Here is a 103,422-nt window from a genome sequence, read left to right as displayed (position 1 = left end):
AGCACAAAAAAGAGGTAGATCACGCGACACAAGGCTACCCCGGCCGCCTGGTTAAAAAAAACACATTTTAGTAAAAATTTGGGGGAGAGGCCCGGGGGATATTAAGGGTTAAAAAACAAAAAAAGTGGGGCCCTTGGAAATTTTTGTTTAAAATTTGATGCCCGTTTATTTTGGACTCATTTTGGGGTTAATTCAATAATGGGAAATATTTCTTATCCATCTTAACTTGTATAGTGCAAGTTCATATTTCCTACCCTTAATGACATTCAGTAAATCTAATAATCATTTGTTTAGGTCTGGTGCAAAGCCTTCATGGATGGTTGTGAAGAGAAGATGACACACTCCCTTGGTTTAGGCAAGCTTAGCATGCAATCGACTATCACACGTCAATATGATTATCAGTCCAAAATGCTTGTCAAATAAATAACAATCCCTCATGGACCTGATTTTCCTTTTCAATAAAAATCCAACACAAGAACAGGTAGGGATACAGACATGTGGTTAAGGACACATCTAGGTAGATTTTTTTCTAGCCTTTGCAATGTAACATAGAATGCAATAAGACATCATGACCAAAATATACTGGCAAAAGTTACACAAGACTAAAAAAAACATCAGTAACCCTCAGTGGTTAAAGGGATGATATAATATATTATTAATGTAAACAACGCTTTGAACAGTACAGTAGTCCGAAATCTTATTATTTCATTTTGCTTCACTCAGACAAACAACATTTCTTGGCCTAACAGTTAATGGTTTCTTCATTCTCATTGGTCCGAAAAACATTTGTGACTTGAGCAGTGACTGAATGAAACGTCACTTAAGGCATATTCTTTGGACAACCCTGTGCAGAAACATATACAAAAATTCCACTTTCAAGTATAGGGAATAAGCTGGTCAGCTGCTTTGACAGTGTGTTACCTTTTCTTTGATTATCCTTTGGTTTGGGGGCAAGAGATGGCAGATTGTGAGTTTAATGTGTGGAGGGTAGCCAAGACCATCAATGTAGTGTACATTCAGCCTCAGAACATTGAAACAGGAGGTGAAAGCCCAGGCACAGTCAGCAGCAGGATTGCAGTGAAGAGGCTTGCTTATTATACAGCATTTAGTGACGTATGTGATTATGCTTAAAATACCCAGTATTCAAGTCTGTACATGCCTAAATACTAAACATAAGTAATTTATGTTTCTCTGTCTGATTGGCATTAAACATTAACAGGTGAGTTGTACAATGAAACCCTGCGGCAAGTCACATAAGTGTGTTCTGGACAACAGACCTGCTTCATAGTTATGTATTTCAGCCAATATAGAACATTATCATATTACATTCTTGAAAGGACAGCTTGTAATTTTCTTTAGTTGTGAATAAAGTCTTTGGATAAATTACTGGGTCCGTCATTTAGAGACTAAAACCACACTCATACAGCTCCCCGTCAGAAGGATTATCGATGCCACATAAATATCTTCAGAGGCACAACAGAGGGAGAGAGAGAGAAAGAGAGAGTCCCCATTTGCAGTTGAAATCATTGATGATGGAAATCCAATACAGGCCAACCTCTATGTTAATATTTCTTCTATGTAGTGAGTTGTCTTGTCAATAAGCTTTGTGGAGTTTGAGAGGCATAGCAGTCAATGAGGGACAAGGAAAGTGAAAGGAAAAGGCCAGGGGCAGCTGAGCATGCCTTTGGTGCCAACATAAGTTAATGCCAAAAATACACGGTGAACTTGGAGAATAGCTTTGTCCCTTCAAGCAACCTTTAAAACCCTGAGATAAACATGTATGTCCAGAATGGGACACACTATAGTCAAAGTACATATATATGAATAGATACAATCTTCAAAAGGTCACATCCTTGATTTGAGAGCGTCCATTTTGGCGAACATCAAAACAAATAAAGTATCAGCTAGGCTTTTTTTTCCACACCAAATTCTTTTTCAGTAGAAAATAAGTTGAAGTGGAGCGAAGCCCAGCTACAATCAAGCGTTAAAACAAGCATTGACCCAGGCGTAGTGCACTGTGGCTGTACAAATCAAAGGAAAGACATATTAGGTGGCCTTGTGTCCACTCGTGGGGCACTTTGGATCTTGTGCTCCAGCATATCCATTCTGAGCTTCCATTGGAATGAATTGTAAATGCTGGTTGGTTTGGAATTAAATCTATCCTCATTTTGGATTGTGTTTCTGCAGAAGAGCAGTCAATCCATGATTTGTCAGGTTCAAACATGGCGGCCAGTCAGGAAGTAGAGGGGCCGGTCCTCACTGCAGTTGGCCGTCTGAAACTCGTCCCGCAGACGAAACTGCCACTCGTCCTCCAGCTCTAATCTGATGACGGTCTGACGCAGGGAACTTCGGTCCTGGCAGATTACGCAGAGAGTGGCACCTGTGGAAACAATCAGGGTAAAAAACAAAATCTGAAAGGCCCCGCTAGTATTCCTTAGAGGCTGTACTGCTTTCTAAATCTACCTAGACTCATGATTGTTTTCTAATTGACTGATATATCTGGTTATATGCATTAACTTATTGGTATAACAAGAATGTGTTAACATGCACAGAAAGACACAGGAATATATATTGACTTTCCCCAGACAGTAGTGTCACATACCCCGTGAATCAATCTGGTGTAAAATCACTTGAGGTACAGTACATGATAACAACAGAGACAACAACAGAAGCAGTAGCAATAACGAGGACTACACTGATGTGTCACCTTTGAGGAAGCGGAATTTCTTGAGGAGTCCAGATACGACAAAAGAGTCACAAAGGTAAAGCAGGAGGCCACTAAACAGCAGGCCCTGATGGTTCAGGTTGGTGGAGTGTGGACGAGAGTTGATGTAGCACACAGAAATCTGGGACAAAAGATATGACAAGATACACCTCATTAATTCCACTTAAGTGGACTAAAGGAAACAAGCTAAGCTAATTTATAAGTTGCATTTTGTGCATCATAATTTATTTCCATTTCAGGAGAAAACACAAGAAATGTGTCTAGGCATGCAAATAATTGAAGTTGTGCATAGTGTGTCATCTCATATGCACAAATGTAAAGTGCAAATATGCACTGTTAGCAGTCAGTGTTTGCACATGTGCGTGTATGCAGGTCAGAATTTTCAAAGCAAAACAGATGGTGAAATTGTGTAACATGTTTCTGTGGAAAATTCTACAAACTTTAGGCTTATAAAAACAATTGAAATAAACTAAGTCAGCAGGTTTTTGTTATTTTGTTCATGGTTAATACTTTAAGATTCCCCTGAAACAGTAGCACGGTATTTACATAGGTTTTCACAATAATTTGTCCCTTAGGTCTTCTTCTAGGTTTAAGTTGAAGGAATGATGCTAATAGCCTTCTCTCCTGCTTTCAACTGCAACCTCCTGGGAGCTCTCACCTCCGGGCTGATGTTGAGGTAGCTGTCAATGGCCAAAACTGGGTTGTTCCTGTTCTGAACCGCTTTCGGAAACAGTCTGTGGCTACAGCTTTGCAGGAACCTTTCAAGCAAGTACTGGGCCGGGGCGTCAAGCAGGGTCTGCTCACTGTCTGGGGCGCAAACATACTGCGACGGACTGATTGCGGCGGCGTTTTCTATTTCCTGGGGAGAGAAGAAAATTGTTTAATGTTAGATGGTATCTCATACTAATAAACTCACTAGAACTGAAAAATAGGCATACACCCACCATGAGTTTAGGTTTGACCACGAAGTCATGGTTTCCCCCAACTGGAATGTGTTTCTTCATTAGGCTAAAGCAGTTAAAGCGACACAGAAGCAGCCCACTGCTGTTCACCCTTAGATTAAAGTCCACCTCCTCACAGCTATACCTACACATAAGACCAAAGTAGAAATATCAGGAGATTGAGACGCAGCACAAATCACCAAATGTGTGACTAATTGACACATTCCTCTACAAACGTACCGATTAAGGTCATATTGAACATTCTGTGTCAGGTCCACATTAAGCATGACAAAGTCATGGAGGTGACACCGGCTGAAGGGGTGGCTGGGAGATTTGCAAGCCAGGCTGCTGCTCCACCTGCGTGTACCGCACATTGCATACAGGGAGATCTTCGGTGTGTTTTCCATATGCTGCAGCACGGTCTTCAGGGACACATTAGTTCCATCTGATGTCTCACTGAGAGAGAAAAAAGAGGATAGGGCACACGTGAGAAGCTTTTTTTGGGGCAACACAATTTAAAAATCACTTATCTTTTGTGTCGTTTCCTTTAGAGTCTCTATACATATTATAATAAACACGTGTTTTAATTGCGGTTACAGCAAAAACTAAAAGTTTGCTTGAAAGGGGAAAAAATGCATTGTGAATACTTATAACTCTTAAAACTTAACAACTCCTCTCTCAGCAAATTTTACAAATCAAAAAGAAAATTCAACCTGCTGTCTGCTGTCTGCTGGGTGTTCCACAGCACGCAGGAGTCGTCCATCATGACAATGAAAGGCCATACATCTTGCCTATGGACACCTTGCTCCTCGAGTCTGTTTCTCTCCAGCTCCAGGTTATGATATGACAGCTCTTTGATCATGAAGCGAGCAGCACCTTGAACAGACAGAAGCACATGTGTCAATATTTTCCATTTATACTTTATCAAAACTACAGTGCATGTCAACACAGTGCAGCAGGAGGTAATACGTGCAAATAAGAGCACAAAAAAACACTTTCATGTTCCATAAACAGCAAAGTGTATTGGGTTTAGCCTGAACAGAACTGCTGGCATGCAGGCATTGGGACATGGGTGAAATGGCTAAAAGGGTGATCCCTGTTGCTGTTTATTTAGGAGTAATTTAGTTTAGTTACACCCATTTCAGACAGGCCATGCACCTGATTGGCTCACTTACAAATCAGACTATTGTGATGTAGAAAAAACATGACTGCCTGTAATAAATACATGACCAGGGTGGCTCTCTCACTGTAATAAAACCCCTACTAATCAGCAGGGAGATAAGTTGCAAGGTGACGTAGACTTAAAGGTACCCTGTAAAGTGTTTGAGCACTAGTGCTATAAAGCAATGTTTTTATGTGTGGGTTCCTGTTTGGTTTGTATTGTGCACACACGAGGATGTGTGGTCCTGCATTTTGGTGAGAAACACCTGAACAAAACTCCACATGACATATTTAAACTTATTTATGTTTTTTCTTGTTTTGTGTTTTAAATCAGTGACACACTGGGGAAATTTTTTGAAATTAGTGCATCCATAGATAGAAAAATTAAATTCTTACAACGACATTTTAGTTTAGTTAGGCCAGTAAGCTGCTCACCAACTCCCGCGCTGTTGAACATAGCTGGCAGGACGAGCAGGATGTGGTTGGGCCAGTACTTTCTGTATTGGGGCATCTCAAATTGCTTAACCACCAGAATATGCAGATGAACGGCACCCTCCATGGCATGGAAAATGTTGAGCAGGCCGTGCTCTTGGCGTCCTGTAGTCGGGGTGAAAATTGGACTCTTGAACACATCAGGGTCCTAGAGACAAACACAGAAAGAAGAAAGTTGAGCAAAAACAAAAGAGTAGTTGTGTAGTAGTTGTGAGCAAAATAAAATATTTAATGCATTGATTTGTGATGCTTCAGTTTAAAGAACTGAGCATCCCCCCCCTTCCCCTTTCCAGACATATAGATGTACCGACACACAGACACATAATCCTACATGTACCTAGTAAACTAACCTTGGTGGACACCAGAGGTAGGCGCATGCTCTCCAAGTGGCTACCCTGCTGACTGAAGACAAAGTGTTGCTCCTTGGCTTTGGGAATGACAAACTGGAGCTGGACTTCCTCCCCCAGCATGGACGAGCAGAAGGTGAAGGCATGGAAGGTGCATTCTGACAGCTATGACACACACATGCAGTATTAAGACTGAGAGATCACCTTTCAGCTTGGCTACAGATGATAAAAAAAGCTCTCAAGCGTTCAAGTGTCAATGTATTTTGACATGTTAGGATATCTATATGTGCATCTACTGTATAAGTCAGCAATGTTTGAAGTTACTCAAGCCCAAAGAAGGCAGCAGACGAGTGCCTTAGATGTGTGATGTGAGCCTGTGCACTCACCTGTGTGGCAGGGCCTGCTTCACAGTAGTGGTGACACTGTTCACAGTGATGAAAGGCATTGTGGGCCGCAAACCTGCTCAGACGTATGGACTTGGTCACTCGTTTGGCTGGTGTTTGGCTCTCGCCTTCTTGCTTAAAATCTGCAAAAAAACAAACATGTTCACATTCCTACATTGGGATAAGCTTGTTTAACTTAATATTAAAGTAACACCCATGTTGTATTTACACTGGCAGATTAAAAGTGACTGACGCTGCTGAGTGTTTGCATATTTCTGCTGACCTTTTAAGCACTTTGGCATCTTGTCAGTGTAAACAGGGCTGGCCATCCTGAACTTAGGGTCCCGGGGGTAAGGGTCAAAGGGCAGCTTTTGCACTTCCTCAATGTCAGGCAACTGGGTATTAACTAGAGTTGTGACCTCTGATGTTTCTGGGGATGAAAAGAACATGAAAACATGAGAACAAAAACTACATCACTGTGAAAAAGACAATCTGACATTTGGTTCCTTATTATGTCTATGGTGTGTTTAAAACTATGAGGTCAGAATAAATAAGTCAGTTAAGTCCCAATGATCTTCACCTTCTTCCTCCTCTTCTTCCTCATCATACACATCTACCTCCAACAATCTGATGAGCATTCGAAACAGGATACGAAGAAACTGCAGATAGGCACCAGTTTTTCCCACCTAACAAAGGACATGAAATAAATCCCTGAATTGTTACAAAAACACTTAAATGCATATGCATAATTAATATAATACACATATTAGTATTTATATGCACCTGTGGGGGTCCACTGAGTAGCAGGCGTCGTGGATGTGGCACAGATGGAGCTTCATAATCGGCGTGGTGCTGCCTGGCGATGGTCCACTGGCGGTAGTAAATGCTCTGCTCCGCCCCCTGCAGGTTGTGCGTGATGAGGGGCCTCAAGGGGCTGCTCCAGGCTACATCTGCATGAGGCAGCAGGGAGAAGGAGCTCAGCTGACTCCCAGACTCCCCCGCCAGCAGGTTGTATGCTGCCCGTGACAAAATAACTGTCCGCGGTGACACCCGAGCAGGCTTAGAGTCTCGACTACACTGTGTGGACTGGCTGGGTCTCTGGGTGGAGGAGGAAGATGGGGAGGGCGAGGAAGAGGAGGAACTAGAGTAAAGAGATGGAGGGGCTTTGGAGGGATTGGAGGAAAGCTGGCTTGCCGGGGAATCGCACTCCTGCTTGAAGCCTTGTGTTAGTGTCACTGTGCTTATGTCGGAGGTGATGGCACCTTCAGGTGGGCAGGTGGAGGTGGAGGGCTTCTGGCAAGAGTCGGCAACGTCAGATGAACTGACACCATTCTCTGGGAAAGAGCCTGAGTGGAGACATGAAGAGAGCACAAGGATAAATAAAACTTAATAAAAAAAAATTACTTAAAGTCAAATGGTGGTGTTTGCAACTTGAATCCTACGACTCAGTATGTCAGTGAGGTCAGGGGCTCACCAGAGGTTCTGGTCGCAGCGCTGCCGTTGCTCTGAGGCCTTTCCAGCTCTTCTCCATCATTCAAGCTGGTGGTGGTCTTTTCTCCTTCGGATTCCCGAGGGGCCATGGCATTTTTGGGCTCCTGGACCACGCCCATGGACACGTAGGTGCAGGCCAGCCCCACCTCCTGCTCCAGGGCTGTACGACTCAGGTAGCTGGAGTCTATCAGACGCAGGTCGCAGTATTTCAAAGACCTAGAAAGGTAAAAGTCCAAAAGATTTTCACATAGAAGTTTTATTGCCTATGTCTATATTCTCATCTACATTTCTTTAATTTAGAAAAAAAACAGTTTAAGCCTAAATGAATTTATTTGTTAATTGTACACAATAAAATTATCCAAATTGTATTGAAAATTTGATTAAATTACACAAGCATTGAGTTATAATTAAGTTGGAATGCTTGTGTTATAAATCTCATGATTGTTTACTGATGCTGACACAAGAGATACACAACCCGGACTGGCACACTGGGTGCAGGAACTAATATAAATGGGCCTCTCTTGTAGAGAAGACAACCCACACAGTGTAAATGTAGACATGTAAGCTAACACTTGGAGGGCAAAGAAAAAGTCACGGTAACTGCAAACCAAGAGGAATTATAGATGAGCTTAAAGGCAACGTACTACACTTTTCATGACTGATGATCACATTTTTATTATTTTCAAGTGTTGGGGCAGCTTACCTGGGAAAGGTTTCTCCTAGAGGGTCCTTTCCTGTGAGGATGACGATACAGGGCAGCCCTTCCAGATCCTCATAAGTGTGCGGTACCCAGTCTCCATTCTCACAGCCTCTCCAGGTCTACAGCATAACACAAGTATTGCATAATGTTTATTATTCAGTTATTATGCATCATTTAGAACTAGACCAATAATGCATTTCAGGCTGACAAATTTAATTTCATATTTTAAAAATACATTTTTTAGGCTAGTGGTCTAGATCACAGGTCCCATATTATTTCAAATGTGAATGTGTCAAACTAAGAATAGTCTAATCACATTCACTAGTGGGGTTTCAGTGGAAATATTTGGTGATTTTAATGAGGTTTTAGATAATTTGCAATGTCAAAAAACTGAGAAAAGGAAACAAGTGAATTCTAAGAATTAAGTCAACTCCCAGATGATCAATTCAGATTTCTCTGTAAAATTGAATTTCATTCAAATCCTGATACCTATTCAAACATTAATGAACGTGAATGTTTTACTCATGGATCGGATTTCCTTAACACATCTTGCTTGAATAAACCACAGTCACTTTATTTAAATATTTCAAACGTATGGTAAAATAACACAACAAAAAGACTCATGTGACTCTGGTTGCATGGCATTCTCACCTTGAGGCGGCTGGTGAAATTTCTGTGCAGGTTGAGTTCCGAGGCCGGGCTTCCTAGCAGCACGGCAAAGCACAACTGGAGGCCCAGTTTGTCCCTAACATCCTCTAGTCGTTCCCGGGCCAGCATTGCCAGCTGCAGTGAGGGGACTCGAACCAACAGCATGTGGCCACGGCCTTGGGAGCCCTCTCTGCTTGGTGCGTTGATTAGGTCCTCCACCATGGCCAGGGTCTCTGGGGTAATGTGGTCTCTAAGCGACGGGGAAGAGGTCAGGGCCATCATGGCCTCAGTGTACTGCTGAATCAGCAGGTAACTGCGGATCACCATGCTGTGAAGGTGCGGATGTCTGGGACACAAATAGGGAGTTTGTAAGTTCGAGCTTTATAGCTGAATATGATGCATTTTATCAACAGGCAAAATTACTATAGACAGGTTTTTGTTTCATAACCTACTCACTGCCAGTAATTGCCATTTGAAAATACACGTCTGTAAAATTTTGATTGACAATATGCCTAACAATCATCAGTAACACCATAATCACCTTTCCAGCAGTGTGTGGACCATCTTCTCAAAGGCATCATCACAACGCAGAATGGGGCTGGCAACACCCCACTGCAGGGAGCTGCTGTAGTCCCTCAGGCCAAAGTAGAGCAACTCATTAGGAGACTGCTCCCCCTGCTGGATGAAGGTTATAATATATTGAGAAAATGGCATTATTTTTTAAATGTCAATACTTTTAGATTTTTTCCAATTTATACAATGACTATACTGCACCAAATGTAATGATGAAAAGCAGAACTAGTCTACTAAGCATGTAACGAGTCTCGTCTCATTGCATTATGCTTGATCTGAAGCTTAGTGAGTACTTTCACTTCATTATTATATTACATTGCTCTATTGAATGAGCAGTTCATAGCTTTTTTCACCTGTATCTCCTTAAAATGTAGTAATGTCTACGTGCCAACTATCATCAACAGCTGCATATGTCTATGAAACAAAAAGAAATGATTTGAGTAAACTTTTTTACGCTGCCTGAAAATTATGCAGTAATTCACATTAAATTATTCAAGGAATGTCTAAAAGAATCTACCTAGTTTGGTGCAGCTCTTTTTCACATGTTTGACCTGTCTCAGTTTATCTATCTCAGATATCAGTTTATTTGTCTAAATAATGCCATCCAGCTGATACTTCAATATTATGTGCTATTGAAATTCACCTCAAATAATAATAGGAATAACTAGCACACCATGACTTAGTACCCCTCTGCTCTAAGACTCTGAATTTTATTCATGTATTTAAATAATAAAATGGTACAAGCTTAAATATAATTAGGACGGACCTACACCCTGTTTATGAAATAAGTGTTACAGAATTAGAACAAAACACACAATGACCTGAAACCAGAATAAATATTTGAAGATATTTGAATAGCACCATACTAGTATAGTGTAGCATCAGCAAAAATATATAGATATATATTTTTAAAACATTATATCTTGGGGTGCCCCAGTAACCATGAACTACTACAAATACTATTTCTAGTCATAGTTCCATTATCTTTATTGTGACTATTATTGCCACTGCTCATCAAACCCCAAACGGCATCATCAGACCCCGCCTACCAAGAGCCTGGGTCTGTCTGAGGTTTCTTTCTAAAAGGTTGTTATTCTTTGCCATTGTCGCACTAAATGCTTGCTCTTGGGGGAATTACTGGAATTGTTGGGTCTTTATATATTATAGACTGTGGTCTAGACCTACTCTATCTGTAAAGTGCCTTGACATAACTCTTGTTATGATTTGAAATAAAATTGAATTGAATATATCTCATTTATTATCTCAAAAGTCATCATTGAGTTACCTCTTTTGTTAGTGTAAGTGCACTTTATGTCCACCAGGTAGAGTAGCTACCCCACAGCTGTAACAAACTCGCCTCTGCATGCTGCCATAACAAAATTCAGACACAAAATAGCTTTGATGCTACAATATCCTTGTGTGACTTTCACTGAACTATGCCCCTTTACAAGAATAAAGTATTAGACAGCCATTCATGACGATTTGCTGAGGACATTTGGGATGTTAAAATAATACTCACCAGACTATCGTTGGAGGGCCAGTGAACTTCGTTGTGGATGCTGATGCGGGACTGGCGGGTCTGCAGTGTGTGCGGGAAGCAGCTGACCTGCAGGACCAGGAGGTTCATGGCATCCAGGACTTCCTGGCAGTTCACCACCCGGTCAGCCAAACCCTGCAGCTCGCCGTGGCACACGGAGCCTGACAGAGCACTGGTGAAGAAATGTTTAAAACATGAGAGGGGCATTCTAGATTCCAGTTCAAATTATGCCATAGCTGTTAATAACATTTATGAAAATAACAACTCAATTGGGGACTTAGATAGTGAGGGTTTTAATATTTGCTTTGCTAACAGTGTGTCATTTCCAAGAAAAACCCTCTGGAAAACAGGAAGTGATGTCTGTTATGTTTCAGGCAGTAACAGCAGTTTGCTTGAAATAAGATCTTGGAGGCTGGCAGAAGTAGCAACCATATCTAAACAGAAAAATAAAATGCCTAAAAACACCAAATCCAGCAAACAATGTGGACCAAATATCAATTTGAACCACATACTGTATGTTAAAAAAATAATCAAAAAAAACAAACAAATATAGTACTCAAATTATGTACATTTAACCAAAATAAAAGGTTGGAGATACTTGGTGTGTGTGTTTTCACTTGCTTGCAGCTGTTCTCCTCTCTCCACTTTAATCAGTGTATGAAAAGGCTAGATTTGCAGCCATAACAACAGCATGAATCACACAGCTTTAGATTATCAACAGAACAAAATAAAGTCAGTGGACTTGTCTTACCTTGTGAGGTCGACGTGTGAGTTGTCGTGAATGAGGACATACAGGGTGTAGGGGTTCTGCTTGACTTTTCTCATGAAGGCTTCCATCTTGGCGTGAACCTCACCATCTAGACGCACCACATACTTGTCTGACTTCTGGTGGGCTGTGCAGACGTCCTCGATTCCCAGGTCAACAAGAACTCCTGAGCAAAACAAACAAACCCCTAATCTTTGACAGATCTTGTTGTAATAACTTAGTGAAAACCCATCGCTAGAACATTAAGTCTCTGACATGGAAGGTTTTGTTGAAGTTTCGAGATCTAAGTAGGTGGAAAAGTCATCCTTTAATCTTTATTATGTTGTTATTTATGACGTTGCCTCTGGCCACAGACCTGATTGTCGGATGCGCTGTGCTGTCTGGTGTACCAGAATGTGAGATGGAGGGACCAGAACAAGAAAGTCCACTTTACAAAAACGCCCCAAGTCGAGGTTCTGGGTTCCTGAGTCAGCGATGGAGCAGACTTGAGAGAGGAGACTCCGGGCCACGCTCAGCTGCGTCGGATAGATCTGGAAGACCTTACATAACAGCTCTGCTACAAGAAAACATAGGAGACTATGTCAATGTAGTATAATATCATGTGCAACAAAATAATAATTACCTTGTTTTACCTTAAGTAAAACAGACATTTGAAAATGCGGAGAATATCAATGAAAACATTTTATTTGCTGCAGATATATACATATATATATATATCCCTATATATATGAGTCTATGTGGAATATATATGGATTGTTTTGTCTGGTAAAAAAAACAGCCAAGCAGTTGAGAGAGTGAGTACGATAGAGAGCAGGCTAACCTCTGTCTGAGGGTGGTGACATGCTGGCAGCCTCCTGGGAGTGGATGTGGTAAGTGACATCGCTGTGGAAGGGCTGGATGACCTGTCCCTTCCGTCTGCGCTGATATCGCACAAGCTGCTTGTCCAAATTGTCCCCTAAAAATAACCAGTCACCATAGTCACACAAAGACACAGAGCCTGGCATAGCCTGCTGCTACAACACAAATCCCGTTCTAGTTTAGTCCTTGATATTCAGACAACATCATTGTGTCAAACTTGTCTTGTGATAAATTTAGTTAGAGGATTATGACTAAAACAATAGCCACAGTCATTGTTAGGTGTTAGGTGTAACATTGGGCATTCAAATCATTGCATCACTGCATCACATTGCAGGCGGGGTTATTCTGCATCAATGCAGTGACATACCATAATTGATTATTGCCTGCTATTGCTTGTTCATTTTTCTTTGGCTTTTTTTTTGCTTTTGCCTCTTGTCTGTTGTCTGCTATGTTCAGACTCCGCTACATTCGGGAAGTGCCTTTTAAGAGCAGAAAAAATGGGAGTTCATATAAATCTGACTGCTGGAATTTGTTGATGAAAACCCTGTGAAGCAATATATAATACATATGAGGAGGTGGCACATCATGACGCATCATGATCTAATCAGGATGTCGAATCGCATCAAATCGCTGACAGGTTCGTAATCAAAATGAATTGTGAGACCAGTGACTATTCAAACTTCTAGTCATTACAGAGTACTGGCTTTAAGTGTAATGTTTTGTTTCATATACAGTACATGTAATCATTAAACGCTGTGGGAAATATTCAGTTCATCTTGTTTCTTCTCCTAATATGCACTCACCTAGTGACGTGGTTTTGAAGTGAGATGCCAAGATGCTGACTTTCCCTGTGATGAGTTCGTAACTGATTTCCTTCAGAAACTCATTGGTTGTGAGCATCCCCTCAGCTAAGGCCCTTGCTTGGTACTTTCCTGTGTCCAACACATAAGTTAAGATTAGATCATAACTTTTCCCATACAGTGCACAGATTGGTCGAAGTACTAAAGTCGCAACAAAGATGGTTAAATGGTTTCTACTCGATGGCAACACTTACCCAAAACTAGCACACAAAACTCGCTGCCACTCATTTTAGAGGCACATATAATGACAACATATGTTGGCAGGCACTTCTGGTTGTGAGGACCCTCACTGAGAGAACGTAGTGACTCAGAGATGCCTTCTCCCAAAGAGTTATGGGTAACCATGACTTGGACACTGCCCCCTGAGACACTGGATTCCAGCCGAGCTAACCAGGGCAGCTGGGACGGGGAGATGGCCGGACCCCTAGGACAGCACAACATGGCCTTCAAAACAATCTGCTCCAGCTCCTCCCTTAGAGGAATTTGCACCGAACCTGCAAAATCAACGTAATTATGAAAAGTCAAAACCACTGATATAGAAGCTCAGAGGTAGTAATATATATAACAAAGTTAGATATTTGTATTGACAGCCATGTTTCTGTTCAAATAAGACACCAGCACCTCATGGTCAGCCGCCCCACTACACTGTGTGGTTGATAACTGCAAACAGGCAACATGTCAGAAAAAAAACACTAGTGACAGCGAACGCTGCTTTGTGCGCTGTGAGTTTGTTGCTTACCTAAACGTGCAAGATACTGTAAAGTGAGCAGAATCATTGTCTCCACACAGAGAAGCTGGCTGCTGCTGAGGCCCAACGTCTCCAGGGTTTTCTCTGTCAATTGGCTGTTATTATAGCAGCTGACCAGGAGGGGGCTCACCACTATGTCCCCAACGTTCCCATAAAAATAAGGTAAAGTGCCATGCCCTGAAAAGAAAAGTTACTATTAGACAAAACAAATAGCAGCCAGAAATATGGGACAGCAAGTAACAACAACTTCAATATTTGTTCTGCTGAATTGAAAAACGTTCAAAGTTTGAAAGTACAGTTAAACAGTTATGAGTATAAGCTTGATATTTAGACACTTAATATTTCAAAACAGGTACAAAAGGCAGCTAGCTGCAAGAGAGGAAATGGCTTACTATTAAAAATCAGATGGACATTTGTCATATGAAAAAGTTAACTACTCATGCCTTTCTGAAAAGACTGTATTGGTTGGCTCCCTGATAAGTACCACCAGGATAATTGACATTTAGAAATTCATTTTATTCTACTTTACTGGCAAAACAACCTCTGACTCAGTTTTTTTTCTGACATTCATAAAGATTGTTTTGCTATGCAATGCAGATGATATTTAATTTGCAGTTTTAGGACAAAGCAGTTCATTAAAATAAAGCTTGTACCAATGAGGATGACAGGGCGAATTCCTGAAGAGCTGAGCAGGTTGTCGGGGACGATGACAGTCTCTCCGGCGCTGACAGGCTGGGGCTGAATGACTCCTGCTACTGGTGGCTGAGGAGAGGACACTCCCAATACAGCACCTGGAGGGTAATAAAATAATAAATGTCAATACTAGGATTAAGCACCATCAGCTAAATTGTGACATTGGTTAAGTTTGAACATATTAGTATTTTACTACTGTTTAAATCATAAAACACTACAGTAATATTTGTGGCTGTGGTGTTGTGATTACAGAAATGTTATAAATGAAATTAAAAAAATAAATCAGGACAATTTATCTGAAATTATGCTCTTACATAATAACCACCGTTACATGATGTGGAAAAAATCTTCCTCAATCATGCTGTTTTGGTTAACCAATTGTGCAACAAACTCTCCAGCTCTATCTCCATGGAGATACTGAGTGAATTATCCCTAACAACCAGAGAACATCAGAGATGTGGCATACTCAGCCCCAACCCACAAGGAGAGAGGGGTGGGGGGTGGGGGGGGGGTTGTAAAGAACAAAGCTTCTGCTCCTAATGGCACAGAAAATACACATCGGCACACACATTCTTATTGCATCTCACACTGACTCGTGTAAAATGCATCACGGCTCATTGAGAGCCGTCCTGATTGGGTTCAGGAACTGACCTGGCGAACAAGCTATCGGCCGGATGGCTGGCACAGGGACGGCTGTTGGCGGGACGGGTACCAACGAGTTGGGATGCCAGCTCCGGTGGCGCTTCTTTGGAGGACCCGAGTTCATGGCAGTGGATACTGAACATCCAAAACAGACACAGATAACAACAATAATGATAATGACTGCTTAGCATATAGCTTCTAAAGATACTGTATGTGACTTCATTTACTACTAAAACCGTTTTACTTTACTACATTTTTATTATTGATTTACTCTTAAGAAAGGAAGGACTTACCAGGACTGTCTCCTAAGTCAGCATTGCGATACCCCTGACCTGGTGGCCCTAAAGAGACCACGGAGGGGCTCAGTAAGGGAGGACGCCCATCAACACCCAGGCTATTTGTTGGCCCATTCACCCTCAGAGCTGTGGGCACTAGAAACAAACATGCATGCAGATAAATACACACATAACACACTAGAGATAGTTCAAGGTTCTGTACTCAACATTCAGAATGTTAACAAATATTCTTTTATATTTTACAATATTGAGATTTCATGGTTGTGGAAACAAGACTTAGAGTCCACAGCCATAGTAGCAGCTCTGTGACGCTGTACGTAAGCACAGCAGAGCATGAAACTAAATGCAAACTTCTGCATGCTAACATGCACATTGTGACAATGCTAATATGCTGATGTTTAGCATGGTCACAATCTTAGTGTAAAGTGTTAACATGCTAACATTCCCTAATTAGTACAACACAAAGTACAGTTGAGGCTGAAGGGAACTGTAAACCGTTTTGCAGGTTGTAGTCATGAACCAATGTTTTTAAGTTGTAACTGGTGATGGCACAAAAAGGAAAGCCATTAGATCAGTAACGTAATTAGGATTCATCCTCTTGTCACCGTGCTTTTCTGTGAAAAACGTTCCATGGCAATCCATCATATAGTTGTTGAGATATAAACATAAAATGTTTTCACAACTGTAACTATCTGCTGAGCAATACATAAAAATGAGTCAGTACTAAAGGTGACTTATGGATTTCCTATACATTATTGTGTATTGCCAATGATGGGATTGGATATTTTGCAACCTCATATTCACTGTGTTTGCAATATACTAAAACATTGATTGGTGTGTACGGCCTTTGCTTGTCAATATCACAACCTTGTAAAGGAGCTACTAGATAGCAAAGCTTAAAAAGTCATTACAGCATTCCTTCCTTTAGTATTGATTGGTGTGTAAATACAAGTGCACACACATGCATCAGTTTGTGTGTACATATTACGTGTGTGTGTGTGTGTGTGTGTGTGTGTGTGTGTGTCTGTCTGTGTGTAAGCAGGCCATAGCATAGGTTAATCTTGTCTCCATGGTTAGCCACAGCATCATCTGCCTTATGCTGAACCACGTAGCTAAGCAACCCTTTCCAGCATAAGTGAAAGGCCATTTAAGTGACTCACATGAAAGCTTATCAGCATCTAAATCCTTGCAAATGTCACAGTCAAAGCCTGGATGCAGCTAGTATTGTGGGAGTGCGACCAAAAAACTGTGTGGTTTATGTTATTGTGGGTGTCTCTTACTCAAGAATAATGCAGAGGGTGTACTATAAAAGGAGCTTCACCTATTGGTAGAGTCTTGTTTCCAGATGGGGATGAAAGAGGTTTGGGGAAACTGCAGTCTCTGCCAAGGTCCTGACTTCCAAAAAAGATTGAGGATACTTGCATTGTCCTGGTGTCTGGAGAATCTGGAGGTAAAAAAAAAGATGACACATGTATCATTAAAATACATATATACCCGGCAACTTAACACCCACTGTTATGCTGATTGGTCATTTGGTTACCTTTGGCCTTTATTCTACTGATCAAACACTAGCAGACGCTTCTGTGTCTATATCCAATGTCCACTGCACAATGCAAACAAATCATAGCTCTCCTTTTCATTAATCATTCAAGGATAAACATGCATTTGGAGCAGAGGTGGAAAAGTGCATGGTACAATGTTTAACCTCTTGGCTTGCTATTTGGGAGCAGAATGTACCTGAAGGTTGCAGTCAAAGATATCAGACAAGGGTTATGCCAACAACGAGCCCCACAGCTCAGTTTTTGAACACATTAATGTGTGAGATCTCTGCTGACAGGCAGCTTCCAGGCTGAGAACAAATCAATACCATAAGCCCGGGAGCTTATTTTCAATCAAAGAGGGAACGGGCACTCTTGTTGTGAGAGGCCAGAGAAGAAAGAAAGGAAGAATCTGTCTCACAGTCATTTAGTTGTTGGTTTACCTGAAATGATTCCGGCCTTAATTTATTTCATTACACTGTTACATTTTTACTTTTTTTGCATGACCTTGTATGTCAAACAGTGACAGAATGAAATTGTGTTCTGTAAATAAGTATTCTACTCAAATGAATAACATTTCCTTTTTGACCTAAGAATATTGAGATATGAAACAGGCACTGCTCATAACCAACAATAAATAATAAAAAATATACTGAAAAGTACTACTGATTCAATATCAGTATGCTACTGGAATATACACTAAAGTGTCACAGCAACAAAATGAGATGAAACACAACCCACAAAGCCTCCGCTTTGTCACAGACTCACTCGTATACAGCAAAATGCAGGGGAGCAGCCCAAAATTTAAGGGCTTAGACACCAGCATCAGTTTCTATGGCAACAACATAAACCTATCAGCATGAACGAACCAGTGCAATAACTCTTTCTGGTGAAATATATACTGTACATTTCGGATTGCCATTTGAATGAGAATGTACACAGACAATACATTCTATGTAACTTTTTAGTCAACCAACTGTTTAAATTTTAGGATAATCATCTTACAGAGAAGTTGTTTTAGGGATACATGATGGGAATCGTTAAATATTGCGATGCATGTTATCTGTGCTGAATGCACCCTCACCTGAGAGGGAGAAGGGAGACGAGCTGTGTCCACTGGCGCCTCCATTTTCTTTGCTGCTGAGAGAGGAGGACGAGCTGGGTTTGGACGTTGATGCACTGCTAGAGAACTGACGGGTTTTACAGTCTGCGAAGGCACGGAGAGGAATGACAAAAACTGTGACTAACAGTACGTAACAGCACGTCAGAGAATAAATCATAGCACTGCCAGACTGAATTGGAATATGAATCCAGAATTGGGATTTTACCTTTCCAGCAGATGAGGGGTCCTTTGCACAGAGCACCCTGAGAATTCTTTACCAGGTAGTATTTTAAGTGCTTCTGCTTCTTGGGCTGGGTGGATAACTTCAGGTTGATGTGGTTTGAAAACTCAGTGAAGTATCTGAAACCCTTTTCCCCACAGCCGACACAGTTTCCTGAAAAGCCTGAAAGTAATGTCACAAAAATGGAATTATTCTATTATTTGCAAACATTATTCACAGTACAAATATATACAGTTCAGACTGGTGTTTTACCAGCAAAAACTAACAACAGAGCGTAATTATTCTAACAATGTAAAGTGATGCTGATAGCTATCTGTCTCCTTTACTCTGACCTCAGAACAGGGGAACAAACTGACCTAAAAGTGCATTTTTCCCATTTTCGTCAGGCAAAAACCGGCGGTCCACGGCACACACCAGGATGTGCTCGGGGACGCTGGGGGACTTTGCACCGACCAGCTCGAAGCCTGCTGGGACTTCAATGGGCTCCGTTGCTGTGGAGACTAGGCGGAGGTCCTTGCCAGCCTGACAGAACCCTGAGAAGAGAGGATGAGACCGATGTGACACTTGAAGAAATAACAAAAGACTTTAGGGTCAGTTGAAAAGTTTATATATTAAGCGATTAAAACAAAGACATGGAAATCATGTCTACTATAATTCTAGCATCCATGACAACGAGCTTAATTTTTGCATTTCATATTAGGTAAAGGTTTTTGTGGTTCAATGTTAATGTGTTAAGTTTCTACAGTCCGAATCAAGGCCTTTTCGTTTACCATCCAATGTGCAGCAGTCATCCGGAGCAGGGGTCTGTAGGTAGGGAAGTGGAGGGCTGCTGCTGTCTGAGTCATCATCGTCCTCCAGCTCCTCCTGATCGTTGGACGAGTGGCCGTTCATAAGCTCCTGGCCTGGCGGCTCCCCACCATGGAGGTCGGCTTTTGACTTTGTGTCTGATGGACATTTTAAATCTAATTATTTCACTAGAGCTGGATTAGAGTTACGGGTAACACTGTATTTTACAGGCAAATTCCTTAATCATTTTCTAGTTAGTTTTTTGGACAGAACAGCGATTTGATACTAATTGTAGGAAATTATAGTGAATTCGGGAACAGTGACCTAAAAAGTCTTTTATTTAATACACAGCAGGTCAGCTGAAAGGTAAGGTTAAGGTGGACACACATTTAAACATAAATGAAAAATAAAGTACTAATAATAAATGAATTGATATTTACGTGTATGAAAATGGTGCTGTTCTTTGAAGTATATATTTTATAATTAGTACAAAATAACATATTTCTTTCTAAGAAATGATTAGGAAATACAGACCCATAACATAACGAAACCTGTTAAAAACAACAATATGACCACATAATTGACTCTTTATCTCAATATTGATAATTGTCGGTACTTAGGGCGGAAAAATTGGCACTTTCATGTGTATGCATGCATGTATATTCAAATGTAGACCAGAGGTGCATGACAAGGAAATCAGAAGTTAATGTCGACATGTCATAAGTAATGTTGACAGGTGCGTTTCCTACCTTCCATGTTACCAGGAAAAGACTCTGGCTCAAGGTAGAGCTGTGTGAAGATGGGCTGTGGATCTCCACTGCTGGAGCGCAGTGATGCCTCAATAGAGTTGTGGAGAGCCTCTTCAAATCGAGCAGATTTCAGTTGCCCGGCGTATGAATTCCCCATTATCTGTGAGAGCAAAGAGAGGATGATGAGCAAAGATGCAGTCATTTATCTTATTTATGCACTCTTTATCTCTTTCAATTAGTTCCTTATATAAGACTAGCAATCTCTGTGGCAGACAAGCTGCAGGCGTCTCACACAAATGAATTTATGTTTTTTAATGAACACAGCTGAGTCTTTTCTGAGTTACATGAGTATATCTCAATTGGGTTTTTAATCGTGGGAATTATTCTGCCTGACATTTTATAGACCAAATTATTAATCGGTCACTCAAGAATATAATCATCAAATTAATCAATGGTGAAAATAATCTTTAGTTGCAGCCCTTTATGTGGATGCTTTGCTCACTGTTATTATCCATCTTAAGATAAATGTGTCTGGTTTACCAAACATAATGGCCAAGGCCAATGGCCTTTTTTGGTTCTTTCTCCTTCTGTCTGTTGTGTCACTCTGCCTGCTCTGCCCCCGTGCCCCCTCCACCCAAATGTCCACTCTGGGACATCTGCCGGGGTCGGCTGCATGGGCCTGAGGTTGGCCAACTCTCTGGTGGCAGGTGGCAGCTGGACATAGGGCTAAGCATAGTATTAAAGAGAGCACAAGAAAGAGACAGAAGGAGCAACAGAAAGCACTCAAAATGTGGTGACACAGCAGAACTGACCCATGGCTGTGCTACATTGTGGTGTCCTTTCATTACAGAGTGGAGCTTCCTAGTCAATACTCCCACTTTTCAGTTTGCCATAACATTTCACTAAATTTGTTTTTAATACCAAGCCAGTAATCAAGAGCGTTTAAACTGTGTTGAAAAAGAAAATAAAGGGAGTTTTGGCTGTTTGTCCTTGGACTACTGACTGGTGCAGACTAGTGTTGTGGCTTATCAACACTAGAGCAGCCATGTGGAGGCCCAGGTTGAAGACTTCAGCTGTTTGGAAAAAGCTCAAACTCCTCATTCAGGCCTTACAAAGAATCTGTGCAGCACTTTAATGTCAAGGTTATGTGTTGTTCCTTTAGTTTTGACGGTAGTGACCTAAACTTGAGCTTAGAGTTTAGCAATGATTTAACCAACCTTGCCTTTTCAGAACTGTGTTTTTTCAATCCAACAATAGCCTTGGATTGTAGATGTTTATTTGCATGTGTTGATATGAAGCAGCTCTCACATAAAACTCTTCATTTAAGCTATTTCACATTTAACATAGGCAATAGATTAGTAGATTTATTAATGACAGTTTAACTTTTTTACAATCCATTAGGGCAGCAACAAACAATTTCTTCTTATTTTTGATTCATCTGTTTATCTGATATATTCTCCTTGAAATGTCAACATTACAGACAAATGTCCATTTTAGACTCCGAAGTGAGGTCTTTCAAAGTATTGTTTTATACAACCAACAGTGAACAATGAAATCAATGTTCTGTGAAGTTTTACTATTCATCTGTAGCACACACTGAATATGAAAGTCAGTGAATCCATTTTAACTTGATACACAGTCTTTTAGCCAGACAAACACCCTGAACCTTTTTATTTTTTATTTAATAATGGGCAGGCTAAGAATAAAGTTGGAGCTGCTTTTCTCCTCCCAGGTCTCATTTTGCCCATGCCTGGACAAGTTCCAGACCCTGTGTTTACCTTTAACAACCTTCCTGGGGAGGAATCTGACCAATCCAGACAAAAGACAAGATTAACAGTGCCTGACTGTGCTGTCAAAGAGATAAGCAGCTTAACAGAATAAAGCTACAGTATTTCTTGCTTAACTGATGGAGGAAGGTGGCTGCAGAGAGAAAACAAAGACAGATGGGGTAAAAAAAAAAGAAAAAAAGAAATGAGTGCCTGAGGGCGTTTTTAAGCAGCCGCTGCCTGCCTGTTTGAATGTGAAGTCAAAAGAAGGCTCAGGAGGTCTCTTTGGCAAGCCTCAGCAGACAGATTTGTCATTAACCTCACGGAGGCCGGAGGTGAACACAGAGAATGACCTTTTATCACCTGTGCAATTTAAAACAAAGCCGGACTGTTGCAGAGGTTGCTTTTGATTCAGGTGGTTGCTAAGGTCAGCTGAAGTGGCAGGTGAGTCAGCGGCTGCAGTCCACTTGATGGATGGTCAAACATAATGTGTGGACTCCACTGGGGAGAAGCCGGTTAATGTCCAAAGACTAATGGCTTGAAAAGGGGGCATTCATGTCACAGAGTGGTGAGTGTAAAACTGCCTCTCAGTGGGTCAGACGGTCAGTCAAGGCCATTCCTCAGCTGCTGGGTGGTATCAACAGATTGCATGAATTTGACCCCAGGTCGAAGTAAGATAGTCTAATCTTCACTCAGTGGATTTGAGAGAACCAAGACAGAGAAAATATGAGACAGACACTGAAATTCATTTCTAATAGTTGAGCAGTGCATTAAAAACAAGGTGACTTACATTGTTGGATTGTTCCCAGGCGTGAAGGGACTTGGTCACGTCTGCTACATGCTGGATTACTACCACCCAATGGAAACTTTTAGCAAAGACATTTTTTCCTCAGTGCTTTGAGACCTGGGGGAGAGCAGGGAGATCACTGTCATTGATACAATTAAGCACAAATGAAACATTTTATATCTTCTAAAAGATATAAAGTAGCCTACTGGGTTGTGTTTTCTCTAAGTAGCCAATATTATCCTAATATTCTGTTAATCTCATTTTATTAAAAACTCAACAAACTGTGTTTTTGGAACCATTTTTTGGGAACACATTTAAGGCTAAAATCCTAAAAAACATTCATCTTAACAGATCAGTTATCGTCTTACTTATTTTACCTCAAACGTGAAAAATATCAGAAGCTTAATAATCAAATTCTACTTATTCCCACTGCATTTTCCCATTACAGTAATTTTCAAGAACTCAGCCTCATTGAGACAATGTGACACACGTAACCCAAATCAACAAGTAAAGAAAGATTGCTGCAGTATATCTCAAGAAAATTCAAATTTTCAAAATTTTTGACAAACAGCTGAAAACATTAAAATAAAATGCATTTTCTGAAAGATAAAACCAATGTTCAGGTAATTTGCCACTGTACGTTAAGGCAAAAAACCTTAACTATTTTCTGAAACATGTATGCTACAGTAAGTCTGGTATAGGTCACCATTGTCCAACAAACATGCCTATTCACAATATGAATGGGTGCACTTATGACCAATCAGGCATTACCAGGGCTAAAACCTAGACATATGTAGCTGCACTCACTTCACACAGTCACTCTAGTCTGAATGGATTTGCTAGTTACCTGGGATCTTTGACAAAGTATTGTTTAGCCACTCAGGCTCTGATATAGCAAAGTTCATTTCAAGCCCCGGACTGTCACAATCTACCCCGTCATCACTTCTGACTGTGTGTGGCTTTTCAATAAGAGGGACGTTGGTCTGGGGTCTAAGTCCTTCAAAAGGCAAATGTGAAACAAGCTGGTTCAACTTGCATTAACTGACCCCAATGTAACTTATTTTGTAAATGATTAGCCAGCTTGAAACAGCTAATCAAGGTGGGCAACTGAATCGCTTTACAGATTTAGTGTAGCATTGCTCGTGTGAAATTCACTACTCTGGTGGTAAATTTCACAACACAAGTTCATGCTTTAACCTCCACTAGGTATTCCCACAAAGGTCTCACACTCTGCTAATTACCCAGGGTCTTGAAATATTTTGATGCTTATCTAGTTGTGAAAGGTATACGACACAGAAGGAGATGCAGATGGCTCCGAGATGAAGTTGGAGCCATAAATCTAGACACGCACACGGGCCCAGCCCGAGGTGCTTAATAAGGATCTGGTTTTCCAGTAATGACATTTGAGGGAATGTTCAGGTTGACGCGCTGGTTTAGTTTCTTACTTAGAGCAAGACTGGATTCAAGGCAACGGTTTAACACACACAGTTCTAACAACCACTTAGTAATGCAAGTGTGACTGCATGTGCATACACACCCAGCATATGTAAATCATACTGTCAATTATGTCATATGTCATATACTGTATATACATATGTCATATACTGTCACATGTGCAAACGTGTATATTTATTTATTATTTATAAATTGTTCACTTTGTGAAAACACTTTTTTTGTACAAATGCAACCTTGCAATTCCATAACCAGTCAACCCCCATCTGTGCAATCTGTTCTGGTATTTTTTCTTATTTTGGATTGAAGAAAATGATGTAAGCCTAATGTTTTCTCTGTTTTCAAAAGGGACTTTGGTTAATTTGCAATTACTGAACACTGGAAAGAAAGAATGAAGAATTGATGTGAATGCTGCAGATAAGAATAGATTTATATCGCTACTTATGTTATATTTGAGGTATGAACATTCTTCATATATAACATAATAATAATAATGCTCATATTCTTCATTTTTCTGGAACTGATATGGTTTGTTAAATGCAAATGGCCAGAATCTTGGTTCTGGCAAGGTGATCCGTACCTTAAACTCACTGTCTCGAAGATTTTAGTTCTATTTGGCGTCACCTATGGCGATAAGCGGTAATTGCAGGTGTGTTTTTGGATCTCACTTTCACTTGTTTGTTTCATCGTCTGCAGTCATCTCTCTTTTCTTTGTTTATTTGCCCATAACGTTTAACAACGCTAGCAGAGACCAGAAAAGTACAACACGCCGCTTCTCACACACGCACGCACACACAAGTGAGTGGAAGAGTGAGTCTGTTGCGTTAGTTGCTCTGTCTGAGCTTTCTGGCAGACCAATCACTGCGGTGGGATGGAAAACGCGCCACTAACTGCTCGCCGTTTGTAATATTTCCCACAAGTGTAGCCACAGACACTCAGTTCGTAATTCGCAAATGCAAGGGCTTTCATCAGTGGACCGTAGGCTCAATCACCACCGTGTTACCTCATTCAGCAATAGAAAGTAACTGACAGACATCCACTTAAATGAAAATATGCTAGATTATTACTTTAAATCACATTAAACCTCAAAACAGGCCTTTATCCATTTTTTTTTTAGATATCTAACTGTATCTAATTGAGCCGATCTCATTTTAAACCCTCCCTTTTCCTTTTCTCCAGTTCCTCTTTTGTTTCTCCCTCAACTGCATAATTACATTACAGTATTTATAGAGGGAGAAGGCAGAATTAAATGTATTTCCCTTCTTGGCTCTTACTCAGCAGATCCCTCAAGTCAAAGCCAACACATTTTTAAATTAATAAGAAATCCTTCTACTGTTTTTTTTTCTCCAAATAAATATCTGAGGAATAGAGGTCGGAAGATGTTGATACTGTCCATACAGTTAAACTTGACACTTACTTGGCTGTTGTTTAGAATAACATATTTTAAACTACTGAAATAGCACATTTTAATTAGACAATGACACAGCAGCTAACTAGAAATGAGTTGTTAAAGATGTACTTAAATTAAAAATACAAATTGACAAAACAAATCTATTTCAGATCAATCATGAAAATAACTGTGAATAAAATGTTAAGGAAAATCGGATTAATATGTAAATAGATTGAACCTCATTGTTATAAATTAACATGTAAGGTTCATACCAATTGCTGAAATGTGGGAAAGAGGTCAGCACACTGTTTACATTAGAAAAGCTGTGGTGAAAACACACTGCCCATCAGGCATGAGAGAAAGGGGGATGGTGTAAGAACAGAAAAGGCAAACATGTCTTCATGCTCTCAAAATTAGGTGTTAAAAGCCTGTCTCGTTAATGCTGCATCAAGGCCACACGTGACACACAGCAAGCAGTTAAAAAAAGCTTTTCCTGTACCTTCCATGACTACTGGGCCACTGGATGAGCCCTTAAAATCCAAATCAAATGCAGTAAATCCCGAATGTGAAGGTAGCGTTTTTTTTCAGATATAGTCCATTTTAGATAAATAAATCCTTGTTGAAAGAATGTGTTGATATCCACGCAGCATATGGAGTTTCACTCTTCTCTGGTATGTCTCAATTCACCTTTGTCATGATACAGAGAGAAATGGGAATCCCACTCTTTCCCTCAGAACAGCAGGAACCCTCCTCTCTCTCTCTCTCTCTCTCTCTCTCTCCCTTTCTCTCGCCCTCTCTCTCACTCACATGCAAAACACACGCGCACACACACACACACACACACACACACACACACACACCACACCACACACACATACACACACACACACACACCCCTCCCCCTAGTCCCCTGTGCCCTCTCTGTCCTGTACCATTTGCCAAGGAGGGAGGGAATCCACCGGGGACTCATTCATCTTGGCCCTGCTGACCCCATGTCGTGACAGATGCTCTTGGAGGCCTGTAGAGCTGTGGGTGGAAACAAAGAGGAAGACCCAGCGTTTCCCTACTGCCACACAGCCACGGCGCCCTGCCACGTGTGACCCCCAGCACGCCAAGACACTGACACCATGTCAGGTGGAAGTTTTCATTTTCCAGAAAGAGAGGAGGGGTGGATTTCAAAATTAAACTTTCACTCTCACACTCAAGCTCAGTCTCAGTCTCTTGCTGACTTTTTTTATTGGGGGTCAATTCAGGAGACAGGAGAATCCTTCCCCAGCTAAATGGGGACAAGAATGTCAGGTCAGCTTGAGCATTTTGTCTTCGTAGCCTTGCCCGGGATTGACCCCACACTGGGCTTTTACTCCTGCTATAAATACCAGGGGCTCATCTGGTCAAAATAAATAAACGGAAATGCATCACAAATCAACAGGCACTGGCAGATGTAAGGGATTCTGTGTCATTAAAGGATCTAGTACCTTATCATGACTTTGCTAAATAAAGAGGGTGCTCATTTCCAATTAATAACTAAGGAGCTTGAGAGTGATCAAACTGTATGTAAGTTAGGCATGTGTCTCATTAATGCTAAAACATATCAACATCTGAGTAAAAAGGCCAAACTTATTTCAATAATCAATCACTTTCCCCTTGAGTCTTATAATGCACTGTATTTTGACCCTATATAAAAGGATCTATAATCCAATATAGACTATTCCATTTTAAATCTTCAACCATTTCAAGAATGTATGTCACACATTTAACTTTGAATTGTAAACAGAGCTGAGCAATATATCAATATTATATCAATATTGGGATATGAGACTAGATATCGTCTTAAATTTTAGATATTGTAATATCGTAATATGGCATAAGTGTTGTCTTTTCCTGGTTTTAAAGGCTGCATTACAGAAAAGTTGTGTCATATTCTGAACTTACCAGACTGGTGTGACTGTTCTATTATTTGCCTTTACCCACTTAGTTATTATATCTACATTACTGATGATTATTTATCAGAAATATCATTGTGTAAATATTTTGTGAAAGCACCAATAGTCAAGACTACAATATCGTTGCGGTATTGATATCAAGAAATGTGGTTAAAAATATTGTGATATTTGATTTTTTCCACATCGCCCAGCCCTAATCGCAAACACTACCAGCAGTCAGACTGCAGGTCCATGTTTCTAACACTAATCTCTCACAGCATTTGAATTAAGTACTGTGGCCTCACACATGTACAGTTACAGTAGGACGAACTGAGGCTCCAGTGTCTATTTTCCTGCTGACTAATTAATGCCAAGTAAAGTCAGCAAGAATTTGTCAGGTAAATAGTAGGTTTGAGTAAACTCACATCTACTTGACGGCAGGCAAGATCCAGTCACCATTTACCATGACACAGCATTTTTTACCCTCAGAGTAATGGATTTAATTGATAAAGAGTTCAAATTGCTTTAGAGATGAGATTAAGAACAACATGTATGTATCACAGTCTAGAAATAGGGTTTTTGTGTGACTTTTAATGAAAAATACCTACTTTAAACACAAAATAACAATAGCAATTAATGATTACAATAAACCCTGGTTACGTTTCTGTTGTCATACATATTTACAGTATCAACATCTACCTTTACTGGTGAAGGTTTCTTTCTTCACTGAGCCGTGTGACTGGTGTTCCAGTTCATTACCACAGACACAGTCAACAGTTGTTTTAATCAAGTTGTGTGCAGCTCTTCTCACCTCAACTCCAATGGTTATATTAGGGCACAGTCAATGCGTTGGCAGCTGTAAACCACCACGCGAGCCAATCAGAGCCTCCATTAGGCCTTATGGGGGCTTTCATGCACTCATTTCTCTCAATCAGCAACATATGTCTAAACATTGGGTTTGAGTTTGACTGTGAAATTTGTCCGGCTACTGCTGATTTAGACCACACATGGGAACATACCAGTGAGTCTCAAGCAGTGCTTTGGATTATATTTTACATTTTTAAGTGATAGAAATATTTAAAATTAACTGTAGTTATCATGTGAAATTTGCCAGCGTAGCCACAAGTTCAACTGTGGGAAAAGAGCTGTCAGTGTGATTTATATCTAACCCCCTGACTTTGACATGGCCTGTCTTTTATAGCCCATTTAGAACGGAGATAATGAGTATACCCAGCATTATCTTTGGCCTCGAAAGACACTGTGCAAAAAAAACAAAAGAGTGTGGATTGAATGCATTCCTGCCCCCATCCTTCACCGCTGCATTGAGCTCCTGCTAAAGTCTCTGACAAAGGAAGTATCCCTGCCACCGCCACCTGAGGAAAGACAAGTCACCCGATCAGCTGTGGGCGGTTTTGGAAGATCTTGGGCTTGATGCTCTTAAATGTGGAGGGGGTAGGAGAGAAGGGTTCTTCCTCTCTTAGGATTCCCAGCGGAGTGCCACAGCTTTGAGTTAGCTCACTCAGCAAGTTTGAAGTTATTTATGGTCATGTGCACAACAATTACAGAGAAGCAGTGGCTGTCAATGAAAAACTTGGATCTCACGCCCTCTCCAACAATGCTCATTAAATATGTATTAAGAAAAACATGCAAGTAAAAAAAAAACAAATCTAAAATAGTGCAGTCGTTACAATAGAAGGATAAAATGTACCTATATAAAATATTATAATATACATTTATGGTGGACATGTGAACAGTAAGTTTACGCATAATGATAGAGAGCAGCATGATGCAACACATGGCAGTTGTTGTGAGTACTGTAGGTAACCTTCCTGTCCAACCTGGCACAGCATGGCTTCTATAGATTACACAACATCTAATACTGTAGAAGAAGAAGAAAGATCTCTGCCGATGAGGTTCAGCCGACAAATCAAGAGATGAGAGATAATTATCAGGTGGGGAGGAAGTACAGCAACCAAGGTGATAATTAGCATGTCTGACTACTACAACAAGAAAACAATCCTGCAGCTCAATTGTCAAAAAACAAATCAAGAAAACAAAACTGCCACCATGTGAAAATTCCCGCAACAGAATTCCCTTTTCCACCCGCTCTACGTGGGCTACCTGACGCCGAACGTGTGAGGACTCGCACTGTTGTTTACTATCCGGGTGGCAGTCCATGGCTGTAATTTACTTATAAAAGCCCCACAACCTTCTTGGAAACCCCCTCCTCCCGCTCCTCGGGACTACCTGCTGGGCCCTGAAGTGCAAAGTGGTGCTAGTGAGGATAGCAGATGAGCTAAGGTCATTCATGGCTTTCCAATGAGCCACACCAACAAAGGCAAACATTCCAGCTGAATGCCATTGCTGAAGTCAGCAGCAACAGAGAGAGAAAGAGGGGGAGAGTGAGACAGAGCAGGGCTCAGTGGAGATAATAGCCTGAGGGTGTATGGGTGCATGTGCATGTGTGTATGTGTGTGTGTGTGTGTGTTCTGGGGATTATCTGTGGATCTATAAAGTGGGGTGAACCAGGGTTTAAGGCCTGGTGTGACCAGAGGGAACGGGGGCAGGGTGCAGGGTCTGAGGAGGGGCGGACAAAAGGAGCATTTGGGCAGATGAAGAAGTCATCATCATTAAGCCACTGGAAGTTTACTGTCCAGTTATAAAACTCATTTCAAAATTAGGGGCTGGGGGATGCGTGTGAAATGGCAGCAGGGTTGGGGAGGCCTGCAAGGGGCTGTAGGGCGGTGTAGTGACTCTCTGAGGAACTGTAGCGCTAATTCATTAGGGGACAAGCGACCTTTGTGTTAACACTAGGTTGAATGGAGTGGTGACCTTGCCACACACTCTGGCCCAGCGGATGAGTTTAAGGGCAAGGTATTTAACCTAAATTAAATCTCAGCCACAGACAAAAGCCAGCATCATTTAATGGCAGAGGTCCTCCAAACAGCTAACTGATGCAGCATAAATGGAAAACAAGCCTTGTTAAAAGAAGTCAATAATGTACCACTTTAAAATTGTTTACAGTAAAATTATAGCATGTATATATAGATATATATATATATATATATAGACACACACACACACACACACACACACACACACACACACACACACACACACACACACACACACACACTTTAACTTGAACCATGAGGCAGTAAAAGTTTTAGGTGGTTTGAATCATGACCGACACAACCAGAAAACCCTAAAAACTTGTTCTGGGCTCAAGAATAGGGCTGCAATTAATGTATTTTTCATTATTATTTATATTGATAAATGGTTAATATTTTATCTTTTGAAGAATCACAAAAAAAGTAAAAAAGCAGCAAATTTTAGGAAAACAGGAGAATGTTTGGCATTTTTGATCAAAAACTAATCAATTAGCCAAATAGAGAATTTTAAAAAAAATTGGCACATTCACACCACTAGGGGCGCTATACCAGGACAAAACGCGTTTGGCCTAAACTCGCAAACCGTACATCGGAAATTTAAAAACCTTAAACACGCGTTCCCTGGATCCTACGAATCTCGTGATATAGGCCAGCCCATTTCGCCTATACTTTTATGCGTGAAAAATCGCGATTTATCAAAAACCTACTTTTTCTATCTCCCCGAGACGTGCAATGGATCTGCACGAAACTGGCACATAGCATCTCCAGACGAACTGACAAAAAAGTTGTAAAAGATTTATTCTAGGATAAGAATTGCGCGTATTACGGGCAAACAAATTTGTGTAGCTAGCTATGAAACATTGCCTTTGCCATATCTCGGCCAAAAGAAATGCTATCAAAGCCAAAGTTTAGAATATCTCTTGATATGTCGCCTGAGGCTGTGTAACAAATTTGACGAACGTGGCCATAGGGGGCGCTACAAATAAAAAAAGTGTGTTTTTCATGAACGTACTTTGCCATATCTCTGCCAAAATACGTGGTATCAACACCAAACTTGGGGTGATTGTTTGGCATGCGCACGGAGGCTTTATACCAAATTGGTAACGACTTGGCCATAGGGGGCGCATAATAACGTTTGTTGGTTTTTGTGGACAAAGTCAATGCATTTAAATGGGGAATTTGCGATTGCAATATCTCTGCCACAGTAAATGCTATAAAAAACCAAACCAGTAATGATTGTTTCGCCCACCGCCAGGAGGCTCTCTGCCAGATTTGGTAAAGACAGGCCCTCGGGGGCGCCTAATCAACATAGAACATTTCCCCGGCGCTGGGGACGACTGGCGCGGGGAGGCTTGGACCCCGTTGAAAACTGCGTGCAGTTCTAGTTTCATTATTATTATTGATAAATTGGTTATTATTTTATCTTTTGAAGAATCACAAAAAAGTAAAAAAGCAGCAATTTTAGGAAAACAGGAGAATGTTTGGCCTTTTTGATCAAACAACTAATCAATTAGCCAAATAGAGAATTTTGACTCTTGACTAATCAATAATCAAATAATTGTTTCAGCTCAACTTAGAATTATGCCTTCGCAATTGTTTTGACTTGACACAGCCAACCAAAACAATGCAGTTTGACAATTGATTTTAAATGTACTGTACATTTTCTAGTAATGAACAAGTTAATAAATCTCTCGCCGGGTGTGATTACATTTTGAAACCTGATCACATATCTTTTTTCCACAAGGTAAAAAATAGTCTTTTAAAGGCCACATCTAAACAGATGGGCTTTTTGGGGCACCTCGTCCCCCTCATGTTTTCACCTTTTACACATTTTACAGAATGTAAAAACATGTAAAAAGTAAAAATTCCACCATATCTTGTCAGTTCTTTGTTAATGTGAGCAGTAAGCAGAGGTCAGTTCTCAGGGCCGCTATTGCTGATAGAATAATTGAATAAAAGTGAAGAATGAGTGACAGTTTACAACGCTGTTCATGACCGTGTAATAAAATGGAAGGCCTGTCAGTGAACCCAATCTGCATTTTACAATGCTGCCGGGTTGAACGTCAGTTCAGCTAAGTCAGAACAACAGGGAGAGACACAGGACACTAATGCATTTATGGACTTATTCAGCAAAGCCATATTGAATAAGACATCAATGAGATCTCATACAGTAAAGCTGTCACAAACAGTGGTCAAACACCGGTCAATGGTAAAGGGCAAGAGGAGGGAAGGAGAAAAAAAGCTAATTGCTAGATTTTACCAAGTCAGAATACATTCTCTAAAGATTCATAATAAATTCCAAAGCAAAATAATCCCTAACCTATATTGGCTTAAATAAAAAAAAAAGACTAAAACCATTATACATGAATTTACTGATTCTTATACATAGCCTGTATTTTATCCTATAATGAAATATGAAAATTGATCATCCAGCATTGCCACTGCTTCTTTTAACATCTGGTCCACACCTAATGGCTCATCCCAGAGTATATCTTTGATGATAGTTGACCAGGCCTTGTCCTGGCCATAAACTGTTGTTTAGACAGCCCTGTTTGTTATGGGGTGTAAAAAGGAGAGCCATGGATCACGTTGAGAAGGCCAACACTATCAAAACACTAGCTCTTATCAGATGACATAACGAGCAAAGGGGTCAGGTTTTGTTTCCAAGGGGGTGTCTTGAGCTGCACTACACCCTGCCTCCACATCACATCAGACAGACGCAGGCACTGAGGACGTGATGACGATGGGGGATTTTAGAAATGATCACTGTGTCAGCTAACTGTGCAAAATCCAAATACTAGTAAGAAGGTAGCTAGAGGTGTTTTGTATTTTATTTATTTTAGGATTTCTGCAATGCTTAATTTTTTTTTTTAACATTGAATCCCCGAGAGGCACATACAACATAAAGTAACAGCAACGGAGTAAAGAATAGAGCCTTTTTTTTAGGCCCACCCAATTTTGAAGTGTTTAACCTCTGTTTTAGTATCAAAACCAAAACATCCGACTCAACCACATTTTACAATCTTCACTTTGTTTCATTGTTATGTAATTTCTGAATATTTTCCTTATCATTTCCAAGAAAGGCTATTGTGAAAGAACCATGTCATTTAGTACTTATTGCAGGAAAAAGTATTATTGTGACTGGAAACTTTGTTTATCATTAATATCTGTTTATCTATTCATTCATTCAAACCTTTATTTAACCAGGATTTAAAAAAACTTTGAGATTGAAATCTTTTTTACAAGAGTGTCCTGGCAAGTGGCAGCAGCACGTTTCAGATAAAAATATCTTTAATACTGTAGAAGACAATAAACATGGCAGCTTTGAGCTTTAAGCTGAAACAATTAGTAGATGAATCAGTTGAGTGAGCAACTCAAAGTTCAGTCAAAGTTCTTTCCTAAAAGTTCACAAAACTGACACACTAACTCAATTAAGCCAGGCAGGCAGGAGCACTGAGCACTAATGGAGAAGACATAAGAAAGAGATCTGTTGTGTTTATCAGGCGTCCAGAGAGAGACCAACCTTTCACAGCAGGACTCTCCTTTCTTTTCCTTCCTGAAAAAAGCCTCAGCCACCTTGAATCCATTTGAGTGACGCCGTGACAAAGAGGCTTCTCAATGTCCCGACGAAAGAGCCTCCTTCAAAACTTCCTTACCGGGCGATCAGCTGTATCCATCATGTCCCTCTTCCTGACCCCAGGCAGCATTGCTGCATCACCAGCACCCCACCCCCGTTACCACCCTTACTCTCTTTGCCACATCCCCTCCATTACCGCCCACTCTTCAGATTAATAAGCACCAGGTTGCCCTTGGTGACAGGACCCACACTTAAATCCTATCAGTCCTCCTTACTGCAGCAAGAGCCATGGCATCAGCAGGACTCTTTTCTTGTCTTAATGGGACAATGGAAGCAGATCAATCCTTTGTTGAGAGCTTGACCCCACACACAAACCTTGCTGATGAGAAATAGTGACAGTAAACCTATTCAGGCCTGGTGCAATGATCCCTCTGAGAGATGAGATACTTTACCAACTGGCAGATGTGTCAGTTAAGACAGGGCATCTTTGACAATGTTGTGTACCAGGCAGACAAAAAGGAGCAACCAGGTGCAAAGTGATTGACATTTTAAATAGACATGTTCAAATGTCTTCCTTTTTTCTTTTTGGCCATGTTCCTTAAAACAGCCAAGGTGCTGAAGTGCTGATAAGTGGCCAATAAAAAAGTAAATTTCATAATGTCCCTACTTATCAGTCTTATCAGTCAGGCACCTTCACATTTAAAATTATATTTCTTATACCTAAGCACAGAGCAAGTTCATACAAACTAGACATTTTTCCAACACTAAATTCATGATGCGTAGCATTCTCCAATTAGTCCTGGCTGTGAGTAATACACTTGGACTTCAGTTTCTCTTTTAATAGTCTTCTTTTAATCAACACCAGCACAGCAAGACACAAGAGCTACCCAACGTAACATCACTCTCAGCTCTACTGTTTCACCCTCTGCTACAGTCTAATATTCTAATATTTCCAACGTAAATATTACTATTACTAGTATTATGTTGGCATGAATGAGTCGGGGCAATTTAAAGAAATAGTTTGCAATTGCCATTTATTGCAGAGGCACAGACAAGAAGATCGATCAATCCCTTCATATCTTCATATCTTTAACAAAAAAATAAGTCTACAGCCAGCAGCATATTAGCTTAACTTAGCAAAAAGACTTGAAACATGGGAAAAACCTGGCTCTGTTAAAAATGGCTGCTTCTCCTTACAGTGACCAAGGTTGCATTCTGTACAGGTAAGTCCACAGAAAAGAGACAAAAAAGGCATAAACACACACTAAATTGATAACCATACTTGGCCCTATTGTTCTTATTATATGGGAAAAACACAGAGAGAGAGAGAAAAATTTTTAAAAAGGTAAATATGTACTGTATTCTGAACGTTTCTTATCAAAGCATGAAACTGAGATGTTTTTTGGACAGACAAGATACAGAGGCGTGACAAGATAAAGGGAGAACTGACAATAAGTGTCTGATTAAGGTATTAGATCAAAACTACACCAACACTTGTAGTAGAACCGCTTCATTGTCAGACCGACACTCCCTGACCCTGCATTCACACGGTGCAGTGAAAATGCAGGTCTGCCAATTCATTCTGAATAGGGGTAGTGTGTTTGGGCTGCAGCGATGGGACATGGGGGGGGGGGGGGGGGGGGCAAGTACAGAAACAAACGTTGAAACCGATTCAACTTTTGGAGAAACACAACGATGTCATGCTGCAGTGGCCAATCATGTAATCAGACTTTGCTGTCTGTTTTGAGGCAGTGTGAGAGTACTGACTTAGACTTAGACTTAGACTTCTCTTTATTAATCCTTTTGGGATGACTCCCGCGAGGAAATTAAACTGTACAGTTTGATGTACAGTAAGCAGGAAATATCACGACCTATAGCACTGTCACAAGAAAGTTTTGCAGTAAAAAATGAAACACAAGCACTGAACTACCTAGGAGTTTGTGTAACAGCTGTCCGTTTCTTGCAACAACAAAGCACAGCCCCTATGTCTTTCTTTCTCTCTTTTCTTTGTGGCTTTCAAGTGCAGTCAGAAATGTCGAGATCTATAAACAATCCTTAGGAAAAAAGTAATTGTGAAATCTAAAGTTGGTCCCTGAGAAAAGCTGCAGTGCTCCTTAGCACAGTCTCCGGAAATCAGCTGCAGGGATGAACACCAATCTCCCAAAATATATTCTTTTTTTGACGTTTTAATGATGGTGGAAAGTACTGCCTAACGCACTGCTCCAACAGTTATTCAACTGGGCTGAGATCAGGTAATTACAAAGTTGATTGTTATTCATCGCATTTACTCATGTGTTTCTTGTATTTTGTACCTGTCTGTGTACTGTTTTAAGAAAAGGACTGAAAGCAAATAAATGACTATGTGACATGAGCACCATATGTCAACAGCTCTCTAGCACACACACACACCACACACACACACACACACACACACCACACACAAACACACACACACACACACACACACACACACACCACACACACACACACACACACTCTGTCTTCTGTCTTCTTCTTAGCCAAGGCTTCAACTGACATGGAGCAAATGTCATTTGTTTCATTTCACCACACCTCGTTTCATTGGATACGATGAAAAATGCGAATCTGTGTTTTAATGCTACTGATTTTATCAGCAAGGCAACATACAGATCCACAGAGGAAATAATAAAGTCATAATTTTCATTACTGTTTCATGTACGTTTTTCCTAGTTGGGCTTGAGATGCAACTGTGCGCACAAAAAATAAAAGAGAGAAAGAGAGAGAGAGAGAGAGAGAGAGAGAGAGAGAGAGAGAGAGAGAGAGAGAGAGAGAGAGAATGACCGGTCCTGGTCACCGTAGCCTTAGACAGCCAGAGACAGCCTATGGAAAAGCCTTCTGCTACAGACAGCCATCTCCCCCACAAATCCTGGCTGCATCAACACACGCTGACCTTGTGTTTCAATATGAAGAGGGAGGGAGACAGAGAAAGTGAATAGCCTGTTTTTGGATAGTGTTTGTGCATCTGTGTGTGTGTTTGTGTGTGTGTTTGTGTGTGTGTGTGTGTCTGTGTGTGTGTGTGTGCAGGGAGATTTTGGGACAGTTTATGTGGGCAAAGGCAGTGATGCTGCTGTGGTGATGTGGGAAATCCTGAGTGTTTCCAGCTGTTGTTTGCACACATCCTGCCACTACCAAACAACAATACCAAGATCCACAACACTGCAGGATGTTTCCCTATTTGTAACTTATTTAATACAATTAATTTAATCATTGTATGGGACAGGTCTAAAATTCAAGGCTGACATTAGACCTTTGCTTATGAAAACAGTTCAAAACAACTCAAAAGGAGCGGGAAAGAAATGTAAGGGTATTACACATGCATCTGTCCAATCTCAGAATACCTCAGTCATCTAATTTATATTAGTTATGACATGTAATGAAAAACACAGCCTTTCTGAAAGTGTTTCAGTTGGCACAGATTAAAAGCACAATACAGATAAAATAATAAATGCAGAAGATGATCACTGATGTGTCTCACTGCCACGTTAATCAACAGATGGAAACCCAATGTTGTGATGAATTATTCAAGCGTCGTATTCTTTTGCAAAATAATCTGACACTTGTAGCAAAGGCCAAAACAATAAAATTCAACCCAAAAAACATTAACTTCCCATCTGCACTTTGATCAAGTCTATGGCACACATTGTACTCTTTAAAAAGAACATGTAAGCTTCGAGCAGCCATTTTTGGCCACAGGTACTGTTCCACTGGGGTTGGCATCTGAGCACAGGAGGGGGCGGAGGGAATACAGCAGTACACCCTGTAAGAACACACTGTTCTACAACAGTACTGTGCAATAATGGATTCTCAGCTGGAGGCTTTCCAGGATTCAATGGAAAGATTGAGGATGTATTATTACAAAGAGCTCTCCATGGAGACACATGCACACTTTGCTCTCCATCATGATACATTGATATGGTGGAGTCAGCAAAAATCCAAGAGATTGATAGAAAAAAAAAAAAAAAAACACTGTAGACATGAGATAAGCACTTCATTCCACAATCCTGCTGGGGATTTGATGCAAGGACTCAAGTGTTGGGGTTATTACCTCATTTGTTTATATGGCTGCAAATGAAAGAGTTCAACTCAAGGAACAAAAGACTGAAATTATTCCTTCAACTTGACATGCCATCACTCGCCTACACACACACACAAAACACACACACACACACACACACACACCCCACACAACACAACACACACACACACACACACACACACACACACACCACACACACACACACAAACCTGGGCTTAATGGCAACCCTTTGACTTTGCTCCGGACACGCTCCCATTGAATGACTTGGGGGTATGTCCAGATATGTTCCATTCATTTCTGTCAGGGTGCTATTTCACCTTTGATCTAGGACTGGGAGTACAGATAAAATGAGCCCAATGAAGGTACAAATTTGGAGCTTACATCTATTTAAGCTTTGTATTTAGCTAACTTTACAAATACTTTGTAACAGGGCCATTAAAAGAGTTGGGTGAATAGGAATACGTGATGTTAATGTTATAGAAATGAGGGCTTACCAGTAAATAAACTAGGGAATGGATGAATGGGTTAATTGAGTCATTCACTTAGTCAACCAGGAGATCCAGAGGTGACAGATAAGAACCTGATAAGAGATAACTAACAGGACAACAGGAAGTGCCATCTACTGGGGTCATGTTCCACTCATGCATAAATACACATACACAACACACACCACACACACACACACACAAACACACACACACACACACACAGCATCACAAGCCTCTCTTGCAACAAAGAGCAGGATGTTCAGGCCAGTCTTTTTGGCTGTACTCCTACATATTGCATGTCCTACCTTCCTGACTCTAAGTTCCAAACATCCATCACTAAAAGCCACATTCTAAGGTTGTGAGAGCTTAGAGGAATTTCATCCTCACAGGTTTCCCTTTCCTCTTCTGAGTAGGCCATTAAAGCATTGGAGAGAAGTAGACTCACACCCAGAGCACAATTTCATAGCCAGACATATATGGAGAGGTAATGACTGACAGATAGTATGTTTAATTCAAAAACACGTCATGGTTAATGTATATAGTACTTTTCTACCTTTATGGACAAAATGCTTTCCCTCTATTCACCCATTCCCACACACTCATGCACCAATAGTGGCAGAGCTACCATGCAACGCGCTTACGTGCTCATCAGGAGCAACTTGTGTGTCTCGCTCAGGGATACATCAACGTGCTGACAGGAGGTGCAGGGGTCGCTCTACCTCCTCAGCTGCCCATATTTGTCCTAGAGGGTCAATTTGATTACCTTGCACAGCAGCTGGATTCTTGCAATATCACAAGATTACGTGAGAATGATAGACAGATGATTATCCAATCACCTGCCAGCTATTTTTAAAAGTGCCTGCTCTTTTCCAAATGAGACTGTCATTCCCTCCAATAAAACGCTCCCATAGGTTGTTTGTTCAAACAGCAATTACAACTCATATCAATGTTTATAGTGGCAGCAGCCTCTAGTGTCCAACTAACAAACGGAACAAACAGAGCATCAAGAGAATCAAGTTCAGTGTCACGTGCATAACTAACGTCGGATTATAACCTATAACCTATAACCCATAATCACTATAACTGTGACCATTTCACAACGATAACAATGCGTTAAAACTGGGGCCTTTACGTCCTCTGGTTTAGATATTAGAATGGAAAATGTTCTTGTGGGTCGGTTAAGAATAAAGAATCTACAGTATATGGTTTGGGGGACTTGTTCCAAACAGTTTCCAATGAAGGCTTTTCTGATGGTTCTGTGTAAACAAACCATCTGGCGTGTCAGATTAGCAATTTGAAGCACGTAGAGTAGTAACTTATCAGTAAAACAATTCAAATACAAGGGAATGTTGCTCAACCGAGCTGTGAAGTACTTACTTACATTGCAATATTTTTCGTATTATGGCTAGCTCACTTTACTTTACAATACTTTTTACATAATGTCATTCATTCTGTAGCCTACTATTTGCACATTTTCTGTTGTTTGCCTGTTGCTTGTTGGTTTGTTTTTATGGTGGAAAAACTGCTGCTGTAACAAGTGAATTTCCCCATTGTGGGTGAATAAAGTCTTACCTAATCTAATCTAATATAACAAGAGCAAGGAGCCATGAGACTGTGGGTTAAATGTGTAGTGGCTTTTAAAATAAATTAAATTCAACTCCATCTCATGTTTAAATGTGCTTTATTTTTTTCACTATGCTATCTGTTGATTTTTATATTTTTTTACTTTTATTGAAATGGCCAATTGTATTGCTTAACAGCTATACAGCTACTGTCAAACAATAAAACAAGAGTGAAGTAAATAAAAATATTGAAGGGAAATAAAATAATTGTTCCGGTTCCTGCAGGTGAAACTAAGATATAACAGCTGATAGTTGAGGGCTTTGAGGAGGAAGCCCCACCCCCACCAGGGGGATCAATGTACATAAATGGAAGAGGTCACAGACCTTTGACATCTCCTTTCAGCCGGGGGAGGGGCAAAGGCCTTTGTCAGACTGGCTTCAATGATCCAATTGTTGACTGTCATGCAACTTCATACAGTACTTACAGTTTGTGTTACATTGTCCTCCACCCTGCGTACACTCCAGTCTTACTGTGTGTCCATCCACTAAGCTGTCCAGCTACAAGTGTGAGGGTGAATTAAAAAAAAAATCTTGCTCTGAATGTCACTTTCTGTCTGCATCCAGCTGCCTTGCTTCACTCGTCATCACCCCCACATCTGTTTTAACCTCTTCTCCCATCTCTTCCCCTCCTCAGCCTCCCCATGCTCCTCTACAGACCTTATCTGCGCTTTTGCCTCCCTCCTCTTTTATGCAGCATTTTTTAAGAGAGATTTGATCACTTTAACAGGCCAAAGCAGGAGAAGATGACCACTTTCTAAGATACCTTGATGCATTTTGCTCCATGGAAACTGAATCTTATTTTCAGATTTTGGAAAAATGATTTTACATTCCACACAATTACAGCAAACTGTTTAAATGACTGCTTTTGAGTTATATAATTTACATGAAGATCTGACTCCCCGCTACAGATAGAAAAACAAAACCCCGGCACTACCATTACAGTCTGTGAATATTTCTCTCTCTTTTGTACACACTATCAGTGAACACGGCGTTACTGACTTTCTTGACGCTCAATAAAATAAAATAGAAATTATCTTTCTTTTACACACACTATCAGTGAACACGATGTTCCTGCCATTCTTGACCCTCAATAAAAAAAGGACAGGTTAAAAGTTTACTGACATCCATGCGGAACACATTTGGCTCTGCTGATCAGCAAGGAGATGGTTTTTTCTTCATTAAACAGTTCAGTTGATATCTAATATACAATGTCCTTGCTGTTGTAATAACCTAATTCTATCTAATCTGTTTAAATTTTGAACAGCCTCCATAACTTAACAATGGTTCTGACTTATATTAGACAATGTTACTACTATAGCAAGACAGATATCTTGCTAACTTGATATCTAACTGGGATTGAATTTTAAAACTGTACTTCTACTTTGCTACATTTAATTGGGAAATGATGTACGTTTTACTCCATTACATTTAATTGAGAGATAAAGATAGTTACTTTGCAGCTTAATGTTTTACACACAATATATATACAGTATATATATACTGTATATATACTGTATGTAAATAGAATACAATAAATTCTTACAGATTATATATATATAACACTATATAAAGCAGTTGGATATAGCAACATCACATTGCATTATATACATAATAAATACTTTTACATTTAGCTGATAACTTGATGCTGATGCACTTCATTAATACAATTTGGAATACAGGCCTTAAACTGTAATGGAGTATTTTTACACTGTTGTATTGCTACTTTTAAAAGAATATGTCTTCCATTGATAATAGTATAATTATTATTATTTTTTTGGTTATCTACTTTGAGATCAAAGTGTTATTTCTCCATGACAATATAAGCATGTGGCAAAAAGGGAAAGTTTGATGGTCTGCCCTCTGTCTCGGTAGTTTGATGAATGACGGCTATTTTGAGGACCACCTGGTTTGTGGGTCGTGTCACATCGCGCTTAGAAAAGTGTGACACAATAGCGCTGATCTCTCTAGTTGGGATTTAGTCGCTTGTACCATCTGTACTCAGCCCGCAATCACTCAGAAGTACCTCTGAAAAGATCAAGAGAAGCAGCTGTCTGCATCACTGACTAGTCCCAGTGGTGTTTGTGTGATTAAATTTGTATTGTGAATGATATGTGAGGGTGCCCCATTGATCAATATTTAAAATCATATGTTTCTGGAGCTGACTGAAGCCACGGCAGAAGCTGAAACCTCTTGAATACTAACTGGATTGATAATCAATTGTTTCGTATGGCTTTTTGTTATGACAGCAAACACAAATCCTACTGACTAATCACACACTAGTTTGTCATAACAGAGAGTAAATAGTGTGAATGAAAAGTGTTGGGTTTCAAATGAACATGCATCTTCTCTTTCCTCCCAGAAAATAAACAGAAACGCTGTGGGCCAACTGAGCAAACACACGCCATAAACAGAAAAAGAGTAGATGTGCTCAAAATGAAAGTGAAGGAATAATGAGAGAACATAAATCTAACGAGTGACAAATTGCCTTATGAACAAATGTAAGAAGTGAGAAATGACACTGTGAATGATGTAAAAACCTAGAGAGCTATTATCTTTTTTGACACAAAAAAAGATAATAGGTTCACAGAACAGCATGCTAAAAATGTTATTAATTATTTTAATGAGGGCATCTTTTGAGGGATGATCCATAACTAGATTTCTTATTTTGTTTGTAGGTAGGCTATATCTTAATTTGGTTGATTATATTGGCTAAAAGCGTACTTTTTCCGGAAAAAGGAGAGAACCTGCATGTGTTTTTCTCATCAATGACATGATATGAGTTTACTAAAAAAATCTCCTGTGAGAGGGGAAATAATGAGGGTCAGACAGATTTTAGGAACAAATTTCTGTTTTCAAAACTATATCCTTTTGACCGCTGTACTACTCATGTTTGAGAAATAAAAGGTTAAGATGCCACGATCACAAAGAAAACGCCCACAGCCAGACCTCAAAGACTCATGGCCTTCACAAAGCAACAAGGAAGAAGATGTCTCCTTCAAGGCTAAAGAGAGAAACCTTTTCGAGCGCAGGAGTGGTGTCACAGGGACCTTACTTATCTCCTCCCAGATTAACTCCCAATTGTTCCCAGGGAACAAAGACAGCCAGGGAGGAAACCAGCCCCCCAAGGGCCAGATGGTCAGCGTTCAGAGCCCACTGACCCCTCCAGCCCTTGCCCTCTCTGACAGGGATGTGTGTGCTCCAGGCGAGACAGGCCACCCAGCGAATACTCAATCCGCACTCCTCGTACAGAGCCCGTACTCACGTGACACTGTACCTGTCTGACGTAAATTATGGTTCTCTTTAGTAGATTTTCACAGGAGTCAAAAATGTCAAATGAATGTCAAAAATGACAAATCTGCAGTTAATGGCAACAATCAGGCATTTATATATTTATAATCATGGATACAAATATATAAAGCTCAAAAATGTAAATTCCTCCTCCCAGCCTAGAAATTGTTTGAAAATAAAAATGCAGCTTTAACATGAAAAGTGTTCAGTATTTGACATTACAGTTGCAGTATCATCAGTAGGCTGGCTGCATGCAGTAAAATGAACCCCTCTGCTGTAGTTTGTATGATCTTGTAATGTGCATGTTAATTATCATGAGGTCCAATAACTTTTTGAAAGCAAAGAATTGGGGAACTGCAGAGAGGAGGAATGCAACCTTTGGGACATAAAACATGAGGAATGGCAGATTGTGTAGTTAAGACGGACTGGTCTGCCTGTAATTACAATGACAAACCACCAAAAACATCTCCTGGTCCTGGTTATCTGATAGGACCATCTAAGCTGCTGAAGCCTGTTTCAACACTGAGCCTTAGGCAACTGTAACAGTATTCAACAGACAAACATGTAAATTAGTGGTCTGGATCCAGATATAGCCAACTTGACATGACTTTGTTAACAACTATTAATCAGCAGCAGTGACATTTTTAAAAAAAAACTCAATAATATGACACAATCTCATTTTAGCAGCACGGATATCATTGATCTACATTTCTTTAAATGGGCTACCCATAAGCTACATTATTTGACTGCTGATCTAAAATAAGGTTTCAAGAGACTTACTTTCTGTTACAAAAGTTAAAAGTGCCACACTGTCGTTCACATTACACTGCAAGACATGCTAATTACTAAACGGCAATCGGCGATGTCGGTTACACTCGGTTACACACATTTGGGCATTGACAGCCAAGACATGAGCCAATGCTTGCTAAATGTGAGCGGATATAATGCAGCAAATAATTAAAAAAACGGGAATAAAAAAATATATACATGCACTATTTCCGAGCATGCAAACTTACTGAAATACTTTGCTTATGATTTAATTATACATAAGTGTCTCTTGTTAAATATTGTAATTACCTCTTTCCTATAAAACACCCTACAGTTTCTTCATTCACTGCTGAAACTAACTTTAAGCCGTTTAAGCTGTTTCAGCCTCCGTGACTCGAGCCCATGCTCCAGGGCGACCATCCCCCGGAGAGCGTTGCCAGCCTGATCCTTTTTGTGATCACTAACGTGCTTTCTTGTGACATGTGATTTTTGTTTTTTTAAGCAAGTGTGACTACACAGAAAAGCAGCACCATGCACGCCTACCTTTATCCGCACGGGAACGCGTTACACGGCCATGTCCACGTAGAATCGGGTCTGTGGGTTGCGTTCCTGGCTCGAACACTGGAACACCGCCACCACTCCACCGCTGCTCTGGTCGCTCTGCCACAGCTGATCTGCGGGAGCCACCAAGTGACGTCACGAAATCAAATTACTGTACGTAGCCTGCCGTTTGGCTCAGTTCAGCTTGTCGCTCCGAGGAACCACAAAACACAAAATGAATGGTTTACGTCACAAACGTAACCCGTTAAGATAACTAGCAAGCGAAGCTAGGCTAAATTAAGTGTAAATGTGCAGTAAGGAGAAGGTCCCAGAGTCAGGCGTTATAGTTATTAATGTTACAATATTAGGCAACATTATGACCTATATAAACTATTCCGCTAAACGTTAGACTACTGCGATTTTAAAGCAACATAAAAAGCAAAAACGACTGAATTAGGAAATAAATAAATACATTAAATGAATAAATACGCCTAGACAAAACAAATAAATCAGACATGCAAAAAAGTTCACAAAGTTAAAAAAAAAGAGAAGAAAAAAGTATCAATCATTAAGTTACTGAAACATATAGGGTATAGGATACCTGCATACATACACATATACATACATACATAGCCTACTGTACATACATACATAGGCCTACATGCACACATACATACATACATACATACATACATGCATACATACATAGGCCTACATACATACATGCATATGCCTACATACATACATAGGCCTACATACATACAAAGGCCTACATACATAGGCCTACATACATACATAATACATACATACATACATACATACATACTACATACATCCACGTATGGTCTCTCAGGTTAAAACATCTCCCTCTGCTGACAGAAATACAGAACAGAACTACATTGAATCAAAATCACAGCCTCTCAAGATCCTGAACACAAGTACAATACCGCCCTCTGTTGAGTGACATGCAAAATAAACACAAAAGATAATCACTGCTGAAAAGAAGGAAAGAAAAAACAAATATCTAATATCTATTTTTAAAGTATGCTTGACCTTTGATCCGATCCTTAGTGTTAACATGTGAATGACCCAGTTATAAACATGTAAATGGGTTTTATTGATCAGTGAATGAATAATATCATGATGCTTGGTTATATATGCATAATACACACAAACACATACACACTCTCACACCTAAACACACACGCGACAAGCATATATATGTGTGTATTATATTAATTATATTATTATATTATATATTATATATATATACAATATATCATTATATATTTATTATTGTAATAGCCAATATACATATATTAATGTGTGTGTGCGTGTGATGTTTAAGTGTGTGAGGTGTGTATGTGTTTGTGTTTATGCTATTAACCAAGCATCAGTGATTTTCATTCACTGAAGCATGAACATTTAATTCTGGAAAGGCTTAAAAACTATTAATTACGTATGTTTCTTTTCCTTGATGTTTTTAGTTACATTGTACACTTATGTACGACAGGTGCAAAGTCGGATCTTTAATGCGCTCACAGGAGCATGCGACTATGACATTTGAAGTTGCTTCTCCGGGGTGTTTGAACAGGAAGGCGGACATGTTGGTCTGGCTGTGGGAGAAAATCGGGCATCGTCTGCTGTTTTTTTTCCGAGAACTAACACACTTTTAAAACCGATTTATATGCCTTCGGTCTGAAAGATGAAGCAGTGTGGACGGGGTAAATTAGTTGACAATCAATGACAATGCACGGGATGCAGCGGAAGGACCGCCGTTAAACGTTGTAACGACTCCGTGTTTAAACGGTTTGATATTTGGAAGAAGCAGAAGTTTTTTTTTCCCACCACTTCTACTTTTGAGCTGTCAGAATCTATTGTCGTTTTCTGCAAGGGCCTGGCACAGTATGGCAACGGACATGGACTAACCTTTCCAAGAACTGTGCTTTTCAAATTGACAGTACATTTAACTTTTAATTGCCTTTTGTTCGGATGCACCAACATTTTAAGCTCTTATCCTCAGTGGCATCCTGCGGAGGCTGACTAATCTGTCGCCGCATTTATCTTTTGCCACTGAAGTTGTTTGCCACTCATACTGGGAAAACATCTTTCGACTCTGAAAATGTGGCTTTTGTACATTCAACGCAATCTTAAACGTTTCATCGTCTGTGAAAGCTCAAGGAGAACGATGTATTTTCTTTGAAGTGGTGCGGTGTAAAGTTCACACGAAGAAAGGAACATTTGGCTAGCTAGCTACCGCTGGCTGCTAAAGCTAGCTAGCCAGCCTCGCCAGTGAGCTGTTTTTGTTCACAACCCAACATCGGGGCTGAGTTTAACAGCAAAAATGTCTGCTGGGGAAAGTGTGGCGGCTCGATTTGACAAAATCGATGCCATGTTGAAGGACCCAAAGTCAGAAATAAACACGGATTGTCTCCTGGTAAGTTTGTAGCGTGCTAGCTGGCTCGGCAGCTAGCGAGTCAACCATTCGGGGTCAGTTAACGTTACTCCTTGGAGCAGAAATTCTCTCCGAGACCAAAAAGTCGTCTCGATTGTCACTGAAGGAATGTGCTGATATTGACGCAGACGGGCCAGTTTTCCTCACACACTTCAATCGTATTCAAACACCTGTTTGCGACCGTATATATTAATGTTGTTGGCTTTACCAAAAGACAACAATCAGCAGTTTGAAACTGTGGTATCCTACGTTCATAAACTCGCAGCTAAACATAATGTGATGTTTAATGGTGATGTAGCCTACTGTCAGTATTTGATAAACTAGCTTCAGTAACGTATTAAAAAACCATGGCAACTGAAAGAGACAATATGACAACGTTTCTGTTCTCCACAATGCAGACACACTTTGTGAGACATTAGTTTTTGGCCAGTTAAAACAGATCATGTTATTAGATCTGATCAACTTTATTGGTTTCAATGCCATCCATTACAAACTGATAATGCTTTGTGATGTGACTAGTGCGCTTTTCTTAGATCACAAGGAAGGGTGGTGGTTAGGTGTGCTATTTTGTCTAGATTTACTTATCTAAGCTTCATTTGAAGTGATAGGCTGCGTGCTGTAACCTGCAGGCCCCCAGCTGCATCAGTAGACTACACCTGCTTGCTATTGCTTCCTGTCTAAGGGCGACAACTTATGATGCGACTCCTTTCTGAAGAAGGCGGCTGCTGCCACGTGCTAAACCTTAAATCAACACCTTTTTTATAGGTTTTTATTACATGCGGCAATCCCAGGAACTGACTCACCATGGGGTGGATTCCAAGGGGATGTCGTTGTGGCAAGTGTTTGTTGATATCGGGATCCTTTCAGCTTGGCTGACAGTCGCACTGAGCGTTTTCGCAGGGATTTGGTTCTGAATGACTCATGAGAGCAGTTGTGCTGTTTTATTGTGGTTGAACCTTTTATCCATGTGGGTAATTTGCCTGAATTGTCAGGGATTGGTCTTGGCACCAACATTTTCTATTAGCAGGTATGGCTGAGTTTTCACCTAGGGTTCACTGCTCGAATTAAGAGTGAGTGGTAGCTCTGAGTATGCATGTACAGCTGTTTCATTGTAATTCATTCAGATAGTAGTTCCATTGTAACGCTTTCAGGTGTTCACATTTGATAATTACTCGTTGATTAATGACTCCTGTGTCTTGATTGTATGAAATGGGATTTATTAGCATACAGACTGACTTGCCAAGCAAAGGAACATCAGTTAGTGGGTTTTGGGAGCGGGGCTTGTCCTAATACCCCACCCACTTGAAGTGTTTGTGTATAGGGTGCTATAGCTTTCTTTTAAAAGAAAACTTGCTTAGTCTCTGTGACCTCCCATCCTGTTGCAGAAAGAGGCAATTAAACTCACCTAAAAGTGCACACGCTCTGCATTTTTAATGGCAAAAAGCTGTGGGGACTGTTCCTGCTGGCAGCCATACACACAAGGGTGTTGTTCCTCTTTTTTCCCCTTTCTGCAATCTTGCCTGATCAATGAATGGAGGCCTTTTTTGCTGAGGCTCTCACTGCCACTATGCAACTCCACCCACAGCTTAATAAAATTCCATGGTAATCAAATAACCTCTTGTCTTTGACTGGCCTGAAGTTCCCAGTGTGTCCCAAAGCCATTCTGCACGTCTGGAGAGTTGAGACCAGGCTGAGGTAGCTGGGTGTGGGCTCTTCTTTTTACCCATAAACCAAAATGATGTGGACTGAAGACTCATGTTTCTGAAGGCTGTGAACCAGGACATTTAACTCATAAAGCAGCCAGCATGCTTGGCTATGAGTAATAGGTTCCATCAGAATGTACAATGCAAGCCTTTTACTGGCCATGTTTCTGTACCTGAGTCTTTGAGCTGGCATTGCTTTGCGTCTGAAGTGTAACACTGTTGACTGACTTTTACATTTTTCCCATAGAAGCCTGGTCTGTGTTGTGTGATGGTGACATTTGGCCCAGAACTCAGGTCTGCGCTGGCCTGTTGAGCACAGTATTGCTACTCTGTCGCCCTTATCTTCAGCCCCTAAATAAACCCAGCTTGGAGAGAAGAGTGCCTTATCTGGATGGGCTGCCCCCTCCCTGATCATTGTACTCTAGGCAGGCCTCTTGAGCCACTCTGAACAGACAGAATCCCTGACATTATGATGTGACAGCTCACTGACATTAAAGGGTCTGTCTGAGCCTTGTCCCTATGTGTTTTTCAGTGGGCAACAATCAATGTTTTTCATCAAATAATTTTATCTAATAATATGGATTGAACACGTTCACCTTAGTTGGATTCTCTAAAGGTTTGCATTAGTGACTTCTGTATTTTGATCCCTTTTTCATCTGCTATTTGGATTCTAAATCTGTAATAAGAGTAATTACAGGAAACCGCAAGGCTTGTAAACCAGATTTGTAGACTGTGATTGACTGTGTGAATGCTGTATCTATATGTTAGGGTGGATGCTAGTCTCACATTGCCAGACCTGTTTCCACAGTGTTGTGGAGGAAGGTCTGGCTACACCACAGATTCATTCTGGGATAGCAGGAGAATAGGCTCTGAGTTGTTGACGTTTCTTTAAACCAATCACAGTCATCTTTGGTGGCGCTAAGTTCCGGACACAGCAACAGTGGCTCTGCAAAAAGAGTCTTGGGAAGGAACCTGTTTTGGTGGAACATATGTACCCCACAAAAGAAAACAGCTCATAAAATATGCAGACTATGATGCAGTTTACTGTTAACACATACAATAACATAACCATTTAAATAAGCTGGATACATGGTTAAACGTAATTTATTTTCTTACCAGTATACCAGTATAGTACATCAGTACTTCTTCCACAGCAAGTCTGCCAATCGGTCCCAAAACGTCCCAGTTATATAGTATGTACACATTCTTTCTAAATCTTTATAAGCATTCACCAAAAGAACCAAGCAGGCCTGTCTTGTTGCACAATACAAATTTTCTTAAAAACTTGTCATTTTCCAAATAGCTTCCTAGCTTGAAGTTTGCTGTTTCCTGTAGCAAATGGATTTTGAGATTTGCAACACAGAGAGAGCAAAGCCTGACATTTTACCGGGCTTTATCCTGGAAATGTCCTTCGGTTGATCCAGACTAGGGCGACTGCTGTTCATTTAAGGCATTTAGAATATTGTTAGAATAAGCTGATATTGATAATTAACAACACTGTAAGTGTTACAGTTCATGTCGTAGGCTGTTGTGACACAAAAAGGCAAAATGAGCTAAAATGCTACATGAAATTATATAATAATGTGCTAAAAATCATATTTGCAGGTTAAAACCCGCCAGTATTTGCCACTCAAATTGTATTTTATCCCAATATTTATGTTGACTAATTGAAGGAGGTGTTATTACTAATAACACCATTATAATTATATGGTGCTGTTTGTCAAATAAGCTCTGGAGTAAAAATTGCTAGTGTGAAAGATTTTAATTCTTTATGTTCATTTTTTGTTCTTTCCCCTCCGTTTACTGTCCTGTTGCCGGAGTCAGAATGTGGCATGGTTTCCGATTTCAACTGACATTTTAGGAATTACAAGGGAACTATCACACAGCAAACCCTGGGTCTACAGATGGTGGTTGTGGCCATGAAAAACTTTTGTACAGGCATAGGGACAGTTTTCAGTCAGAACTGCCTTAGAGAGCCTTGAGAATGATTTGTAGAACCATTTTACTGGCATGCCCCCTAATTGCCTTGCATAGTCAATCTGCCAGGGCCTAACTTGACTAACAGCCAGTAAGAGTACAGTCACTCCTTGTCTTGCCTATGTAGAGGGCCTGCCCTTGTTCTCGCGACCTTTGCCTTTAATGGACAAATCTTACCTGCAAGGTGTTGTCGGCACTGATAGTGCAGGTCTGTATTCAGTTCTAGACTTAAAGACCAATCTGCACAGTTTGGCAGAAGAAGAAGATTGTCATTAATACACTTATACAATTACATTTTTACAAGGTGTACTTGACATACAGTATAACCTGGAGATTTAGTCAAATCATGAGATCCCCCATTATTATTTAAAGGACCATCTGGTGGTTTCTATTTTTAAGCTTGTTAAAGGAGAATTCCGGTGGATTACAACATGTAGTGCTGTTGTTTGTAAATTTGGAGTTAGAAGAATCGGTGCTGCCTACACTGTTTTATCCTCCTGCTAGAGTTAGCACCGGGCTGAAACGGCAAGTTTTAAACATGTTTTTAGCCTCTAAACATGTTCAAAATGTCATTACAAGTGCCTACCCATGTAAGGTGATTCCTTCAGAGGGAACACAGTGAATCTGACTGCAGTAGATGTGAAAGAAATTAATGAAAGTTGTGTTAATTGAGCTGTGTTTCGTTCCTGTGTTGAGACGGCCGTTAGAGAGCTTAGGGACCGTCTACAAACCAACACCGGAAAGAGATGAAACTAAAATATGTAGGCTATCAATTTTAATGATTTAAATAAGCTAGTGTCTCCAAACTTACCTCAATTATAACTTGTCTCCTGCTAGTTGGACAAAAGCACTTTTAAAAAATAAGCATATGTTTATTTTTAAAAATATGTTTGAGTCTCTTTTTCGTGTTCAAGTTTGTAGTTGGTCCCGAAGCACTCCTTGCAGTATCAACACAGGAACTATACAGAGCTGAATTAGCAGAACATTCATGTATTTCTGTCACATCAACAGCAGTTAGATTCAAAGTGTTCCCTCAGAAGGAATCCCTGCACATGGGTAGGCACTGGTAATGACATTTTTAACACATTATTGGCTAAAAAGGTGTTTAAAACTTACCTTGTTTAAACCTGTTGGGTGCTAACTCTAGCAGGACGATAACACGGTGTAGGCTGCACCGATTGTCTTGGTTTTCTTTCTCTACTGACAACACTCAGAGCTACATTTTGAAATCCACCGGAATTCTCCTTTTAAGTTGCGTAAAGTTACATTTTGATTGTGGTAGATTACTGATTTCAGCCACGCTATACTTTGCACAGCTTATATATAGAAAACTACTAGCTTGGTCAATTTTATGATAAATTAATAGTCTTGAGTTGAAAAACATGTATTTGTGGTAATGGTTATTGTCACCATTTGATCCATCCTTATTGTCAGAAAGATTCAGTGCTGTCAGTTGTAAACTGTTCTCTTCAGCTATTCAGCTACGGGAACAACAATTTGCTGAGCTATTTGTAGCTCTGCATTCCCTCAACTGACTGATTATGTGCAGGAATGCATACTAAAATGATCCAGTATTTTAATAATGGAACACTCTCCTTTTGATTTACCCATTAAAATTTATAGCCTCCTGATTTTCTTTCATCTTATTTCTTAAGGGCTACAGCCCCAGTTCCTTGTGAAGAACTCTGCGACCCCTGTCCAGTGAAGGTTGTCGAAATAAACTGTGTAGCTGTTTAATAAGATGGTTATTTGTTAGGGCGAGGTCAGAAATCCTGGGCAGATCAGGCGGGACAGTAGAGTTTCGCTTGAGAATCCAGAGCCCAGTCAGTGGAAACACGTGAGTGCTCTCCACTGTTGGAATAACTCAATTATATTTTGACATGAAAGCATTTGTGACAGCAATTCTCGGTCACTGGGACCTCATAAGGAAATGGAATGCCCCTGTTTTGCCACCCCTGGGTTCACTGTCAGTGCCATTTATCCCATACAGTTGTTAGATATGTAGTCTTTCTAGGTAAATGGGATTTTCTGTCAGTAGATATTACAATACAGAAAGCGTGTGTAAAAAGAGTTTGGACCAGAAACTTTACTAAAAAAATGAAATGAGTCTCTTGGTGATACCAAATTGATAAATCCCAAATCAGATGGCTATTCCATTTCTGTCTGACGGCCTGTAGCTAAAACCTAGCTGTGAGGAAGCAATGTGGTGCTGCATGCTATGACCGGCATCATTGGTTTGTACAATCATCATTGTGTTTACATGGGCACAGCCTGCAATGGAAGTGCCTTTATTTGCATGGCAAATTGAATAGCTGTCTGCACAATTGCTCACATGTGGAAAGCATATTGTCTTGAAGAGGTGGCAGAAAAGGAAGTGAGAAGTAGGGTTTGACTTAGGCCAGTCCACATGCCTTGTGCTGGCATGCAGAAAGGGATGATGTGGCTGAGTCTCCATGGAAATTTTAACTCAGACTTTAATGTCTGGAAAAGAGCTTGTGTGTGTGGATTTCTCTCCCCTAAAGCTTAAAGAAATAATTGCCATATGTAATGTCAACCACTGGCTTGTGCGTTTTGGATAGGCCCTAACTATATATATATATATATATATATATATTTACATAATTGCCGCTTTTCATTATTAGGGTGATAAGATGGGTTTTTTAAACATTATTATTTAGTAATCCCAGGGATGTGTCGCCCTCTGGCTGAAGCAGCATCAGCAGATATAGGATAGCATAGAGTCCTGCAAGCTCTGGTTTGGTTTCCCAGCGATTTTTCCAAGACTACATAGTGGACTGGTATTACCCAATGCGTTTTTGCACTTGAGGGACTTTTTTGCATGGTTTTGCTTGGTTTCTAAAAGGGTAGATTGTTAGTATTATGTATATTCTATTTTTCAGTACACATTCTCACAAACGTTTTTAGATTTTATTGATAGTGTCTTATGCTCTCGGGCTTTCCCTACAGTAATTGAGGATGTCTCCGAGGCTAAAGGCTCGATCCATGACCACAGGTCCACATACATTTCATATTTAGATTGTATTAAATATTACTGATTGTATTACTATTTATCTGCAAAAGTGCAGCATCTTCTTTTCCATTTTTGTGGTACACGTTTTTTTTCATCATGGATGCCAATTTTCTTGTGTGTTTTCTATTTGTCCTCTTATCAAAAGTGACACTGGAATTGTATTTTATCTTAAATAGCAAAAAATAAACGTTAAGTTAAAGAACGGCTTGGAGGCCATAAGGTCAAATTTTTATTATTTTAATTGCAATAACGTTTTTCATCAGGTATTTGCTGTTAAACGTCAAAAAGAACAGACTTGATGGCAGAAGGGTATTTTACAGCCACATTGAGCACAACACGAGCTTACAGGGCTGGACTTGTGTAGCATAAAGTCCCGTCTCTGTTGTTTACAGCGGCAGTGGCCATGTGTGTCAAAGTGCAGCTAGTCTGTGTCTTTAGCTGCAGAATTTTGAACGTCCCGGTGTCAAAATTGTTTCTAGTGAAATGCTCTCACACTTTACACAGTTTAGATAGTCAGCATTTTAACCCTGTTTAAGCTGGCTAACGTTATAGCTAATGGTACCTGCTGTGTAATGTTAGCTAGCGTCACGCCCGTCTTTCAAAATGTCATCACAATTCATTTTTTATATCAGCCGTTCGTAATCTCCACACATTTTAATTGATTTGTAACCGATTCACAATGCATTGTTGCATCCCTATATTTTAAAAAATGCTTCAAGACTTCTTGCCTCCCCTTCTCTCCTTTTACTCTGCCTCTTTTCTCTCTTTTTCTTTTGTCCTCCTCTCAACCCTCTTTCCATACATCCCTGTCTCACCAGTACTACATGTTTTTGTCTAACAATAGAATACATTAAGTGAAGTACTCGATTTGGCAACCTCCAATAATGAAATCAGATAGTTCATGCTGTAAAAAAACCTGCATATATAATTCCATGAAGATAGCTGACACCTCAGCAGAGATGCAAATGCTGTGATTCAAACCTGGAATAATTTCTCTCACACACCCAGAGCTACACAATCTTGCTTCTTCAGATTGCCAATTTGATGTTGTACAGTAGCTTTGTTCTACAGTGTTTCACTGACTAAATCTGGTTCTTTTAATACACTGGTGTTAGTAGGAGACTCTTAGCTGATGGCTGTCTTTTGATTTTTATTTTTTTACTTTTTTCCTTCATTTGTTCTACTATTGGACAAGCCAGCCCCACATGCACCAGCCCTACACTCCCTCCTCTTTTCCGTCATAGTGTTAGCCACTAGTGCTGATTTGAAAAAAGGCTCACTGTGTGACTCTTTACTTGGGATAGATTTTTTCCCTCCCTCCCTTCCTTCACTTTTTGTTGAGAACTTGTTTGGCCACATACCTAAAATAGCTCTCTGACGTGTACAGTCCTGTTAAGGAATGTAACTGTGGCTGTCCAGAGTTCTCTGCGGCAGGAAGTTATGCAAACGTGCATTGCTGAGCCCAGAGCCTTGTGATTAGGGTCCTGAAGAACTCAGCTCTTCAGCTTTTGGATACTGTATGGCCAACAAGACCTCCTTTCCCCCAGCATATGGTCTGTCTTGTGAAAATTTTCCTTCCTGATTTATGCAGATGATGGCTTTCAGCTCAAGTAGTATGCTGATCACAAGTTACACTCTCATTAATTTCCCACATTCTGCCTATGTTGCTTTTGTTATTCCCACCAGTCATTCTTCACCTCCCATGTCTCCTTTAACCCCTCCATCTGCCTTCTTCCCTGCTTCCACCCATCCTGCAGGGCTCTTGCTTGTTTTGTCTCATAGAGTGACTTAAGAGGATACCTTGCCTTGTCTGAGCTGCTGATTCACCATGTGTCATCATTGTTTTGCTCAGAGATGCAAAAAGGAATCCTCTGAATATTTTAACAGAACATCATTCACATTACAGGACTGACAAGATTCTTGCTGTGATAGTGAGTTCAGAGAAACAATTCAAGCTCTATTGATTCAAAATCGATTCATAGAATTCCAAAAAACAATTCATATTTTTTAAATTTCCTTTTTATTGTATGTCTACTGCAATCGCATGATAGATACTTTATTGATCCCCAAGGGGAAATTCAATGTCCCAGTAGCTTACAGATATCACACACAACATACACATACATCATAACAGGATGTTAAAATAACAAATAACAAACAAATCCTCATGAATAATATGGACACATACATACATACTGTACATGGGAAAAGTAACTACATTTACATACTGTGAATCGTTTTTTTAATCGAGAATCATTTTTTAATTAAATTTATATTAAATTGAATTGCAAGCCAGAAAATCGGAATTGAATTGTGACATTTTCTGATTCATACATTCCTAGCAGATTAGCTGCAATATGTATCTCTGGCCCTTTTGAAGAAAGAAACTGTGGGCTAGGTGACCCAATGGGAAAATGTCAGAAGATGCTCGGTGTTAGCATCTGGCTCACACCTGCTAGAGGGAATGCATAACTGTATGTGGTTGTGGAGTGCATGTCTTCTCTCAGCCATTCTGGATTATGAAAGATTAGATTAAATCCTGCCAGTAGCATTTATGCTCCTGCCTAGCTAGAGACCATCTAGCTTGAGCTGTATGTTTGTAGCTCTTGTGATTACAATATTGTAGCTATTGCATCATTATTTTTAATTTGATGCAGCACTGTATTATGAAGTCACACAGTTTTCGTCACTGTACAGTTATTGTTAATCACCACCATGTTGCTGTAGTCATCAAAAGGTACTTAGGTTCTTCAGTTGCTTTTATTAAAAACTTTGTTACAAGGGTGGGAAATTATGCATATGGTTATCCTGTCAAAATCTACTAGGCATTCCCTTTTGAACACCAGCCAGGCAAATACAATTACCGGTATGCGTGTTTACTTGAACATGAGTATTGCGGTTATGAGGCATGTCACGGTTTAAACATATTCGGGATATCATGTGGACATGGACACAGAGAAATGTGGTCTATAACATCCTCATATATATGAGAAATGCTAGTATCCAGGTTACTGACTACTGCATGTTATTTGTGCAGGTGCCTGTGATGTTTACATTAACAAAATGGCAATGGTAGATGAGAGCAATAGGAAACATTTTGTTAACCGTTGCTGCTTCAGCTTCCAGACCTTGGTCAGAAAGCATGGGAGACTTTGTTTTGCCTCCAGGGGAAAAGTTGATACTATGTCTCTTTTCACTACGAAAAGACTCCAGAAAAATCTGTGTATTTGTTGCTCCAGAAATTAGATGCTTTCTCCATCGCCATTGTTTGTGTTTCTGTTCACTTGACCTGCACAGGCATTTGGCAGAGCTCAGAAACCAGGATAACATGTATACATGCAACATATCCAGGTTTCTTTTGGAGTACTCCAGCAAGCACAATCAGGTTTCTCATAAACGTAATAAGGGCTTATCCAGGTTCCTGAAATTGGGATATAATGATTACATGCTCAAACCCAAAAATGGGATACTTAAAAACCCTGTCTTAACCAGGATACTGTCCATGTAAACACACTCATTGTAGAAAAGCTGTAGAACGGTGAAACATTCATTTTAACAATATCCATGTTTGCTTACTGGCTTTATGGTTTTCCGGCGGTATGGACTGCAAGGACAAAATCAAAAACAAAACATCACAAAAGAACTCTTTCACTGTTAGTAGAGAATCCAGTCTGCAGGGAAGTTCATACAATTCCCTGATAAACCAGAGAAATGTACAGTAACTAACATTGGGCTCCATGATCTACTTGCAAGTTCCCGCTGTCACTCATCCATATGTGCACCCTCTCTCTTTTCTTCCAGGGAAGTAACCGCACACCCACTTTCAACTGTGTGACTATCAGTAACATAACCTTGACGGCACTCAAACCAGACATGTTTTTTTTTTTTTTTGGCAATTAACTTTGTTACAGTACGTGATGCTGCAAAGTAGTGTTTGCAATACCAGTTTGGCCCATTCAAACAGCGTCATCATTGTTTAAAACGGCAGAATTTGTTTCTTAATTCCTCACATGCATTTATAGATGCACGGTATACATTTGAAATATTTTCTGCCAGTGCTACAACAATGATTTAGTACATTTAAATTGACCTAAGGAATGTCCATGGCAGACAACATGCAAGACATGTTTTGCGGCCCCATTTAAAAACGGCTCTTTGAGATCCCTAGTAGATCACAGTGGATTTTGAATCACTTTAAGAAACTTTTGACGGTTTACAGTAGCAATGAAATCCAGATATTTGTAGTATGCTAAATCCCTCCTAGACATTATTGTAATCCTGGCTGGAAGCCTCCTTCTAACTACATGCAGACGTCTGTTCAAAGCTGTGCTTCAGACACAAACATTCTAGGACACTGTTTGCTTTTTACTTGTGTGTGTGTTAGTGTAGCTTGGTTTGCCTGCTTGTTAACCTTCTCTCTCCCCGCAGGATGGGCTGGACGCACTGGTGTATGACCTGGACTTCCCTGCCCTGAGGAAAAACAAGAGCATTGACAACTTTTTGAGTAGATGTAAGTAGCTCCTATCATGCCTTTCCCCCTATGTCCTCCTTTAACGCTGGTCTCTCCACGTCTTCCACTTGAACCATTTGTGTTGGCGGACCTTGCCACAAATGGGTATACGCCTAGGCTCAGAAAAGAAGGCTGTTTGTGGGTCACCGCCTCTATGTAGGCTTGGACACAATAGGTGTCTGCTGCTTAGTGTCCCCAAAGGGCTTTCAAAAAGGCTGGTGCCCACATGTGCGATCTGATGGCTTCTTTTTTTCACATGCCCCAACGGGGAACCTTTAAAGGGGGAATCCCAAATAAAAGGAAATATGAGGTTAAATCTATCTTTTGACAGATCTAGTATAACTGCCCAATTCTTTTTTTTACTTCCTTTTTTTTGGGAATGGAACTATCCTAACTATTTTAGGTTTCCCCCCCGTTTTTCCCCCATGGCATTTGGAGAGCTCATGACTTTTGAGAATGTCTTTAATTTCTGATTTCTAAGAAAAACATATAAATTTAACAAAAAAACCCCCACCAATAACAAAAAAATCTTACTTCCCCCCCTGCCCTTGTTATAACTCAGCATAATCTCCCTCCTTTTTGTGGCATGTTTTGTAGCCTTCGCTTTTTATTTTCCTTTGTTTCTCAAGAACTATTCTCTAGTAAATAAACCTTTCACTTCTATAGATCTATTAAGATTAATATTTGTGTGCTGTATTGCTCGGACAGTGACGGCTTTCATGGGGAAAGGATTGCCGCTGTGTTTGTGAACCCTGTAGAAGTGAGACTTCTCTTGTAGTCTTAATGGGGCTTTTTATCAGTTTGAGTAAAACTAAAATTTTTGTGGTTTATTTTAAATCAAACCAACCATTGGAAAACCCCCGGGCTAAAAAATGCCCTTACATTCCTCAATTACTCTTGGGACATTTCTTTTTGGGGAAAGCCAAGTTTGCAAAAGTAAATTTAAAGGATGTGTAATGGGGACTAGGGTGCTTTGAGGGGAAATGGCCAGTAGTTGAATTTAAACGGCCCGAAAAGGGTTTTTTACTCTCATTTCTCTCTTTGGGTTTGGGACCCGAAACACACACATGTACTGTTGCGTAAACCACTAAAAAATCCCCCTCGCCCCCCCCCGGGACATGCAAATAAACACAGTTAAAACCCCCACCGGCCCTTTTTTAGGACCCCATCAGTAACCCGGGTTTGGGCCCCTTTTTTCCTTCAGAATGCCCCAAAATTTTTGGGCAGATTCAACCCAAAGGGGGCTGGAAGCATTCCCCAGGGGTTTGGGGCCCAAAAAAAATATGGCATCCCCACAGTTGCCGCAATTTTTTTTGGGTGCCCCATCCTGATGCGGGAAACTTTTCCCGGTTTCCCCCCAAACCCAAAAATGCTCTTTGGATTGGAAACTGGTTTAATGTGGAAAAGGGCCCTTTGGTACAGCGAATCATTTCATTTCAAGGAAAAACCTTTTGTGGTGTTCCAGCTTTATGACATGGCGCATTATCCTGCTGAAAGTAGCCATCAGAAGTTGGGTACATTATGGTCATAAAGGGATGGAATGGTCAGCAACAATACTCAGGTAGGCTGTGGCGTTGCAACAATGCTCAATTGGTACCAAGGGGCCCAAAGAGTGCCAAGAAAATTTCCCCACACCATGACACCACCACCACCACCTGAACCGTTGATACAAGGGAGGATGGATCCATGCTTTCATGTTGTAGACGCCAAATTCTGACCCTACCATCCGACCCGTCGCAGCAGAAATCGAGACTCATCAGACCAGGCAACGTTTTTCCCAATCTTCATTGTCCAATTTCGATGAGCTTGTGCAAATTGTAGTCTCAGTTTCCTGTTCTTAGCTGAAAGGAGTGGCACCCGATGTGGGCTTCTGCTGCTGTAGCCATCTGCCTCAAAGTTCGACGTACTGTGCGTTCAGAGATGCTCTTCTGCCCACCTTGGTGTAACGGGTGGTTATTTGAGTCACTGTTGCCCTTTTATCAGCTCGAACCAGTCTGGCCATTCTCCTCTGACCTCTGGCATCAACAAGGCATTCCGCCCACAGAAAATGCCGCTCACTGGATGTTTTTTCTTTTTTGGACCATTCTCTGTAAAACCCTAGAGATGGTTGTGTGTGAAAATCCCAGTAGATGAGCAGTTTCTGAAATACTCAGACCAGCCCTTCTGGCACCAACAATCATGCCACGTTCAAAGTCACTCAAATCACCTTTCTTCCCATACTGATGCTCGGTTTGAACTGCAGGAGATTCTCTTGACCATGTCTATATGCCTAAATGCACTGAGTTGCCGCCATGTGATTGGCTGCTTAGAAATTAAGTGTTAACGAGCAGTTGGACAGGTGTACCTAAAAAAGTGGCCGGTGAGTGTATCTCTACAGCACCAGCAACATTAATCCTATTTGTACCATTTATAAACATAGTTTATGTATTTTGGGTCCTCTGGGATTTTTTTATGATCCCAGGAACCTATGCTCACAGTGGAAATGACTCACTCTTAAATGTTCTTATTCAAATAACTCAGGCCTTGTTTTTTATCTTTTAGATCCATTTAGCTTGCGTGCCCCGCATCCCCGTTTTCTGTGTTTCAGTGCCAGTTGTGACCCATGTGAATTGGAAATTAACCCCACCCCTGAACAGTAAATACAATCAGCCCTAGGAGAGCTTGCATTGTTGCGTCATGGAGAAACCAGCACTCAGTAAGCAACAAACTATCCCTGAGCAGCAGCTCTCAGCTGTGCGGAGAAGTGCTGTCACCTTTTTGCTAATAGGCTGGCTGTTGCTATGACAGTCAATCTCTGCTATGTGAGACCTAAAGTGACACCCAAATGATGTTAGGTAATTAAAAAAAGAAAAAAAAGAAAACTGGGTAGCTGATTTCCCAGACAAAATCCAACTCTAGGAAACTGTCATTTTAATAACAAAAGCCATACTCGGCAAACTCTCTCATGTACCTTATATCATCAACCATATTCACTTGAAAGATAAGATGCAACGACATCAGCTTGTATAGCCTCTATTTTCTATTAACATTAGTCTTTACCTGTGATTTTTTTTTTTTTTTTTTTTTTTTTTCTTCTCCCAGATAAGGAAACCATTAGTAAAATTCGGGATCTACGAATGAAAGCGGTGGACTATGAGGTGGTCAAAGTTATTGGGAGGGGAGCATTTGGAGAGGTGCAGTTGGTAAGAATGCCTTCTTTTTATTCATAAAACTCTTTAAACCTTAAAGTTGCAGTGATATCCTTTTTATTAATAATAGAAAATGTGTTGTGTGTTACACAAACACCTAACTGATTGTCTCCTCTTCCATCTTTTCCAGGTAAGACACAAAGCCACAAGCAAAGTATACGCCATGAAGCTGCTAAGCAAGTTTGAGATGATCAAGAGGTCGGACTCTGCTTTCTTTTGGGAGGAGAGGGACATCATGGCTTTTGCCAACAGCTCATGGGTGGTGCAGGTATGATGTGGTCGATCTAAAGCATCTACAACCTATTAACATAGTGTGATATTAATATCTGCAGGCCACAGTATATAAATGCAGCCTTATGCGTGAGTCAGAAATTAATTGGTAAGAGATTTGTTCACTTTGAACTGACCATTTTCTTTTTGATCATTGTTTTAACTAATTTTTTCTTTTCTGCAGCTCTTTTTTGCATTCCAAGATGACCGCTACCTCTACATGGTGATGGAATACATGCCGGGTGGTGACTTGGTAAACTTGATGAGCAACTATGACGTCCCAGAGAAGTGGGCCCGCTTTTACACAGCTGAAGTGGTGCTGGCGTTGGACGGAATCCACTCCATGGGCTTCATTCACAGGTAACAACAAAACCTCCATGTTTCCTTTGTGTTTGTTGGTTTGGTTTTGAAATTGTCTGCAGTCCATCACATGGATGAGATTCAGTTCTGATGAAAAGTGCCATTTCTTACAACTGTGAGGCAGTCCTTAAGTTGTCATAGTCTCATTTCATTGCCTGTGAAACCTCGTCTAATGCGACTGTGCAAAATCATTAATTTTTTTATGGTTCTTGGCAACAGTGAGATACACAGTAGGATATAAAAGGTGTGGAGGCGACATATGATCTAAGGGGATTTTGTAATAAGCAGGAAGTCCATGGTCAGAGGTACTGTTTTTAGCATAAATGCTAGTTACTTGCTAGTGTTCTAACTATAGGTTTTTCCAAAACTAATGCTTTCCTAACATTACAGTGCCACATGTCCCGTATAAAATCTAGCTTTTCTACCTGTATCTCAAACTGGTTATAGGTTTTTAAATAAGTTGTGAATGCTTTTTTATTGTTTGTATCATTTTTATTTGTAATCTTTCAGCATTGGATTTATTTATGATCAAGATTTTTTTATGAGATTTAAATAGTCTATTATTAGTTGCTTATCTTCAGTTCTTTTCTATGATGTTAGCTGTGGATCTGTAATATATCTTGGAGTAGTTGGATAATCAATCTATCTTTTTATTGATAAAATGACTGTACACAACATCCCTGAAATAGTTTTTTTCCTTTTAAATAGTAACCGATTATTGTATACACTAAGCACAGCTGCAATGTTGTTAAATTCACTACATGACATTTGGATTAAATGGCTCTCTGCCATTTTTCCATTAGTTTGCTGGAAGTTGTAGTGAAAAGAAATTTCAAGAAAACGTACATTCCTCCCCCTCAGTTCCCTGCCTCCTTCATACCTCATTACATCTGACCTATCACTGCAGAGCACTGCAGCACCCTCAGACACTGCTGATTAGGAGAGCTATTTTTCCAGGTTGCACCCTTGATCAGTTCCAACCGTAACTGTCCACAAAGGCATGAGAAGTTCTTTAGTCTTCTTGTTAAATGCTTGAGTTGGACATACTGTTTGTGTGTGTTTATGTGTTTGATATCACTGTATTTTTGCCTTCTCAGGGACGTGAAGCCTGATAACATGTTGCTAGACAAAGCAGGCCACTTAAAACTGGCAGACTTTGGGACCTGCATGAAAATGAACAAGGTATCACATTTAGTTTCACTGATTATTCAGGTCTCTGAAAAGCATTCTAGATTTTTGACAGACAATTCTTAAGGGATGTATCATTACAGGAAAAAAAAGTATTGAAATTGTGATTATTGTTCAGGATGGTATGGTACGATGCGACACAGCAGTGGGAACTCCAGACTACATTTCGCCTGAGGTACTGAAATCTCAAGGAGGAGATGGCTATTATGGCCGAGAGTGTGACTGGTGGTCAGTGGGAGTGTTCCTGTACGAAATGCTAGTTGGTGAGTTACAGATTTTAAGCATTTCTTGTGAAGAACAAGGCTAATATTTTCCCTTTTTATAATTCTTATTCATAATATGAAGTTTGTTAAACAACAAATGTCAAACATAAAGATAAGCGTTCCTGTGTATTTTTTCCTGTTCAGTGTGTATGTATGAAACAACAGTTTGTTCTTACTGTGGGCATATCAGTAACCCATGGCTTTTGTTTGTCTTGTGTTGTGCACAGGCGACACTCCTTTCTATGCCGACTCCCTGGTGGGGACCTACAGCAAAATTATGAACCACAAGAATGCCCTGACCTTCCCTGACGACAGTGACATCTCCAATGACGCCAAGAATCTCATTTGTGCTTTCCTGACGGACAGGTTAGATATTGGCATACTAAGCACTACCCTCTCCTTGTTTAGGCATTGATTGTTTCACATTTTAGAGGACCCTCAGTGGAAAGAATCTTAATTGACATATCCATAATAACACATGTATGCACTTCATTGCATCGAGTTATTGAACTAGGGATATTGAACTGCTTCTATTGGTATATTGAAAGTCATGCGCATGCCGGTTGACATGATCATGTGATATGTCCTCCCTGACCCCCACAGGGAAGTTCGACTTGGCCGTAATGGTGTAGATGAGATCAAGAGACATCCTTTCTTCAAGAATGACCAGTGGACGTGGGAGAACATCAGAGAGAGTAAGAACATTTTAACCGTTAAGGTTACTGATTACTTTCCCACCTCCCCATTTCATCTTGCAGTCTGCACACTGTCACTGCAATCATGTAGCCAGTGATTGTGTTTTCCATTTGACCTACTACAGACAGTTGCAGGAAATTCTTGTACACAAGCTATTCATTCAGTATCCTTTCCAAGACTAAACGTGATTCCTGCTCAGAGGAATAATTGGCAGCACAGCGTTTTTCGAGGCCAACAACGGGTAAGCAGTCCATCGCAAATGCTAATGCGCCGGGATTGACACTAGAGCACAGAGAGATTAGAAATGTAGGGCTAAATCCAGGAGCTATAGTCAGTTCTTTAGTGGCTTTATATTTAATACTTTACTAGGCTGAAGTCAGCACTTTGGTTTTGGCCACCCCTGTCTTTCCACTGGCTGACCAGCTCTGCTAGCTGGCTGCTTCCCCTTGTGTTTCAAAAGAGATCTCTGATCCAGAAAAACTGCAGACAAAAGTGAAACACTTGTTTCTGTGTCTCTATCTAGAAGGTAATCTACTTTAAAATACAGTTATGACCGATTTACAAAAAAAAAATGTATTCAAATAATAGAGGCAGAAGAGCAAAAAAAGTAAACAAGTAAAAAGTTTGGGTTAATAGGAATTACATTCATATTTGCATGTATTGTTTATGATGAAAGACGTTTTGGTTCATAATGATCATTATTATTATTTTACTGCTGTATTAACTAATAGCAAAACTTTAACTGCATTAGAGAACATTATGAACATGGATTGATGAGATTTCATGTTAGTCCCTGTTTTCAAAGACTTGCCTATCATTTCGGGAGTGTCTTCTTCAACCTGTGTTTTACATTTTGCTTGTGTCGTGGACTGTGCCTTTAACACACAGTGGACTTATTATATGTACTGAACTGTGGTGGCCCTGGTTATCTTGTATCATCATGAATCCTCCATCTTTTTCTGGCCTGTGTAGCTGCTGCCCCAGTAGTGCCTGAACTGAGCAGTGATGTTGACACCAGTAACTTTGATGACATCGAAGAGGATCGGGGAGAAGAGGAGACCTTCCCCGTGCCAAAGGCCTTTGTTGGAAACCAGCTGCCCTTCGTAGGCTTCACTTATTACAGCAGTCAGCAGTAAGTTTGCCAGACATGTTTATAATGTAAATAATAATTTAATAAATTAATGTAATTAAATAATATATAATGTCCAGAATTGTTGGTTTGTTTTCTTGTCGAACTAATTTGCCCACATAATTGCACATATGTGAAAATGTAGGGTTTTTACACTGATGCAATGTTCAGTCACTATATCAAGTCTTAAAATGTGTGTGACTTCAGAGTGCACTGTTATCATGGTAGAAATTAATTTGACATTTTGGAGCAAATGTCATAGATATATTTACTGTTTGGTTTGCTTGTAAATGCTCCTGTACACCATTCTTATATATACCTATTTTTTTCTGTGACTAAGTAGCGGTAGAATCCTTTTCACGTTGAGGTGTTTTAATATAACTGTTGTGATTGTGTTTAAATAATAAAACGTGTTCCGTTTCCAGCCTTATGCGCAGCTCCACCGCCGCAAAGACCTGCGACAAACGTAGCAGCTCCACAAAAGAAGACAAAAGTCATGTAAGTAGAAGACTGCAATTTATTTTGTAGTTTTGAGATGTAGAATATCTTCTTAATTTTCCCTTAATGCAGGTATCCTAAATATCTGTCTCAATATAGATCTAAAAGTGTCTGTGTTTGTGTGTGTGTGTCTGTGTAGCTGGAGAACCTGCAGAAGAGGATCTACCAGCTGGAGGAGCAGCTCCATAGTGAGATGCAGCTTAAGGATGAGTTGGAGCAGAAATGCAGGTATTGAACAAGACTTTTACTCCTCTACGAAAAGGTAGAGTCTTAGATAGTCAAAGCACAGATTAAATGCAAATTCTTTGGTCTCATTGACGGCTCGTAAAACAGACGACAGCATTATAGAGGGAGGAGACCTTCATATTACTTCCAAAAAAGAAGAACATTTTTATTGTTTCTAATTAAATTGTAATTTTCGGAATGTAAAAAAGGCTATAGATAAGTGATTGTGACATGGTGCCAACTTGTTATTTGCCCTCTGGTTGCATATGTATTCTATAGAATAATCCAGACTTTTTTACAGCAATGTACATGCAATGTTTTATTTATGAAACATGCAATAAAGTGTTTTTCTCAAATTCTGTTCTCCCCAGGACATCAAACACCAAGATCGACAAGATCATGAAAGAACTGGATGAAGAGGTTAGATGCTGCCCCCCTCCCCCCTCAACATTCTTCTTATGGACAAATTGAACATTTATGTTTGCTGCAATTATATTTATACAAAAAAAACAATTGCATCTACAGCTTTTGTATTGGTAACATCTAAAAAAAAAAGTGCTAATAGAATCAAACAATCAAGTTTATTAAATTATTGTTCAGGGTCTTGATTAAGTATTGGGTTCTTCTTGCCACATCACCACTGCTCTGTTGTTCCTTGCCACAGGCCAACCTGAGGAAGAGTGCAGAGGCCAGCACATCTCTGCTGGAGAAGGACAAGATCATGCTCCAGCACAGATTCACAGAGTACCAAAGAAAAGCTGACCAGGATGCAGAGAAGAGACGCAATTTGGAGAATGAGGGTAAAGATGATGAGGTGCTGCTGACGTATGATTTCAGAAACTGCAATTAAAGGATAATCGCAGAATGAACTGCGGAAGCAGTCGGTATTTAAACATAGTTTTGTTGCATGTTATTGAACCTTCCTCTCAGTATCACTTGATTTGGTCAAGACAAATGCCCCCAAATGGATTAGCTGGCATCCTGGTGTGACCTTCATCCGGCTCGCCGCTAACTACGGAGTCTAGTTAGCTTTTAAACCGTGCCTGTTTGTCTAATTTTTCCATTGATTTGCAACAGAAGACTACACTTAATGTGATTTGTATTAATGGGATTTTGTTTGGGTTTGAAATAGGAGCTTAAATAAGAGCCTGTCTAATTAATATCCCATCTGCTTTTTTTTTCTTTTCTAGTGTCGACTTTAAAGGAGCAGCTTGAAGATTTGAGGAAGATTAGCCAGAACTCTCAGGCCTCGAATGATAAGATTGTCCAGCTGCAGAATCAGGTATACAGTAGACACACACACACACACACACTCTGGACTGGTGTGAAGGTCAATGTATTAAACTTAATTTCTACCCGTGGTCCCCTCGGTTTTGATTGACAGATGGAAGAGGCCAATGACCTCCTGCGTGCAGAGTCGGACACAGCAGCGAGATTAAGGAAGAGCCACACAGAGATGGCCAAGTCAATGAGCCAGTTGGAGAGCTTGAACCGCGAGCTGCAGGAGAGGAGCCGTGCAGCGGACGAGGAGAAGGCCCAGCTGGAGAAGGAGCTCCTGCTTCTTCAGAGCAGCCTGGACTCAGAGAGGAGGAACTACAGCCTGGGCTCTGAGGAGATCATGGAGTGCAAGGTGAACCACTGACACACAAATGATGACAAATGAAATGATGGCAAATGCAAATCTAGTATTAAAATCTATATTAATTCATAACCGTGGTTTGAGATAGATCACATCAGAGTTGAAAACGTACTTTAAAGACAAAGACGGGTGTGTAAAGTGGGAGAATTTGAGTATACTAAACTGTTTCATGTGGTTCTGAATAACTCTTTTAGACTCACTCTCATTCAGACATTTGAGACAGCTGCAGAGATCCCATGTAATAGAAGCCATCCCTCACTCTCCCACTGATGTGTGGGACATGTCCATGCACTGACAGCGCCCACAGCAGTCAAATTAATCCCTAAATTATCTGTCAGCCAGTTATCTTTTAAAGGGAACACGTTTCTGAAAGTCAGAGGGGCTGGGATGGAGGGATGTTGAAGTCCTTTTCTAAAGTTCAGAACAGTATATCAACAGTACTGGTGTTTTTTTTTTCTGTGGTGAACGTTGCCATTGAAATTTATAAATATCTAAATGGCTGTAATAAAAAGGGTTTTGCAATGAAAATGCCCAATTCCTATGATCAACTCCACGAGAGTGATGATTTGTCTTGATTGTCCGTTCTCAGCAAGGATGGCGGGCCTACAAGAGGACAACAAAAACTTGAAGCATGGACTCTCCAAAGTGGAGGCGGAACGCAAACAGGCCCAGGAGAGGAGCAATACCCTGGAGAAGGTATACAATAGTAGTAGTAGTAGTAGTAGTAGTAGTAGTAGTAGTAGTAGTAGTAGTAGTAGTAGTAGTAGTAGTAGTAGTAGTAGTTAGTAGTAGCTCTGCAAATATTGGGGGAAAAAAAAAACCTTTAGAAATTGCTGTGTATTTCTGACGAGATGATAGGACAGTTTGTCAGACAAGTGTGTTCAGCTTGCCTTCATGTTGTTTTCCTTGGCATTACCCCTCCCCACAGGAAAAGAACAACCTGGAGATAGACCTGAACTACAAGCTGAAGACCTTGCAGCAGCGTCTGGAGCAGGAACAGACTGAGCACAGGGGGACGCGGGCACAGCTCACTGACAAATATGAGTCTATTGAAGAAGCCAAATCAGCTGCCATGAATGGTATGCCAGTCCTATGCCGGAGCATGCCCGGCTGCTTTATCTACTCATTCCGTTCTTTTTCTGGAATCCTCCTTGAACTCCTCTGTCTATTTTATTGCATCTCCATCTTTTATTTTCATTAACTTCTTTCTAAACTCATCTTCCTCTTCCTGTTTCATTCTTGTCTTCTTTCTTGTCTATCTTATCAAACTCACCTGCAGGGAATGTTTGGGTGGGAGGAATTCAAGGAGTGTAAACCAGTCAACATGTCAGGACAGTGCCTCATTAAAACAGGACTCTAAAGCCATTTTTGCAATAGAATGATGATCTGTCCGGGTGATTTCTTGCCTTTCACCTTGTACATGCTTTCTTGTCTTTCATGACAGCTCGATTGCTGGCTTGTTATTGTTAATTTTACAGATTTCATCAAATGGTCCTGATTTTATCAAAACGTTTAAAGACAAATCTTTCATCTGGATTCTATTCTATACACTAACATGTTGTGTTTCTACACAACATTCCTCCAATTATTTATTGATTTTGAAAGGAAGTTTTAGAATAGTCACACATCTCACAGATGGATTGTGCAGTGTGAGTTCAGGGTTCCTAAGTTGATAGTTTATCATTTGGCAGTAGAACTAAATATCTGTCAAATTTGAAATTAAATAAATCGCAAGAAGGGATTGATTGTTTTCCCATCACTGTTCTATTTCAGCTGTTCAGCAGAAGATGTCAGAGGAAAGCGGTGCGAGGATGCGAGCGGAGAGCCGGGTAGTGGAGGTGGAGAAGCAGTGCTCAATGTTAGAGTTTGACCTCAAGCAGTCCGTGCAGAAGATGGAGCAGTTGATGAAGCAAAAGGAAAGGCTGGAAGATGAGGTGAGTAATCCCTTTTGGCAGTGCATGTAATTTTCAGGGGTTTCAAATAAAGATGCATTTGTGTGCCTCATATCGGTGATAACTCACCTCTCCAATGTCATCCTTCCCCAGGTGAAGAATCTGCGGATACAGGGGGAACAGGAGTCGAGCAAGCGTGTCCAGTGTCAGAATGACCTGAAGAGCCGCACGCAGGAGGTGGACCGTCTTAGGTGTTCAGAGAAGCAGCTCAAACAGGAGATGAACACAGCTCTAGAGAGTAAACGCTCGCTGGAGTTCCAGCTGGCACAGCTGACCAAGTGAGGGACCTTCTTGCACTATAATTCTAAAATCCATTGTAACTGGAAACATGGTATACTTTCCTTTTGTCAGGAAAGGTTGCATATATTGTCCATCCACTTATTACATTACATTGGACTTTGTCTCCATGTGATGTGCATAAATTAAATAGAATAGAAATTTTAATAAAAATAATAAACACTTTTATAATGTTTACTTTGTAAATGGGAACATTTGAGGTTACTTATTGTAAATGGACTGTATTTATACAGTACTTTTCTGGTCCATCAACCAGAACTACTCAAAACGCTTTTGCATAGTACAGGAACCATTCACCATTTACACACATTCATACACTTGTGGCCATACAAGGTGCCATCTGCTCATTAGATAAACATTCACACTCATTTACACCCCAGTGGCTCAGCATTGGCGGAAATTTGGGGTTTCAGTGTCTTTCCCAAGGACACTGACAGTCGCCGCTGGGCCAGTTGAACTCTAAAATGACCCGGCAGCCGGTCCAGCCAGGAGCTTTAATTGTCTGCTATTGGCCAGTAATGCTCTTTGGAAGTCAATGCGTAAATTGCCCTACAATTGCCTGCTATTATCAAATAAGTGCTATTATTCCAGCTTATGGTGACTATGCCAAAGCTGTTCTGCAGCGGTGTTTACATCAAAGGATTAGGGTTTAGAGTCCAGCTTCATCAACTCTATTGCTAATCCTCTGGCTAGTGCTGCAGCTAGTGCCGCTGGTTGTGGTGCTAGTTACAGTTGACCACAGGTGCAGATTTGGAGGCTTGCTCTGTTTGCCTGGCTAATGAGTATTGTTGGAAAGTGCTCAAACTTGTAACATGTAAAATTAGCTACATACATAGAATTAATGAAGAATTGAAAATAAGTACTTAATGTATTTGATTGGTGTGTTAACAGACAATACAGAGGCAATGAGGGACAGATGAGGGAACTTCAGGACCAGCTTGAGGCCGAACAGTATTTTTCTGTAAGTATAAGTCTCAGTTCCACATGTCTCTCTCCCCTTTATAAAATGTGAATGTCACTGGCTAAACCATCTGTCTGTTCTCCCTCAGACGCTTTACAAAACTCAGGTTAAGGAACTAAAAGAGGAGATTGAGGAAAGGAACCGGCAGGTACAAGAGGCTCATAAAAAGGTGCAGGAGTTATGCAGTGAAAGGTAAGAGACTCATATCTATTCACAGGTATCACTTCATTGATGTAACCACCCAAATATTAGCAAATGTTTTTCTGTCCTATTGTTTTAAGTTTTTGTTGTGGTCTTATGACAAAATGCTGATGAGGTTACGTATGTGGGAGTTTTTTTTTCTTTTTTTTTAACTTATAAAATTTGTTTTATCCTGGACAAAGGGACTCCCTGTCTGCCCAGCTGGATCTGACAGTGACCAAGGCGGAGTCAGAGCAGCTCGCCCGGGCACTGCAGGAGGAACAGTACTTTGAGCTCAGCCAGGAGAACAAAAAGGCAACGAGTAGACATAAGCAGGACATTGCGGAGAAGGAGTCTACTATTGCACGGGTGAGCAAATCCAACACTGTTGTATTATTAACTTCCACAATGTATATTGTGTTGCACATTAATTAAGATCCAACTTAATTTATTGTCTACCTTTTGAGTGGGGGGGAGAAAGTGATGATATTGAGCTTTCTGTGCAGCTCGAGGAATCCAATAGAACTCTGACCAAAGATGTGGAGAACCTCAGTAAAGAGAAGGCTGAGTTAACAGAAAAGCTCAGTACTCAGGAAGAAGGTACTGTCCCCTCGTTGACTTCCTTGTCTCTTTGCTGCATTCAAATTGCGTTGTTGCACAAGCTAAGTCTCTCTTTCTCGACAGAGTATATAGCTCAGAAGGAAGAGATTGCAAATACAATCAAGGCCAACTACGACAAGGTCCTCAACACAGAGCGCACGTTGAAGACTCAGGTAAAGATGTTTTGGTCGGAAGGTATTTGCAAACACCAGCAATATAAAGTAGAGAATGGTGACTGATGCTTTCCAACTATTCACCTACTTGATTATATCAGGCGGTTAACAAGTTGGCAGAAATCATGAACCGCAAGGACATGAAGCTGGACCAGAAGAAGAAGGGCAGTACTGCCGACCTGCGGAAGAAGGAGAAGGAGAACCGGAAGCTTCAGCTGGAACTTAACCAGGAGAAGGAGAAGTTTAACCACATGGCCATCAAGTACCAGAAGGAGTTGAGCGAGATGCAGGCGGTACGTTGACCAAGTTTTATTAGAGCCCAGTAAAATAAAAATGTGTCCCTTGTGTTTTTAACCCAAATCTCATGGCTTTACCACCAACAGCAACTGGCCGAGGAATGCACATATCGCAACGAGCTGCAAATGCAGCTGGATAGCAAGGAGAGCGACATCGAGCAGCTCCGGGAGAAACTGAATGACCTGCAGCAGCGCATGGATAGCTCTAGTCTCACCAGCTTGCAGACAGATGAGACGGACGGCAACATCGCAGGTAGGGTCCCCACAGGGCCTAACTGGACACTGCTGCTGCTACTTTTACTACGCTTAAGAATCTCAAGTCCCAAATGCACAATTCCTCCATTATTCTGCCACTATTAAGCCAAAATCAAATTTAAGAGCATTAAAATAGTCTAGAAATCGCATAGAAAAACAAAGTATTTGTCTTGTTGAAGCCATAACCGTGAGAAAATGGTCTTCAAAGTGTGGCTGTTTCTTTACTGTTTTAGTATATTTTGCATCTTGTAGATGCCGTGCTGTTGAGGTCCTTGTGTTTTTAAATCAAATTATGATAAAATTGATGATGTGCATCCACTATACACTCATTTAAATACCATACTTTACCCTCCACCTCCTTGTATGAGTTTGAATGTTTGTATTGAGTGAGCTCAAGCTTAGACCTTTTAAAGTTATCTTATGACCAAAAGGTAGTACTTTCTTTGGGGGATGTTGTAGTTTTGTTGCTTTTTGCATTTAAATGTTTATTGCAGATCACATCTTTTGTCCATGCTGATATCAATCTGTTTCAGTCGTTAATTTTTGTGTAGAGTGTTGAATCCATGCTTTCAGGGTGGGCAAGGATTGTGTGTTAGGACCATTGTGTATAGTTAAGACATAACAGCAGGTGTTTATTGAACAGGCCGTTCAACAAGCGACGGTTTTAGGTTTAGTACATTAGGGTAAGAAATCTGAGGCAGTCTCACAGTTTTTTAAATCCACGCTGCCATACAGCTGTACAATGATCAGCATCAGTGCAAAATTAATTTACAATGGTAAACACCTAGCTTATATCCCCATTTACAAATGTCAGTGTGTTATAGGTATGTTTTCATAAATGCTTGTCTGTGGTTAAATCATTTTCTCTTTATTTCCCTCATGTCCAGTCGGTTCTCTTCTTATCTTTGTAACGTCTATTCCTTTCCCTCTGTGAGTAACTGAGTGGACGAGCCCCTCTTGCCTGGTCTGTGCTGCAGCTGTTGTGTTTGTGTCTTTTTGCCCCGGAGTATTCTTTTACCAGAGGCGAGAAAGCCATCTCTTTAGGGGAATTCAGCAACACTTTTGAAAGAAGCCTGACAGAGTGGAGAGAAAATGATCTGTCCAAATTGTGAAAACCGTCTGACCAACAAAAGACTAACTTTTGAATGGGATGTTAAGCAAAAGATGCTGGCAGAGAACTTGCTTAATGTCACAAGGTCAGCCCCAACGGTAACGTAACCACATCAGATCAGAGGTTACCGTCATACAAGACTACGCCCTGTGTGAGGTTTACCGCCTCACTCTCAGCACCTTTCAAAACGTGTCTTGAAACTGAAAGCTGTTTTTTAATTCATGGCACTTGAGTTTCAAACACCTACACTTTTATTTTATTTTTTATTTTTTTGCCGGCATGATCACCTAGAAGTAGCCTACTGCTCGTTAGGACACAAAGACCTCCCTCCCAATGTCACATTTAGTAGACAAGCCCCTATTAGTTCACTGTTCCCATTTAACTTGTGTTGTTTCAGCTGCATGCACTTGGAATTATAATTTCAGCCCCAAATAATGTACATAATCTGCAATGCATATGGTTGCTTCAACAAGGAGTGAGTGATCCATCTAATTTACAGAAAATAAATACTAATTCCTGCTGCAAAACTCTTATTAAAGAGACATTATTTGAAATGATAAATTCTGACATGCCCTGCTAACATGCTGTAAAAAGGACCTAACCCATGTCAAATATGTTCCTCTTGCTTGGGGATGTCTAAACTCCTCTCTAATCACCTACTCAAGTGCAGTTACCTTAATTCTGGTAGAGCTCCTTTAGGGGCACCTGCTGTATCGGAACAATTGAGACCTTTGTTGCTTAACTTTTTATTTTTTCTCCCCAGTTGAGTTTGGATTTAAACACTGCATGGCCTTTTTGACAGTGCATTTAATTCACTGCATAGATTTGTAAGTTTTGTTGCATCTGGGCTGCTTTTCAGAATCCAGATTGGAGGGTTGGCTGTCCATTCCTAACCGTGCTAATATCAAGCGATACGGATGGAAGAAGCAGGTATGGTGTTTTATTTGGTGTTTCCTCTGCACCTGCATTGTGTGGAAATATGTCATGGTTTGTAGAGATTGCTGCCAACACCTCCAAGGGTAATATCTGTCTTCCTCTCATTGCCCTTTTTAATATTTGCAGTATGTGGTAGTGAGCAGCAAGAAGATTCTGTTCTACAATGATGAGCAGGATAAGGAACAATCCAACCCCTCGATGGTACTAGATATCGAGTAAGTCTTTTTTTTTCTTCCCCTTTTTGACAGACACAGTTGTGCTGAAAAATGTCTGCTGTAAGTAATAGTGTATTGATACGTAATTGCTAATTTTGTGCCGTCTTGTGCAGCAAACTGTTTCACGTAAGACCAGTCACACAAGGAGACGTGTACCGAGCTGAGACAGAAGAGATTCCAAGGATATTTCAGGTTGGAGGCTTCTTGCTGTGCTGGAGATTGCACTAGATTTTAATATTTGCATTCTGCTTGGATTTCAAAAAGTCAAGTCAGATTATGTAAAGAAAAGCTTATTTTAGTACAGAGGTTTTTGACAAAGTCTCTCTGTCTCTATCTCCTTCTCTCTGTTTTCAGATTCTGTATGCCAATGAGGGAGAATGCAGGAAGGAGGTGGAAATTGAGGCGGTCCCTCAGGGCGACAAGACCAACTGTCTCCCACACAAAGGCCACGAGTTCATCCCTACGCTATATCACTTCCCTTCCAACTGTGAGGCCTGCTCCAAGCCTCTGTGGCACGTCTTCAAGCCGCCTCCGGCCCTGGAGTGTCGCCGCTGCCACGTCAAGTGCCACAAGGACCACCTTGACAAAAAGGAGGACGTTATTGCGCCTTGCAAAGGTAAAGTCCTGTGCTTGGCGCTCTAAGCTGTTATGACAAACAGAATTTTTTACACTCACATTTTAATTGTGCAGCCTTATGGGGTCGTTTTTTGGTCATATTTGTCAGAACTGATTCTTGACTGGCAACATCTTGTGCCCTTTGTTTATTTGTTTTGTTTATTAACCCTCCCCCACAGTAAACTACGATGTGACCTCTGCCCGGGACATGCTCCTGCTGGCCCTGACCCAGGATGAGCAGAAGAAATGGATTGGCCACCTTGGAAAGAAGATTCCCAAGACCCCACCATCTACGTTTTCAAGAGCCTCACCTCGTTCTATGTCCACTCGCTCTGGACCAAACCAGTCCTTCCGCAAGAACCCTAAAAGCAATCCAGGAAAGCTGAGGTAACTTGACAATTTGTGACAGCTGTCTAGGCTTTTGAGATAATTTCATGACATACAATAAGGCATTGTACTATTGTTTTAGGCACTAAGTGAGGGTGTGCTGCAGTCAGAAGTCTTATTATATCCCATCTGGTGGGCTGAGATGTGGTCAAGTCAGTCGCGTGACCTGCTGTTTGTCTCCTGTGTTGTAGCAGAGCGCAGTCCAGCCTCCAAGCAGCAGACACAACATCCAGCACTTGTTGACAGCAACTTCTTCAGAAAGTGTTTTTTTTTTTTTTTTAGATATTTTTCTACTGCTTTAAACCTTTCTATTTATTAATTGTGTTACAGGGTGTTTCTAACACGAGACACTTGGTTGCTTGGTTGGTTGGTTGCTTGGTTGGTTGGTTGACTCCTGGGCTCTTTCCAGTTGACACTTGGGGTTTCTCTTAATTGGCACTAATGTGTTGTTGGGTTCAGTGACTAACTTATAGACTTACTATACAACTCTTCATTAAAATGGTCCAAATAAAGGATTTTAACATTACCTGTCAAACATGATGCAAAGGTGTTGACGGTGTTAACGTTGCAGTGTCTGTAAACCAGCTTTTCTGTTGTATATTGACTTAGATTGGGTTACTAACAAAGTTTAAGATATTATGTCTCTCTTTTACTGGACACCTGTCTCTGTTTTTTGTTTCAGCTAACCATCTGAACCGCTGGGATTTTTTTCTGGACTCTAAACTTTCCCTCCTTCCTCATCCTCAAAAACAAAGAAACCTGTATTGCATAAAAAAATATTCATTAAAAAAAGAGAATATATCAATAAATATCCAGCGCTGGAAAATTGCAACACATGTCAGACACAAGGCACCATGGACATTAAGAGGCCTGATACCCCCCCCATCACCTTTCCACATTCAAGAGATAACCTTCATTCAACTCAACAAACTTACAGCTCTCCATTTCTACCAGAAGATGGCTCGTCTTGAACTAAAGATGGACAGTGGAGTGATTGAGGGACTTATGTCATGGAGACCTTCTGTGTTTCATATTATATGACAGTTATGATAAAAAATGGGAAGGTTAAAGGGGGTTTTGCTGGGACTTCTGTTGTATGTGTTCAGTTTACGGTACTGTCATACAGGGATTGCAGATCTGCAGTGAGTGGTTGTGTCTCAGGGGTGGAAAATTTATATTTTGTAATTTTTTCCCCCCAGCTGACAGATACTCAAGCTAATTGCAAGTATACTTCTGTTTCCAGCTAACAAAAGAAAAAAGAAAGCAAAAGACTGATGCCTTCATTTAATATATCTGGCCTTTTGCCTTCATTCTTATCACTCTGCAAGTCACTTATCAGGTTTGGGAAAAAGTATTGGGACATAAGTATTAGATGTATTGAGTGAGGAGCATGCAAGATCATCATTTAAATCTATGCATTATTTTTATTATAATTATTTTTATTACTCCAAGCCATAAGGAATATTCCATTGTAATGGCATATAGGAGTCCTAAAACTTAATTGACTTGTCTTTCTGTTTATTTGGTACATTGTCTCTGTAATATTTTTTTCTTGTATTGTTTATTTTTTTTATGTATTGCCTTACATTGATTCATAGATACATGGTTCAAAAGGAAAACATTAAGTTAACAAATGTAAAACTGCACTGTTTGAATTGTAAATTATTTGTAGACTAAACAGGTGTAGCATTTGGCCCACCTAGTGCCTTAACGTTTGGATATTGATTTTACTGCCATATCTGTTTTTTCTTTTTCTTCTCCAAAACAAGACAAATCTTAACTCTTCCATCATTTATTTTTTAAGAAAATCACAACTTTGTTTTATCAGAACTTTTTTTTTACTCTGGTTTGAAAATATATATATATATATATATATATATATATATATATATATATTATATATATATATATATATATATATATATATATAAAAACTCTTTATGGACGCATTGCATACAGTTAATGTGTCAAAACAAGTCCCTAGTCTTGGTTCATTTAAGACAAATTCGGGATGGTGTACCTAAAGTGAACCTACCTATATAAATAATTGTCCTAGTTAACAATTACGAGTTGTTTCTCTAACAAGGTCATGTCCCGTTAATGCAAAACCCCCACAGTGTAATAATGAAAGAGACATAAGGATTATGGAATACCTCCGCAATCTTTTTATCTGTAACTTTTTGTTCAGTTAAAAAAAAAAAAAGCACTGGAACTATGATCTACACTTGTCTTGGATAATTTGCATGGTAAATTGCATTGGAATCCGCACTGATGGATATGTCAATAAACATATCTGTATCATTCACTCTATATTAGTTTTCACTACAGATATCCATCCTGGGTTTCATATTTTTAATGTCAGCCCATACATCAGTCCATCCCAAGACTGGACTAACCAGGCGAAGTGGGCAACATCCCAGGAGGCCCAAAAGCTCCAGACCTATTACTGTGTGAAGTGATACGTTTTCATTTATTTGAGAATTTGTTTGGGAATATGTGGCTTAGAAGCACACTATCAACTGACTTTTTTATTTTTTTATCTTGAAGCCCTGTTTGGAGAGGTTCCATGTTTGTGTCGAAACCAAAAACCTAGTTTTGCGTACATTATTCAGTTATTCAGTTGTGGTTACAGGTTGCATATTCAAGAGTAAGTGTTTAGTTAAATTAAGGTTGGGCCAGATAACAGTGGAGAAAAACTGTACACTACACACGGAATGTGAGGGATAGGGGACTTAATCATGGACTTAATGATGAGCCAGCAGGTTAATCTATCCATGGTGCATCAGTAACAGTCAGTAACAGGGAGGATGTTCAGGCCCAGATGAGTTTCATATAGTGGGGGATTACCTGCTGTTGGACTAAACCTCCCTAACAACCCCCATAGCACTGTAATTATATGTGTGTGTGCGTCTCTATGAATGAATGATGTGGGCAGGGCAAAGATGATCTGGGTGTGTGTAGTCTGGGTACATGTCATGCGGCAGGATGGCTAGCAGATGTCAGCGCGCATCGATAAGTTCCCAGAGTGTTGTTGCAGCGTCATTCTGTTTGAATGAAGTTCAGTCTGAGAACTAGCTAGCTAACTCTTTATTCGCGCCCCGGTGGATTGGAACAGGAAAAAGAGTTGAGGAAGTAGAAGGTTGTCAAATATGCCGGTGTTTACAGGTATGATTTTATTTTTAATACACCGTATTCATTGATGTTAAAATACTGTAAAACGTGAACTCTTACACGTGTTTAGTGCAGTACGTAAAATGCATTTAGCCTGCTAATGTTAGCTTTAGCATAAAATGCAGTTAGCATGTTGACGGTAGTGGGCAGTCTGTTAGTGTTGTTAGCTAGGCCACACGTGGGGTTATTATTTAAAAAAAAAAACTATTTCGAGACAGGAGAACATAAAAAAGTATTTCACTACTGTCACTGGTTGTTAGTGGAGTTAACAGAATGTGTTTGGTGAAGTCAGCTACGCTGTCAACTGACACAAACCAAGAAGCAGCTAGCTAGCGTTACTGCCGCGAAGAGCCAGCTAACCCAGCTAGGTTAGCCAGGTAACAGTTAAGTAAGGTTGTTTAAATAGTTAGCTAGCCATTTAAAGACGGTGTTTTCTCAGCACAGCTCAGCCACTCGGGTTTTATTATTGTTAGTTTAAGACACCTACGTGTCTAATTTTGTACCAGTTTGAAATTTACAGAATCACGCCTTTTATTAGCACAGGTAGCCTTGCTAACCAAGCTATCCAAATCATGAGTGTAGTTACACTTCACAAACCCTGTAACGTTACTGCAGTTGCGGCTTCTTGGAGACCAACATTGAAGAAACGTTTCCTGTTTTAACATGATAGTAATCTTAAAATGGCTAATCACCTTTTTCATCTTATTACATTGGCATCCAAATAGATGTAAATGTAGTTATGCTTTCACTTTGTGCTGGACTAATGTTAACTGTTGGCTGGCTAGCTAGCTGTCTGATTCCATGGAGCACTTAACTGTTGCTAACAAGCTAGCTAGATGCTGTGTCATACAGTACTTTGACAAAGTGTTGGTGTTTCCCAATACAAGTTCTGGAGGCTAACGTGTGGGTATGTACTAATTCCTTAGTCTTTTTTCCAGTAAATGTGAAATGGGGCAAGGAGAAGTTTGATGCAGTTGAGCTGAACACTGAAGAACCACCCATGGTTTTCAAGGCTCAGCTCTTTGCCCTGACAGGAGTTCAGCCAGACAGACAGAAGGTCATGGTGAAGGGAGGAACTCTGAAGGTATTGATATGTTAAGCATCTGATTCTGAGATGCATGTGAAAAAAATACGGTGTTGCAAGTCTTCTTTTTGGTTAAAGGAATAGGCGGTATTCTGTATAATTATCTTGTCAACAAATCCCATGAAAAGACCAGATCCTACTAACACACATTGCCTGTATACTTTAGCCAAAGTGCATTATAGCATTATAATCGTACATTGTTGTCCGAAAACTATTAACTACAATGCTCAGCTGTGGTAGGAAAATTATTGAGCTTTTTTTGACAGAATGTTTTTTTTTTCATGGAATTTTTTGACAATAAGAAAAAACTAACCACAATCTTATCCTTTTTAAACTGTTTTTTGAAAACTAACCAATGTGTTGTCCTTTAACCTAGGATGACGAATGGGGGAACATTAAACTGAAAAATGTGAGTGTTTATGCTATGTTTGGACGCATATAGCAGGCATTTATTAGTTCATAGAACTATACTCCTAAATGCATTTTCGCAAGTAAATTGATTTTTGTGCATTTATTTCCTTTTTTGTAGGGAATGACTCTGCTGATGATGGGCTCAGCAGAAGCCTTGCCTGAGGAGCCTGCTGTCCGGCCCATGTTTGTAGAGGACATGACTGAGGAGCAGCTTGCCTCAGCGGTGAGTAAGCCTGAAAATGACCAGTACACATAAAACAAATATGGTGAGTGCTGTTCTCTGCACTGACTTAACATGTTTTCCACAATGTGAAGTTTACCAATTAGATAACATAATAAATTAAATATACACTAGACGCACCTTTTTTTTTATTTTTTATTTTAAGTTTACTCCCAGGACAATAGACTCTACAGTAGACACGGTTATTTATTGGCTCCAGCTCCAGTCGGCAGTGACTCAGGGACACACACATCTTTGGCCCTTTTCGGCATGATGCTGTGATGCGCATCGCTTCCGTCTGTAACGTCTATAGCCTCGGCCCATGCAGCATTTGGACATCAAGCAATCATCTTAGTTGGCACCAAGTTTGAAAAAGAGACTGAATAAGTGACATGTATAAAAAAAAAAAACACTGACATTTTCATTGTATATGCTGCTTTCTACTGATCAGCTTCTTAAAATAAGATTTGTCTGGTCAGCATTTGTTAGATCTGAGAACAATTTACCTCCTAACAAATTATGCAGCAGTCAGCAAGGTGTTTTTTGTTATTGTCATGAATATATGGCACTTTTTCCAAAACATTTGACTGAGAAATAATTGTGCTCTGATCACTAAATGCATGTCACTAGTCATGAAAATAAAGAAAACCTACTGAATAAGAAGGTCGTTCCAAACTTTTGGCCTGTACTGTGTATCTATAAAATGTTTTATTTTTTTTTATAAACTGTGTTTCACCTTTTATAATTGTAGAGGAACATATGCCTCTTTATTTTCAGATGGAGCTGCCTTGTGGGCTGACAAACTTGGGCAACACGTGTTACATGAATGCCACAGTGCAGTGTCTGCGCTCTGTGCCAGAGCTCAAAGCTGCACTCAGAAGGTAGGTTTGCTATTATGGTTCTAAGAAGGTTATGACACTACATACAGAGAGAAATTGAAATGCGCTCTTTTTTCCCCTTCCCTGGTGGGTGTTTTTTTTTTGTGGCTCTTGCTGAAACGATCTCTTTCTCAAATAGGTATACAGGTGCTCTGCGATCTTCTGGGGCAAATGCACCATCACAATATATCACAGCAGGTACAAAACATAGTGAATTGTTAAACCTGTGAAATCATAGACATATAATAATGTAAACGTACTAATGCATATAAAAAATATGTATATACTTTTGCATCCTCAGCCCTTCGTGACTTGTATGAGACCATGGACAAAACCTCATCTAGCCTGCCACCCATCATTTTGCTGCAATTCCTTCACATGGCCTTTCCACAGTTTGCTGAAAAGGGGGACCAGGGACAGTACCTCCAGCAGGTGAGCAACTCTTCACCACAGTTACTATCACTGAAATGTATACAGCAATGCCCTGTGTCTTGTAGCTGCATGCTTATAATAAACTTTGATGAAAGTATCAGGTCTGTCTGTGCCAATTTTTTATTTATTTGTTATGTTCTCTCAGGATGCCAACGAGTGCTGGCTGCAGATGATGAGAGTGCTTCAGCAAAAATTGGAGCCACTAGAGCCAGAGACTTCCATGGAGGTACAGTCTTTTGTTTTTTCTTTACCTTGTGTTTCATGACGAAAGAATAACTTAGTTGTGTAATTGATAAGTTAGTTAAAGACAAATAACAAGTTTCATTTTTGCTTTTTGCATTTAGACTGAGTCTGAGAGTGGAGCTGCCTCTGCCTCTACAAAGAAGAACTTGATTGACCAGTATTTTGGCGTAGAATTTGAAACTACGTATCCTTGCAGGGTGCCTTTTTGTTGAGCTTTCTACACGTTATTTCTATCATGAAGAATGGCGTGTAGTGTCATAGTTGTGTTGAAGTAGGACACGGTGAAATTACTCCACTAGGCTTTTTCTTAACTCACTGGTTCAGTATGAAATGCACAGAGTCTGAAGAGGAGGAGCCAATAAAAGGCAAGGAAAGCCAGCTCCAGCTCAGTTGCTTCATCAACCAAGAAGTCAAATACCTTGCAACAGGACTAAGACTGGTATGTATCACTCCAAAACAAGCAGCTGAATATGCTTAAAAATATATTGAAAAAGAGGAGTATGTTTTCCTAATGAAAGTGTTTACTTGAAGATGTCACTGTAGCAAGACATGCAACTTGCGTACCTTTAAAATTTAAAAACTGCTTTGATGTTTTATGTTTGTCCAGAGTGAAAGAAATAACTACAACATACATATATTGTTGAATATAGTTTGTCTCCATGTTTTCTTCTCCAGAGACTGCAGGAAGAAATCACAAAAATGTCTCCATCCCTGGAAAGAAATGCCCTGTATATAAAATCTGTAAGTTTCTCTTTGTCCGCAAATTTCTCTCAAGTGTTCTTGTCTACTGCTACATTTAAAAACTTGAGTTTGAAATGTATTTACTTTGTGAAATTTGGTTCGCTCCCTCTAGTCAAAACTCAGCCGTCTCCCTGCCTACTTGACAGTTCAAATGGTTAGATTTTTCTACAAAGAGAAGGAGTCTGTCAATGCAAAAGTCCTTAAGGTCGGTCTCAAGCCTTCACAATTTCAAATTTATCATCATAATTGGTAATGCAATGCAAAGTCTAACATTTTCTGTTTTTTGGAAGGATGTCAAGTTCCCTCTCATGCTGGATGTCTATGAGCTGTGCACTGCTGAGGTCCAGGAAAAAATGCTGCCTATCAGGTCAAAGTTCAAGGAGGTTGAGGACAAGAAGCTAGAGGAACAGCAGAAAAAGGTAAGGCCTAGCTAGCTTGATAGCAGAAAAGCTCCCACTTTATCTAATACCCCTTCCCACCACTAACATTTGGCTTTTGTCTGAAGTGGGAAAGGTTACAATAGGCATTTACTCCCAGAACATTAGACTCAGCAGTAGGCACGGTTATTTATTGGCTCCAGCTCCAATCGGCAGTGATAGAACTAAGACACCCAAGGGGACACGCTAATTTTTTGCCCTTTCCGGCATGATGCTGTGACGCACATTGCTTCTGTGTGTAACTTCTGTAATCTCAGCCACATATCCAAACATCAAAATTAGTTGGCACCAAGTTTGAAAAAGAGACTGAATAAGTTACATTCATAAAAAAAGATGTAACCATCTTAACATTTTCACTGGTACAATGCTGCTTTCTACTGTTTACAAACCTCATGTAGTAGTAGTAGTAGTAGTAGTAGTAGTAGTAGTATTTAGTAGTGTGTCTCTTTTGGAGAATAGCAGAGCTAACCTGTTTCCAGGCGCGTTTGACACACCAGAGACAGGCATGCTTCTCCACTGGCAGTGGTAATGGAGTCCATCGGCTATTTTTAGCAGGATTGCCGTATAAAAACAAAAAGCATATACAGGCTAATTTTGGTGGAAAAGGGGTTATACAGTGTCATTAGCAGTTCTGTACAGTGTCTCACACTTTTTTCTTTTTGCATAAGGTGGTGAAGACGCCAAGTGCAGCAAAAGTGAAATATGAGCCTTTCTCATTCCCTGATGGTATGTTGAGACATGACATCCTCTGTACACTTTCAAGTTCAGTTTACTATGACAGTAAACTGAATGTCTTTGAGTGAAAATAGGACATTTGAGGATGTCCTATTTTTGGAAAACACTGAGACATTCCCACCATTTTGACATTTTATAGACCAAACAGCTAATCAAAACAATAATCGACAATGAAATTGTTAGTTGTAGCCCTACACAAAACACACAATTCCAAATACATCTTACCATTTTCCTTGTAATGTATTTATCACAATACATATTTGGGGACAACTGTATAAGAGGAAGACTATTCCTTTATCCTTGAATAAATGTGATTATCTATTCTGAAAAAACACAACTGTCTAAAACATCAGGTATTGTCACAAGAATCTGAGAAAAGGCTTTCAAGTTTCCCAAAAAATTCATCAATGAATCTATTGTTGACGAGGCAGATAGTGGTTTTCTCACATTCTACTAATACTAGTGCTGATGTACTTACAAAAGTAAAAATTAAATGTAAAATGTCTAAATGTTGCAAAGTACCTGCAAAATGTCATTGTTCCACAATGATTGGCACCACATTTGTGTATCTAGCATTGTAGTGACACTTGAGTAGATTTCCTATTTTTAAGGTCTGCTATTTCAGTCTATTTTTAGTCAAAATTGAAGGAATTGTGACATAGGTCTACTGCTTTCCTCCCCGCAGACCTCGGTTCCAACAACAGCGGCTACTACGACCTGCAGGCTGTGCTGACACACCAAGGCCGCTCCAGCTCATCTGGCCACTATGTGGGGTGGGTCAAGAGGAAAGAAGGTAAGCACAGTTGTTTCACTCAGGGGCTAAAGTGGTCTGGAATGATCTGGAAAGTTGTTTAGGTACCTTTTTTTTTTTTTTTAAATGAGTTGTTAATCTAATTGGCAGTTTAATACAATGCCAAATATCCATTCCAGTGTCCCCCATCTGCCAGATCCCACTTTACCCCCAGGGTTTGATCAGTCCCAAATCAGAAGTATAGTAGAACCTAATCCCAAATGTACACAGATGTTCAGGAACTTAAATGTTTCCTCTGGTCTCTGCCTCAGATGAGTGGGTCAAGTTTGATGATGACAAGGTGAGTCTGGTGTCTCCAGAGGATATCCTGCGACTGTCTGGTGGCGGCGACTGGCATATAGCATACGTTCTACTGTACGGCCCCCGGCGGCTGGAAATACTTGAAGAGGAACAGTAGCTGTGGAAGATTTCCTAGGAGACAGACAACATCCGACACACATACAAATGCCATTTCCAAGCACTGTCTGCATAGATGTGCAATAAAACTGGTGTCTTTAAAGATTTGATGACCTTAATTTTGTTTTGTTTATTTTGTAACCAACACAGATGCTTGTTTAACAAATTCTGTCAAATGGTGTTAAATATTCAACTATGATGGGCTTTGAAAACGGAGATCTTTGGACTGGATTCTTAAGAGGATCTTAAGTCTAGCTCTGCAGTTTAAATGTTTTATACACATTGTATATTTTTTAAAGCCTTTAAGGTGCTCATATCATAAAAGCAAAATATTTCTCTTTAGTCATTTAATCAACTTGTACAAAAATGCCTAGCCAAGCTGTTGTCCTTGACATTCTGGCTTGTGTCTTCTCATAACACTGTCAGACTTGCCCTCGTTGGCTCGCTGGGAAACTTGGGTTCAATCTCAGTGCTTGGCTCGCATCATCTCCTGGGATTGTTTTCCAATGTATTGACAGATGAGGTTTCTTATGCCAAATCTTCACTAATGTGTTTTTGGGGGAAGTGTATGTGGGAAATTGGTTTAGAACAGGTTGCCCTTGGGATGAACCGTGTGGTTAAATACAGACTTGAGATTCAACCTTGGTTACTCAACAAGCCTTGAACATAGTTCTCGCAGACTGATTTCAGACTCTGACGTCTACTCTTTAAAGGCTATGCTTCACTGGTTTTCTTGCAGGTCTCCTAAACACTCTGCCACAATGTGTTAAGACTTCACCATCAACACTCTGTAATAAGTTATTGACTGATTGCTTTTCATAGGTGGTGAAAATAAACTGTTATATCAAAATGTGATTCTTTAATGTGAGCATGGGTTCATTATGAGTGGTCTAACAAGTGTTATTAGAAAAAACATTTATTGGATTTTTTTTACAGTGAAAAAAAAAATTTCAACCAATACTACATACAAAGGAAAAAGTCCAGTTTTTGGTATAAAAAGGACGTTGCAACAATGTAACTGTACTTATTTACGTAACAAATTATCTACCTTAAGCCTCATTGAGGTTGTCTGCAATCTGGGAAAATCCTGCAGCATTAAGAGCTGTGACCAGGCTTTCCACAGTGGCTTGTGATCCCTCTCTATCCTGCCAGGCTACAAGCAGCAGTTTGGCCTGCATGTCGACATCTTCACTATCTGTTTCAATCTCTCGCAACTCTGCTGCCTTCATCTCCAAATGAGATGCCAGCATCTTCCACTGCGCGCCCAGTTTGGCTGCTATGTCATCCATCTGCTGGTTAGTCACCATCTTGTTCTGTATGCTCGGACCTGGAAGAAAGACAATATACTTTTATTAAAAAAAAAAGTTTGGAAATTTATGAATCATGGAGGATGAGGTGATTTAATCAAAACTAGGACCTAAAAATACAGATCAATCTGGGGGAAGAATAAACGGTATGTTACATTTTAGTTGAATTTGATCCGTTAGGATGTAAAAACGCTCCATATGTTCCTTAAGAAAAGCTTAAATTTGAGACCAATTCTCTCCTAAGTGAATTAAACTTTGTTAAAAACAGGTGGATATTACCCAAAACAAAGCAACTATTCAAACTTACTGTCATTGCTGTCTTTGAGAAGATTGTCTCCATTATCGTCGTCATCGTCTTCTCCTGTCTTGATCTCTTCGGAGGGAATATCCTTCTGCATGTATGCAATGAAAATCGTATCAGTGTATAGTAGGGTTGGCTACTGATAACTAATTATTTTTTTTGTGCAACTTTCCCTTTGTAATGACACAAAGTTTCAGTTTATACACATTTAACACTCCACATAAAATATTGATGAAAAGAATATTTTTATATTGGTGAATACTGTTTTAAGTAAAACAAAATCCTCACCGGCAATTCTTTGGCCAGTTTGCTGACCATGCTGTCTAGGTAGTCTGCCAGGCTCTTGAACTTCTGGTTAGTTGGTTGAAAGAAGTGTGGACTTCTCCTGGACAGCAGCCTTAGAGCACGCCAGCCGTAGTTTGGGTTCCGCACAACCTGCGTTACAGGAAGAAACAAAAAAGTCACACAAAGAGGAAAACTGGGGAAGAAGCCAGTAATGCTTTTTTGTTTGGGGGGGGGGGGGGGGGGGGGGGGGAAGCTTTATCACAATTTAAAAGGGATTTTGGCCTTGCAAATTACTTTGATAAAAGGGTTTAAGATATGTTACAGTGCAAACTTACTTGTACTCCTCCTCCACCATGTTAGCAGGGTCGGCCTGTTCAATGGCTTCCGCAAAGAATTCATCCAGCGATGGCATAAACTCCCTGAATGAAAGACATCAGATGTAATACATTTTCTAAAATATACAAAAAGGTGTGCGTGTGCGAGATTGTAGATGGTAACTGCTAGCTTGTTTTTCCGAACCACTGACCTGCTGTCTGACTTGCAGGCCTCCATGTTGTCCTGGTTCAGGTTCCACAGTCGAGTCAACTCATCACTAACAAAACACAGAAGAGTGGGAATTATGGAAGTGTTCATTCAACTTTAGCTTCGGTCATGGTCTACAAATCGATTATTCACGAAAAGATCTCTTTCTATTTGTTCCCACATATATTGCTGACAAACACATGACCCCCGGACAGAGTATTTTTGCAGGATGGACAATTACAAGTTTAAAAACCAGACTTAATATTCTACTCTCCCATCCTTAATAGATCACATACTTTCCCATGAATATCTTGCGGTCCGGCCCTTTTCCAAGGAAGTCTTCTGGGGCTTGTCTTTTCCTGGTGGGTCTTTTGGGTTTGTCATCTACTGGCCTGTTAGGAACAAATGAGACCAACTTATTTTGGCATGCTAGCCCAAGTGTACACACTACATTCTTTTGCTTTAATAATGTACTAATCATCGTATAACTCAAATCAAATAAAAATAAATGATCTGCCCTGCTTATGTAGATAATTCTTATAGATTAGGCTGCAGTACCTTTCTTTCACAAAGCTCGAGCAGCCCTCATTTTTCCAGCTATTCCAGCTCTCCTCTGTGTTGAGAATATGCTGTCAACAGGGACATTTCTAGTGTCAGTGTACAAGAAGTCAAACATACTTAACCAAATGTGTATGGACAAGCCTTAGTTACCATTTAATAACCGTATTCCCAATGCCCGGCTTACCTCAACCATGGTGGCAAACTGGTCTCCATCAGGAGGGATCTCTCTCAGCAGCTACAAGAGAGCAGTCACAGATTAATACAGGTTTACTCCTCTCTGGATTCTATGCCAGTAAAAAAAAAAGAAAAAATGAAAGACCGCCTAAATGACAGATAATTCAGAATCTTACCAATTCAAACCTAAGTTATTAGCATGGCTAGTTATTGCTGGTAGTAAATGGAAAAATTGTACTCCTGAATTTGGAAGGTTGACCCTTCTAAGTGCCTTCTGTATGTCTATCTAGGTAAATCTTAACTTCCAAACTGGGAAGACAGTGAGGCACATTTATTTATAGTGTTCTATGTCAGCGTGGTCTAGGCCTGACCTGATAAACCAGTTTAGTCGTCTCTTCAATCCATGTAGTCTGGTCATCGTTCAGAACACAGTTGGAGCTGTACGAGGACAAAGACATAACAAAATATGAAGCCCCAACAAATGATGACGATGTTTTGTCACGCAATGTTTTTTTTTGTTTGACGTTCTGCAAGGACAGAGAGACAGGCTTCACCTTTTGAACTTGACCTGACCCTTCAGGTACTGGAAGAGGATGAGGTACTGCAGTAAAATGTGCCGCCGGAAGTTGCTGTCGCTGAGCTGCAAGTCCATGAGCTGGAGATGGAGAACAAAGAAAAACAAGAGCAAAAATACAAATGTAAATTTTTTAATACAGATGCAATCAGTGATACATACTGTACAAAAAAAATAAACTTAACATATCTTATTTTAACATAGTATGGAAATACTGCAAGTATTGACAAAGTCATACCAAAATAAAGTATCTACAGTATGTTGTTGTTTACCAAGTGTAATGTAATATCTCAGCCAGCCTGTCAAGCTGCAGTTGGTGACTAAAAAAAAAAGAGTTTTTGTCATATTTGCTGAAACTGTCACTATATCATGACAATAGTCCACAAGAGAGATACTCTGTGGAAAAAGTCATGTTCCTCTGCCTCCCTCCCATCCTCCTAGTGGTATTTGCAAGTTTCCACCATACCCAAAGGAAAACAACCAATCAGAGCCCTATCAATGACTTGGGAACAGTGATCAAATATGAATCAAGATTCTGTTACTGCATTGCTCATTTCTTGCTTCAAACATTTTCAGCGATACACGTGCAGGGTACTGTATGACGCGTATGTCACGTATGCATACGCCCTTGTTTGTCTGGGGGGAGGGGCTTAGGACTGAGGGTAGAATTGCAGGAGGAGGGCTGTAATTTCATTAACTGACACAGGGCTGGGCAATTTATTGATATTATAGTGATATGGAGACATGAGACTAGATATTGTCTTAGATTTTATTTATCGCAATATGACATAAGTTTATTCTTTTCCTGCTTTTAAAGGCTGCATTACAGTCAAGTCATGTCCTTTTCGGAACTTACCAGACTGTTCTAGCTGTTCTATTATTTGCCTTTACTCACTTACAGTAGGCATTGTATCCACATTACAGATGATTATTCATCTAAAAGCAAAGTGTGAAGATTTTTTTTTTAAAGCACGAATTGTTAACCCTAGAATATCGCGCAATATCGATATTGAGGTATTTGGTCAAGAATATTGTGAAATCTGATTTTCTCCCTATTGCCCGGCTCTATTCTGACATTTTTTTTTGCCTTTTCAGAAAACTGCAACCCCGCTTTAGACAAAAACAAAATATGTGAACTGTCAATTATTCTCAGGCTAAAAAGATTTTTCTCACCTTCTCACTTGTTAGAAACTTGGCAAAGTAGACGTGCTCTCCTCCAGATGCTCTCATCTCTTCCAGCTTTCTCTTAGAGGCCTGCATGTCATCCAGTTTATAGCTCTTGAACACTGCCAAAGTCTCATCTGAGAACTGTGCAGGACAAAAACAAATTGACGCCAGCAGTGAGCCATTGCTTTATAGAATTTACTTTGGTATTTGGTATGATCTGACAAAATGGAGAGCAAGGGTGCAAAAGGTTCTCTGCTTTCGTGGTGAAGTACTTTACCTTTAGGAATGTCATCCAACTGAATTTATCGTAACACTGCACAGGGTTCCTGAAGTAGTCCTGCAGTGTCCAGAACTTTCTGTACAAGTTGTAGTCAATCGGAATGGAACTGAAAGTAGTAATTGACTCAGTTTAAAAAAAATTAAAACCAGTGACCAGCAAAAGTGTCATTTATAAAAGACATTTAATTTCCCTCCTTGCTGCGTGTTTTAGAGCATGACTTACCACGGTGCAGGAGCGTCATCCTCTCCCATTTCTCCTTCTTCCACCTCCATACCATCTTCCTTTTCTTCTGTGTGCTATGAACATGGAACCATGACATACGATTAAAATCTTCAGATTCAAATTTAAAATTCTCACAGTCATTATCAGGTGTCAACACATTACCTTCTGGCCCAGAGTGCTTTCTTGTTCATTTTTGTTGAACACTGTTATATTCTCCAGATTAAATTGGCTCTGCAGATTGAGACCTGGAATAAACACAAGTGACAGTGCATTAAAAAAAGGAAGATGGTGGCCGTACATTATAAACTATCAGACAAAACATCCATGAGAAGAGGATGTTGTCTTATTTATTCAAAAGACAACATACCCAAATGCTGCGTTTACCTGATTTTTCAGACAGAGGGAAGAGACGTGCCAGGAAAAGCTGGATTCGCCCACAGAATACAGTATTCTGGGATTTGGACAGTCTTCTTAAAAGATCTACACAGATTTAGAAGTGTGTTACAATCAGCTATACATTTTAAACATAAAAAGTCTTGTTCATCGACAAAAATGAAAAGCTATTCTTACCATTACACATCCTCAACAAGTAGTTCTTCCCAGCAGTGTAAAAAGAGTTCTAGGAAAGGGAGAATGCAGACAGTGAGTCAATTATCTACATTATGTTCTAGGAATTCTTTAACTGCATTTATTGAGAGGCTGTGGCCTATTTACCGATTTCCAAGTGGAGACATTCTCCTCGACAAAAGAGAATATTTTGTCACATTGGTCAAGAGGAAGACAGTCCAGTACATCTCCAAGCAGAAGGAAAGGAGTTGTAGCAGAACAGATACCTACATGAAGAGAGTTGAAAAAAAAGACAGCAAAAGCTTGATCGCAAGTCTTAAACGTTGTGCGAAGTAAGAAAACTTGCTCCAAAGACTAAAGGCCCAGTACAATTGAGTTTGTGTGTAGTCAGAAGAACACAGTCTGTACTCATGCACGTCATGACAACAACATTAGTGGCAAGACATTATTTGCGGCAGTAGCAATTACAGATACAAGGCCCAATTGATACATGGGATTAGAAATACAATTTAAACTCAACCTCGTGTCAGAACAACAGTACTATAATAAAATGAAGATGGCATCTAGGCAGATAAGAGCACTTTGATGAAGATACCATGAACAGAAGTAAAAATGTGTTAAAACAGAGCAGACCTTATTTTTACTTAGGTTTTAGGACTGAGAAAACACATTTGCAAATATAAGGACTCAAAAGGTCAAAAAACAAGACGGAAGCAAGTCGGGTACAGTTCTAAGGCTTTAATCTTTCAAATATTATGCAGCTTTTAAGTCTCAATTCTGTTTTTACCTTCTTTTCTGTTGCATAGTATGTGGAGTCCTTCTATAAAGGTCAACTCTAAAAGGTCTAGTATAATCAGGGCAATACAGATTTTACATAGTATTACTGAGTGTCATGTAACCCCATGTGGGGTGGGAAATCTGAAAGGAATGAGACAAAAACAAGTGTTCTTTCTTTCATGCATCCCGTCCCAGAAATTCCTGTTACTAACCTAGTTCTGGGGAGTTTACTCCCTGGGAGTTCTTGTGTTTTTTTGAAACCCATCATAATTACTTGGATTAGGATGCCACCAAGATCTTGGTTACAGCTGTCGCAGTGGTCCTGCTGCACTACACCCTGCTACGTCCAGCTATGCCCGTCTGTGCCACCCAACATACTGTAATACTGCAGTACTAACATACTGCCCTGCAGCACCCTGCTATGACATGAACTACAACAACTACCATTGTTTCATTATCTTTATTGTGACGGTTATTGCCACTGTGCATAATATCCCAACCGGCACCGTCAGACACCGCCTACCAAGAGCCTGGGTCTGGCCAAGGTTTCTTACTAAAAGAGAGTTTTTCCTCGCCATTGTCGCACTATGCTTCATCTTGGAGGAAATAGTGGAATTGTTGGGACTTTATAAATTATAGTATGGTCTCGACCTACTCTATCTGTGAAGTGTCTCGAGATATCTCGTTATGATTTTGATACAACAAACAATTGAATGTCCTATAAGTCAAACGGTACGGAGGCAACATACCTTCTGTAACTGCAGAAATACTCAGGTAGATGAGAGACAAGTATTCATCGCAGCTCGCCTTCTGCTCAACCTGCAGACACAAACGCGACAATGTCAGGCGTTCATATGCAGCCTGGGTTGTTTGATGAGGTGTATTGAAATATAATAAGAGTAGATGGCCGCTTATTCACTCACAATCTGATCACCGAGAACACACCTCAGCGCCTGGTCAAGTGTGGTCTTCTTTTCTGCCTCACTGTAACACACGAGACAGTTAGGTCAAAAGACGTTTCGCGATTGTATTCATAACTTGTGACGCAACGGAGGCTGAATTAACGTAACTTACTTTCCAGGGAACTGGTTGAAAGCATGTATCAAAGGTTTGCTGGTTTTACCAACTAGGGCATGTCTGGCAGACGCCTGAGGAAAAGAGAAAACCTTATCGTCATTATATCGCATCACAGATAGCGTTTTTGTTAGCTTAGCTACCCTTTGCTACCTTCTATAAGACCTCTAGCTAACAGAACAATAGCATGCAGCAACAAGCCAGCTATCTGGCTATAATGCCAATCACTAGATACAGTATATAATAACTTTTGTTTTAATAACGAAAGGCAATTTTGCGATTTCTCACCGTAAATTTGTCTTTAGCGTCGACAAAATTGAATAAGGGCGGCGACATCTTTACACTTTTTCAACCGGAAGTGTCGCTAAATGAATTCCGGTGTTCGTCGGCTGAGTCAACTGCAAACGGTCCATGGTCGAGGTATACCCATAGACAGTTAAGGGTATGCCGGTTCTCTTGTATAATGTGTGTTTTGTAAAAATAATAATAATAATCTCTTTTGTTTAATTCCTAATATTAATTTATATAAGAAGTAGTACATTCCTTCATCATAAACAAATGTAATTTGCTGCAGAAATAACAAATACACAGTTCCAGTAGGTTGTGTGGTAAAACCACAAAACTTTCCAAATAAACTGAATATTAAGTAGGTTAGGCCTAACATACTTAAAAGAAATGTGTTTTTATTTTTTTGGGTGAAACTATCATGTCTTAGTGTGCAGGCAATACATAATACTACTAAGTATGAATCAGCTAAGTGATATTATGTTTACTGTTTATGAATATCATTGAGACATAAGTGTAAATGGATGATTTTGGGAGTTCATTTGGCTCTTTCTGAGTGAAATGGAAGAGGACATAGCTTTTGAAGGTTAATAGCCATTCTCATAATAGGATGGTTGTCTAACGTTTGTCAGCATGCAGCAGGACTAAATTCCACTTAAACCAGAGGGTGGCAGTGTTGCACACCAATTTTTTCCACTATAGTGTGTGTGGTGTGTGTGTGTGTGTGTGTGTGCGTGTGCGTGTGCGTGTGCGTGTGTGCGTGTGCGTGTGTGCGTGTGCGTGGTGTGGTGGTGCGCGCGCGCGCGTGCGTGCGTGGGAGCGGGTGCGGGTGCGGGGGGGGGGGGGGGCACGTTCTGTGTCCATGGCAGGAAAAAAACCTGAAATCCACCCTTTCCTGACGATAATCCCTATAGCATTTTACATAACATGGACATGCAGCCACTGACATAACATCTCTGTCTGTTTAATTTTGCTCATTTTATAGATTTCATTTTTAAAACTTCACTCAGAAGGAAAGGCTCACTGTTTTTCTTATTTATTGTTGGTCAGATGATGTTACATTGTATGTGTCCTTATAGGGTTTTGGTTAGTGACATGGCTAAAGTCATTCTCAGAGGTCACAGCTGTCATAGTGTTTTTTATGCATGTGTGTCTGTGTTTGTGCCTGTACCCTTCTGCGGGCATACAATTTAAATTAAAACTTCTAAGCTGCAGGGCCTGTAATGTCACACAGCATATTAGGACCAGCACAGCATTACACTGTGATGTTAATCATTAAAGCCAACATCCGTCATTTTAAAAATACGTACATTTACCGTGTATACCCATACATTAAATCACATGAATTAAATCAACTGATTTCATCATAATCCTGTGTATTTAGTTAAATTTATCTCCTTTAATTTTTTTCCAGAACCAGTCTTTTTTCACCAAGTACATGAGTAGGCTATAATGAATTTGTATGCTGTTAACATTACACATTATTGAGGTAAACAACACGATGAAACATTAATAATCTGGATTTAGCTGTCACTTTAAAACACCTGTTAACCAATTTGAGTGTGACAGCAGGTTTTAATCTCTTGCTTTGAATGTTGGTGGTGGGGTGCCTCTTTAGTTAGCCTATCAATCACAGACTCCCTCTTTATTTTTGACAGAACCAATGTGAACATTGGCTTGTTTAATTAGTGTTTACCCAGCAGTGTTGCAGGTCAGGTCGAGGACCATTCACCTTTTGCACTCTCTGACAAGTGTTTATAGTCTTATCGTTACGAAGGCTGTTAATTGATGAGAAATTGTCTTTTGGGGTCTATATTGAGAGCCTTTTAAACAAATGTTTTTTCATTTTAGATTAGAAAAAGAAGAAGAAGAAGCAGAAGTGCTTTCCCTATTCCACAAGGAAAAGGTTGGTGCAGAGCACATTCTTATCAGTGCTGGATTATGGGGACATAATTTATATGCACTCTATATGCTTCATCTTTATTAAAAAAACTAGATGTCCTATACCACTCAGCCTTGCGGTGCAGGTGCAGCAGCTGGGACTCACTACTGCATTCTGTATGAAACTGTACAATGGTCCTCCCTCTCCCTCAGAATGACATTCCATTTATTGATTTTCACTGCTAAAGCACTAATGAGTAAATTACCCCTCTAAATTTTAAATATGCTCACTTACCATAATAGTGTTTACAGGACAAGGTTGTCAACAATGTTACTATTAACTATTCCATTAACAAGAATAGAACTTGGTAAAACTGTATTCTCATCATGTGCACCAAATGTCTGGAACAAACTTCAAAGCACCTTAAATCGAGAATCACTTCCACCTTTCAATACTTTTAAAAATCTTTTAAAGTCAACTAACTGCACAGTGTAATTGCTTTTAACTTGGTGCCCTTTAAGTTGTTTGTCTGTATCAGGTTAAGTTAAGTGTAATGTATTGTTTGTGTTCTAGTATGTATAGAGATTTGTGGTGTAGAATGTAACCTTTGTCCTGTCTTTTATGTATCTTGAAACCTTTTTTCCGCCAGTCTTGGCCAGGACTCCCTGGGAGAAGAATTACTGTAACTCAATGTGACTTTTTCCTGATTAAATAGGCTAACTAAAAAAAATAAAATATAAAATTGTATGCTTATATTTGGAGAAAAACACTAAAGCATTGTCTAATGCAGACCAGTAGTGAGATCTAGAAAGAGGTGAGGGATCACAGTGGTTATAAAAGGGGCAAGTGAGAGCTGTTTTAGTTTTGAGTGGCAACTTGTTTCTCCTACGCAGAGTTCTGCACACAGTTCACCAGATATGTGTGCCCCACAACCCCCTTTCTAACACATAGTTTATTGAACCGTTGCCAAAAACTGATGAAAAGCAGACAGGGAGTGAGCATGGCAAGTAGCTCGCAGATAAGGGCCCGGCATTAGTCAGTATGTTGAAATGGAGTGAAGTTTCGGGGGGTGTTCAGAGATGTTCCTCTATATGTTCTGCTGAGGTCTAAGGAAACCAGTGTATATCACTTTGAAATCAAGTGCTACTCTGTATTTATTCTTTTTTTTGCCAAATAATTTCTATAGAAAGACCAAAGTCAACAATGTGTTGGTCGGTCTCTCATTTATTTCTGACTTCCCTACTCTGTCAATGGGACACTGCCCCCTATATTTCTTCCAAAGATTTAACTCTTTAAGACGGGTCACAGATATACCGTATAGTTTTGTTTTTAAAAAGGCTCAGTAATTCCCCAAATGGCTGTGCACTGTAGCTTTCACCAAATATTGCTCAAACCAAAGTAAATAGAGCATTACTAGAGCATTTGTTTGGGACTATTTCCAGTCAGGGATTAATAAACATTTGCAGAGCTATTTAGTACTTACTGCACAATGTTCATTGTAATGAATAGGCAGTGGTACACCAAATAAATTACATAAAACCAAAGATATTGCACATGATATGTGTAAAAGTATATCTGGCACAGAGAATGTTTTATTGTGCTAGCAGGATCAATTAATTGATGGATTTGGTCTTTTCTTAGGATTTGTGAACAGTAAAAATATACAGAATATTGCCATAGTTGTCCTTTACTGTATACTAGCAATGTGTAAAGTAAAATTAAAGAGCACTGGTTTTCTATCACAGAAACCGTTAGGAATATTTCAGATGTGTGTTAGATAGGCCATGTTGTTTGGTTGAATATTGTTTACTAGTCCCAGTGAAATCAGTTTAAATCAGGTTAAGCGTCAATTCCCAATTGTTTATTTTGTATAGATAAATAGGAGAAGACCGGAACTCTCTCCCATGCCAAGTTATGGAATAATCAAGCACAACATGAGAGCCAAATAATTTGATGAAGGACAGTCTCAGAGAAGGGGCAACACAAAAGCATTGTCCATGTTGTTGAGGACAAATTTCAAAACAAGAGGCCAAACACAATACTCTGACCTCCGAGGTTAAGCACACAATGAAAGGAGATTGTAGATTGTCCGCCATCACCAACCAGCCTCTGAAATTCCACCATAAAAAAAGGATGTGAAGAAGTGTCATGTCACATAAGCGAGATAAACCCATCAGCACAGTCCCACTTCACTGATGAATTTTAATACACAGCACACGTTAGTAGCTTTTTGTGAAGACCCAAACTGACAGAGTTGTAAAAAACATTCACCAGTGCAGAGAAATATTCCTGTTAGAAGGGAAGAAGGCCATAAAGAATGATGTATATACTGAATGTAGATCTTTATTCTGATTATTCAAGCCATTGCAATTAAATAGCCTAATGGAATATGTTAATTTATGCAGGCTTTTCAGGTCCTTCCCCTTGTGTGGCTTTCTGCTGCATGTATGCTTAATGTTGCATTAAAGTTTGTGTTATACTGTTTATCAGAGTGATTTTCCATCAGGGAGTGTGGCAATAAGTTGAATGACAATATAACAAAATGTACATCTTTGTACCCTCACAAAGCGTTATAAAATGTTTTGGGACGCAGACATTTTGTTAACGATCATCTCACACAGAGTAGAATATGAAAGCTCAAGGGAATGTGCATCCAACAAACAAACGGGATGTGAGAGGAGCCATGTGCGTAGGGAAAGGAAATTCTTGTAACACAGCCAAAACAGGAAATTTCCATGATGGCTACATCTTGTCTAATCATGCTTGTTCTTATTAAGGATCTAACGTGCAATTACCTGATCCACATCCTCATGTTGTTTCATTACAGAGAGATTTTTGGGACTGTTGCCAAACACATTAAATAGAATAATGGAGTATGTGTGAAATTCTGAAGAAACTAACGTCAAAGTCAAGCAGGTCTAAATATACATTGCGGTATTGTTGTAACTTCATTATGTAAATAAAGATATGTTGACCTTTCTTTGAAGAAAATCCAAAAAATAGTTTAGTGAGAAACTGGAAGAAAAATAATCTTTATTATGTTATATTTATCGGTTATGAACACACACATGATATATGATATATTAAAAGCTACAAAACATTGCAAAAATAAGAATATAGCATTATTTAAAGCATATCGGTAAATCATATGTTGTCTATAGAGGTGCTGACAGACAGAAAAGCTAATTGTTGTTCATTGTTTTTTGCTACTGACTCAGTCTTGGGCTGTGGTTGACTTCTCCAGTTATTTCAACTGCATCGTTTTCACCTTCTGGACCATAATCTACGATGTTCCTGCACGCAATGAAGTTTTGTGTGTACACCTGGAATGAAAGAAGAGATCAGCTATGTCTGTCTCTGATTAAATAAAATGGGACTTTAGAGGGAAAGGGTCTGCTGAAATTTCCCAGAGGTTTACCATTTCACTGCGTATCAGCGCTGGTCCAAAGGAGCGAAGAATGAAACTTATCTTAACACATTATGTTAATGGAATTAAATAAATTATGTCAGTAGTTTGGGAATATGCAGCTTGGATAAATGAATTGTGCAGGCCTTTTTCTTACAATCACAAGGTATTACTGTACAATCAAATACAGTAAATCTTTTATAATCTGCTGAGATTTTTACATGTTTTGATTGACCAAAATAAACCTTGTTTATGTTTTATCTTAGTGAGGGCCTTATTGTGACCACTGTTCCTCTTTGTAATGCACTTTTCCGCAAAAGGAGACGACAAAGTGCGTGTTATGTAACAATAACAACGACAAAGGCACCTGACCAAGCGGCCGTATTTTACGAGATGGGAGCTACTGCTGGCGAACGGTGGTGTCACTACCCGATGTGAGTCCAGTGCAGATTTGAGTTGCGCATGCTCAGATGTAAACGGTTTACGACGTAATGCGTCATACCCGATGACGGTCGAGTCAGACCGGCTCTGGTCGCGTGCAGATGTGAGTTGCACATGTTCATATTTAAATGGTTTATGGCATAATGTGTCATATTGAAATTTGTGGAATCCATCAAACAATAAACTTTTCTCATTACAAATAATAACAGAAGATGGAAATCATTTCAAAAACGTTTTAGCTATCTATGATTGATTGCTAAAGGTTAGCTCAAATGAAATTCAAGTGACAGGCTTTCTTGTGTTTGATTGCTAACTTGTAGCTAGCAACAAACCAACTTTGTTAAGTAGGCCATTTTTCCTGTATTAACATTACAGACGTCACTCTCGTTAGCATCGGCCGTGATTCTGGAAGACTTGAGTTAAGCACAGAAGTCATTCTTAATAAAGGAAGATATGTTTTGAGTTTTGCCGCCGGATACGGCAAAAGTTTAATTTATCATCTAGCGTTGCTCTGGATGCTTGTAGCTCTATCCTATTGCGTGCAGAGGGAATTTGAAAGACAACCGTTTATCCCGGCCCTTTGATTAAGCCCTGCCAATGGTGATTTCCTGTGCAAGCATCTGTGAAAGGATGTAGCAAACATATGAGGAAACTGATCTGGCAACTGACCAGCAGGCCCAAAGTTAATGCAGGGTTCAAGTGGGCTCTACTCGTTTTCCCTAAGCTCGGAGCCAGTGTAGTGACATCTGTAGCTCCTGAGCAACCTTTAACCCCCTGGAACACAAGTCCCATCTTTTCCAATAATAGGAGACACACCAAGGATAAAAAACAGTAAAATGCCAACAAATCGTAATTTTGTATCGAAAAGGAGACGATAAGAGATAAAAAAAGGAGGAAAAAAGTGCACTCCACAAAACTTTCAGTCACATTCAGGTGATCTGAGCGTTAGAGAGAAGATGAAACTCATTATTTTGAAAAAAAAAATCTTTTGACGCAAATTAGCAGTATGCAAAAGTTGCATCTGAATGAATTTCCACTCAGATGCACTTCTTTGACCATTCACTCACAACTTGTATTTTCCTGTGTTGAGCACAGCAGAAAAAAACTCTTGTTTTTTCAATGACTAGCTCTTCTCTGGATGCCAGCAGATAATTATACATAATACCTGGCACCACACTAGCACTCATTTGTTCTGCCAAGTAGACCTGAAAAAGGGAAGAACAGCACAGACACATCCTTGTTTCAACAGGAATGACTCATTATTCCAACACTTGCAAAATACATACACTTGCGATACATACCCCAATGATCATCAAAAAGACTCTTGTATGACTGCAGGCTCAAAGGATTGAGCTGCTGCATCCTGTGAAGTTGATCTGTAAACCAGAGGAAAAAACCACTTGGCCACAGCAAGATTGAGAAACCTCTACCAATTTGATGGAGGGTAGAAATAGTTTGATACTCAGCCCAGCAAGGTGGCCCAGCCGTACAACAACAATCCTATTGCCAAAGGTACAAATCCGAAAGCAAATCTTCTGTCTGTGACAGCAAGCTCACACAGGACCAACTGGAGGGTGAGAAGGAATTTTACACCGAAACCTTGCAGTGCGCCGATTCCATTTAGCGGCAATGGAGGAGAAAACAGTTTGGCTCTTTTGTTAATTATCATTAGGGGATTCTTTTGCCTCCACTTCTGCAACTCTTGTATCATGAAAAAAGCTTGAATGTAGCCTGAAGGCCTGCCTTTGTTGCATAACAGGAAGTGATGATTCAAATATGTCACCTAAATTTAACACATTTTCACCAGCAGTTAGCAACTGTTTAGGTCTAGACATTATAACACAAAATATTTTACACAATGAGTTGTAACAAAAATTAGGTTAGGTTGGAACAGTACATATCATTCATTAAGGGGAGCACTGCTCTGGAAAAATGGAAACACTACCTTGTTATCACCAAGTACATCTATGTTTTTTGGCCTGATACCATACACAATGGCACTGCCAGCCAATGTTTCTGAAATCTGAGCTATCATGTAGAAAAAGGCTCTGAGCATACTCATCTTGCAGCTGGCCAGGAGTCCCAGGGTGGTGGCAGAATTTTGGTGGGCACCGCTTGTGTGACCTGTACACTGAGTTAATTTGGCAATGGACAAGCCAAAGGCAAATGCTTCTTTTATCTCTTGGTCAGGGTAAGAATTATTTTGGTCCCCTATTATAGCTGAGAGGCTGATAAAGACAAAGAGGATAATTCCAAGACACTCAGCCAGAACTGCACATGCTTTAATTTCTGACATGGCTACTCAGATAACATCCACTTCATGCTATCAAAAACATTTTGGGCAGTGTTTGAGAGATACACCAAGATTGTGGCACAGGCAGATATTTTGTAATCAGCTACCCCAGTGAAAACATAATAAGTGACGTTCACCAGCATCCGTCAAGTGTGTGACTTTAAAAATCAGGCCTATGAGAGGCCGCCTAGGAAATAAATCATACTTCTGTCTTACACACACTATCATGATCTTGCATATTCACCATTATACTCATACACAAACACTATTATAATCCTTTTACATGTTTTTATGTATGTATGTGTGAGAGGCTATAGTCGTGTATGTGAGCCCTGTTTCCATCCAGGGGGTCAGTGTGGACATTGTGGAGGACTACAAATACCTGGGAGTGCACTTAGACAATAAACTGGACTGGGCCAAGAACACTCAAGCCCTCTACAGGAAGGGCCAAAGCCGTCTCTACTTTCTGAGGAGGCTGAGGTCCTTCAACATCTGCAGGAAGATGCTGAGGATGTTTTATGAGTCTGTGCTGACCAGTGCTATCCTCTTTGCTGTTGCATGCTGGGGCAGCAGGCTGAGGGTAGCGGACGCCAACATACTCAATAAACTGATTCGCAAGGCCAGTGACGTCGTGGGGGTGGATCTGGATCTATCTGTCAGATAGGAGGACGCTGTCCAAACTACATGCCATCTTGGACAATGTCTCACACCCACTCCATGGCTTGCTGCTCAATCACAGGAGCACTTTCAGTGATAGACTCATTCTCCCAAAATGCACCACAGAGCGCCACAGGAAGTCATTCCTGCCTGTGGCCATCAAACTTTATAACTCCTCCCTCTGAGTGTCTGACACACAGACACTTAGAGGGGTTGAAACTGGCCAATATTATCTGTTTTGTGCAATAACACTGGCTTGTAATGTGTGCAATACTCAACTGCTACTATTATTATTATTGTTATTATTACTTTTCACCATTGCAACACCTTAATTATGTTATTTATGTAAATACTGTATCATAATATACCTTTAACTATGTAAATATCCAGACTCCTTAGATTTCTTTATTTCTTTATTTATATTTCTTATATTTCTAATATCTGAGCATCTGTAACACAGAGTTTCCCTTCGGGGATCAATAACGTATTTCTGATTCTGATTCTGATTCTGAGACAGTAGTGTATATGAGAGAGTATAGCATTGAATGTGAGAGAGTATAGTAGTGTATGTGTGAGAGTATAGTATGTGTGAGAGTATAACATTGTAGTGAGAGAGTATAGTAGTGTGTGTGTATACTGGTTAACCCCGGTGTTCTTCATGCCACGATCACAGCGTATTCTCAAGGAATGGCCAACATTCTCTACACCTACACGAAACATGAAAACTTGATGCTCTATTGTGGTTTAGGCACTGCAACTGCTACTAAAGCTGTCAACATATCCATTCTCTAGACCAGGGGTCTCAAACTCATCTTACTTGGGGGCCGCTGGAAGTAGAGTCTGGGTTTGGCTGGGCCGCATCAAGTATTCCAAAAAAAACCTATTTCCTCCAAAAAGGGCGTGGAACTGCCGGTGCTTTAAGCCCCTAGATCTGATATGGTTGGTGCATTTCACAACAACAGACATCACATTGTCAAACCTCAGGCATTTGCCGCAAAGGGTACTTAGCTAGCTTGACAACCGTTACGCTGCTGTCAGGAGACTACTACGGTAGCCCATAAGTGACAAGCGCAATGAGAAAAAGTTTCAGAACGCGCGGGCCGCACTAACGCTTAACTTTGATGTCAAGTAGGGG

At 40.1% G+C, this 103,422-nt stretch overlaps 4 protein-coding genes and 1 pseudogene across 9 annotated transcripts; 2 read left to right on the top strand and 3 right to left on the bottom strand.

The window, feature by feature from the left end:
* Positions 1 to 441: 441 nt before the first annotated feature.
* Positions 442 to 45,014, bottom strand: greb1l (GREB1 like retinoic acid receptor coactivator). 6 transcript variants are annotated; one of them, XM_032531639.1, is made up of 34 exons: positions 44,847 to 45,014; positions 22,834 to 22,947; positions 20,278 to 20,437; positions 19,513 to 19,686; positions 19,099 to 19,275; positions 18,728 to 18,904; positions 18,484 to 18,606; positions 17,183 to 17,305; positions 15,859 to 15,996; positions 15,575 to 15,700; positions 14,884 to 15,021; positions 14,222 to 14,407; positions 13,677 to 13,976; positions 13,426 to 13,554; positions 12,585 to 12,719; positions 12,120 to 12,320; positions 11,750 to 11,930; positions 10,981 to 11,170; positions 9,430 to 9,566; positions 8,892 to 9,234; positions 8,244 to 8,359; positions 7,524 to 7,756; positions 6,833 to 7,395; positions 6,630 to 6,735; positions 6,333 to 6,479; positions 6,053 to 6,192; positions 5,670 to 5,831; positions 5,263 to 5,467; positions 4,380 to 4,542; positions 3,907 to 4,122; positions 3,670 to 3,811; positions 3,384 to 3,584; positions 2,708 to 2,846; positions 2,217 to 2,380 (listed from the first exon to the last, which is right to left on the bottom strand). In XM_032531639.1, exons 3-34 carry the CDS (start codon positions 20,432 to 20,434, stop codon positions 2,217 to 2,219), a joined length of 5,832 nt encoding a protein of 1,943 aa, XP_032387530.1. In that variant the 5' UTR covers positions 20,435 to 20,437; positions 22,834 to 22,947; positions 44,847 to 45,014. The 6 variants fall into 6 exon arrangements, with proteins under 6 accessions (XP_032387528.1, XP_032387530.1, XP_032387532.1 ...); XM_032531641.1 differs by having other exon boundaries at positions 9,430 to 9,563; XM_032531642.1 differs by having other exon boundaries at positions 12,120 to 12,317.
* Positions 45,015 to 46,413: 1,399 nt separating this feature from the next.
* rock1 (Rho-associated, coiled-coil containing protein kinase 1) lies at positions 46,414 to 78,258 on the top strand. The gene is made up of 34 exons (XM_032530612.1): positions 46,414 to 47,280; positions 58,438 to 58,519; positions 61,601 to 61,701; positions 61,838 to 61,975; positions 62,162 to 62,337; positions 63,435 to 63,519; positions 63,644 to 63,788; positions 64,016 to 64,154; positions 64,392 to 64,483; positions 65,457 to 65,616; positions 66,039 to 66,111; positions 66,251 to 66,339; positions 66,708 to 66,756; positions 67,001 to 67,136; positions 67,527 to 67,618; positions 67,721 to 67,966; position 68,488; positions 68,565 to 68,671; positions 68,904 to 69,054; positions 69,749 to 69,909; positions 70,021 to 70,205; positions 71,116 to 71,185; positions 71,274 to 71,377; positions 71,569 to 71,734; positions 71,872 to 71,965; positions 72,050 to 72,138; positions 72,240 to 72,431; positions 72,522 to 72,687; positions 74,660 to 74,730; positions 74,863 to 74,951; positions 75,065 to 75,143; positions 75,306 to 75,567; positions 75,746 to 75,953; positions 76,145 to 78,258. Exons 1-34 carry the CDS (start codon positions 47,188 to 47,190, stop codon positions 76,194 to 76,196), a joined length of 4,143 nt encoding a protein of 1,380 aa, XP_032386503.1. The 5' UTR covers positions 46,414 to 47,187; the 3' UTR covers positions 76,197 to 78,258.
* Positions 78,259 to 78,846: 588 nt separating this feature from the next.
* On the top strand, positions 78,847 to 86,149 carry usp14 (ubiquitin specific peptidase 14 (tRNA-guanine transglycosylase)). Its single transcript, XM_032530611.1, has 16 exons — positions 78,847 to 79,118; positions 80,063 to 80,208; positions 80,585 to 80,617; positions 80,738 to 80,842; positions 81,617 to 81,720; positions 81,857 to 81,915; positions 82,019 to 82,149; positions 82,295 to 82,375; positions 82,494 to 82,576; positions 82,717 to 82,831; positions 83,068 to 83,133; positions 83,246 to 83,338; positions 83,424 to 83,552; positions 84,239 to 84,296; positions 84,991 to 85,098; positions 85,368 to 86,149. The coding sequence occupies exons 1-16, from the start codon at positions 79,103 to 79,105 to the stop codon at positions 85,511 to 85,513; spliced, it is 1,473 nt and encodes a 490-aa protein (XP_032386502.1). The 5' UTR covers positions 78,847 to 79,102; the 3' UTR covers positions 85,514 to 86,149.
* Positions 86,150 to 86,410: 261 nt separating this feature from the next.
* On the bottom strand, positions 86,411 to 93,715 carry thoc1 (THO complex 1). The gene is made up of 21 exons (XM_032530610.1): positions 93,612 to 93,715; positions 93,324 to 93,397; positions 93,173 to 93,233; positions 92,999 to 93,068; positions 91,620 to 91,738; positions 91,476 to 91,524; positions 91,290 to 91,385; positions 91,068 to 91,150; positions 90,906 to 90,979; positions 90,681 to 90,789; positions 90,410 to 90,544; positions 89,217 to 89,317; positions 89,034 to 89,100; positions 88,673 to 88,723; positions 88,486 to 88,556; positions 88,224 to 88,319; positions 87,932 to 87,997; positions 87,742 to 87,824; positions 87,409 to 87,557; positions 87,127 to 87,211; positions 86,411 to 86,839 (listed from the first exon to the last, which is right to left on the bottom strand). The coding sequence occupies exons 1-21, from the start codon at positions 93,657 to 93,659 to the stop codon at positions 86,562 to 86,564; spliced, it is 1,965 nt and encodes a 654-aa protein (XP_032386501.1). The 5' UTR covers positions 93,660 to 93,715; the 3' UTR covers positions 86,411 to 86,561.
* A 6,798-nt stretch (positions 93,716 to 100,513) lies between these two features.
* LOC116699299 (aquaporin-1-like) lies at positions 100,514 to 101,633 on the bottom strand (annotated as a pseudogene).
* Positions 101,634 to 103,422: the final 1,789 nt, after the last annotated feature.

Source organism: Etheostoma spectabile, chromosome 12 (assembly GCF_008692095.1).
Source record: "Etheostoma spectabile isolate EspeVRDwgs_2016 chromosome 12, UIUC_Espe_1.0, whole genome shotgun sequence".
NCBI lineage: Eukaryota > Metazoa > Chordata > Actinopteri > Perciformes > Percidae > Etheostoma > Etheostoma spectabile.
Note: the sequence above shows the minus strand (reverse complement) of the source record. Positions and strands in the feature narration are given on the sequence as shown.

Excerpts from the sequence above, each read along its gene's own strand:
- greb1l (XM_032531639.1), bottom strand. The coding sequence starts at position 20,434 with ATGGGGAATTCATACGCCGGGCAACTGAAATCTGCTCGATTTGAAGAG. Across the intron at positions 13,977-14,221 it reads ACAGTATCTTGCACGTTTAG|GTTCGGTGCAAATTCCTCTA; the intron begins GTAAGCAACAAA and ends TTGATTTTGCAG. Across the intron at positions 3,585-3,669 it reads TGGTCAAACCTAAACTCATG|GAAATAGAAAACGCCGCCGC; the intron begins GTGGGTGTATGC and ends TTCTCTCCCCAG.
- rock1 (XM_032530612.1), top strand. The coding sequence starts at position 47,188 with ATGTCTGCTGGGGAAAGTGTGGCGGCTCGATTTGACAAAATCGATGCC. Across the intron at positions 61,702-61,837 it reads CATTTGGAGAGGTGCAGTTG|GTAAGACACAAAGCCACAAG; the intron begins GTAAGAATGCCT and ends CATCTTTTCCAG. Across the intron at positions 71,378-71,568 it reads CAGGAGTTATGCAGTGAAAG|GGACTCCCTGTCTGCCCAGC; the intron begins GTAAGAGACTCA and ends TCCTGGACAAAG.
- usp14 (XM_032530611.1), top strand. Across the intron at positions 82,577-82,716 it reads GGCGTAGAATTTGAAACTAC|TATGAAATGCACAGAGTCTG; the intron begins GTATCCTTGCAG and ends TCACTGGTTCAG. Across the intron at positions 84,297-84,990 it reads GCCTTTCTCATTCCCTGATG|ACCTCGGTTCCAACAACAGC; the intron begins GTATGTTGAGAC and ends TCCTCCCCGCAG.
- thoc1 (XM_032530610.1), bottom strand. The coding sequence starts at position 93,659 with ATGTCGCCGCCCTTATTCAATTTTGTCGACGCTAAAGACAAATTTACG. Across the intron at positions 90,790-90,905 it reads GATGACGCTCCTGCACCGTG|TTCCATTCCGATTGACTACA; the intron begins GTAAGTCATGCT and ends TACTACTTTCAG. Across the intron at positions 90,545-90,680 it reads GTTGGATGACATTCCTAAAG|TTCTCAGATGAGACTTTGGC; the intron begins GTAAAGTACTTC and ends TGTCCTGCACAG.